The 144,179-nt window shown below is 37.4% G+C and overlaps 6 protein-coding genes and 2 long non-coding RNA genes across 8 annotated transcripts; 5 read left to right on the plus strand and 3 right to left on the minus strand.

Moving 5' to 3' along the window:
• The first annotated feature begins 5,402 nt into the window (after positions 1 to 5,402).
• LOC107812333 (uncharacterized) lies at positions 5,403 to 8,984 on the plus strand. Its single transcript, XR_001654100.2, has 3 exons — positions 5,403 to 5,813; positions 7,241 to 7,372; positions 7,902 to 8,984. It is a non-coding gene; the product is annotated as an uncharacterized LOC107812333 (long non-coding RNA).
• A 5,848-nt stretch (positions 8,985 to 14,832) lies between these two features.
• Positions 14,833 to 16,164, minus strand: LOC107812331 (protein SENESCENCE-ASSOCIATED GENE 21, mitochondrial-like). Its single transcript, XM_016637390.2, has 2 exons — positions 15,930 to 16,164; positions 14,833 to 15,224 (listed from the first exon to the last, which is right to left on the minus strand). The coding sequence occupies exons 1-2, from the start codon at positions 16,001 to 16,003 to the stop codon at positions 14,987 to 14,989; spliced, it is 312 nt and encodes a 103-aa protein (XP_016492876.1). The 5' UTR covers positions 16,004 to 16,164; the 3' UTR covers positions 14,833 to 14,986.
• Positions 16,165 to 19,692: 3,528 nt separating this feature from the next.
• Positions 19,693 to 20,314, plus strand: LOC107812332 (late embryogenis abundant protein 2-like). Its single transcript, XM_016637391.2, has 2 exons — positions 19,693 to 19,805; positions 19,910 to 20,314. Exons 1-2 carry the CDS (start codon positions 19,732 to 19,734, stop codon positions 20,118 to 20,120), a joined length of 285 nt encoding a protein of 94 aa, XP_016492877.1. The 5' UTR covers positions 19,693 to 19,731; the 3' UTR covers positions 20,121 to 20,314.
• A 916-nt stretch (positions 20,315 to 21,230) lies between these two features.
• On the minus strand, positions 21,231 to 31,875 carry LOC107812334 (poly [ADP-ribose] polymerase 2). Its single transcript, XM_075253254.1, has 18 exons — positions 31,485 to 31,875; positions 31,133 to 31,406; positions 28,005 to 28,117; positions 27,797 to 27,878; positions 26,249 to 26,484; positions 25,782 to 25,908; positions 25,597 to 25,652; positions 24,354 to 24,427; positions 24,155 to 24,201; positions 23,911 to 23,960; positions 23,370 to 23,432; positions 22,964 to 23,044; positions 22,631 to 22,741; positions 22,449 to 22,524; positions 22,215 to 22,357; positions 21,934 to 22,007; positions 21,678 to 21,783; positions 21,231 to 21,454 (listed from the first exon to the last, which is right to left on the minus strand). Exons 1-18 carry the CDS (start codon positions 31,572 to 31,574, stop codon positions 21,362 to 21,364), a joined length of 1,896 nt encoding a protein of 631 aa, XP_075109355.1. The 5' UTR covers positions 31,575 to 31,875; the 3' UTR covers positions 21,231 to 21,361.
• Positions 31,876 to 51,007: 19,132 nt separating this feature from the next.
• On the plus strand, positions 51,008 to 66,235 carry LOC107820534 (LRR receptor-like serine/threonine-protein kinase FEI 2). The gene is made up of 14 exons (XM_075253284.1): positions 51,008 to 51,336; positions 54,095 to 54,323; positions 54,740 to 54,875; positions 55,435 to 55,506; positions 55,589 to 55,660; positions 56,407 to 56,478; positions 57,842 to 57,913; positions 58,026 to 58,097; positions 59,161 to 59,249; positions 60,161 to 60,316; positions 60,425 to 60,757; positions 62,172 to 62,417; positions 63,049 to 63,182; positions 65,523 to 66,235. Exons 2-14 carry the CDS (start codon positions 54,227 to 54,229, stop codon positions 65,739 to 65,741), a joined length of 1,770 nt encoding a protein of 589 aa, XP_075109385.1. The 5' UTR covers positions 51,008 to 51,336; positions 54,095 to 54,226; the 3' UTR covers positions 65,742 to 66,235.
• Positions 66,236 to 67,929: 1,694 nt separating this feature from the next.
• On the minus strand, positions 67,930 to 74,896 carry LOC107820535 (SH3 domain-containing protein 1). The gene is made up of 10 exons (XM_075253258.1): positions 74,627 to 74,896; positions 73,032 to 73,145; positions 72,534 to 72,603; positions 72,288 to 72,436; positions 71,196 to 71,297; positions 70,754 to 70,962; positions 70,244 to 70,313; positions 69,941 to 70,075; positions 69,763 to 69,837; positions 67,930 to 68,252 (listed from the first exon to the last, which is right to left on the minus strand). Exons 1-10 carry the CDS (start codon positions 74,684 to 74,686, stop codon positions 68,127 to 68,129), a joined length of 1,110 nt encoding a protein of 369 aa, XP_075109359.1. The 5' UTR covers positions 74,687 to 74,896; the 3' UTR covers positions 67,930 to 68,126.
• Positions 74,897 to 87,338: 12,442 nt separating this feature from the next.
• On the plus strand, positions 87,339 to 90,015 carry LOC107805884 (uncharacterized). Its single transcript, XM_016629984.2, has 2 exons — positions 87,339 to 87,768; positions 89,308 to 90,015. Exons 1-2 carry the CDS (start codon positions 87,432 to 87,434, stop codon positions 89,853 to 89,855), a joined length of 885 nt encoding a protein of 294 aa, XP_016485470.1. The 5' UTR covers positions 87,339 to 87,431; the 3' UTR covers positions 89,856 to 90,015.
• Positions 90,016 to 90,468: 453 nt separating this feature from the next.
• LOC107805885 (uncharacterized) lies at positions 90,469 to 93,844 on the plus strand. The gene is made up of 2 exons (XR_001652543.2): positions 90,469 to 91,321; positions 93,507 to 93,844. It is a non-coding gene; the product is annotated as an uncharacterized LOC107805885 (long non-coding RNA).
• The last annotated feature ends 50,335 nt before the right edge of the window (positions 93,845 to 144,179 follow it).

Genomic DNA, 144,179 nt, shown 5'->3' on the forward strand with positions numbered 1-144,179 from the left:
CCAATTGCCTTGGTTGTTTTTTTGATTACCCCAATTGTTGTTTTGGTTGTTGTTGTTCCAATTGCCACCACCTTGTTGTTGATTGCCCCAATTTCCTTGGGGTCGCCATTGTTGGTTTGAAGAGTTGCCTCTATTGCCTTGATAGTTGTTGACATATTGTACCTCTTCACTTTGGTCATCATAACCATCATTTTGACACCCATCATATTCATCAACAAATTGCTCAGAATTTCCTTGATTTTGTTGCCTCCTTTGCCTTCTCTTGTTGACAAGCATACTAACACCTTCCATGGCATTCACTTGGCGAGGATTCTGAATTTGTTGCAACTGCGCCTTAGCCAATTGGTTCATAGTAGTAGTAATCTCATCTATCGCTTGCCTGTGGTCGTGCAATTCCTTGTGCAAATGGATAATCGTAGGGTCACCTTGAGGCACATTTGCTCTACTCTGCCATACTAAAGAAGTGTCTTCCATTTCATCAAGTACTTCACATGCCTCATCATAAGAAAGCTTCATAAAATTGCCCCCGGCCAATTGGTTAACAATGCATTGATTTGTAGTATTTATGCCCCAGTAGAAGGTTTGTTGGATCATGGCCTCGGTCATATCATTATTTGGGCACTCCTTCACCATCATTCTATACCGCTCCCAAATCTCATGCAAAGGTTCCGTTGGCTCTTACTTGAAGGCTAATATTTCATCTCGAAGTGCCGCCATATGACTAGGAGAGAAGAATTTGGAAATAAACTTATCCGCCAACTCATCCCAAGTTGTGATGGAATGGTTGGGGAGTCTCTCGAGCCAGTCTAATGCCTTCCCCCGAAGTGAGAACGGGAAAAGTCTCAATCTCAGCGCATCCTCGGATACATTCGTCTGCTTTCTCCCCCAACATGTATCTATGAACCCCTTGAGATGTTTGTAGGCATTTTAATTTGCAGCGCCCATGAAGTACCCATACTGCTCAAGTAAGGTCAACATCACATTGGTTATCTAAAAGTTGCCCACCCGGATTTGGGTGGGACAATAGCACTTGCATAGCCCTGGTTCGGTAATACTCTGGGAGCCACTCTTGGAGGAACCGGGGGAGGGTTTGGAATATTGTCATTTGGATTAGCATTGGCATTCCGGCCTTTCCGTTGACCTTGAGGTGCAAGAGGCACCTCATCTTGCTCAAGATCATCTACCTTCTCCCCCGATATCACGTTTCCAAGAGGGTCATTAGCGTTGTTTAAAGCTATGTTGGTACCTGAGTAGTGATACAAACAAGTAAGTAACAAAGAAGGAAAGAAGAACAATACACAAAACTAACTAAATAGATAGCCAAAACCGTTAGCTCCCCGGCAACGGCTCCAAAAAGTGATTGCAGCCTACTCCACACTACTAAAAAGTAGGAAGAGAGGGTCGCAATAGCTTTTACGCATTTGTGGGTCGGGATCGATTTCCACAGGGAGCTAGGAATGGAGTCGAGTATCTATTTAGAGTGAATTTGCGTATTTGTTCCAAATATCACTTCCAATCATTTTTGGCTTTTCTTTAACAAACTACTATTATCAACTACTAATTATAAATGCAACTAGATTATGTTAAACGAGAATTGCTAAAAGTTGTATCTAATGGATAAAAAGGCACTAGGGTAGTGACTTTCACCTAGGTGGCTAATTGACGGGTAATTGCTTCTAAGGCACGATTGACATGATTGGAGAAATATGCTATAACCGCTGCACAATTTTACCTACTCTCACACCTCTTGGTAGAGAGAGTGATTTTGCCCAATTGACTTTCTCAAGACCAAATGGGTAGGCAAATTTGCTCAAGCAACTAGGGTTCAAGTCGGGTAATTACTCTCTCGAGGTTTAACCCTTTAATTGGGACTATCAATTCTCTTGAGTCCATCCCAATTCCTTGTTGGGTCAATTTTGGAGACTTAGGCTCTCTTTATCAAGAAGAGCCAAGTCAACTTAGCACAAACCAGTGTTTGCAACCACCAATTCGTAAATTAAACCATAAAATGACCCAAATAACAAACACTCATAGTCAATCTAGCCCTAAATCACAATACCCATCAATTACCCACACTAGGGTAGAGCCACAACCCTAGCTAATGGGTTTAGCTACTCATGCTTGAAGAGAAGAATAGAGAAATAGATGAAGATAAAGGCATATTAATTAAACACTAAAGTATATACAGAGATTCTATCGTTAAAACTAAGTTAAAATGCCCAAAATGGCTACAGATGGTCTTCTCACGAGCGCAGCTCAGTTCGGAAAATAGGTGATAGTATCTGATGCCTTAAAAATGGAAAAAGGTTCTATTTATACTAAGCTGAAAAAACTGGACAAAAATGCCCCTGTGGGGTCAGTGCAGACCGCACAAAATGGTGTACGGCCGCACTAGGCTCTTGACTCTGCAATTCCACTCTCTAAACCTAGGCTCTGCGGACCGCGCAGAATGGGCTGCGGCCGCAGAGGCTTCCAATGCGGTCAACGTAGAATGGACTGCAGCCGCGAAGGCTTCCAATGCGGTCCGCACAGAATGGATTGTGGGCCGCATAGGCTTGAACCCTGGCACATGACATCTCTCTGAACATTGCTTCTGCGGACCGCATGAAATGGAGGTGCGGTCGCGATGTCTTCAGTGCGGGCCGCACAATATCTACTGCGGTCGCACTACTCTGATGCCTTCAAATCCAGGTCTCTGAATCTCCCTAGTGCGGACCGCACAAAGTGTACTGCGGCCACACTAGGCCTGTTTGTCTTGTCTTTGATACTTGTGCAGGTTTCACTCATTTTGAGCTGATCTTTGATGTCTCGTCACTTTGTTGATCAAACCTGTAATCAAGCACAACTTATGAGCCTTTTGGGACTATTTTGTAAGAATTTATAATCAAAGCGTAAGCAAGAAGGAGCATGAAACACGTCAAAATCCCTAGTTATCACATAACCCAAGGACCTTTTTTCTTTTCCTGCATAACCCGATGACTTTCCCGGCATAACCCGTAGACCTCATCGGCATAACCCGAAGACCTTTTTTCTTTTTCGTCATAACCCGATGACTTTCCTGGCATAACCCGTGGACCTCCCTGGCATAACCCGTGGACCTTTTTCTTTTCCGGCATAACACGATGACTTTTCTGACATAACTCGTGGACCTCCCCGGCATAACCCGAGGACCTTTTTTGTTTTTCGACATAACCCAATGCCGGCGACATAACCCGTGGACCTCCCCGGCATAACTCGAGGACTTTTTTCTTTTCCATCATAATCCGATGACTTTTCCGGCATAACCCGTGGACCTCCCCAGCATAACCCGAGGACCTTTTTTCTTTTCCGTCATAACCCGATGACTTTCCCGACATAACACGTGGACCTCCCCGGCATAACCCGAGGACCTTTTTCTTTTCCGGCATAACCCGATGACCTTTCCCGGCATAACCCATGGACTTCCCCAGCAGAACCCAAGGACCTTTTTATTTTCCGGCATAACCCATGGACCTCCCCCGCATAACCGAAGGCCTTTTTCTTTTCCGGCATAACCCGTGGACCTCTGCGGCATAACTCGTGGGCCTTTTGTTTTTCGGCATAACCCGATGACTTTCCCGGCATAACCCGTGGACCTCCTCAGCATAACCCGAGGACCTTTTCTTTTCCGGCATAACCCGGTCATCTTTCCAGCATAACCTTGTGATCTTTCTAATTTAGGGCCCCAATCCCTAGTTGAGGTCATTATAGATATAGGGCTCCACTCCCTAATCTCTTTTCCCAAGGATACACAATCCTGATTTAACCCTTTCAATAAAGAAATAGTTTAGATTTTGTTATAATAACTCACGAAATTTTCCTAGTAAAACTAGGGCAGAAAAATTTTGTTCGTTTGTTTGTTTTGGTGCCTGGACAGGTTTTTCACCGTGAGGCACAAGGTTTGAGATGACCAAAAGAAGAAGTCTCAACCCAAATAAAAGAAAAGAAAAAGAAATGAGCTCTAAGTGTAGAAGCGGAGAAAAGATGCGGACTGCTCAAGATATGATTGAAGTCACAAGCTTTGTATGTCCCGCCTTGATCCGAAGAGCTGAAGAAATATGAACATCATTCGCAACTAACGAGCATCAAGATTCAGATCAGAGTCTGCAGAAAGAACCAGCCAAGACTCAAGATCGAGCTTCAGAAGATTTATAGATAGGAATCCTGTAACTCTTAGTTGATAGGTTTAGCTAGTTTCGCTTTTTATTTTTTCATTTTGGTGCAATAAGGAGTTCAGCAAGCAGAAACTACAGCAACAGCAGTGAAATCACAGTTTTCCGGTAGTCCCAGCTACCAATACTTCTAGAACTACACTGGCCTGATTCCTTTATAGCCAAGGATATGTAGGCAGCCTTTGAAGCAAGGTTCGGTCGGGCTCTTTCAAAAAATGCTTCTCATGGAGTTTCAAACGGGCAAAAATCTCTCATAGTTGCTCATTTTGTCTTTGCCCGAAAACCCTTCATATTTTCGAGCAAAGAGGGGCAGTTGTGAGCATGTGATTTTTGCCCTATACGAAATACTCCTATAAAATTCCCAAAAATATGTTTTCTGTTAATTATTTGCCATTTTTATGAATTTTTCTAGAATTTTCTTAATTATTTGCATTTCTGTGCATGTTTAATTTTTATTTAAATCATGAAAAATACCAAAAATATCATGCATTGCATTTAGGATTTGTTTTTATATTTTTAGGATTAATCAGTAATTATTTATTTTATAAAAATTTGAAAATTACAAAAAAAAACTCATTTTTACATTTTTTGTTTTATAATTTTTAGTTTATTGATTTTTCTCTTTTAATTTAGAATTAAGTGGTGTTTGTAATTTTTATAATTAGTTAAATAGTTTAATTTTATATTTGAGATAATTTAGGATTTTTAATTATTAGGATTTTTAATTTTAAAAAAAAAGAGAAAAAGAGAAAAGAAAAGGAATAAAAAAGGTACTCCAAAAGAATGGATTTTCGGAATTGGGTTAAATAACCAAAGAGCCCAAAATTCGACCCAAACCCAAGCCCAAAACCAATTATACCCGGTCCAACCCGTCTAACGCCAAACGACCCCGTTTCATCACCTTTTAATCCCAGCCGTTGGATTTCCTTGATCCAACGCGTTACAAGAAAAAGGCTCATTAGTGACCAGCATTTAGCAGCGGATTGAAATCTGGTCGCTAAAAGTATACTTATAGCGACTAGTTTTATTTTTGGTACCTAATTCTAGAATAAATAACGACAAGACTGAATTTCGTCCCTATAATTATAAAATTCCCGTCCCTAATATGCAGAATAGAGCGGTAGTGCAGGACTTGAGGTGCCGCCCAAAATTTCTTCTAAAAATTTAATATTTTTATAATTATAAAGAGATAGAAACCTAGAAAAAGAAATAAAAAAATAGAAATACTTAAAGACATTCCCTAAGTCGTCATTTAGGAACTAGAGTTTACTCTCTATCTCTCAACGTTTCTCTCAAAATCCCTAAATCCTTATCACTTTGACAACTAGTTCTGGTGTTTCATCAAAATCTATTCTTGATTTCATTGTTCAAAGTGACGATTTTAATCATCAATCTGTTCACGACTATTCTACAAATTATTCAATTTTGCTAAGTTATTTTGGGTAATTTTTTCCACCACCAACTGAAGTTGGATCGGTGCTATTGAGTTGGCATTCTATGATTCAACAAGCTGTTTTTATGGCGAGGCCGTCTCTCTGAGCCATTTTGAGAAGAAGAGCTCATGTCTTATTCACTTCAGCCTCCGCAGTGAGATGAAAAGGAATTGTTTTATTGTGATCCAAGGTGCTTCCAGGAGTATTTGCTTGAAATTCATAAGTTTTTCTTCCCATAATTATATTCTTTTTATCTGCTTCAGCTATGCTTGTATATGTGCACTGACAATGTTGTTGCTTGAATGCAAGATTTGATTATCTTTACGACTTTCTTAAGAGATGAAGTGTTCCAATCATCGGTTAATGTTCCTTTGTTCCACTCACTATTTTAGACTTGCTGGGTTTTGCTATTAATTCTTGTGGGTTTTATTTTATTTCATTTACAGGCGCAGTGAGTTATTTTTAATATTTATTTTTATTGTTGCTCTTCATTTTGTTGATGGATACATGTTATCCATGTTTTTTCTGAAATTAGGTGTTTATTTTATAGTGCACTTCTTAATATTATTATACTACAAATATTGCAACTAACCACTCCTTTACGTACTAAAAGGAAACTTTAATCAATAGGATTATTATACTTTGTTACCAATACATACGGAAGTGGACATCGTTCTTAAGTTGTAAAGAACCTGATTTTTATTACTGATTTCTATCTTTTTAAAATGGAACTAGCGTGTGACTGCTAAAGTCTAATTTAATTATTTCTTCATGGGAGGTTTTTGAAGTATAACCTTATGTTAAGAAGACACTAGGTTCAATCTCATAAAAGTTGGAGATAGGCATCTCGTGATATTCCAATTGTTCAATCTACAACTACAACAATTATGCTTCAATCTGGAACTAGTATATATACCAGAAGTTCAATCAAGAGCTCGTATATACTTTTTATTTTATGTATATTTTAATGTAGTTTTATGGTATCCAGAAATCTAAATAGGATAAACAATGCAAAAGTTTGAAATTTGGGTGGAATGGAAGATTTCATATTAATTTAATGGAATGTTCATTCCTCCTTGTTTGTGGAGCATCATACTGGCAAAAAATGAAATACTAGATCAGGCAGAACTAGAAGCTAATAGCACCATTACCACACTTATTTCCTAATTCTCACATCTGTTAACTTTGTTTATTTTGTAACTACCTACTTATCAAAATAATAATAATAATAATAATAATAATAAGTTTGAAACTACCTAGAAATTATCATTATCTATATTTACCATGTGCATTTGTTGCAGTGGTGCTTTAGGTTGGTAGTTGTCATTCAAAGAATTTGAGAGTTCTATCCCTTTCTCTTTTGATTTTGGGCAGTAGGTGTGTGGGTGATAAGATCCAGGCTTAGCTCTCACTTGATGAAAACATGCTTAAAGAATTATTCCTTGTAATAAGAAAAATGTCAGCTTGTTGTTGGCATACCATTTTGGTTGCTTAGTACTCTTGCAGCTAGATGTGTTTATTTGATTGAAAGTCTATTTACTATTCTTTCATGGATTTTCTTCTTATGTGAGTTCATTTAAAATCCAAACTGTTTCATTCTTGAAATTTATGTATCAGGATGTTTCAATGAAAATCATTTCATTTGCTCAGCAAGGTGCTAGAGCTATTTGTGTGTTGGCTGCCAATGGCGCAATTTCAAATGTTATACTTGGTCAGCCAAATTCATCTGGTGGAACTTTGACCTATGAGGTGTGGCACTTTACTTTGAGAAATTCGATTTGCATGTATGCATCTGCTTCATTCGTAGTCAATTGTTTGCATATATTTTATATTCTCTGCATTCTTCTTATAGAAAAGAGCTATTGGCATTCTGCTTGATATCCTCCTTGTCTTTAAAAGGGAAGCGAAATACTCTATATGTTTGCATTTATGCGAATTGTTCGAAACATGCAACCTTGTGCCGCATTATAATGAGTTTGTTTGAAGCTTTGACATCCATGTCGATATGGATTAAATTTGTTATTGTGCGAAGGCGCTCAGCTGCTTCTATATTTTTTCCCTTTTAGTTTGAACATTCTTGTATTAATGTTTGCCATTGACATATAAAATATAGAGCTCCATCATCTTTGGTGAGACATGTTGTCTAATTTCTATAGTATGTATAGAGAAGTATTGTTCCTTTATCCTACGTTGAACCAATCCAATAAAATAGTTATGGGTAATCTTTCTTCCTTAGATAATGCCTAGTAATCTAACTTATGATTCATGCTTTTCGCAGGGTCGAATTGAAATTCTCTCTCTGACAGGATCGTATATGTCTAGTGATTATGGAGTAACAAAAATCAGAACTTGAGGGATGAGTGTGTCCCTCTCGGGCCCTGATGGTCGAGTTATTAAGGTGGACTTGCCGGAAGCTAAGTTCCTTTTCTTGATTCTTTTCCCTTCTCTTTCTAGGAGTAAGTTCGATAGCTGGGAACAATGCCATTTGAAGTTAGCACAATTTAAGCTGAAACTTGAGAGAGTTAGACAGCAGGTCCAGAAATTTCTTTCACGATTCTTGTAAAAATTATGTTTCTTTTACTTGTCACAAACATATCTATGTGCATGTGCATTGATCATTATGGAATTTCTAATTATTATCTCACAAGTTAATGGATAATTGCAAGGACACCAAGTTTTAGGTTCAAATGCAGGATAATTGTCAATAGTTTATTTTTTTTATTTTTGCATCAGTAGATTTGTGTTGAGTGATATGAAAATTTGCTACATTGAACTGATAGGAACATGAACCCCTCACAGTTTCTTATTTACAGAATAACCCAAAATATGATTATGATAATGAAAAAATAATTATCTGTTTGTCTTCCTCTAAGCCTATGGAACCTATTTGTACATAATAAGATGTAGTTCTCCTTGTCATTGATGAAACAAATTCATTTTTCGAGTGTCTCTTATTGTGTTTTAGTTGCAGACATGGCTATTTTGTGTTTTCTTTCATCATGCAAGTTTCTTATATGACCAAAATATTGTTATATTGCAATTTGTTTATGAAATAATGTAGGTCTCACAATTAGTTACCCAATATTTCTAGTTGATTATTATAGTTTTTTAAGTGAATTTATTTCATACTTCTCACAGGTCTTGAGACATCGGTTTACAAGTGAAGATGCAGATTTTGGAGACTTCAAGTTGACAAGCTAATTATCATTTTCCCAGAACTATAGACAACAATTCATTTTATTTGCAAGTGATATTAATTTATTTTCTTCCCGAGGGGTGTGTAAATAATACAGTACAAATGGAATGTTAATCCTTTCTTTTGTAATTGTTAGAAGTATATATATGAAGGCATTATTGATAAGTTTGTCTATATGCATTCATCATATACATTATGAATGGAATAATATTTCGGAAAAGAAGGACATAAAATACATTCCTTCAGGGACCACATTTCATAAGATCTTTAAGGACCAGAAAATTTTGCCCTTAAAGTCATATTAGACCTGTAAAATCTTGTCATTGCAAATTAATAGGCACCAGATGCAGCATCCAACGTTCATTTTTATCATTCTTTAGGGACCAGAAATGTGGCCCTGAAAGTATATTAAGGACCAAAATCGCCTTTTTAAGGACCGGTCACTAATCTCGTCGTTACTGACCTTTAGCGGCAAAACTTCTAGCGACCAGAAAGATCAAGTGACGACCAGATTTTTCTGGTCGCTAATGATATTTAAGGACCAGAATCGAACTTTTAGGGACCATTATTCTCCTCCCTAAAGGCTATTTTTCTTGTAGTGACTAGGGGTGTAAAACACCGACTAAACCGACCGAACCGTACCGTACCAAACTGATTTTTAGGTTTGTTTTAATAAAACCGTAGGTTTTTATATAAATATATAACCGTACCGATAATTAGGGTAGGTTTTTATTTTATAAAAATAAATCAAAAAAATATTGAACCGTACCGAATAAATTTACAATGTGAAAAATATATTTATATATTACGTTTAAAAATAATAAAGCATTAAAAAAATTTCGGGACCTTGGAATAATGAAATAGTTAAAAGCCAACAAGTAATTAAATTTAAACCATAATTTCCAAAACTTATAATGCTACTCCTATTGAAACTAAATTATTTCCAACATATTCACTAGCAAGACACAAGTTATTCTAGAGATTAGTAGCAAACTACAATGTATTGAATATGTTTCCTTTCATATGATTTAGATTTATCTTTTTGAATATTTAATCTTCTATAGACTTTATTCTTGAGTTCCAGCTTGGTTAATATATTTTCACTCGGTTTGTTTAGTTTCTTTTACGTTGCCGTAGAATAGTTGATTATCTATATGTAGAATAATTAATGGATCTATACTCTAGCCATCTTTTATATTTTCTTAATTTACTACCTTTTAAACTGTAAAAATATCTAGAGAGTTTTGCTAAGTCCTATAAAAGTACGTATGTTATTGCATTCTACTTCTAATAATGATTTTTGTATTGCATTTAAAAAAAAATATCGAATATTTACCGAACTGTACTGATACCGAAGAGAAACCGACATGATTGGGACGGTTTCGAAAAGTCTAATTTTGGTTATATATAATAGAATAACCGAAAAATTGGTATGGTACAAATATTATAAAATAACCGACCGAACCGAACCATTGACACCCCTAGTAGTGCCGGCTCGCAACTCCCAACCCAATAATTATAAAACTGTCCGAAAACCATACCCCCCCCCCAGTTAAACCCTTTCACTTTCCATCTCTCTCTGTAAATCACCCAAACCCTAGCCACCCTTTAATCCCACGCCGCCTCCACCGAAAATCGCCTCACGGCAGTTCCGGTGGTCCAATCGTCCCCAAAATAACACCACAAACTCCCCTTCACCTCCCCATTCCAAATCTCCACTCCCTTTCCCTCGAATCATTGTCGGTCTCTTCAAATCTTAAATCGAAAGACACAGCCAAAATCCTAGTTATTCCAAATTCACACCCTACAACCCTTACTCCTCTCTAAGCCCTAAATTACCTTTATCCCCTTCCAAATCACCCCCAATTTACCCGAATTTTAGATCTTAGATTCATAAGGCTTAAAAAACCTTTGCCAGAATTGATTCCGGGTTTTAGATGGCTCTATTCTACATGAGCCAAACTGCTTTTGATGAGGGTAGTTGACTCATGTGGTTTGGACCTATTGTTCGAAGTGGCCTGACTCCGACCAAGTCCTCCGGCTCCAATTGTTTTATTATAGGTAATTTTCCAAGTTTTTTTTCTTTCTATCTTATTCTCCTTTTTCTTTTCTCCTAGCCACTTCTTTCTCTTTTCTTTTGTTTGATTTTCCTTTGAGTTTTGTTCTGTCTGCAAATTGCATGTTCCAGTTTTCTTGTTTTGCATTTGGCCATTAGGAACTGATAATGTTGTTTTAGGTTTTGTTTTTAGTTTGGCTTGTTTTGTTACCCAATTTTCTCCGTAATTTTATTTTTTCTTTTCTGACTAGTTGCATGTTTAGGCTAAGTTCAGATTTTCGTTCACATGTTTAGTTATTTATTTGTTTTCGATTGATTAAAAGCATGTTTGAATCTTGAATACTCAAATTGCATGAGTTTGAATCGGTGACACTGTTTTTCTTTGAATATTTTCCTGCTATCTCCTTGTCTTTTCCTTCTCTTTTTAGATGTCATAACTCAGTTTTTTTGTTTAGAGAACTTCTTCTTTTAGGGAATAATTTAGATTTTAATTCTAGGTGGTAGTCTCATGATCCTTCTAGGCTTTTGATTTAGATTTTTGATCTTCTTTAGGTTTGTTTATGTTGGCCCTGATGTGAAAATCAGTAAAAACTTTAAGGATCCATTTGAATTAGAAATGTTTAGATTAAGACTGAAATAAGTAGTAACCTAAAAGGTAAAAAGGGGGTTTTACTTAAGCTGAAAATCAGAAATTTCTAGAAAATGCACGGATGTCCTAGCTGTTATAAAAATGTGCTGAAATATAGGACAGCTGTACCAAGGGCTGTTAAAAGGACTGTACCATTATTCCTTAGGATAAGGAATATGCTTAAAAGATACCTTCTCCATAGGCAGCCTATATATAGGTTCAATCATTCTAAAAAATACAAATTTGGATATAGATTTTTCATACAGATTCAGCTTCAATATTCTGCACAAAATCCCTGAAATCACAACATATTTTTTCAGAAATCTTAAAACTCCTCATTTTGCTTCTGATTCTTTACAAGTTGGAAATGATTTGAAATAGGGAGTTTCTTGGTTCAGTTGTTCATTTTCTGGGTTCAAGTGTTTGATTTTGAGTCTGAAACTTGGTTTTTGGTCTGATGTGGTTCCTATCCTGTTGTTGCTCTTTCTGGTTAGAGTTTCAGCCAGTTCTTGCACCTTTTAGTTGATATGTTGTTGTTGTTGTGCAATGTACTGAATTTCATTCTCCTCATGTAATGTTTGTTATTAAAGAAATGTGAAATCAGTTGCATGTAAATAATGTTTGGTGCAAATGAATGTCTTTTTATGATAGTATTTAGCCTTAATAATATGAATATAGTTGAATCCTGAACATGTGAGTTTAGATTTTGAGCTTGAGCAAGTTGATCTATGTCTGAATGTTTTATGAGTTTCAATCCTGCAAAGTTAACCATTAGGGCTGGTTTTGAGTTTTTTTTTTCAGTTTCTTACCTTTTGTTTGGACATATAACTTTCCTTTTTATTTAAATCCTTTTATTTGTCCTTTGTTTGTGCTGTTATAAGCTGATACCTACGGATTTGGCTATTTATTGGCCAAATCAGCAGGTTTAAAGGCTAGAAATTGGAGTTTACATCATGCTAACACAAAAGGGGACCAGGCTCTAATGGACAAACCATGTCCAAAGGAGGAGGGATTCTTCATGATATCAGTTAACCAAGATCTGTAATAGATTAGCTTTAGTACAACTTAGTTTATGTATTCCATAGGTATTAATGTAATTTGAGAGTTTTCTTAAATTATTTGAAGAATGTAATGGTTATTTTTAGTTTTCATGTTTTGATTAACTGTATTTAGGAATTCAGCTATGTGTTTCCCATGCCTTACAAAATAGTAGTGATGTAGAGGAGCTGGGCTTCAAGCCCACTTATGGAACTGAAGAAAAAAAAATTGTTTGTTCAATAAGAAAGAAAGGGGCTGAACCTGCAGCCCAATCGAAAGGCCAACCTCAAATGGTTTGAGCCTAGCCTATAGGTCCAAAGCTTTGAGTCAGTCTCATAAGCCATCATTTTCTTCTTAAATCGCAATTCTTTTATTACATTGCAAAAATCAGTTGATTAATTTTCTTTAAAATTAGAATCAGGTTGGTAAAAATGAGTCTTCGAATTTGGATTGCAATTTTTGTCTATTTTTGTTTTCTGATTGAGTGAATCGTTCTCCTTGCAATTTCTCTAGCAGTTTGGGTAAGTTCAGAACACAAAGGTAGATAGGCCCAGGCGTTAATTGAGGCCCGCCTGGATAAGTCCAATGTGGGTAAATTTATTCGAAATTCAGACTTGGGCAGAAATTTGAGGTTTCCTTCTCCACTGGGCTAATTCACGAGCCGAAATACAGCCTTTTCAGTTGATTCGTCCAAGCGAGGAGCCATGGCTGGCCCATTCCATTTGTTCGAAACAATTAAAACCCTTTCATAATCATTTAGCCTTTGTTAAGCTTAAGTTAGCCTCAAATAGGAATATCCTAAATGGCCTTAATTAAATAAGTTTCTTCTAAAACCATTTGAGGTGTGTCATGTTTTAAAACCCATAACATATGGCCCTCATGAACTTAATTAAAAACTTATAAAATTGAGATGTGCCATGTTAAATAAATCCCTAAGCTCATGGCCCTCATAAAACTAGTTAGCTTTTATAGAAAATGTGAGTTGTGTCATTTTCATTAAATAACTCATGACCCTCATGTAATTAATTCAAACCTTTTAAAAATCGGGGCGTGCCATCAATTAAATTTTCCATGGCCCTTGCAAATATTGTTTGTAATTTGAACTTTCGTAGTTGCTTTAGGCGTGTTCCTTAAATTGATTTTTAGTTACTAAATTCGGGTGTACATTTCATATGACCCAATTTCAACTCTTAACAATGTTAAATAGAACGTGTCGCGAACCGCGGGTGCATTTTATGTGGCATGGTTCAAGGCATGTTTTAAATAACGTTGAATCTTCCTAAAAGCGTTTTAAAATAATTAAGAGCGGTTAATAAGCTAAAAATGCACAATAGGTTAAAAGATGCAATAAATCGGATAATAGGCCAACTTTAATAATTTAAGCGACCGTGCTAGAACCACAGAACCCGGGAATGCCTAACACCTTCTCCCGAGTTAACAGAACTCCTTATCTAGAATTTCTGGTTCGCAGACTTTAAAATAAAAGTCGAATTTCCTCGATTTGGGATTTTAAAATAAACTGGTGACTTGGGATACTATAAATTATTCCAAGTGGCGACTCTGAAATAATTAAATAATCTCATTTCGAATAATGTCATTTTAATTGGAAAAACTCCCTATTCACCTTCGGGGTGGTAAAAAGGAGGTGTGACACTCCGCAAAGCAAGCAACGATAACCAAGGAGATCCAAGTCTTCCCTGAAGGTTTGATTCTCGTTAAGAAATTGAAGGACTTCATCATGGAGGCTATCAAAGATAAATCTGAGTCGTCATACAAATTATCTTTCATATATGCAACAACATATACGCGACGAATTGACAACTTGAAAATGCATATTGGTTATCAACCTTCTAAGTTATAATAGTTTGATGGCATAGAGAATCTGAAACAACATATAGAGCACTTTGTTGATACTTGCAATAATGCTAGAATGTACGGCGATTACTTTGACAAACAGTTTGTTCGGTCTCTGAAAGGTAATGTATTCAATTGATAGACAGATTTTAAATCTGGTTTCATCGATAGTCGGAAGCAGTTGGAACAAGAGCTTCTCAATCGTTTCTATAGTACAAGGCTGAACTTACCGTAACCATTTGAAAGTGCTAGCTATTATAAGCTTGTTCGGTTATTAAGGATAAAAGAAATTCTCTTTCTCGTTATAGAAGGTGAATAGGAAATTATTTTCAGAACTCGAAAGTTAAAAAGATAGTAAAATTTATTTAAATTTTAACCCAACAAATTAAGAATTTGTGATCTTATTACTCCAAGAAATCAAACGACGAGGCAATTAATAAGGATTTAAAGCATTCATCATCAAGCACTAAAACAACACAAGAAGTTAACAAATCAAAAGATACAATAATCAGATTATTCTTCTAATCAAGAATCAAAGTCATCCTAAGATTAATTTCCAGAAGCAATTTATAATATCCAGATAAGTTTCTATTAATGTCCTCTGATGTTGCTCTTCAGAAGCATTCGCCGTAGCTCGACGGCATCAATCTGGTTTTCTTGATTTTCCGGTCTGTAATAACCAGTTACGGAGTCCGGCACCCATGGTGATTTTGGAGCTGATTCGTCCCCTTCTTTCTTCAATATCATCATCATGTTGCTCTGCCCAGCAGCTCCTCCTCTTCCACCCCCTAATGCGGCGCCCCCTGCCGCCGCCACTGCATATCCCTTCCTATAAAATGTAAAATAGGAATTGTAAAAGTTATAAACATAAATTGCCAGGAGAAATGTAGAAAAAGATGCATACTTCATGCTTCTTGTGTAATTGGCATGTTCAAATGTTACGTTCTTTTAAATCGCATGGACCTTTTTTTTTTTTTTAAACTTCAACTAAGGGAAAAAACAGAAAGAGAAGAATAAACTGAAAGCACGATTAGTAATTTGCAAGGTTTGCATGCTTCCGTCAAATTTCTAGTACAAAGCATAAACTGTTGCTCCCCGTCGTAGTCATCTGAGGGTCATTTTAAAGTAATTCACTTTTCGTAAACAAAACAATATTTCAAAAGATACGAAATTACAGATTCTTATTCTGAAATCAAGACACAACAATCTACGTCTTATTATTTGATCAAAAATCAACTTTTGTTAAACGAAAAGAATGGGATGGGAAGTACACCTTTTGTTCCACTTATTTGTTTGACATAATATTTTTTATTAGTCCATTTCAAAAAAGATTATTACATTTCTATATTTTCTTAATGAGAAGTATTTATAATCACACAAATAAGATCATAAGTTTCAAAAATCTTATAGGCACACAAATGTTACACATTTGAAAATTTTCCTTTCTCTATTAAATTGTGTTAAATCAAACTATGTAAAATGAAGTGAAACGGAGGAAATACAATTTTAAGGTGAGATTGAGAAGCATAGTTACCTGGTTACAACGAGAGAGACTCTGTCAGCAACTACAGTTGAAAAGAGCTTAACGTTGGAGAAAAAGCGAGCCATTATCCAATTTACTATAATAGGCCAAAGAGTATATATGAATAGAAAAAAAAACTCCTACTAGAGTAGCAGTAAAAAGAAAAGAAAATATATATGAGAGTGGTTTGCTTAGAAGAGTGGCTCTGTTGATACTTTTTTGATGTGAAATTATTGATGGAAGAAGAAATTAAAGGACCATATTTATAAGCAGAGGAATACGAAACCCCCCCCCCCCCCCTCCCCCAAAAAAAAAACACTTAAAATTTCTTTCTTGTAGAAAATTTTTCTCATAGAAAGTTTCTCAACGTCTTATAGTCCAACACAAATCAAATTCCCTTTGGTTCACCAAGTTAATAGAGTATTACTAGTAGTTTGTAATGTCAACAAGAGAAAAGGTTAGTTTAAAACTTAAACACAACAAACTTCAAATGATATAAAGTAATGGATGTTTGAGTTGTTGTAGTTATTCCCTCTATTTCATTGCTACTTTTCTTTCTTTTCTTTCTTTCTTTTCCCAAAAAAAATATTATATTTTATACTCCCTCTGTTTCAATTTATGTGAACTTATTGCCTTTTTAGGCCGTGCCAAAAAGAAATGACCACTTTTCTTATTTGGAACTATTTATCTTTATGCAATAATTTATATCCACCCAAAATATATGTGCCCCATTTTACACCACAAGTTCAAAAATCTTTTCTTTTTTGTTAAATTCCGTGTCCAGTCAAATAGGTTTATATAAATTAAAACGGACGGAGTATTTAAAAATAATTTTAAACTTCTCATCTTATTCTTAATAATAAATTTCATAACCGCAAAAATAACATGTCATGTTTAAAATAATAAATTTTAAAAGTCTTCTTTTTATTTTCTAAAATGATGTGTCTAGTCAAACAAAGTATCATAAAAGGGAGTTGCAACTTTACTCATAGTATTAAAATCATCAAATGGAAAATTTGTCGCTGACTTAATTCAATCTCCAAATATGACATGATAGCTTCATAAATTAAACCAAAATCAAATCTTTGCAACCCTTTCTAACATTGATATCAAAAAAATTAAAAATAAACAGAAAACCAAGTTAGTCAAAAAATTCAATTTAACAGTCTCTTTTTTCTGGACAAGAGCTTAGCTAGGCAAGATATTTTTATTTTTAAATTATTTGGCCAATTTCAATGTATCATTCTGTTAGTTGATGTCAGATGCCTTTATTTCTCTGTTGCCAGCTCCCACAGCAAATCCCCTAATACCACAGCAGCAATTGGTGGATTTGCAAATATATGGGCTATCTACTAAAGGGGAAATTTTGTTATTATTATCTGATTTTTCTGGTTCAGAAATTCAGAATTAAGGATAAAAGATAAGGTAAAAATAGAGTCAATTGAATTCTTAATTCTTATACACTTGTTCCAAACTTTTTAGGTAATTTTCTCATTGGACCAACTTTTATCTTCTGGGGATGACATAATTTATCTTCCTCCATTCAAACAATCGAAGCTTAAACCAATAAAAAAATCATTAACAGTTTTCCTGAAATTTTTTACCTCTCAGTCTTAGCAGGTGTTGCATAAAATTTCCAAGAGCTTCGTTTCTGACATTAAATATGAAGTCCTAGTCAATAAAAACGACTAGATGGTGTCATATATAAGGATAATCACATACAATTATGCAAATATAGTTTCTTTTTTCATTTTAGCTAATTAGAGGAATGATTCTAATCAAATTCTTTACTGAACATTCGCATCACATGCAAATATAGTTTACGTGCTAAAAGTTTATATATAATGATTGTAAACTACTCTCAACGTATACTATAGTAAATAAATTCGCATTTTTAAGATTGTGAGTAACTAGGGTTTCTTTTTCTTTTTCTTTTTCCAGAGACTACATCAGTGATAGTTCAATTGCATTACTTCCTTCTTTTTTAATTCATAATAAGAAATTATAGTATGTAACTGATTTATTTAAAGAATTGCGAAGTCTTTTCGTAATTTCTTTCATTTTCTTTTCTCCAACAAGTCAAACGGCATATAAGCTTTTAGTTAAGTACTTTTCAACTAACTTGCTATTTAATTATCCACATTTCAAACTATAATTAATGGAGTAGTACTAATTTTGCAAAAATTAATGACTCTGTGCATGCATGTTGGACTAAGAAGTTTGTTTCTATGAAATGAAATACTAATTCAGTTAGCAAGTTGGGAATGTAACATGTCGAAGCAAGCAAGTAGACCTTATTTTTCCCACATTTCAACACTTGTAAGCTAAAGCTAAAGCCAGCCGCCCTCTGTTTCTCTCTCTCTCTTTTCCTCTAGACTAGACTCGCTCTTCTTCACATCCAAAAACAATTCCAACACAGCCGATATTTCTTTTCTTTTTTTTTACTACTCGATCTTGCGGTTACGACGTTGTTTTTAATCATATATATATAATGTTTAACCCCAAAATATATTGTTGGTCTCCGTGAAACGCAGGTGTTTGTAAGGTAAGAAAATAACTCAAAGCACCAAAAGCAAGAGGATGTTGATGTTACACGTCTGAGAGGAGAAAGAGCCGCGTATGTAGAGAGAGAAAGAGATCGTGAACGGAATAGTCTAAAATAAAATATGCCGTAAAGAAAATTGTAGGCGTACAGTCTGTCTAGACGATGCTGAAAAGACTAAAATACCCCTAGACGACGAAGAGCTGCTTATTCTCGCTTCTAAATAGTAGGAACTACTATACTCTTTGGTGTTTGATTTGGATATATAATTAACGGAAAAGGGTCAAATATGTCCTTATACTATTGAAAAATGTCTAATATTACCCTCCATTATGCTATCCGTCCAAATATACCCCTAACGTCATACTATCGGTCCAAATGTATCCCTGACATCATGAAAGTGGTACAAACCTACCCCTCCTCCGTTAACTGTCTCCCTATGAACACATTTTATTGCTACCTCACCATTTCACCCTGTTTGCAGCTACCAAGTTCAATTATTTTAAAGTTGTATCATTATTTTGAAGACTTCACTGCCTCTACTTCCTCTTGTTTTTCAAAATACATGTTGTTTCTCCGACCAATCCTGGAATTGTACGTACATTTCACTTGATCTTACAATTTTGTGTTTTATTTTGAATTTCCTTATGTTGCCGCTGAATTTGTAAGACCTATTTAGGGAAAATTTAGTAGTACTTTTATTTTAACATAAAACGTAAGGAGAGAAAATGGTAGCCTTCCAGAAATGTGGTTGAAGAGAAAGAAACAAAAAAAAATCAACTCTCGTGTCTAGGTTGTTTTTCTTTCTCACCATGGTCGATTTTGAAACCTTAAACTAGTTTGCCTGTATCTTTGCTTAGTTTTTTATATAAAACAAAATGTATTTTCGTTCGTATAAGCATAAATTTTGAATAGCAAAATCAGAATTTTCTCGGTTCACGTTGCTTCATATTATCTTTAGCTGTTAGCATTTCTTTTGATATAGTGTGTTTGTATATCTATGATCTGTGATTTTCTTCAAATGAAAGGGAAGGAAAGGTTGTGGGGAAGGGATGAAAATGGGAGTATAATAGTGAGGTAGCAATGAAATGTTGTAATAGGGAAGCAGTTATCGGAGGAAGGGTAGGTTTGTACCACTTTTATGATGTCAGGGATATATTTGGACCGATAGTATGACGTTAGGGATATATTTGGACTGGTAGTATAACGGAGGGCAATATTAGACCTTTTTCAATAGTATAGGGACATATTTGACCCTTTTCCGTATAATTAATGGCTCGCTCTTTGTCCAACTCTAAGCTCTATTCTACCTTTGTTACTGACAGACTCTCTCTTGGTGTAACCAGGTATAACACTCCTCTCCCATTCTTTTCCTTTTCCAAAAGTTAAAAGATGGACTCTTTTTTTTTTCTCTTATTTATACTAGTATTATATTTGTTACATTTTGTAGGAAGGGATATGCAGTGGCAGAGGTGGCCGGCGGAAGAGGAGGAGTTGCGCAAAGCAACATGATGATAATGATGAAGAAAGGAGGGGAAGAATCAGCTCCATGGGTGCCTGACCCCGTAACTGGTTATTACAGACCGGAAAATCAAGCTAATCAGATTGACGCCGTTGAGCTACGGCGAATGCTTTTGAACAACAGCACTAGAGGACACTAATTAAATTTATCCAAAAATTATAATACAGATCCAGGGAGTTTGCTTTGTTTCGTTGTAATGGGGTTATAACTTTTCTTAACAAAAATAAAAAGAGGAACACAAGATCTGGTCCGGGGGCAGAAGGATATATGAATAAACTTGAGATAGAGATTTTAGGATGACTTTGATTCTTGATTCGGACATGATCTGATCTTGTAACTCTGATCGTTGTAACTTTTAATTTTGTTATCTTGTTAGGTATATTAGTGCTTGATGATGATGACTAGTTTAAAATCCTTGTTAATTACCTCCTCATTTCTTGGAATAATAAGTATCATAAATTCTCCACGTCTTTTGTTGGATTGTAGGTTTCGTAATCAAATGTGTTTCTTTTTATAGTACATCTTTTGGAAAGTATCTCTTCATGCAAAGTTTATATTTGGGGCATCCTGGGAAAGAATCCCTTTCATGCAGTGTACACTATACGAAAAGGTTTTGTATATAGACATTGAGAAACAGACGTACATGATAATTTGAAGACTTCTATAACCTTTTTGTGGTAGGTAGGAGAACCACAATGGGAAACAAAAAAGAGGGATGTCATAGGAATAGAAACAAAACAGAAAAGAGAAGTGGAAAAAAGGGATGTATGTGATAGGAATATGTTTTAATGAAATTATTTAATGGAAATATGGTCATCATTTAGAAACAACAAAACAATAATTGGCCGTTCTTAATCAACGAACACGTGAGAGAATTTATAAGTTATTGCATACCAATATGTGATGAATTGTGACATAATATAAAGTTCTATGTATGTATAGAACAGGTTTTGCATTTCTAATTAGCCCTTGCTAATAGCTTGTGAATCTTGTTCAGTCATACCAGTAAGATACATCCAAATCAACAAAACTCTGCAGAAACAAAAATACATAAGGGAATACCACTCCGGGTTAGGGGTAAGGTGTACGTACACTCTACCCTCCCTAGACCCACTTGTGAGATTTTACTGGGTTGTTGTTGTGGTTGGAATACCACTACCTAAAATCTCAGGCACGGAAAAGGGAGAATTCAATATAAGCATCTCATAACCACTCATTTCTATACCTAAATATTGGCAACGTTTTCTCATTTTCTGGATATAATACTACCTGGCTAGAATTGCATAGATGACCAAAAGTATAAATTTACATGATAAAATACCTAAACAATATTCTGATAGTCAAAACTAAGATGAAAATCTATAACCATATTTACAGTGATTATCTCCCATAATTGAACTCAACCTGGATAATGTAGCGCATCCTTATTTGCTCCGCGTTGTAAACTATGTACTCGTTATACAACAAATGTCCCTGCAAAGAAACATGTAAACAATGCTTACATGACCTGCTATACATACATATATATCACACAAAATGGTAAGGCCCAAGGGACAAGGCAGCTATCATGAAGTAAGATATTGAAGTTCATTTTAACACAGAAGGATTTATCATTCACAATTTCGCATATCACAAACATCATATGCATATAAGATTTTGAACTAAAAGGGATTTCATCAACAAGGCTAGAGCAAACCTTGTGGTCTGGTTGCTCCTTTGGCTTTCCCAAAGGAACGACGACACCATCTTCAAGTAGATGAGCTTTTGAAAAATCTGGAGCAGTAGCACCGACTCCTTTGGTGCTGCAATATCAAGAATCATGATATTCCCGTGAATCATTCTTTTCAAGCTCAAAGCATGGTTGTCTATATCTATAGTTTTTTTTATTTTTATTTTTGTTGTATTTTGAGTTACGATCTTAAGCAATAACATAAATATGAGAAGATTGAAACCTTAGCTTTCCCGAAGGCAACTTATCAGCATTGTAGTTTGATGACAGAAGCTCATTCATTTCACCAAGAGCAACCTGTTAAGGAAGTAACAAGGTCATCAGTGCGCAAATGCTATTATTACTTTTTGGATTGCAGGAGGCTTCTCTCCTATCCAAAGCTTGAGAAAGAAATCATGTGAAACAGCAAGCTAGATATAGAGAGGTTGTGGCAAGTAAAAGGGACTCGTCTAGAGGAATAAGAGACGAGAACAAAAATTGGGCTGGATTGAAGGGCTAACCAACCTCACATAACAGAAGCACACCATCCCTAGCAGTAGAGGATGCATAGCAATAATTTGCACTTTTGGAGAACATATCAGCAAAATAAACACCTTTACCAAACATATACCCTGTCGAAGGTGCCTCTGGAGGAGCAATTCGTAAACCTACGGTATCACGCAGGAACCATCTTTAGTGAATCTACTGAAGATTTAAATCACGCTTGAAAATACTTAAGCAAGAGAATTAGCAAACAACCCTGTGAAAGAATGCCAGCCCAGTTTGTCAGCCGAGAACCATGCCATAAAAGCATCCTATTACTTGTATTCGAGAACTGCATCCAAAAATTCATATGTTTACATCAGGCTTAGGTAGTAGTAGTTATAAGTTATAAATAGAAACAGCTGTTGTAAGGCATTTTATGGGAGTTTTGCAATCACCTTCTGGAATCTTTCAGTTTCATCACCTCTTGATGCCCTAAATATTTGAACAATATCGACAGTATAACCAGAATGTGTTTTTGCATGAGTATTCTTCATGTAATTCTCAATCTGACAAAAAATAACATAACTCAGCTTTATAAACTCCAGACATGAGTAATAATCAGAGACGAAAAGACATGAAGTGGTGATCACTCCATGGACAAGATGAACAAATAATATTCACAATTTTCATGCTTGTCATGCTGATCAACACACCGAATGAAGGACGAATACAATATTCAAAAGATAAAAGACCATGAAGGAATAGATCCAGCAAAAACTTGTTCATACCATGACATATTCCTGGGTACCAACTTCAACTGGAATAAGTTTGCAACGAAGTTGTTCATATTGATAATACAAAGGATCCTCCTACAAGAAGATGACAAGTTAAGGCATATAGATGCAAATTCATAATCATATCTTAATCCTCAAAACAGTTATTGTGTGCAAAGCAAATTAAATTGTGTTAAAAGCCAGATCTCTTGGAAAATAGCTTCAACTAAACTGTTTCTTTTTTATTTTAAAGATAAATCAAAAATCATTTCACTGAGATGCACCAAGATGGAGACAAAATTTATGAACTTCTATTTTTGAGCTTCCAAAATATTTATCTATACATAAACGAATGTTCTTTTAGCACCAAAGTTAAAGTGAAAGAAAAGAATACTTTCAACGGGACTCAGCAACGTAGTACCTGTATCTCTGTGTTATCTTGCAATAACTTAGTTGCGACTTCAATTTCAGCAAGAGCTTCGACCTTTTAGTTTCAAGAGTTACGCCACAGCAAAATCAGGTGAAAATGAGTAACAGAATAAACAAGCAGCATGAGAATAAACGTTAAAAGCCATTGAACTAAAATGTCATTGTAGAGATAATTTGTGATTGAAACCAGCTAATTTCAATTTTCTAACATATGCTTTGTTAGCTCATCTGCATAAGCCACCTATATCTCCTTCGTTAAAGGCATATAACTATCAACTTTGAACCAAACTCATTGGTAGAGAACATCAACTAACAATAAATAAGAAAGCCATGCTTCTACATCGAAATGACGGTTGATACTTCTGATGAGACATCATAGGATCAGTTCAATTAACTTGGTAAAAGTGCAGACACTTCCATTCCTTTAACAGAAATGCACCCATGATAGAGTAATACATACATAGTGAATAGAGAATAATGATCGGGAGGAAAGAGAAAAGGAGAGAATTTAGCACAGAGAAAAAGGAAGTCACCATTTCAATTTTGCGTTTTAACTTCTGAGGGGTGTCGATGATAAACTCACCTGACAGCAAGTCAACAAGTATATCAGTACGTTAAGCAAAATCCTTCTAACAAAGCTACCACAATCCACCTCAGAGTCACTGAGAAAAAGGACGTGGGGAAAAGAAAAACTGGAAGTTCAAGCAAGCAGATGAAGCAGGATAAGGAGGCAACACGAGGTTTCCTGGAAAAGGAATAGGAACTAAGATGACTTACGCATCTTCTTGAAGCCAAAATCATGAGGAATGACTGTATAGAATTCACTGCAACATAAGAGCGAAGAAACATCAAACCATATATTCATGTCTTAAGCCTGCTCCTGAAGTCCCAGAGACAACATGATTAGAGATAAGCTGATATGCATTGATCAGTGACCATAATCAGACAACTCGCAGTAGGGATGAAGCAAGTTTACCTGGTCAAATCTTCAAGCAGTTTTCTGTTGGACTGGCCAATTACATCAGAAATCCTTTTCAAGACATCATAGCCCTAAACAAAGACCAATTTTCAGTTGAATAGTTGAGAGTATTTCTCTCATTTAGTAATCCCTTTACTTATTCGTTTATGTCTTGGTCAATGTAATAAAGCACGACAGCTGGAACTATAATAGTAAAGAGAATTTAAAAGTTTCCGGCTACATGTATCCACTTCCTGCCTAACAGTTTTCTCCCTACAACCTTCAATACTTTTAATTATTTACATAGAAGCAATATAAATCTTTTGAAGGAAAAGCCAACCAGTTGAAGCCAAATGAGAGTAGACTTTCAAAACCCGCTACCACCACCTTCCTTTATTCCGGCACAATTTGAACCCAGAGACAGTACTAAATTTAGATAAATTAGATGACACACTGATGTCATGAACTCTAGGGGACCTCTTAATTGGAAAAAATAGATTCCACCTTCGACCCAGCAGATTTCATTTTCGAATCCAATTTAACTATCCTGATCTTTTTCCTTTTCTTAATCCTTCTCTTTTTCTTTTGGGGGGACTAATTCTGATAATCTCAGAAGTGCCACAAGAGTGCGGCCCAGATTCGCCCTAATGCTACGATGTACCTCCTTCAGTAAGGCCTGGAAGCATTTTGGTGCTAGCAAATGTCATTCTTTTCAGGGGAAGGGAAGAAGAACCAAAAATTTGCGAGCTTTAATAGAGTCTTCTTGACTTTACAAAAAGTGAAGAACCAATTCTAGAAACCTAACTTTTTTCATGGAAAGACAGAGCAAAATATCCTTCCCAAGTTATGAAGCTAGTTGACAAATACTGATTGCTTAGAAATAGATGAAGTTTGACTGATTTATCAGATTCAAAATAAAGGAAATTGCTTTAATGGGTAAAAATAGGTGGGAGGAAAATTCATCTCACAAAAAATAATATTAGATGTTATAGAATTAACTTATAACACTTAGAATGTTCGAATGTTAGAAAGACGGAATAGAACATCAGGGGAAATGGCCAAGTCAAATCAAGTAAACTGGAACCAAGGGAGTATCAAATTCATGATAACAAATTTAGGTGTAACGGAATCTTTACATGATTTGACTTGTGCTTCATCGACTATTTTTCATTCAGGACCATACAGATCTAAATAAATGACGACACAAATAAGTGGTTCAGAAATGAAACACCCATGCATAAATAATGTGCCAGATACTTGCCTTCAAAATAGTTGTTTTGCTTAATTTACCAAGTGGCAACTTGTTAGCATTGTACCCTGTCCAACAACAAAAAAAAAATAGATAGCAGTTACGATAAAAGTGGTGAATGAGACCTCATTGTGGAGTGTCAAAATTACATAGCGATCTAAGATAAGAATCATAATGGAGTGACAAGAGTGCAAAACCTATTTCCATCATTTGCTGCCTCATCATATTGACATTGCAAATAAGAGATATGAACTTTGCAATCCGGGCCTCTAGCTTAGTCTCACGAGGTTGACTTTTTGGTATTGAGTTGGACAGTTCTTGGACCTGTTTGAAAGGTTCATCAAGCCCTCAGATCCACTAGTACACATTACTGTATAGCTGTTGCAAGTCAACTTGATAAACAAAAATGTTACTTCAAATCTAACTGCTTATTCATATGACAAAAAGTACAAGTTACAGTGTGAATACTGTTTTTTCACAATTGAACTCAGATGCAACAGCAGAAAGAGAGCAAAAGGTTCTAAGTTGATGGAGAAAATAATGCATTTAACACATCTACATAATTGTGATATGTAACAACACATTCTACGTTAATGCAAAAATAACAAGTTTTAACGCATGAACGTAGTTGTCCCAGTAGTACAAGCAACTTAAAACAACTCACAGATGACTCTTTCCCAGTTTCATCATAGTCCATTTCCAACCAAGTATATTGCTTTGGTTGACAAACAAAATCTTTCCGGTTAGACCAATAGTTCTTGGTCTTGTCATAGAACTTGCTCTCAAACTCAGAGGTGGCAGCATCTGCGGAGGTATAGGGACCATTGATTTTTGTTCCACCCTTTGCACCAACTCTGCCCCATCTAGTATACACTAGGAAGTTCCCACCATTATCATTCTCTGCAATCAGATGAATAAAATCAGGCAAGCAAATATGGAGAAGGCTAATGAAATAATTAGATTTGAGAAAACTTTCAAACATGCAAAGACTCAAGATCATGCTCCTATTATTCTATGGGAGCTATGGAGATCTAGATGCAGCTCCAAGTGTGATCAAGAAAACCCTTCCATTATAAGGTCCAAGTCTATGGTCAGCTTCAATATTCCAGCTAATCAAGCTGCAGTTCAAGAAAGTTAGATTTGGTGATAATTGGGAAGACATCTGCAAGATGACTGAGCAGTCTACAGTTGAAGTTCAAACTACTATAGCCAAATGGATCGAACCTCGTATTCTTTTTGTGAAGCTAAACAGTGACGGTTCATGCATTGGTGGTCACTGAAGTGGAGGAGTTATAAGAGACGGTCTAGGCAGATTCATCATGGCTTTTTCTAATCCGCTGGGGCAAGGTACCAGTGATTGGGCTGAAGCTTGGGCTCTCATGTTTGGACTAACTGGTGCATTGAACAATGATATAATCTTATCATTGCAGAAACTGATTCCTTATTGCTTCAGAACTGTATTAATGGTATCTGGGCAACACCATGGAGACTGAAAGACACTGTTTAGGAGATAAAGAAGATGTTGAGCATTCCTGGAGTCTTCACTAATCATTGTTTCAGGGAGGCAAATAAAGTTGCTGATAAAATGGCTTCCCTGGGACACAACAGGAACCAATTGCACATATACACTTTACCAAGTCAACTTAAGGGACTTCTAAATACCGATAAACAGCAAATCCCTTCTTTCCGGATCAAGAAGAGAAAGCCAGCTATGATCGTTTATGAGCCCCTTGAAGTATTTACCTGGTGCTAATTTTTTGGAGGAATACCTTATCTTGTGTAGTTAGTATTCTTCATACCTTTAGCATTTAATTCATCTATCTAAGATGTATGATAGTTTGCCATCTTCTCAGGCATCTAGGGAGGCTTTATATGTCGTACAGCTCCCTCAAATCTCTTGTAAACTTTTTTTGAAAGATGAACGAAAATGCTCAGTTAGTATGCAAAAAAAAATGTAAAGATCAGGATTTTTTTCTAGAACATGATGAACCAAAATACAATATTCCATAGCTGTTCTCATGTTCTTCCCAGCCATCAGAAGTCGTCAGATGATACAACCACCAATTAACAGGAAGAATTTGTAGTGTATATGCTCCCATAGCATGGAAAACCATTTTAAAAGGAAAACAAAGAACCTTTTACACTTTACTAGGCAGTTCATTACCAACAAATTAAGACGTATGTGAGGCTGAGGCAACAAATAGAACTTAACCTAGAACTTGAATGATATAGAACTTGTTATTGTTGTTGCCAACATTTGTTTGGTTCAATGTGGCATCATAAATCTCATTGCCCTGCATATCAACAAGAATTCGCTGAATCAAAACCTTCTTTGTTAGAAGAATAAGAAAAAGAGAAAACACGAGCAATGCAAATACTTCTTTGCAACCAGAAGCAAAAACTTTCTGAAAAAGACTTACTTGTTGCAGGACATGGTAACGTGCCTTGATGTCATTTGGCAGGTACTGATCCAAAACAGCTGCACCCTTCTTTGTTGCCGTGACCAATTTCTCTTTCTCACCTTCATCCCCATCTGCCAATTTTTTTAACAGTAAACAAGACAAAATCATATATCACTAAAAGAAAAGGATGAAAAGAACAACCAAAAAGGTAGTGTAAATAGTCAAGTTAGCTTCAGGTTAAACATGTAGCACTAAGTTTAACACAAACCACACAACTACGTTGTCATTCAGTACTATAGTGCATATTACCACTCTGTGGCATTAACTAATGTGTATATGCCAGTAATTACAATGATAATCCACTGTCTAAAGTGGTCAATTCTACTTAGTATACAGCTACTCCCTAAGTATCTACATTTAGTCCCTTTTGATTTAGTGATTCTTGAATCGATCATAGACTAATCCACCCTGAAAATAAAAATTTCGACGATCACAAAGCTATATGAAAAGTAATATGAATTGCTACATTTCATCTCAAATTGACAACTTACTAATAAACTTGAAAGTTATTGGTCAAAGCCACTTTCTTTCACGAACTGAAAAGGCTTAAATTACGGGCTGAAGTAGAAGTAAAAATGTGAAAGGTGAAAATATATTAAAACAAGACTATGTTAAGTCTCTACTCAGCAATGCACTCAAGCACCATCTGTGGCAGTTAGGACACACATAATCCCGCAAACAACTGCCTAAACCAACATAAATTACTCCCTTGGCCTGACCAATTTTCAGTATAATATTTCACTTAAGATCTTCAAATTTGGACAGAACTGCTACCAAAGAAACTAAGCTTTGGTTCCAAAACAAAGGTAGTTATGTTAGTGAATTAACTGATGGTTAAATTTCATAAGTTAAACTCTGATTAATTTGGTACTCATAAAGTAGTAGAAGAGATTTGCCAAACAGCAACACTATTGTAAGAGTTTAAGTTTTAAATGGGAAGTGAGGTTAAATTACGCTAAGAATGTGTTTGGCACAGAGGAAAACACTTTCCAATTGTCTCCTCCGCACCCTCAACCCCCCCCCCCCAACCCTCTCCACCCTCCCCTCCCCACCCCCGACTCACCCTCACCCCTCAACCCACACTCCTACCCCCTACTCACCATCCTACCCTACCCCGTCCCTCAACAACTAAACCCTACACTCTTGACCCCAGAAGCAGAGCTAGGATTTCAATCTTATGGGTTCAGGATCCTAATCTGTTTAAGTTACTGGGTTCTAAATTAATATTTGTACATAATGAATTTTTAAAAGGTAAATACAAAGTTTGAATTAAAGCTACTGGGTTCGGCCGAACGCGTAGCCAGCACTGTGACTCCGCCCCTGCTTGACCCCCACCACCCCTACCTCAACTCCTGCCCCATAGTAGTTTGCTTAGATTATATATACATATACATATCCTTTTGGAACAATATTTTTTGTTTACTTACCAAACAGCCAAAAATAAATAAGAAAATCACTTATTTTCTAGGATAACTTGTCCCGTCAAAAACATTTTCCTTAGTACCAAACACACCCTAAGAAAATTCATGGCGAAATGGCTTCCTGGTCACTTAAACTTGTCGGGTTTTTTAAAGCTGATACATAAACTTATAACTTTCCCATTTGAACACTCGAACTCGTTTTTTCCATAACTAATGAACACATTTGACCATTGACCATGCCCATGTGGCGTCAGTTGGTCCTAATCAGCAGCCCGAGTGAGTAACACGACGCACAGGAGCGTGAAAACCCCCTTCCCAACGCCCAACAGTACAAAATACCCCCTTCCTCCATTTTTAAAAATCTGAAGCTCCATTTTCAATTTTTTTTTTTCATTTTTCAGACCGTGAAAATGGTGGAAAGTTGTATATTTTGTCATTGTAGAGTTGAAGCTAAGTTTTGAACTTCCCCATAACTTCCCCTTCCAAGTTCGTTGATTGAAATCCTTCAAAAGCTTTCCGTACTCCTTCTGGATGTTCAAGCTGATGGTAACAGCCCTATGGAGGAACTCGGATGTTCGGATTCTCTCTGAAATTCCAAGCTAGAAAGACGACACACAACGGCATGCCGGCAGTGATCTTCAAAACAAGAGATTACTATGTCACCATGGCGGCTCAATGTAAGAGGACAATTGTTGGTCGATTTCTGAAGACCCGACCCCGAATTATAGGTCAAGATTCTCTAAAAAATTCCCTTTGAAGGGATCTGCAAAAATTGGAGTTTATGATAAATTAAATGTGTTTCTCAGCTTCACTAATGATGAAGATTACAATTTTGTTCTATATAAGCGGGTGATTGAAATTGAAGGTCTGCAAATGTGGTTGCAGAAGTGGAATCCATATTTTAAGCCTGAAGAAGACCTACCTACCAATAGATCCTGTCTGAGTCCTGCTGCCCGGATTACCATTTCATATGCATAACTGGTATTATGTCAAACATATTCTTGAAGAAGTAGGGACTCCATTGGAGCTTGATGTGGCGACCAAAACTATGAACATACCTAGTATGGCGAAGGTAAGCGTGGAAATTGATTTACTCAAACCTTTAATCGCCAATGTTTGGGTTAGAGATGAAGATGATGATTTGCCTCTTAAAGATTCGTTCAACGCATTGAATATTAAAACATACCCAAATTCTGCAAACATTGTAAGAAATTACGGCACTATCTTGTTAACTGTTGAATCCTAGAAATAAAAAAGCTGGAAGAAAAGAAGGAAGAGGAACGAAAGAGTAACATGGAAAAGGATCAAGCTGAGCCACCTGTGAAACAAAATAATGAAAAGCAGATAGCCATTGTTGATGAAGAAGAACGCTAAAGCAGTCAAAGAGAAGGAGTTGATGCTTGACTTTTCGCGCCCTTACGTGTAAGACATCCATTGGTCATTTGCTGACTGGATGGACACGTATGTGTATGTGTAATACACGCGTACATGGTCAATGGTCAGATGTGTTTATTAGTTATGGAAAAAATGAGTCCGAGTGTTCAAATGGGAAAGTTATAAGTTTATGTATCGGCTTTAAAAAACCCGACAAGTTTAAGTGGCTAGGAAGTCATTTCGCCAAAATTCATTACTCAATGTATATAACTTAAATTCCTATTGCAATACCTCCAACATTATCTTTTGACATGTCATTCTGTGAATCAGAAGCAGCACAAAGCCTCTCAACAAGTTCTTTCTTTGACCCAGTAGTGGAAATCCCACGAGAAGTGGCTAACTCCCTTAACTCCTTAACACTCATCTTCTTATACTCCTCCTCCACAGTCAGAGTCTTCATCTTCTTCCCATTTGAGTCACAATCATCATCCCTCGATCTTTTTCTATCAGCGGTTAATTGTTTCTTGTTTTCCTCCTGCTCAATAGCCTCCTCTAACCTACTTACCTGCAATTTGGGTAAAACAACACCATTATGAAAAATACATTTAAAGAAAAGAATTAGTGAGGGTTATTAAGTGCAAACCAAGATGGGTTTGTTTCCAGTGGTGTCAAGACCGCGACTCGAAAGTTGCTTACGGAGTTCATCCACTTTAATCTTGGTGATGGTGGCCATTGTTTGAATGTTTTCAAGTTGTTGAAATTTTAAGTGCTTAAGGAATTGGAGAGGATTGAGAACTACTTAGTGAATGGGAAAAAGCTTGCAAAGGAAGAGTGTTTGTATATTTGTGCAGCGCACGCTTTTGCGCGGGGCTCCTTTTCGCGTTCGGAAATTGGAATCAGTCTTACGCTTTCGTATAAATGGACAGGTTTCTTTTATTATAATTATTAATAATTATAATAATAATTAGGGGTAGAGAAAAATGGGGAGGGAATTACAGGGAATCACCAACAAAATGAACAGGTCCATCTACTCTTGTTTTCTTTTCTTTTTTCTTTTTTTTTCAAATTGGCAAGGAAGATAAATTGAAAATTGAGGAGAGGGAGAGAAATAAAAGCTAAAAATAGCATGGACTAGTCAGTTTTCGGATTGGTCATTCAAAAATAGACACCATTAGTCATTGAAAAATAACCATTATTTTGCTGCAATACGGAAAGTTCCAGCATAATATACTGGAGATCGGTGCACCTGTGTATGAAATTCTAGCATATTATGCTGGAATCCAGTGTATTAGTATAATATACTGGAGTATTTTTTCGGATTTTGAACAGTGTTTTCTTTTAAATTTATCTTTACATAAAAAGTGGCTAAATTTCGATTACTTTTGAAACTGTGACTATTTTTTAATGAACACTTGTAAATCCGGCTATTTTTGAATTTCTCCCAAATAAAAGGGAAGCCTTCCCTGACCAGAATTTGGGTTAGTTAAATCAGCTAATTTTGAAAAGAAAGAAAAAATGGAGAAGTAGAGGGACTGAAGACCTAACGCAAAACTGGAAAAGGATTCTTTTTTTACCCTTATTTGTGCAAAGCATAATTAGAGAAAAGAAAAGTTTAAAAATTATTTCTCTTGATTGGTTAATCTATTTTAGGGAAAGTGAGATTTACTAGAATTTGAGAAAGAACAAGGGCAAGTTACACATTTGGCTAATCCACCTAGAATAATAATATTCGCTAGTCAATATATAAAAAAAATATATTAATTATGTATAAAATATACATATTTTACTGGATATTATTTTTTAGAGCGGCTATATTGTATAGTTTTCTCAAAGATAAAGAAAGAACAAGGTATAGAAAGAGTTGCATTTTGCTTAGTTATGATAAAGTAAGATCCAGCAATACTAATGGGGGATTGATTAGATCCTTTCATGAGAGGATTTGGATTCGAGCCTAAGAACTTTTTAGTATAAGGTGCTTCATTCTCTTAGTAGGCTTGTCCAATGCAAACCCAAATTAATCAGGACGGTAAATTCCAAATATGAATAGCTAGACCAAAAAAATAAAGAAATAAGAAGACCTTTTATGAGCTCCATCAAAATGAAAATCGATGTACTTTTGAAATTGCACCTATTGGTGCACCGATCAATTCGCGCCCACCACCAAAAGGAGCGCCCGAACTGTCTATTTCAGCAAGTTTTTTTCTGAAATATATAAAAGAATAGTAGTAATTTCTGACATTCTTAGACATTCGAATGGCAAACTTGATGCATGAAAGAATAAATATACAGATAAATTGAAAGCATTGGTCTATGGGTTAACTACTTTACTTTATAACCACAAATCACAATAATGCACTAAAAATCTAAAATCATACGTGAATGCACGTATTTTTGTAAAACATTTTGGACGTAAAAATGTCGATTATGAGAATAGATCTTTACTCGGGAAAAACATTTTAATTTTGTGTAGATGCATTATCATACATAATTACGAAGATTATAATACACTAACTCATTAGCTTTAGTATGTGAGTTAGTGTATTTATGTATTTTAGTATTCCTTAACTTCTGTGATTACTTGTCGTTGCTTTTGTTCCGGCCTTTTGATTGCAGTACTCGGTTTTAATTTTGTATTTTTGTTTCGGTTTCTAATTGGTATACTTGTTGTTGCTCTTTCTTTTATCTTTCCTAAGCCGGGGGTCTTCCAGAAACAACCTCCCTGCCTTCATGAAGGTAGGGGTAAGGTCTGCATACATACTACCCTCTCTAGACCCCACTTGTGGAATTACACTAAGTATGTTGTTGTTATAATACACTAAACACACAAAATCATCTCAAAAATACTACGCATTGACTTTTGAGGGTTCAATAATAAACTTGTTTGACACAAAAGATATAAGGATCTATTTGGACAAATCAATCAAAGAAAATAAAGGGGTAAATCTTAGCTAAGTCTAATAATTTCTAGAATGAAAGATAGTTAAAGAAAAGTATCGATGATCAGAATTCTTCAATTGTTTGTATGAGTAAGTTTATAGCCAGTCTATCAAATTCGGAGAGGCTTTACAAGACTGTTGTTTGCTATATATATAGAGAATGAAAAACCCTTCAAAGCTATAAAAGACAAATCATAAGGAATATTCCAAGTATCCACTAATGGGTCCGTATTATTACAAGGGTCGTACAATCCCATGTTTGTCTAGAGGTCGTCCTCCACGGGACGTCAGGTTACGAGGACCTCGACGTTCGTCGAACTCATCGACGATCGTAGTCGTTCAAATTTGGACCCATAGAGTTAGTCCCTCCGCTTGTCGAGGTTGCAACTTGGTGCGTCCTCGATAAGCGGACACCCTGCATTCCTACAGAGAAATTTGATCCTTCGAAACGTTACGACATTGGCCAATGGGGGGCGGTCGGCGTGCCTGGCAAGACACCGGGTTATACATTTTACCGGGGAAATGATGCCATCTTCACATGCGTCATCATTGCGCGTGTTTTCGAGGCAGGAGTTGATGGCTTGTTGCTTCGATTCTGGTGCCACTACCTTCCGCTTCGATTCTGGCGCCACCCAATCCTATAAATAGGAATAGGGTTTGTTTTTTCAAAAGTTCTTGGCCATTTCACTTCTGAATACCCTCTTTATCTCTCCGAGCTAACACTGATAATCTTCTGCTTCTTCTTCTCATATTCCTCGTTCACAACTTCATCTTCCTCCTTTGTTTCTACGGTATCAACACCTCCTTTCTCTTTTAACGAAAACAAGCCAAGGCAACACCGATCTCACGAAGGGATTCCTAAAGTCGTTCCACCGTCCATGGTGCCCCCTTCGGGCGGTAAAGATACGGTGGTAGAAGAGGGTGACAGCCTTCCTACGGTGGAGGAGTTACTGCCGAGACACCCCTTGTCTCGAAGTGACTTCCTCAAAGATCCCCCTCCTACTCCAGACCCCTTACTCTCTGAGACAGAGCAAGTTCACATTGACTCTCTTCATGTAAAGTATGGCATTCCCGCTCATGTAGATATGGTTCCAGCGGGGAGAGACTTTGTAGAGGTCCACAGACCTGGGTACTGCGCTTTCTATGAGTACCCTTTCATGATTGGCTATACTTTTCCTCTCTTCCCCTTAGCGGAAGAGTTCTGTAGGTTCTACCAAGTTTGTCCGGCACAACTTTCGCCGTATACGCTTAAGATACTCCTGTTGTTGACCAAGTATGCGGAGTTGGCGAAGTGTGATATTTCTATCCACCACCTTTTGCACCTGTTCACGCCTGGCTTCCACAGGGGTACCATGGTGCATTTGAGGCTCTGTGGCACGAAAGGGCTGGTGGTCGGGACAGACGATCGGGCAAGTCACAAGTTTTGGCACAAGTACTTCTTTGTCAAAACTGAACATATCGTTTCTAACTCTGCCAGGTTCCCGGAGTGATGGAATGAGACTCGTAAGTGTCGCCACACGTTTTATTCTTCCTTTGTCTGTATTTATTATAAAGTTTGTTTGCTTCCTGTTTGCAGCTATGGGACGTCCACCTCGCCCTATTGCGGGTATCAGGGATTGGGTAGCCCGTCTGTTTCCCCATGCATCGAAAACTCGAGATTGGCCCGCCTTTGTAAAGTGTTGTGGCCCTAAAGTTCCATCTGGTAAATGTTTTCCCTACCACTTTGTTGGCTATATGACGTTGTTTATTAATACGACCCTTCGTGATGATAGGTCGAGGAGCTTCCAAGCGTAGGGCGCCAGTCCCTGCGTTCCGACAGGTCGTTGCTGCCGCGGACATGCAGCTTATTTTGTGTGAGTCTGTTCGAGAGGTTCGTCCTTAACCTATTCAATTATAAGGTCCATGTCGAGTCGTCATCGCGAGGGGGGAGGCTTCTTCAGTACCGGCCGCACACCCCTTGGACGAATCCTCTAATGGGGACGAGTCATTATCGATAAAAAGGAGGAGGATAGAGCTTGGGAAGGGCGTAGCCGTGGATGCTGATAGAAGTAGGGCGTCGCAAACGGCGCCCGCACCCACTTTTATGGCTGACACCATTTTATTGGGGAGATCTCCCCAAGTGGAAGGAGTTTACCCAGGAGTCGGCTCCGTACTCTCTGCTGAGGGCAGCGCATTGTCCAACGTTGGAGGTCGTCGTGTCGAGGGTGACGGCTCAGGTTCAGATGTCGACCCAGAGGATGTCAGCGAGTTTGTAGGTCGCCATACTCACGTGGAGGTCAGAACGGAAGGGTTTGATCGTCACATAGTCGTCCTGGGGGACTATAACTTGCTACTGAACTGCGAGCAAATGGCATCTATTTTAGCTCCTCTATGCGTTGGCCCTGAAAACGAGGTACTTAGGGTGATGAGCAATGTGAAGTTGTCTCAGAATGTCGCTGGTATGGCCTTGCGAGTGGGTGCCTTTCCTTTCCTTTTCGTCGTTGGGTTTGTATGGCGATCGTCGACCTGTATTTTGTTTCTAACTTCTCCTTTTTCTTTGTGCCATACCCTCATCATGGAGACCAAGCGAGAGTGTCGGGAGAGAAAAGGACAACCATTTATGAGAAGATGTAGTCCAAGTACCAACAGTGTCGTGCTAAGCATCGCGCGATGGCCGACATTTATAATCAGGACCTTGAGTTTCAGTTGTTTCGCGAGGGGCTCAAACAGAGGGAGGACCAACTGGAGCGTAAGATCGAAGAGCTGAGGGAGCAGGATGAGGAGCTCATGAAGGTTGTCGCCCATAACAATGAACTCGAGGCTTCCCTTAAGGTGAAAGAGGATAAGCTTGAATTAAGCAGGGGGTGATGGCTGAGAATGCCGACTTGCAGGCAAAGGTGGACAATTTGACCGCTGAATTGAGTGCGAGGGCGGTAGAGGTAGAGGGGCTTAAGGGCGAGCTGAGCGTCGGTACTAATAAGTTGGCAGCAACTATTTCTGGAACTGCATCTTTGGAGAATGCCCTCCGTGTTTGTAGGTCGGAGCTGACTGAAAAGAAGGAGGCCTGTAATCGTAATGTCGCGGGGCTTGAAGGGCATGTCAAAGAACTGGAGGCGGAGCTATATGCGTTGAATGGACAAGTGGCCTCGCTGAGGGCGGAGGATGCAAGTCAACGCTCTCAGCCTTCTACGTCTCGTGCCTCAGTCGATATGGTTGTGCCTTGTAGTTTATATGAGTTATGGGTCCATGCCGAGGCTCGGCTTGACGTGTACAAAGCTTTTCACGCCGAGAGGGGGCAATTGAAGTGAAACTTCAGGCCATGCATACCCAAGCTTGAGCAACTCGTGAGGCATGCAGGTAAGACCCTCTTACACTTGATGGGGATGACATCAATTCTGATAATGCGAACCGTCTTGCTTCGGACTCGTGGTACGAAGATGCTTACCCCACCGGGGATGATGTGTAGTCTTTTGTTTGTGCTTGCTTTTATTTTGGTGCTTTTGTAGGGGGCATGCTTGAGCCCATTTGTAAAGACAAGTGTAAATAACATTTTGATGCAATGTAAAATTTATTTTGTCGATTTGTTCTTCTTTGCAATGTTTATGGTATCAGGGATACCTGTCGAGCTGTTAAGTCGATTTAGCTTTTGGGCGAAGTCGATTCCTTTTTTTGTCGATGGCCTTGGCCATTGGGATGTTACTTCAAACTGTCATCGAAATAGGATCCCGTTGTAGTTCGAACAAGGTCGAACTCATGTTTTAGTCGATAGCCTTGGCCATTGGGATATTGCTTCGAACTGTCGTCGAAGTAGGATCCCATCGTAGTTCGAACGAGGTCGAACTCATGTTTTCATCGATGGTCTTGTACATTGGGATGTTGCTTCGAACTGTCGTCGAAGTAGGATCCCGTCGTAGTTGGAACGGGATTAAAGTCATGTTTTCGTCGATGGCCTTGGCCATTGGGATGTTGCTTCGAACTGTCGTCGAAGTAGGATCTTGTCGTAGTTCGAACGAGGTTGAAGTCATGTTTTCGTCGATGGCCTTGGCCATTGGGAAGTTTCTTTGAACTATCATCGAAGTAAGATCCTGTTGTAGTTCGAACGAGGTCGAACTCATGCTTTCGTCAATGGCCTTGGCCATTGGGATATTACTTGGAACTGTCATCGAAGTAGGATCCCGTCGTAGTTCGAACGAGATCGAACTCATGTTTTCATCGATGGCCTTGGCCATTGGAATGTTGCTTCGAACTGTTGTCAAAGTAGGTTACCGTTGTAGTTCGAATGAGGTCGAACTCATGTTTTAGTCGATAGCCTTGGCCATTGGGATGTTGCTTCGAACTGTTATCGAAGTAGGATCACGTCGTAGTTCGAACGAGGTCGAACTCATGTTTTAATCGATGGCCTTGGCCATTGGGATGTTGCTTCGAACTGTCATTGAAGTAGGTTCCTGTCGTAGTTCGACCGAGGTCGAACTCATGTTTTAGTCGATGGTCTTGGCCATTGGGATGTTGCTTCGAACTATCGTCGAAGTAGGATCCCGTCGTAGTTCGAACGAGGTCGAACTCATGTTTTCATCGATGGCCTTGGCCATTGGGATGTTGCTTCGAACTGTCGTCGAAGTAGGTTCCCGTCATAGTTCGAACGAGGTTGAACTCATGTTTTCGTTGATGGCCTTGGCCATTGGGATGTTACTTCTAACTGTCATCGAAGTGGGTTCCCGTCGTAGTTCGAACAAGGTCGAATTCATGTTTTCATCGATGGCCTTGGCCATTTCATGTTGGAGGTATGATCATATTCCCGTAGGAGGGCACATGTCGACTTTATCCATGCAATGGAAATTCGATTATATTTTCTTGTAGGGAGACACATGTCGACTTTATTCATGCAATGAGATTTGATTATATTCTTGTAAGAATTCCATGTCGACTCTGTGCATACAATAGAGATTTGATTACATTCTTGTAAGAATCACATGTCGACTCTGTACATACAATGGAGATCTGATAATCTATATCCAGTCTCTTCATTACTCCGTTCCGGAGATCATGTCGACGGACGGGGTAATGAATATTACTTCGAACCTCGAGACGTCCCCCTTGTCGCCTCATTAAAAACCTCATCGGGAAAACCCGATTGGGACAAAACCTGGATAAGGGAAAAAGAGTACGACGTAGGTGGCGTCTCCTCTCAAAAGTGGAAGTATTTGAGGTGGGTGACATTCTAGTTATTTTGGAGTAGTTTTCCCTCCATTGTCTCTAACTGGAATGCTCATTTGGTTGCTGCGACCGTGATTTTGTATGGTCTGTCCCAGTTTGCTCCTAGTTTTCCCTCATTGGGGTCTTTTACGGCTTGTGTTATATCCTTGAGGACGTAGTCCCGACTTTGAGTTGTCGCACTTTGGATTTCTTGTTGTAGTACCTTTCTACTTGTTGCTTTTGGGCTACCATTCTTACGCGGTTCATGTCTCTCCGTTCTTTGACTTACTTTCGTCGTTGCTCGGTCCGCTCTCGTTGGAGTATCTTAAACTAGGCTCTCCAACCTCGACAGGTATAACTAGGTCAGTCCCGTAGACCAGTGAATATGGCGTCTCACCTGTGCTAGTTTTTGGCATAGTGCGGTATGCCCATAATACTTCTGGTAGTAGTTCAGGTCATAACCTTTTGGCGTCCTCAAGATTCTTTTTCGATATATTCAGTATTACTTTATTGGAGGATTAGACTTGACCATTGTCGGCGGGGTGATATGGCGTGGAGAGTATTCATTTGATATGCCATTTTTCGAAAAACTCGGTCGTTTTCTTTCCGGCGAACTAAGGTTCGTTGTCGTAGATGATTTCTTTGGGGATGCCAAAACGGCATATTATGTTTTTCCATATGAACGTGATTACCTCTTGCTCACGTATCTGAGTGTATGCACCTACTTCCACCCATTTAGAAAAGTAATTAGTTAAAACCAAAAGGAAACGTACCTTACCTCGTCCTGCTGGGAGGGGACCGACTATGTCCACCCCCCACTTTATGAATGGCCATGGTGAAGTGACGGAATGAAGGAGTTCCCCTGCTTGATATATCATAGGGGCGTACTTCTGACACTGTTACATCTCCCGACATAGTTCGCGACTTCTTTTTTCATAATGGGCCAGTAGTATCCGGCGCGGATGAGGCATCATACGAGGGCACAATTTCCTATGTGGGCACCGCAGTGCCTTTCGTGTACTTCTTCCAATACTCGCCTTGTTTGATTTGGCCCAAGACATTTGGCTAGGGGGCCGCTGAGTGTTCTTTTGTTGAGATCACCGTTTACGAGGATGTATCTAGCTACCTGTATCCGGAGCTTTTTGGCTTCTTTCTTATCTTGCGGGAGCATTCCATCCTGCAAATATGCTACGAGGTAGTTGCGCCAGTCCCAAGTTAGGTTTACAGAATGTACCTCGACGTGGTCTATTGCGGAATGGAGAAGGGTGACCACGTTTTCCTTGTTGATATTTTTGGTGGCCATCGCTAGTTTGGCGAGGCCGTCTGCTTCGATATTCTGCGCCCTAGTTTATTTGGTCGAGGCGGCATTCATCGAATTCTAGCACTAGTTAGTGAATTTCTGACTGGTACTTTTGTAGTCTCTGTTCTTTGATTTGGAAAGTCCTGGTGACTTGGTTCACCACGAGTTGAAAGTCACAATGGAGGACGAGTCGTCGGGCGCCATATTTAAAGGCTAATTTCAAACCTACAATCAGAGCTTCATACTCGGCCTCGTTGTTAGTCATCTCGGGGCATCGTATGGACTGGCGAATTACTTCGCCTGTAGAGACTTCGAGGACGAGTCCCAGTACCGATCCCGAGGCATTAGAGGCACCGTTGGTGTAGAGGACCCAAAGGTCGGTAGGTGTGGAAGCGCGGAGCGCTTCCTGTTCTACTTCAGGCAATATTTTCGCGCTGAAATCAACGACGAAATTGGCGAGCACCTGCGACTTAATGGCAGTTCGTGGTTGGTATGTTATGTCATGCTCGCTTAGTTCTATGGCCCATTTGGCCAGTCTACCCGATAGTTTGGGTTTGTGTAGGATACCGCTTAGGGGGAAAGTTGTCACCACCTTTATGGGGTGACATTGAAAATACGGTCTAAGCTTTCGTGAAGCTATGACTAATGCCAAAGCTAGTTTTTCAAGGTAAGGGTACCTTGTTTCGGCATCGATTAAGGTTTTGCTGATATAGTAAATCGGAGATTGCGTACCTTTATTTTCATGGACCAAGACTGCGCTTACCGCAACTTCGGAAACTGCTAGATACACAAGTAGACATTCACCTGGGTCTGCCTTGACGAGTAGTGGTGGCGAAGATAGATACGCTTTCAGTTTTCTCAGGGCCTCGACGCATTCTTCATTCCATTGCAGGCTGTGGTCTTTCCTTAGAACATTGAAGAATTTGTGACATCTATCTGAGGATCGTGAAATGAACCTCGACAGGGCGGCTATTCGTCATGTTAATTTCTGCACATAATTTTTGCTGGTCAGTATCTTCGGTATTGCATCGATGGCCCTGATCTGATCCGGGTTGACCTCGATACCCCTTTGTGACACTAGGAAACCAAGGAACTTTCCTGAAGTTACGCCGAAGGCGCATTTTTCGGGATTCAGTTTCATTCTGTATTGCCTTAATATCTCGAAGGCTTCCTTCAAATGGCCAATGTGATCCTCTTACTTTGTCGAATTTACTAGCATGTCGTCAATGTAAACCTCTGTGGTCTTACCGAGCTGTTCTTTGAACATCTTGGTGACCAATCTTTGATACGTGGCTCCTGCATTCTTGAGTCCGAACAACATTACCTTATAGCAGTACGTTCCTCGGTGAGTGATGAAAGTTGTCTTTTCTTGATCTTCTTCAGCCATTAGAATTTAGTTATAACCAGAGTAGGCGTCCAAGAAGCTCAGCAGTTTGTGTCCATCTATTGCGTCAATGAGCTGGTCGATGTAAGGTAACGGAAAGGAGTCCTTCGGGCATGCTTTTTCAGATCATGAAGTCGACACACATCCGCCATTTCCCATTCTTCTTTTTGGCCATGACCACATTGGCGACCCATTGGGGGTATTTCGACTCTCTGATGGAACCGTTAGCGAGTAATTTATCAATCTCCTCGCTGACCGCTTTATTGATGGTGGCATTGAACTTTCTCCTCATTTGTCGTACCGGCGGGTAAAGTGGATCGGCATTCAGCCTGTGTGTGGTGATATCCCTTGGGATCCCTGGCATATCTGAGTGGGAAAAGGCAAACAAATCGGCATTTTTAGTTAAAAACTCACGATATTTACCTGATTCCGAGAGGTTGTGCCCGACATAAGCCTTTTTTGTGCTATCAGCGTTATCTAGTTGGACGGGATCAAGATCTTCTACAGTTGCTTTGCAAGCTTCTACGACGTCTGGGTCTTTGATGGCCTCTACTTGTACATCGGGTTTGGTTCCCGACATGGCTGATTGTTATGCCTCCGCACTTACCCCTTTTAGTTGTTTGGTGTGTGTGCAATCTTGGGCGATCCGGTAGCATTCTTGGGCGGTGCATGGCTCGCCTCGGATGCTGAATATCCCCTATGGGGTGGGAAATTTGATTACTTGATAGAAACTTGACGGGACGATTCGCATGGCGTGTATCCACAAACGTCCTATGATGGCATTGTAGGTTGTTTCCTGATTCATGACGTGGAATGTCGTTTCCAGGGTGACTCCTCCTGCCAGGACGAGTAGCACTATTTCCCCAGATGTTCGCTCACTGCATTATTAAAACCCGTTAGTGTTATGCAATGCGGTATTATTTTGCCCTCGAGCCTCATCTGCATGATAACTCGTGGGTGAACAATATATATGTCGCTTCCGTCATCCACCATTATTTTTTTTACATCGGTATCCGTGATGCGTAAAGTTATAACCAAAGCATCATAGTGAGGGAAAGACAAACCGTCGGTATCCGACTTATCGAAGACAATACTATCTTCTAGGTCGTCATACCGTTCGTGGGCAATCGTTCATTTGAGTTTATATGTGGTGGTGAATTTCACATAGTTGATTATCGTGTTGTCGCTGACGCCAATGATCATTTGTATGATACGAGCTGGTGATAGTGGTTTTGGAGGTCCTTGAGGTTGATCGCGCCCACGAGCGAAATTGGCCCGTCCTCGGTCACTCAGCAGTTTTTTCAGGTATCCCTGGTTTAACATTCTTACCACTTCTTGTCGCATACCTATGCAGTCTTCGGTCTTGTGTCCTCTTTCCTATTAGAATTCACACAAAACGTTCGACCTCTTGGTGCTCGGATCCGACTTCATCTTTTGCGGCCATTGCACCTTCGTGCCGAGCTTTTCCAGTGCATACACTATTTCTGAAGGAGAAACACAAAAGTTATGAGCAGATAACAGTGGAGGCTTACCTCTTTCGTTTCGAGGTGGTGCGGTATGTCGAGGCGCGATGTCTGCGTGTCGCAGAGGAGGCAGATTGGATGTTCGAATATAAGGCTGATGTCTTTCTTGATTGAAACGTGGTAGTTGATCCCTTCGACCGTCGTTGCGGCGATCTCTCCTTGTCTCAGTCTGGACCGATGTTAATCACTGGAACATGCCGTTCTGGTCATCCTCGTCTGCCTCACTTCGGCACAATAGGCATTGTGGATCTCTTCCCACGTGGTAAGGGGGTACTTCATGAGTCTACTCAGTAGTTTTTTAGTTGCTTTTGACCTGTTTCTGTTTAGCCCTTTTTGAAATGCTGCTACTGCCATCCCTTCTGACACGTTCAGTAGGCTCATCCTTACCCTATTGAATCGGGCTAGGAAATCCCGAAGTCCCTCACCCGTCGTTTGCCTGACGACGAAGATATCATTGACCCTAGCCTCTGCCTTTTTCGCTTCCGTATGAGTGGTGACGAACTTATCTTCCATCTCTTCAAATGTTGATATCGATCGTGCTGGTAGTTGGGAATACCATGTCAACGCTCCCCCTGTCAGAGTTTCGCCGAATTTTTTCAATAGTACAAACAACACCTATTTTTTTGATAGATCGTTACCTTTTATTGCGGTAACGTAATGGCTTAAGTGATCCCCCGGGTCCGTGATGCCATCATATATTTTCAAATATGGCGGCAATTTCAAGGTCTTTGGAATAGAATGGGGAGCTGTCTTTTCGCTATATGATTGTTCGACGAATCGGCCCACATCACATTTTGGTAACAACTTCGGAGCACCTGGTATTTTGTCAACCCTCTCCTGTTGTTCCTTCATCTGATCACGGAGTGTTTTGTTCTCATTTTCCATCTCTTCCATTTTCTTTAAGATGGTCGTAAGTGCATCGTTGCCTGTATCAGCAATAGTACGGGTGTTACCTGTTCGTGTAGTGTCTGGCTCATCGGCAACAACTGCGATTTCTATGGGTAGTGTGTCTTCGATATCTCCCTGAATGGGTTTCTCGAGCATGCTGCTCAAGGTGTTTGTTAGCCATTCTTCTAATAGCTTTTTCACGGCCGGTGGTGCTTCTCCTACTGCATATGTTGAGGTTTCCCTCTCGCGCGAGACCGTTAGACCTTCGTGTAGAGGAGGTGAGATTTCTCCCTCAGGTGTAGCACTTGGTGCTGCGTTTTCGTTGTCTTCCCCACTGGCTTCATTGAGGGAATTCAGTAGGTTGTTCATGACACCTACTATTGCCTTTAGCCTTGCTTCTCTCTTTCTTGCTATTGTTGGCCTTTATGGAGCTAAAGAGAGGTGGTTATTTTTTTCAAGAATCTAGATGAAAACTACGATTTCACCTATAGAAATCCCCACAGACGGCGCCAAATTATTTGACACAAAAGATATAAGGATCTATTTGGACAAATCAATCAAAAAAATAAAGAGGTAAATCTTAGCTAAGTCTAATAATCTCTCGAATGAAAGATAGTTAAAGAAAAGTATCGATGATCAGAATTCTTCAATTGTTTGTATGAGTAAGTTTATAGCCAGTCTATCAAATTCGGAGAGGCTTTACAAGATTGTCGTTTGCTATATATATAAAGAATGAAAAACCCTTTTAAGCTATAAAAGATAAATCATAACGAATATTCCAAGTATCCACTAATGGGTCTGTATTATTACAAAGGTCGTACAATCTCATGTTTGTCTAGAGGTCGTCCTCCACTGGACGTCAGGTTATGAGGACCTCGCCGTTCGTCGTACTCATCGACGGTTGTAGTCGTTCAAATTTGGACCCATACAAAACTAATCTTGATAAATTCTATAGACTAAATGTGAATTTTATTGTGATGCTAACAAGGTAAAGATCTAACGAGTCTTTTATTTTTATTTTGTGCTTGAAAATTTTGAATTTTGCTAGCTTAAACCAGCAACCAAATTACTAGCGAGGAAACCATAGTTTGATTCTTTAATATTGTGGTTCGACCGTTTCATAGTTTGTAATAGGTTAACATATGCAACAAAGAAAATTCTTTATAGCTTTTCTAAACTTCAGTCTTCACGTATTTTTCTTACAGTAGTTAGAAGACGGACAAAAATTATATTATTGACCACTAACCAGCACAATTTTAATTATACCATCATAGACTTCAAATTTATCAAATACTTTGAGAAGATCACTAAGCTGCAGATTTGTTCTGATCAATCTTGAATCAGTCTATTTATGTCACAGACAAGATAGCTCGGCATTTATGTGCAAATACTACAGTTATATTTTTTCAGTAGCACGTAGCTTTAGATTCTCTTTTCCTTCAAATTTTTTCTCTCTTTCTGTTTCCTCAAAGGGATTTGAGGTTAGGGTGGTAAATAAAATAAGCCCATGGAAATAATTACTAGAAAAAAGAAAGAAAACTATCTCATTTAAAATTTCACTAGTTTTCTTGTTTATACTATGTAGTTCATTATATTTTTCAAGCAATCTCCACCGGATCGACTTTGCCTTTTTAATAGTTTTTACTGGTTGATTCAAAGATTTGAGAACAGAAAGCAAGCAGCTTTCAAAGAAAAATAACAAATATTATGCAGATGTTACTTCGAGGCTTTTCCTTTGGATGCTTGGAGCCATAGTGATCCACAAGTTGGTTTTAATTTGCTAGTTGCGTCTGAAACCAAAACAAAAATCGCAGTTAAAATAAACCTTTCTACAACAAAAACCTTAACATGCCTTGAGAAATACCAGCTCAATTTTTGCCCCAAACAATGCCAAAGCAAGACTCTGAATACATAAAAATTATTGACAATCCAAGATATGTGGCTCAGGAATATTTCTTCAAATTCTTTCCCAGTTTAAGTATGTAGTATGAGTGTTTTAGAGACAAAATACAAATCTGCTTATGACTTTTGCACGATGTAATTCCATAAGGCCCTGAAGCCTGATAAATGTTACTAAATCAAAGGGCTAACAATTATTCATAATTTAAAAATAATAGTATCCATAAATGAACTAACAAAGAAATATACTAATATTGCTTAGCTTCTTAAAAACTTTAAAATAAAATAATGAGCCTTGTCACTAGTATACAATCTACATGATCAGTTCTAAAAAAAGTATTCATAAGAAATGATTTGAGATTCCAGGAACATTTTCGTGAAGGAGAACAATCACTTTCCACACTGACCATTTACTATTTGAATATAAATGGCCCAAATGGCAATCAATTCCTGTCTGGAACTCTGGATGCTAGAAGAAACTGATGTACTCTACTGTTTGGTAAATACTTACTTGTACCCAATTTTTACACCATGTAATCCATAAAAAGGTGTTCCTAACCACACCCAAAACAAAGAAAAAAACAAAAGAAGAACATAAGCATGCAAATATTAAGGACTTTGCATGATGCATGGTTTCATGGAAAGACAAGTTGGCCATTTAAATAAATATAATTGAAGAAAAATAAAGACCATAATAATTATAAAGGATTGAAAATATTTTTGAACATGAATCACTACAAGGAAGGATGAATAGTGTGGATTGCTATGGCAATGTGATGCAATACATGAAGCATTGACATGTAAGAAAAGACTTCTAGGTAGAATAGGAGAGGGGACTATAGGGCTTCCGTTCTCTTTCCTTTCAAACGAATGAAGCCGATTTCTCTTTCTAAATTTTGTTTGCAAGAGTGCATTCATTTTGAGAAGGGATGAATTGTTAAGTGATTGGAGTATAATGAGAAGGGGACTGCACATATGACGAGCAAATAGAACTAGTCATAGGTCTGGAGGTGGCCCAAAATCTTCAAATCGGGACATGATTTGAACACCATAGAGAAGTGATGCTGAATTAACTACTACGTCTCCCCAAAAACCTTCCACTGAATATGATAATTTTAGGTTATTTTCCTCTGAGGTGAGAATTAACACATCATTATCAATTTTTTTATAAGTCATATCATTGGCACTAATTGACAGCGGTATGCATGAACTATCCTCTCAAACTCATACTGGAGAATGCGTTTGTCATGACCCAATTCCCACTATAGGTCGCGATGACGTTGAACGTCGACGTTAGGTAAGCCAACGGTGAACTATCAATCCAATTATTCACTTTATTATTTTTGAAATCATAAGTTTTATTAAGTAAAGAATCCAATGCGTTTAAATCATGAATACTTATAATATTAGTAAGATATAAAATAAAAGATAACAATATCAAACCGAACCATAAATAACCACTAGAGTATCCCAAGACTCAGTGTCAATAGTGCATGAGCATTACTAAAGGAGTACAATAATAATACAACATATGTCTGGAATATAAAATAGATAGGATAAAGTAAATAAATAAGATGGAGACTCTAAGGGCTACAATGTTTAGCATAGAATACAGCTCACCATAAAGTCCCCTCAGCAGCTGCGCCTACGTGCCAAGATGACCATCAAAGGAACCTGTCAAATCCTGCACATGTAGTGCAGAAGTGTAGCATGAGTACGTAAATCAATGTGTATCCAGTAAGTATCTAGCATAATCCCGGAGAAGTAGTGACGAGGGGTCAACATCGACACTTACTAGTGGTCTAATAAATAAGATGCAAGAATCATAAGCATACATGAAATACAACGAGATCAATAGAATAGGAAACAATAATCAACATGAGCTTTTAACGAAATATCAATTTAAAATTTTCATATAGCACATGCCATCTCAACAAATAAGCATCGTCAAACAAATATATGATCTCCGGTCACGAGGAATATCGTGTAATTTCAAAGTCCACAATCAAGAGGGTAATCTTGTGGGTATTCAGACTCCTAGCGATTTTACGCACGAATTATGTCGAGGTCGTTCGACCGGATCATATAGTCGTGTACATACATTGCCGAGGTCATAGGGCCCGATCCATTGATGCATCTCATATATACATATATTATCGAGGCGTTCGACCCGATTCTTGGGAAGAGAAGAAACTTATCGAACTACGGACTACGTGTTTGCAGTATAAAAACGGGAATGTAAAGTAATCATGACTTTTATCAATTTTCGAATATCTTGCCAACAACTCAAGGTAATGAGAATTGATCTTAACATGATCTCTAATCACATTTTACTTATAAGTCTTGGGTAATTAAACTAACAGGTTGAATTCAGATAATACAATTATTGTATGTTGAAGTCCTAAGTCTACCCAGACATAAACATGATATTAGCTACATATGGATTCCCGTCATCTCGTGCTTACATGGCCCCCACAACAAGTAGCACTTAACGAATACACACCTACGGGGTAGTTTCTCCCTCACATGGTTAGACAGGAGACTTATCTCGCTCTGAAGTTCTATTACCGACTCAAATGCCCCCTAACACCTCAACCAATGCCCATCGATCTGAAACTAGTCAAACAATGAACAAATCAATCAAAATATACCCCACACTCATAGTTAATTAATTTATTACATTTTCCAACTCCGCTCGAAAAGTCAACCCTCGTGCCAAACACCACTAACTCAAATATATAATTTATTCATAATTCCATGTACAATTTTGTGGTCAAAATCCAAAAATATCAAATTATGGGTTTCTTAAAAAAAACTCACAATTTATAACAATTTTCATGTTTAAATCCTTATAGAATCCATGTAATTAACTTACAATATGTGTGAATTACTTACCTTGCCATAGATGATGAAATCTCCTCTTGAAGAGCTTCAAATACCGCCAAACCATGTGAGAAGTGGAAGAAATGAACCCAAACCCGAAATAAAATAAGTTTTCCCAGCAATTCACTTCTTCACGATCGTGGACAAGCCCTCGCGATCGTGAAGACCAACCTTGACCAACTGCCAAATCGTTCTTCGCGAACGTGACACACTGGTCGCGAACGCGATGGTCAACTCCATAGTCCCTACGCAAACGCGACCAAACTCTCGCGAACGCGTAGGACAAATCACCTAGTGCCCCTTCCCGCCTAACATTCTACGCGATTGCGGCCTCTCCCTCGCGATCGCGGTACACTACCGCCCAAAGCTTCGCGAACGCAAAGTAAGCACCAGACACCAGAAACAACAGTCCAAACATGGCGAAATGGCACGCAGCCCATCCGAAAATCACCCGAGGCCCCCGAGACCCTGTCCAATCATACAAACTAGTCGCAAAACATGATACAAACTTGCTCGAGGCCTTAAATCACACCAAACAACATCTAAACTATGAATCGACGATCAAAACCCTTCTTTCAACTTTCAAACTTCGCCGAACGCGTCCGAATTACACTTAAACATTTCGGAAATGACGCTAAATTTTACGTGCAAGTTACAAATCACAATATAAACCTATTCCGAGGATTGAAACCCCAAATAGACATCAATAACATCAAAATCCACTTCAAACCAAACTTAAAAAATTCTAAAATTTTCAAATTGCCAACTTCCCATAATAAGCGCCGAAATGTTCTTGGGCCACCCGATCTCTACCCGAACATACGCCCAAGTCCGAAATCATCATATGAACCTATTGGAACCTTCAAATCTCGATTTCGAGGTCATTTACTCAAAAGTCAAACCTTGATCAACTCTTCCAACTTAAAGCTTCTAAAATGAGAAATTTCCATCCAAGTCAACTCCGAAATTTCCAAAATCCAATTGCGACTACGCGTACAAGTTATAAAACATGAATTGAAACTACTCAAGACCTCAAACAGCCGAACGACGCACTAGAGCTCAAAATGACCGGTCTGGTTGTTACAATCTCCCCCACTTAAATATACGTTCGTCCTTGAACGTGCCAAGAACTACTTCGCAATTGCCCAAATCACTATTTGACACCTCATGCATCCTCCCGTGTTACCACAACCCATGTGAGCACATTAGCTCGAGCCAGAGAACTCCTAGAATGGGATTCCCCTTATGTGATATCCTAACTAGTACCAGTCTAACTAAGAGTCATCTGCTAGGCCAGCTACTGAAGATCCTTCCTGCTACCTTGACCCACAAGCCTTAGAACCGAATTTTAGCAGCCAAAATTCTCTACGAGACATGATTCTAACATACAAATACCGTAACAACCTCAACACGCTGTACCAAAAATGATCATGAACCCAACTAAAAACAATTATAATGTATAAGTTGTTCTAGTAATTGAACTAAAAAAAGAAAAAAAGAAAAAAAAAAGACAAAATGTATATTATACCAGTTATATTTAAACAAAATGGTGAATTTTTTTTTTTTATCAGTTATCTTTTTTTATTATATAAAAAAGAAGAATAATAAAAAGAGCAAAAAATAATAATAAATGAAGTTAGACTATGAAGAGAAAAAGAAAAATAAAAGAAAAAAGGAGTTAAATGAAATTAGAAAAGGAACAACAAATAAAGAAATAAGCAAAAGGAAAAAATAAACAAAGATGGAGCCAAACTAAGTGTGAAATAAATTATGGTAAAAATAATAATAAGATGGCTTGGGAAAAAAAATAAATGAAAAGAAAAAGTGAAAAAAGGAGAGAAGAAAACGAGAAAAAAGAGAAAAGAGAAAAGAAAAGAAGCAGAGAAATAAAAAAGAAAAGGAGAAAAAAGAGGAAATTACCCACAAAAGTTTATGTGAGTAGGAAATGTAATTAGTTTAATTGGCAGAAAAGTAAATAGATAAGGAAGGGTAAATAATTTTATTGTTGTGTACAACTATGTCAATCACCCTTTAATTAAAGGTTGAATGTGCTATGTGGAATATTACAAAGACTAGAAAAGAAATTAAGCAATATCTCAAGGACCAAAATTACTATTTTTCCTAATTTTTTTTGAGATTTTTCTGATTGTAGCTTGTATCCCTCACAGCAATTGAGTCCCCACTCCATCACCAGCGTCGGTCGCACGCATGAGGAGTCACTCTCCACGTACGAACCCACTCCACTCTCATTGGTTCCCACTGATGAGCCAGCCAGTCCCAGTAACCATTTTTAATTTCTCAAAAATCTCAAATCTACCTCCATTCAACAACACCAAAAAGATTTTATTTTATACACAGCAGCCAAAATCCACACTCTGTCATGGCAAAGGCTTAGCTTTTTCTCTGTGTTACTCTAACTTAAATTTTACAGCTCAAACTTCAACCTTTTTGTGTATCACTGTGAAATGAACGTTGGGTACTCACTTGCAGATCGAATCTAGCATTTTCAGGTACTGCTTTTGCGCTTTTTTGTTATATTTAGTGTATTATAAAGCTTTTAATTTTCAAAAAATTTGTTGGATTGTACTGAGTGCTTAGACGGGTGTACTTGGTTTTGTCCTTTTGGCGTTTAGGGGGTCGTGGGTTTTCATTTTTGCATTTTCAGGTTTGGGTTTTGGTTGTGCTTGTGTTAGTGTATTGTATAAAGCTTTGATCTACTGAGTGCATTAATGGGTGTACATTGGTTTTGGTATTTGGTGATTGTGGGTACATTGGTTTTGGTATTTGGTGATTGTGGGTTTCATATTTGCATTTTCAGGTGTTTGATTTTGGTTTTTTATATGTTAGTGTGTGTATAAAGATCAGATTTTTTGTTGAATCTTTTGTTTGGATAGAACTTAATGCTGTGATTGGTGTACATTGGTTTTGGGGTTCTATACATGTGTCTGCTTTTTGTGAGAGTGCTGAAATTCTGTAGTTTCAGTTGAAAAAAGGGGTGAGCGTGTTCTGGATGAAGTGGAAATGGTGCTCTTAATGCTCCTATGTTTGGTCAAGATCAAGCATGTAATTGGTTTTATTTTTTGTCAGGAAAGAAGCAGTAAAGGTTTAAAATTTCTCACTTTTAGGACTCTTGGAACTGGTACATGTTAGAAGGTCGTTATGTTAGGATCGAAATTCTGGATAGTGCGGGATTAGACAAAACAAGTAAAAAATGATGTTACATAAAGCATATAAGGAGGCACAAACATTACGTGGTTCGGTCAAAAAGACCTATGGCCATGTGCAGAGAGGATCAGTTCTATATATCAAAAAGTATACAAAAGAGCATGCAAAACTAGAGATAACCATAATTAACCCAAAAATAATCAGAGAGAATAATCTTACACAAAACACTCACAAAGAGGTTCAAACAAGTATTCTCCCACCCTTAACTCTTCCACAGAATATTCTCTATTTTGATACAAGAGAAAACACCAAAATTGTTCTTCTCAATTTCTTAATGATGTGTCTAAAGTGAGAGGGAATTGACCCTAATTTTTTTTTGATAAGGTAAATTGTATTAATCAAAAGGAGAAAAACTCCCGTGTACAAGAAGTATACCAAAAAGTAGAGAATTTACATAAGAACATGATTATCTACAAAAGACCCGATCTTCGGAATTGACCCCAATTCTAAGAAAAGGTTTGGGCAATTAGCCAACAATGCTTAAAATGTTTGACCAAATATTGGGCAACAGTGCTTTCATAAAAAGGCCAAGAAATAGATCATGACATGACGTTACAAATCTCTATATTAGCATAGTTTTGGTTGATATAGTAAATTTATTTCACCTTCACAAAAGCAGAAAGGAAAACAAATCAAGCAACTTAGAACGGATAATGACTTGGAATTCCATATTGATGAATTTAAGACGTTTTGCAAGAATGAAGCAATTGCTCGACACTACACTACTAAGATGTGATGTTGCTCCAGAAGAACTCATGTGTGTCCTGTGGAAGGAATGAAAAAGGAAAGTTTTGAAGGAACAGAGAACGATTATGTACATTTAAGGAAAAGCCTCTCGTTCCTAGTTTTCTTTTTGTGTACCCATGAAGTTCCAATGTGCAGAATATTGGTGTCTTTAGTAGAGAATCATATGATGTTACAGATTTTCTACTTTTTGGCATACTGCTTGTGTTCGGAGATCTGCCCATTATTGATAGAATTATTTATCTTATTAAAAAGATGACGCCTCAACAAAATATTGTGGCAGAAAGGATGAACAAGACTCTTTTGGAAAGAGCTCGCACATGATCTCAACTGTTAGGTTGATCCATGACTGTTTAAGCAAAAGCCATTGCAACAACTTGTTATATTGTCAATCATTCTCCCTCTGCACCTTTGTACTTTGATAATCCAAAGAAAAAAATTAGATAATCCTGCTAATTATTTCGGCTTCAACATATTTGGTTGCCCAAATACAAGTATGTAAATCCATCAAGGATGCAAATAGTGTCAGCCATGTTCCCTGCACCTTTGAAGCCATTGCAACATCTTGTTATATTGTCAACCTTGCTCCCTCTGCACATTTGAAGACTCCGATGAAAGCATGATTTGTTAGTCTTGCTAATCATTCCGGCTTCAAAATATTTGGTTGCCCAACATACATGCATGTGAATATATTTGTTAATCTAGATTTCATTTGTCCTATTAATAATAACACTAGTATGTGCAAGTAGCATTCTTTTCAAACTTGTGTCAGGTGGCAGGGACTATTACTCTCTTAATGACAGACTCAAAATCAGTACTCTTCTTCCCTGATTCATGCTGTTCATGTATATTTCTGTCGTTAAGCTGAATTTTCGCAACTAATTTGTTCTCCGTATTCTACAATATATGTGCTCTGAACCTAGTGCAAAATTTACTGACATGATTTGGTAATCCAGTAAGAGTCTTGGGTCGCAATAAAGCATTATGGAAGAATAGTAATATTCTTGGAATGAACATCCTACTCTATGTTTGAGAAGTTATGTCTACATTGCGAAATGTAGTCTTCACATCATGTGTATGATTCCGGGGGACAATTTAATGTTCTCAACGTAGTTTTTGCAAGACAAGTGTCAACTGCATGTCAATGTAGTTGAACAATTGGAAATAATATGCACCGATCTGTGAGAATTATCTGTAGATTCGCTGTTTATGTTTTTCTATGTTATTTCAGTTATAAAAGTTGCCTTGATCATAACAGGATTCTTTCTAATATCTTTTGCTGTGTTTGTGTTCCTCCAGGGAGCATTTCTCGTTTTTCATTGCTGGTTTCTTGGTGTCACATCTTGTTCACTGTATGTCCAAGGGAACTGCAGCGCAGCGTAGTCTGTCAGATGTTCTTCAGTAGCCTTATTATGCTTGACCTGCGCCGAGATGGGCGGCTTCTCTTTGAAAATTCGGGAGCTGTTGTTTTCAAGTGTGCTGCTGCTTTGCATTTTCTCAAGAGTTGCGCTAGCTCTCAGTCCTGATGGTGCGATGTCACACCTTTCTTCAGTATTTCTTACTTGATTTGTCTATATAGGTTACAGGCTAGTCACCCGTGTATTTCAGTTGATGAGAGTATGTCGAGAAATATAACATGCTTGATCCAGTTGATATAACAGGTTTCGTTCTTTGGTCAGTTTTCTAAATCAAGGACAAATCTCTGTTATTTAATAAAGTAGATCGCAAGGTGATTGTCCGTTGGAACTTGTTAGCCTCTAATAATTGGATATTTTCAGTCTTCTGATGCTGTTGAGTTTCTTTTCCGTTGTTACGTAAAAAAATTACGTGAATGTAATGCTGATACTGCCGCACTTGATAATGGATGTGTGTAATCTGAAGCTTGTTCCATATTGTAAGAGTTACACTTTAGTCCACACTTTAAACTTTTCCACATCTTCGCAGGTCAAGCGCTTGTCAACTTTAGGATCTCAGTACTTGGTTCAGATGGTGTTCTTAAGCAGTGGAGACCAGAAGATTCGGACCCATGTGGCTGGAAAGGAGTACTTTGTGACCCAAAATCAAAGAGAGTTATATCATTGTGAGTATCTGTATTTTTGTTAAAACATCTCTGCCGGTGATGGCATTGTTGCGGTTCTAGTTATTTTTCTATTTTCACATATTATTTTGGGCTCCATAATTCAGAAATAGAAATATTTTGATATAAAATTACACTAAATAAATGCTGAGAACCCTCAGTAGTTGGGAAGGTAATTTCTGGATCAAATTGGATTTTTGATCTTGTAGAACTGAATTGCAGCTGATCTTGACAATACGTGGAAGCGTTTTTGATTGCATTATGTTGCATTTCTGTAGGGCTGATTCTCTAGCACTGTTTTACAGTTGCTACTTGTCAAATGGCCTGGATTTAGTATCTTCACCGAATATCCCTACAAAACATTATCTCTAAGCAATTTTGTATCTAACATGCGAGTAACTACCCGACATTTTGTATTTAACTAATAAGAGACTAATTTAATACTAATACTTGACACTGACCTAACATTCTAACGGACTGATACTTTACTTCTAATGTAGCCTTTTACGTATTGAAATCTACTATGTGAACTACTATAATTGTTTTTTCTTTTATCATTCAGAATCCTCCCTGATCACAAGCTCAGTGGATCTATATCGCCAGATATCGGGAAGCTAGACCAGTTGCAGTTTCTGTATGCTTCCATTTCCTTCTGTTCACGTTTCTATTGTTGTCAGTCCCACTATACTATGCTAACACAATCTACCGAAATGCAGAGCTCTTCATGACAATAATTTCTATGGGACAATACCTCCTGCATTGGGAAATTGTACAAAACTGAAATCTTTGTAAGTTATGCAATGCACTTCTTTGGCGAAACCTGCATATCTAATTCTCTTCATTTATTGAGGTGCTTGAGTTTCTGCGATATGCACTTGAGTGAATAGAAAGAACTTCAACATAGTTTACATGCTATTTGAGGATTCCCTGCGGATACAATATCCCTATCCTCAGCTCCCAGAGTCCCACCTCCCATCTCCTTCTTCCCCGTAACCTCACTATCATCTGAATCGTACTAAGCCTGAACCACACCATATTCCCATGACTCAATTTTAGGAGGAAGTTGCATTACTTAACCCTGGAATTCTATGATCAGTTTGTTTATTCGTAGAATTTATGCTTTGTATTATGGTTGATCCTCCTTTTGCTAAGTAATAGCGATACTTGTACAAATGGTAAAGCTGGCATTCTGTTTTATGGAGTTCGAGCATAAAAAAGTTGAGTGCAAAATTCAATATCTTTATAAAGAGTTGTCCACATTTTATCATCACACTCTTTCTAGTTCATGTATAAGATTAATCACTTTATCTCCTTTCATATTGCAAAACCAGCTTGGTATTGCTAGATGTTATAGTCCTTGTTATGCTACTAATCTTGATATGTAAAATAGAACAGACTTAATCCGTATTTCGGTTTGATATGTTCAAGAGAGGTTTGAGCGGCTTTTTTGTTGGCGTTGTTTTAGAATTTCAAATTACAAAGTTATTACTGTACAAGTTAGCTAATTTGTTAGGAATTATAATATTTTATGCAGGTTTCTACAGGGTAACTATTTAAGCGGATGGATTCCTGATGAGTTGGGGAACCTTCCTGAGCTTGAGAATCTGTAAGACTTTGTGTCTCATATTTTGATTCTATTTTCTGTGCATGCTGTTCTGCAGGTCTCAATCTCCTATACGATCCATTCACCTTAATCTGCATAAGTAAGCATGATGCATTTGGACAACATTTAGGTTTCGTGGATGACTGTACCTATGTAACCAAAATATCTATAATTATGTAGACATTCCTCGAATAAAATATACAACCTTTTCCCAATTTTTTTTGACTTTTGACAGTTTGTGCTATCTAACCTAATACCCCGGTGAGCTTACACGCCTTCCGCCATTATAGGGGGAAGGTTCAAGTCCCCACTATGTAATCCCCTACCCCTTTCTCCATCCCCCTCAGCCCAAACAACAATTAAACAAAAACAAAAACTTATTATTGCAATTAGATTCTTGTTGCTCCGTGGTTCTACTACTTACTATCAGCCCTTCTTTAGGTTTTCTTTATCAATTTCTTCCTACCCTTTCATCTTAATGCCCATAATCATGCTTTTGCCTGTCCCTTCATCTTACACAAACTCCAATCCAACTGTATGTTTCCTGTATGAGCTTCTATTCTGCTTGTTACTTTAATTATGCAGGTGTATCTTTCGTATGTTGATTGTTACTACATACAACATTCCATTCTCCTAAATGTCCCAGCCTCTGCCCTGGGATCCTGTCATCTTCCTTGCTAATTTGAACACCCTTCTTCTTGTGCATTTTCCCTCCCTCTAGTATGAAGAGCCTACGAAACGCGAGACAACTGGAGATTCATTTGTTCTATTGTCATGCTCCATTGTCTGGAGTTACTTGTGGGTCTCATGGTGGTGTCATCTTTTATACTTATGCAATTACTGGTAGTCACACTCTAGCATCATTGTGGTATCAGATAACTGGAGGATTTCATGAATTAGCTCTCAGGATTTCTAGTGAAGAGGGACCAACATGTCAACTGATTTTTTTCTCTGTCTGTCATATCTTAGGGATGTGGTTCTTGGAGTCATTAGTGTTTTTCTTTCTAGACCAATACAACCTTTCTTTTAACATTAAAGAGCCAAGAAAAGTCATGCATACTTTACCTCTGTACTCTTCCAGGTAATGGAGAGAAACCTAATTGAGGAATATAAGGCTTTTATGAGCAGTTTATCGTAAAAATAGAGCGGCTTTGACACAGGAAAGAGTGACATTTTACCTTGTGATTTTTACATTTGAGAGCTTGATTTAGTCTGGGTGAACATTTTTTCCTTATAAAAAAGAGCTTGTAACTTCTAATGCAGAACTTATTTATCTGTCTCAATTCTACGCATGTGATAGATTGTTGAGCCTTAGTAATTACTCCTACAGTACAACCAATTGATGTTGGTTTTTAACTTCTGCCAGAGATCTTTCAAGCAACTCTCTTAGCGGAAACATTCCACCATCCCTTGGCAAGCTGAACAATCTTGTCTCTTTGTGAGTGCCCTAAAAGTTTTAACCTGCCAATAACTTAAAGTGCAAAACGTTTATTTGAGGGGTGAGGTTGGGTTACACCTCTGAATTAATATTTTTTGTTCAATGTTTGCAGCAACGTGTCGACAAATTTCTTGGTTGGGCAAATACCTACTGATGGACACCTTGCCAACTTTGGAAATGATTCGTAAGTAACACCTTTACAAAAGTCCCTTCTTGTTAAGTGCATTTGAATTGTCAGAGCATATATGCGATCTGTATTACTTGTCATTTCTTTCCTCAGATACTCTGCCTTGTTTATGTATTTCTCGACACAACCAATCCATGTCTATACCGTTTGCAGCATCGAGAGAGGGGGGAAGGGAGGGAGGGAGGGAGGGAGGGGCTGCCCTTTTTATCAGCATCCTTGTGTTGCACAACTGTTTATTTTCAGGAATCCACCAAAAAAGATTGTAACTAATTCTGGGATGACACTGAGGGTGTTGCCTTAATTAGCAATTGCATTTGAAATTAGGATTGAGGTCCATAAATTCTTGAGAGTCCATAACCACACTGGTTAGTAAAATGTGTATTAGTGAAAAGGAAGTGTATAGCAGTCTTAGCCTTTGATACAACCATATTCGTAAGTAACACCTTTACAAAAGTCCCTTCTTGTTAAGTGCATTTGAATTGTCAGAGCATATATGTGATCTGTATTACTTGTCATTTCTTTCCTCAGATACTCTGCCTTGTTTATGTATTTCTCGACACAACTAATACATGTCTATACCGTTTGCAGCATCGTGTATCAACTCCATATATATATATATATGGAGAGAGAGGGGGGAAGGGAGGGAGGGAGGGAGGGAGGGGCTGCCCTTTTTATCAGCATCCTTGTGTTGCACAACTGTTTATTTTCAGGAATCCACCAAAAAAAATTGTAACTAATTCTGGGATGACACTGAGGGTGTTGCCTTAATTAGCAATTGCATTTGAAATTAGGATTGAGGTCCATAAATTCTTGAGAGTCCATAACCACACTGGTTAGTAAAATGTGTATTAGTGAAAAGGAAGTGTATAGCAGTCTTAGCCTTTGATACAACCATATTCTTGATTAGTACCCATCATTGGAAAGGGGAGTGAGACTTGTAGTGGATTGCATGTGCACAAAATGGCTGCCTGATATGATTTTGACCTAACAATTGTAGTTGACGACTTAAGCACCGATTGGCTTGGTTTTACATGATTTCTGATTTTCGAATTTATGGCAGATTTCTTGGAAATCGTAATTTGTGTGGCCAGCAAATCAGTCAGGACTGTAAAGCTGGAGGTCCTTCATTTTCCCGGTCCCCAGTTGCAGGTAAAGGTGACACATTATCAGCATTAAATCCTAGTCAGATATCAAGTCCAATTTTTTTGTCTATAAGAGTGCATATATCAATATCCACAGAATCATTTCTCAGATGATTAAGGACTCCTAGTTACAGAATTCTTTGCCCCTTGGCTTAGGTCAAGTGACAAAGGTTGAGGGACTTGTGACTTAGGTCACAGGGTTGAGCCATCCGCCATGCGAATTAAGCCTGGTATTTAATTGGAGAAGTGGTGGAGGGGTGGGCCCATTATCCCTGAGTTTCAAAGGCTGTGGTTGAACCTAAGGATTGGCCCCAGGCATATTTCTCGGTCATAAAAAACAGCTCCTGGTGTTTCGGCCGCCAAAGACAACAACTTGTCCTTTTCTGGATTTCCTATATCAAGTAGACAAAAGAACATGACAATGGTTTAACTGCAGTAATGTCATTGTTGGAAACGAAGCACCTCTATCTTCATAGGAGTTCACATTCTAGATTTCTTTGTTCTTCTAAAAATTAAAGATCTAGCATACATTTTTTTTGGTAAGTATCTTCGTATTCTTCACTTTTAAGATATGTAAAGGTAATTCATGGTACTGCAACATCTACGACATGTTTTTTGTTTTTGTGTAATTTCTGTTGACTAGAATTTCAAATGATATTTGTGAAGGATTTGTTCATCTGTCAGGCTAACAAGAAAACTTTTTACTTCAATTGGTGGAATCACATAAGTGTGCAGACTTCATAGTTTTAAGCAGCACCATTATATGTTGACAGCATGACTTGATGAAATAGTTACTTGTCATTGGACGTGTAGCCTTTTCTACTGCTTTTTAATTTCCCTGTTTTCTTTCATCGTTTGTTTCACTTCCTTCCATTCATGTTTCATGGTGAATCTCATACTTCTTTCCATGTTTCTCAGCCCAAAACCAAAGTAAGAATGGTCGACTACTGATAAGTGCATCTGCCACTGTGGGTGCTCTGCTATTGGTGGCACTGATGTGTTTCTGGGGCTGTTTCCTCTACAAGAGACTGGGTAAAAATGATGGCAAAAGCCTTGCAATGGATGTTTGTGCAGGTCTTTATCTAGAACCTATGTGGAAGTTACAATTCTAAAGTTCTTCATCTTTATTTGCTTTATGCTTTTAAATTCCATGTAAAAGGCTTACAATTATTAAATTCTCAGGTGCATCGATTGTCATGTTTCATGGAGATTTGCCCTACTCTTCAAAGGATATCATCAAAAAGCTGGAGACTCTGAATGGAGAACACATAATTGGTTCTGGGGGATTTGGAACTGTATACAAGCTTGCAATGGATGACGGCAATGTATTTGCCTTGAAGAGAATTATCAAGATGAATGAAGGCTTTGATAGGTTCTTCGAGAGGGAGCTGGAAATTCTTGGAAGCATTAAGCACCGATATCTGGTAAATCTGCGAGGATATTGCAATTCTCCAACATCGAAGTTGTTGATATATGACTTCTTATCCGGAGGTAGCCTAGATGAAGTTCTGCACGGTGAGATATACGTCCTTTGTAAAATGTCCCGGTGCTTAACAATTGGTGAAAATATTTGTTATTTTCCGGATTTAGCACATAAGCTGGGTTTTGCTGAGAATTTCTGGCTTTTCTCTTCTAATTGGCAAATATTTGAGATTTTAGCAATTTTGACTTTTCAAAGCACAACAGGGTTGGTTATCTTCCCTGTACAGCACCTGATTGAACTTAGGGTTGTGTGGCTCAGTTGGAGATAACAAGGGCAATCTACTAACAGTAACAGTAATGGTAATAATATCCTTGGCTAATTAATATGAGCTCACTAAAGTGCCATGAGACGTTTAAACAGTAGACATTCATAAACAGACCAAGTTATTCTCATAATACTTGCCACTTCGATAACCCAATTAAACTGACAGATTTTGTATAAAGAGGTTCATCGAGGACAGAACCGAATAAATTATGATAAGGAATCACTTTGTACTGCTATTTTGATTGATCCAACCAGTGAAATATTGTATCAAAAAGTCTGGCAGATTGTATGGACAGAAGGGAATGCTGTAAAAGCAGTGTTTGATATGCAATTGATTGGAAAAGTATTGTCAGCCTTTGGAGAAAGTTTCTGAATGGCATTGACTAAGCTTTGCGTTTGTTGTCCTAATGCAGCTCTAAACGTACATGGATTAGTACCCATTGGCTTGGTTGCATAAATCTCTTACCTTTTAATCTAAGTAATAGAGTAGAATGGTTTACACATTTGGATGGTGCAGATGTCACTCTGGAATGTTTTTGTGTCTAGGAAATTTAACTGTTTGTATCTTTAGAATAATGGAGAGTAACTTCCTAGCTAACCAAGAAGCTCTGATGGCACCAAAGAATCTGTTAGTGCGTCATTGATGTTTCATATGTGCTCTATATTTATGTAAATACTGCTGTAGAACTTTGAATATAGACATCCTTTTTATAAGTAACTTTTAATTTACACTTGAACTCCTTTGGTTTAGTTTACCAGTTAGCTAGCTTGCAGCGCTATCCTTTGCAGCTATTGTGCCTCAGAACCACATTCATACATACATGACAGTACAGTAGTAATGTTTAGCTAATTTTTATCCATAGTTTTGGTATGTATACCAAGCAAAAAGAAAAAAATGAATTGTCAAAATGGTTGAGTATCTCGTTGATTCGGTGTTCTTCTATCCAATAAAGTAACAAAATGACCGTCATGTTAGGAATGTGGAAAGTGACATGACATTTGCTTTCAGCGTCTAGGGCGGAAAGCAAAGAGAACAACAAAAAAGATGACATTCCTTTAAGCTAGTTCATCTTCTTAAATTGCTATTGCTGTTCAGATTATTTGTATCTCCAGGGTAGAGAGTTTTAGATTTGGCTATTGTTTTCGGTTCCATAAAAAAATCGTTTTTGACATCTTATTCAGAGAGATCTGAGCAACTAGACTGGGGTGCACGGCTAACTGTAATCATGGGAGCTGCGAAAGGGTTGGCATATTTACATCATGATTGTTCCCCTCGAGTAATCCACCGTGACATAAAGGCTAGCAACATTTTGCTTGATGGCAATTTTGAGGCTCGAGTATCTGATTTTGGACTGGCCAAATTACTCGGAGATGAGGAGTCTCACATCACAACAATTGTAGCTGGCACATTTGGGTATTTAGCTCCAGGTACACCCCATGATTAGACATTTATCTTCATCTTTTATTTAAGAAGTTGTAATTTTAAACTATGCAAGGAATGACTTTCTGTCGCTAGTAATAGTTGAGATTGGGGAGAGAGCTGTCTGGTTTTCCTCTTTCTTTAATCAGGTTTTGCTACTTCTTTTCAAGTACAAGATGGTTGCTGCTTTTGACTGTAGATGTTGCACCCTCTGATTTCTTACATGCTTATTTTTCTTGATATTGACAAAAGATCATATTTGGCCTAGTTGAATGACAGAGGGAGGGGGAGAAAATGGTTCTATTTCAAAGTTTGTCTTGAGGGGCAGTTTTGACGTGAGGCATCGGAAATAATGTTTTAATGCACATCTCTGCTGCATCAAGTTGTAAGATATGATGATTTCATAAAAAATAAGAAGTTGTAACATGTGATGAGAGGTTATCTGGGTGCTTAAAATTTTAGTTTTAATAAATTATTTACCTTGTAAAAAGAAAGTTCTCCTTGCAGTGCCATGCATAAATCTGATTTTGTATGCTTTCACTTTGGGCTAATGATTTCTGCTGCACTTGAGGTATCTAGTTGTTTGTTGCTTGTTTTACAGCTTATGTGTTTCTTTTCTCTTCTACTTTTTCTTTCAAGAATACATGCAGAGTGGTAGGGCTACAGAAAAGACTGATGTTTATAGTTTTGGAGTTCTGGTTCTTGAAGTCATAAGTGGAAAGCGGCCCACTGATGCATCATATATTGAGAAGGGCTTCAATATTGTTGGCTGGGTATGTTATGTCATTAATGACATCTTACTTCTAATATTTTTAGTTTATTCTCTCTCTTGGTTGAAATTCCTGACATTCTCTTTGCGGGGTAGTTTACTTTATTTTTTAAAGCTACAAATGTGACTATCGCTATTTATTGGCAAGGTTAAGGCTATTGGGAAAATCTGATGAACATATATATAAATCTAATCCATAAGGGTCTAGATAGGATGTCTCCACTGTGATTCAACTCAGAAAGCGTCTTTGTAATTCAAAAGGTATGTGAGAATAGCAAATTAGACAAGAATGGTCTACTTAACTGCAATGATGAAATTTGCTCCTTGAATTAAAGGTGCTAAGGAGAAAAAATGGACGTTCTTCAAGTTGCTAAGTTAATCATCTCTGATATTCTTTTCACTGTAACGAAGTATGTGTTTCTTCCTAAAGCAAGAACATAAGGATGACCTAACATACATAGCATAAGTTGGTGACAACCCAAAACCACTATATAGTGATTGATGCAAAGAGTAAATATTTAGTGAAAAGCTAATCGGTTATCTAAACATAGCTAAATTCATAAATTAGTCTTAATATATGTCACAATTTGATAGTTCGACCTTTATCTGTAGTTATGCACATAATTAATCACGATCTCACTCTTTTTGGCTACCAGAGTCCAAACTGCAGAGATGCATGTGAACTTCACTTGAGGGGTCCCTACTGGGGGCAAAGTTGAAATTACTGAAAGTCTGAAAGAATAACAAACATATATCATCTTAAATGTACTGGGCCTCCTGTAACTATGTAACTATGCATCTTCTTAATGCTTTTCTAATGGAACACCTTGCTTCATAAAAAAAAAACATATATCATCTTAAATGTTTGCACTAAAGAGTTCATTGTAATATTTTGTTTAACTGATGTATCCTTATCCCTGGAAAATGTTGCCTATTGGAGTGCAAGTATCTATCAAAAGCACACATTTGCATCTTGTGAGATCTTAAAGGCGTAAGGCTGAAAAGCTACATTTGCCACTGCCACGTTTTGCCCCAACCTCAATTCCCTTCCAGTTCCTCTTCTCACTGATTTTGCAATTACTGCATTACTCCTTGGGGGTTTGTGGGTGGGGGGTGGGGGGAGATGAGAATGATATTACCAAGGGAAGGAGGTAGAGGGAAGCATGTTGCTGGACAAGTAATTCCAACTTGACCCCTTTAAGTTTTGACGTGATTGAGTGTTTTAAGCTGCAAGTTTTTAAGTTTTGACGTGATTGAGGTCGGTTAGTTTCTCAAAGAAAAGCAAAAAAGAGGTTATTAGTTGAGACTGCATAAGGACTGGACTGGGTATGGACACAAAATTATTATGGTAAAACTTGCACTTGAGACAATCAATAAAGATGGTAATTGTTGAGGTAAAACTTCCACTTGAGACAAACGGTGATGATAGTTGTGCAACAATATAATAGCCCGTTTGGCCAAGCTTCTAAAATCAGCTTATTTTGAGAAGTGCTTTTCTCAAAAGTACTTTTAAAAAAAGTGTTTTTGGTGAGAAGTAGTTTGTGTTTGGCTAATTAATGAGAAAAGCACTTTTGAGCAGTAATTAGTGTTTGGCCAAGCTTTTGAAAATTGTTTCTAAATGTATTTTTCTCAAAAGTGCTTCTCAGAAAAGTGCTTTTGGAGAGAAGCTACTTTTTTCTGCTTCTCCAAAGCTGCTTCTGCTTCTCCTCAAAAATACTTTTTTTCCTTACAAAAGCTTGGCCAAACACCTCAATTTTTGGCCAAAAAAAAGCACTTTTGGCCCAAAAAAAGCTTGGCCAAACAGGCTAAGCAGCAATAGTCTTGGTGGTCATTAATCCATGAAATATATGAGGGACAATAAGGACAAAGTTGAAGCAAAATGAACTAAAGAATGTTAAATAGGAGCATGAGGAATGATGGTGAACCTTATTTTTTCCAGATAGGTAAGGATGGGCAAGAGCCTGAAGGAGAATAATGTTTGTGCACCAAAATAATGTTAACATCTACAACAAATAATAAAAATTTAGTCATCTTAAATAAAGACCTATCATTGTCATATGCACCTGACTAAACTGAATAGTGTCACTGATTAAATCAATATTAAGAGTTCAAAATTTTATCGGTAGTTTTGTTATAGTTTGATCTAATCATGTGAAAACCCAAGACTATTTGGATCATTTGGTAAAACGTCATTCCAATTAACCCTACATCTTTGTGAAAGAATTTTTCACTTTTTGTTGTGAAGTATCCTGCCAGAGTAGGACGAACAGATCATATAGCTGGCATTCCAGGTATTTTATTCAGATCACTGGTCTTCTAAACTCTTGTTATATTCATCGTGCAGCTGAATTTTCTCGCATCTGAGAATAGACGAATGGAGATAGTTGATCCACATTGTGAACGAGTACAGACTGAAAGCCTTGATGCCCTGCTTTCAGTTGCCACACAGTGTGTCTCTTCAAGCCCCGATGACAGGCCAACCATGCACAGGGTTGTTCAGATTCTTGAATCTGAAGTCATGACACCATGTCCAAGTGACTTCTATGATTCAAACTCTGATTGAATGCGCTATTGCTGGATGCGAAGAACGTTAACCTTTGAGTTTTCATCTGCAACTTCATGCAATAAATTGAGGAGTGATGCAAGCATTGGGGTTTCAAGTCTGCAAAGATTCTTTTCTCTACTCTATTTGTCGATTCTTTCTGCAGATTTGTGACAAAAGAACACCATTTCAACTGTCATCATTCCTCAAATTCAGAGTTTCCAGCTAGTTATCACGAGGTTAAGTGTGCTTAATTCTATTTTTGATTTCATCATTTTGCTCTGGTGCATTGAGCTTTTCATTTCGCCAGGGGAACGGAATCTGTACGAGTGGTATGAGCAATCAAACCCTTTTTCTTTCATTTGCTTTTCTGTTTGTAGCCTTGTTATAGTTGTATATGGAAACGATTGAATTGATTTTGCATCTACCTCCTTTTTGTAAATTATGTTTCCCCACAATAGCTGATTTATCAGTTGAATACAAGTATTTTTGTTTTTCTATTTTATTTCTATTAATCTCTTTTGCAGTGGTACTTATTAATGTCATGAAATGAATTATATCGCGTGGAATTTTATGGGGAGCTTCTCATTCTAGTAGTATTAGGCTGTTGTGTTTGGTGTTTGATTGGATGCAGAGTGTAAATAATGTACTACAAGGGGCTACTTTAGCCAGCCAATCTCGAGTCTTGAGTTTCTTATCTCCCTAATTACTACAACTTTCCATGCTACATTTTATTTTATTGATTCCCGGTTTTACTTATTATTTTTTTTGATTTGCACCGGGTGTCCGAGTCTCTTCGAGCCCCGACTATTCCCGGGGTGCATAGGCCCTCGGCAAGGAGTTTTCCGCAATTGCACCACGGTTAATTCAGGTTTTACCCAGTCCGATGGCCCTCAGAAATTGTTTGCACCCAGTGGGTTTCGAACTTGAGACCTTGAAAGGGAGCAAACCCCAAGGCTCAAGTCAATTGCCATCAAGCCAACCACCCCTGAGGGTTTTACTTATTTTCTTGTAGCTGTTTGATTATGTCAATCAGAATAAGTGAAATCCAAAGCGGAACAGCTCTCTTTATGATGACAATTGTCAATTGAAAGTTGCTGGTATTTCCCGTTCCAGAAAAAGAAAAGTAAAAAAACAATCGGTGCATGATTATGAAAGGGAGAAGAAAGACAACCAAATGTAATAGAAAGGAATCTTTATGCTTATCAAGAAAGGCATATTGAAAAGATGAAGGTAACTTTTTAGTTAAAAAGAAAGATTTGAATATCTATCTTAGCTTTGCACATGAAGATAACAACAACAAAAGAAGACCAAGTTACAGTGAATTGAATTGTCTTAATGACATATATTACATGAAAACTGATTGGTTTTAGCCTAATGTGAATTCCTCATCCACTATTCATGGTTTATCTGAAGAAACAAATATAGAAAGGTGAGTTAGGATCATTAGGTAATAATAAGGATTTTGTTGCCTCGTTGAGTTTAGTGGACTGATTGAATCTAGGACATCATGGTAATCATGAGTTTTATGTATAATATGCAATTGATACAAGTTGCATGCTCCCGAGGAAAGGAGTTTAGTGACTTTCTGGTGTTATTTAGAAACGTAATTAGAGTAGAGTGCCAAGAAGTCAGTCACATACTAAACTATGGTTAAAGCTATTTATTCTCAATTTTATGCATGACTCTTGCTTCGTATAATCTAAACACTCCGTGTGATAAAGTAATTTTGAGGATCACTTCAAGGGAAATTACTTTACTCGTAGGAGAAATGAAGCTTAAAAAACGGAAATTTGGGGAATGACTCTTCAAAATTTTTCTGGCGGAATGCAGAATTTTCTCAAATTTATCAATTTGAAGATAGTTATAAACATCCATTTGGAGTCTGGAGATAGTAATGTGTGCACACAGTCTTCGCTTTAATTTTCTTGTTTCTTATGTTATGCAAGCAATGGATTACTCCATAAGTTAAACTTAAGAGCTAATTTTAACCATTATTCATTTCATAAAGACATAAAAAGTAAGTAATTTAAGCTATAAACGTTATTACTGGGTAAAGGCAATCCAATTTTTGGCGTTGGGAAATACCCAGTCCTCGGATATTACCACGCATACTTCAATAAACATAGTTCATTTCTTGTCAAAATAGTAATTTTCTTCTTTTTTCTTTCCTTTTCCTTCAAGGACCAGATGGAATTAAAATCTAAAATTAGTCATAACATTTATAAAATACAAGCGTAAACAACGCATTTTCCTGTATAAAAACACTGATCTTGGGACATCAGCAAATAATAAGCTTGATCATAAGCTATGATGCATTTACATCAGGAGAAAAAATAGCAAAACCAAAAACTCCTTAAATACCTATACAAGTGGAAATTTACAAAAGAGATTGATAGTAGCGTTTCATGGCGTGGTATCCTTTTCCACCATTTTGCTTGCTGCTACTTTGTCTGACTTTACAGCATAAGCCGAGGGGAACCATCCGGATTTACCCTTGCATTCTCCTTCAGACCATCCATTTGGAGTTACCTATTGTAACAAGAATCCCATTATATCCGCAATTTTAATACAATTTAACATATTTTGCTCGCTAAAAAGTTGTATCCTAGAGAAGCATCTCTTTGGTAATCGACAATAGGAAATTTATCAACAGAACAAAGCAATGCAACAACACACGGTTACAATGTCTCAAGTCATGAGCAACGGAAGATGTAAAGGATAAGAGGACATATTGTAATAATTTTGATCCACAGTCAAATCAATAATGTGCAGCCTACAGAGCGACATTTCCAAGTGTTGAAGTCCTCAGACGTACAATGTAGCTTCCCTTCTCCTTAGACTAAGGGACATGGCTTCACGAAATAAATGTATTGTTGCAACCAAACTTGCAACAGAAATTTGAGATACCTCCAACAACATATGGCGCCAATAAACCAGCTCTTGCCGCTGACACTCATATTCTAATTCTGGCCTATCACATCAATTAGTCAACCAGAGTCGACTTCATTTATGATCCTCGGGGTCATATAACTAGCACCTTTTTGTTGTTAGGTTTGTGTGTTCATGGGGGTGGAGGTGGGGGGTGGGGATACAGTGGTGGTCAGGTCCATCTTGCATGCGCCTTGACTAGTCCACTTGATACCAGCTATCTCCCACTAGCGCAAAGGCAATTGTAACTCTACCCACCAAGGCTTCAGAAGATGGAACCAACAACAACATACCCAGTATAATTCCACAAGTGGGATCTGCGGAAGGTGGGGTGTACGCAGACCTTACCCCTGCCTTGTGTAAGGTAGAGAGACCGTTTCCCATAGACCCTCGGCTCGGAAATAATTTTACCTAGTGTCACCTTTTATAACCAGCACTTTTTTAGCTTATCCACACCAATCTTCAGTCAGATAGCAGGGGATCTCAGCAGGTTTATTTGGTTCAGCATATTCAAAAGTTAAAGGCGGCAACTTCAGAAGGGAAATGTCTAAGCCCCTCACTTGCTGTTGGCTATTTTAAACTAAAGGAGGGCAATAGTTAACCTACTATATAATAATATGTCCACAATCAACAGCAGTCTACCACCATATTCGATCTAAATTGGGACTTCCCTAACATTTAGAAGGATTTGATGAATCATATTGTTAGTTCCTACAATTACTACTGTTAGTACTGGCTAACTGAAAGGGACATCGACAAAGCAAGAGGCCAGTGTCCTGTAGTTTTGGATTTTGACTGATAATGGAGAGATGACAATACCTTATGTACAGTTTCGGCATCACTTGTTCTTGCAAAAAGTGAACGGTTTAATATCTACCCCCATAGTTAGAAAAGCTCTTAGGCTTATGAACATATCGTGGAGCAATAAGTATGCAAGACTTGGAACCAAATGGAAAGTTCTGAAACTGATGTTAAATACCGTCAAGGTACTCCAGAAAATGTCAACTTAAGCATCCAAAACACAAAAAATAAGACATGATAGTTATATCAAGCAGCAGTCATATAGGCAGTGTAATGTCTCTATTGCTTAATTAGAAATGAAGATATTTACCTGTCGAACTACCACATAATCGCCAGCCTCTAGACTTAGCTCACCATCTGCTTGGGCATCAAAAGAGTGTATAACCTACCGCCAAAGAATCAAGGAGATCAAAGAATATTGAGATTTTGAGAGGACAAAGGAGTATTCTGTAGAAGTAAATATGCCAACTCTTTAAAGAGTGCCTTACCTTTGCAATAAAATAGGTAGGACTTTTATCCTCAGTTTTTGGATGCTCAGTTCCATTTGCAGTTGTATCATGCAAAACTCTTTCTGAATTTGAAGACTGCGGGGATGACCCATTTAGTTGCTCTTCTTCAAGCATCTGACTCCAAGAAAAAAATGTTATATATTTCTGTGATCGCCTTGTTTATCTCATTTTGTCTCAAGGTAGAAGTTCACTATTCTATCCAGCTTAGAGAAAACTAAAAATCCTGATAGAATAGTTTTATTCTCATGATTTGGAGGAAATAAAAGGTTTGAATCTACAGACCTCAGAATGCAACTTCTCCAAAATGGCAACAACATTCTGATGATAAGATCTTTCAGCATCGACCTGCAAGCTAAAATCATTTTTAGATAAAGAGTTGTACAGATTTCAACTGGAAGTGATCCATGCAGAGAAAAAATAATGCAGACAAGAACATTAATATTATTAATAGGGAAGAAAAGTAGAAAGCAACGATATAAGTGTTCTCAAGCTAAACAAAATAGCTAAGTACGTAGGGATCTCCAATTGCTGAAGATCAGTCAAGTGGAAATCATGAAAAGGTCGTTACAACCGATATTATTTATTTTCTTAACACATTCAGAACTGAAGGGAAAATTTGATTAGGACTAGGTATCCCAGATATTTGAGTTTCATATTTATGTCATTGTGTTCTTTCATTTCAAATGACCGAAGTTAGCAAATAAAATTCCCAAACATAAATTTATCAATTTAAGGTCATTTTACTAAGCAGTTAAGGTTACCCAATACACATTGTGATGTCAGAACATACACGAATTGAATGAAGAAAGAGAAACCAGCTTTTGGAAAGTAATCTGCTGCTGGTCCTCCTCAACAGATAACATGGCATCAGTTGCTTCTTTGCCAAGAACCAACACCGAAGATTTGAGCTCCGACAATCTTGTTTCTGCATTTTTAAGCTTTGCCAAACTTTCAGTAGAAGCATCTCTAAACTTTGATTGGCGTCTTATCACTTCAGCAGCCTAAAAAGAGCAGGGGAAGCCAATTAGAACTACCAGAATTCTTGCATGAATTGATTACGACCTCATTGAAAAGGGTGTAAAGATCGGCTGATTGTAGGGGTACATTCCTTGGTGATATAAGGGACAGATCCCTCTGTTTCCTTACTCTCTTTTTATTTTTATTTTATAAACAAGCTTTTACACCAGCCCAACCCATCAACCCAACCCAAAAAACAAAAAAAGTTGAAAGATACCTGGGCTTCAAACTCCTGGCGCATTCTGTCATAACGGTGAGTCAAATGGCGAGCATCTTCTAAAGGAGCACCATGTATTGATGCTCTTAACGGCTCACAAACCTACAGCTAAAAGGAAAAATGGTCACACACTATGCGCTCTTGGAACCAAGAAATGGCCACAACAACGAAAAGTCATTATGCCACATCTAAGACTCATCCAGAAAGAAATACTAGAATGCACAATACATATTAATACTGGAGGAAGGTTCATTAAGTTATACCATTTTACAGTTTCACCTACATCACATCTTGGGTTAAAAGCAGTAGAGATTCATACTTCAGGTATCTTGTCATTAGAGGTGTATGACTCATCAATAAAGATCACTTTAGTTCACTATATGAAATGAATTGCTAAAAGCATCTGCAAGTTTTAACCTCTCAGGAGTGAATAGATCTCTCCAAATCTAACCATAAGAACCCCAGATAAAATGCTCTCATATCAGAAAAAATTATGTGCTTGACCTACTTTAATGCATCATATGATATGTCAAGGATACCTGACTATTTGTTCCTTTTTTGTTTTGTTTAGACATCAGAAACAGATTGCTTTGCGCTTGAATTATCGTATTCTGCCAGGCACATAATGCATTCAAGTTTTTAAAAAATGATTAGACCTTGGTTCTTTTTTCTTTTTTGATAATGGATTAGACCTCGGTTCTTACTGATACATTATTCTTTTTGCATTGCACAAAGAGTGAGAAGTGCACTATTTTGGACCTTATGCATGTCTGTGTTTGTTTTATGCTGTCTAGATGGTCTCTAGAGATTCTTCCTTCTAACCTATCCATAATTATTGTATATATCTTAACATCAGAAAGCATATTGACTCCCACAACAACAGGTAGGCAACATCTTCATAAATAAAGCAAGCTTCTGATTCCCTCTGCAGCACATCACAACTCCCATTGCAAGAAAATGAGGCAAAATAGTAAAAATGGTGGGAAAAGACTGAAAAATGACCTTCTTCAATCTACACAACAATAATAACCTTTTTGAGGGAAATCATTTGGAGTGGATATGACTGTAAAGCTAAACAGGCATTGATCTAACCTGTTGTCCAAGAACTCCAAGCATAATTTCTCTTTGATCTTCCATTGCAGCATGTGAAGTACCAAATTCCACGGCAATCCTTGGCAAGGTAGACGGACCATTTTGATTCTCACACCCATATTTATAACAATTCTCGGACAACTTTCTAGCTGCAAGATCAAGCTGAAAGTTGAGACTTCCATATAATATGCTAAATAACAGAAGCAACATAAGATATACATAAGATATGGATGGAGGTCCACAGACCTATCTCCATTTGTTTTTTACTTGTTGATAAATATCCTTCTACACCCCGAACAATATCCCTCTGGAAATGCTGTTAAGCACAAAACGCAGCAAGTTAGTTTTGTGATCCTTATGCTGCTACCAAGAGGACTATCTTTAATAGAATTTTTTTAACAGGAATCAAAGGATCAGTAAAGTTATTCCACCCAATATCGGAACGGGTTAGGGTATGAACTTAAAAGCTGATAATTGAGTCGATTCCATGAGTATAAGTTCATTCAATACCGACCAAGCCAAAATAGGGTTATACGCTTCCTCATTATGAGAAGGGATCATTCGGGCCTATCTAAATAGATACTTTGTTTACGTATGGATCCCTACCTGCATTCCATTTAGGATTAAGAATGCGTATCACCGGACCTGCTTTTTACATATATATTGGGACCCTATTTCACCTCTTTGAGTTTGAGGACTTTATTAATAGACAAAAAATCATTAACAAAATTGTATTGGTGTTACCTTTGCAGCCCTTGTAGACATATATAAGTCTTGAAGCCGCTGATGAATCTCTAGCTCTGCTTCGTCAACCATCACAGATTCATGGCCCAAGTGCCCCAATTGTCTCAAAATAGCCTAAAAAAAAGTAGAATATGAGTTCTTTCATAACAGATGATAAGAACCTACATAAGATATCTTCATTGAACTATGTTTTAAAGAACTACCATTCTAGTCTGACCCAAGCATATGATCTCACAAGTCTGGGCTTTACTTGTTTAATATTGAACTTGAGTTGAGAATTTGAGTCCAGCTACTTATGCAATAACCTTGGCTCAGATTCATAGATGAGCCAAGAAAGATAGATCGCTAACAGTAACAAGCAAAAGATATTCTAGTAATACTTCCTACATGTAATAAACCCATTTTTGCATAGGGTTCTTTCTACTTCATTGCTAAACCTTAGTTCAATAAAAACTGCTTCTTGTATTATTACATACATATTTTCTTTTAGTATATAATCAAGGTCACAAATTCCAACTTAAAACAGCAAACAGGAAATTTTTATCGAAATCGAGGGGCTTCAATCCATTTTTTGGGGGTCTAAGGGCCTCTTGCCCTACCAATATACCAGAGGCTTTCGGGGCTTACACCTCCCTGTTAAGTACCTAAATAAGGTTTTTCGGGTAGGAAATAAAAGGGAACTAAGGGTACCAAGCAACAGGAGGAGAAAAATAATTACTTCGCCAAATGGAAGTAAATCAAACAAGTTCCCTCGTCATTCCCCCGCCCTCTCCACTTACTTGCTCCAAAGATAACTAATTTTACTCATGCATTTCATAGAGACCATGCAATTAGTGATACTTCAACATGTTTGGCCAAAAGCATAACTCGGAAGTTTCCCGGGCGAATCACCCTTTATCGATTATAGGGTAAATCTCCATCCCCTCCAAAAGCCCTTAGCAAGGAGAGTAACAGTGGCCCATTCCTACTTCTCTTTCTTGTTGACTCAAACATCCCATCCATATAGTTGGAGATGGCGGCACTAGGTTGTATGTCCCTCCCTTGACTGGAAAATCACCGGCTTAATTTCACTACTGTCTAGTTCTAGTAGCTTGTAATTTCATTGATAGCACAAGAATGTTATTGCCTTGCTACATGGATCACACAAACGGTTCTTAGACTCGTCATCCTTATACTATCCTCACTGAGCTACTTAGGTAGTTAGGTTCCATTCTTTTCTTTTTTAAACATATACTACTATGCTACTGCCTGTTTATAGGAAAACTAAAACGCTGAAGGAAGTCCAAAATAAATTACACAAACAAAATTCTAGCAGGCTACATATAAACTTCAAAACAAAATAATCAAGCAATACAGTAACTCGGAATACGATGTAATAATAGTAATAAAAATGGAATCTTTATCCATTTAAATGAGGAACAACTAACTATAGCAGCTTGATTACCTTAATTCCCAAAATTAAAACTTTTCTCGACGACCCAAAAATAAAAATAAGAAAAAACCTTTGATAACTTATCACTTCTCGTACCAAAAATCCTCAAAAAAAAAAAAATAGTATAACTGTATATTAATGGGAAAGTAAATAAAAAGGAAACCTGCTGTTGCTTAGCCACTTGCTCTCTCAATTTAGTAGCTTGCTTCTTTATAGCCTCCATATTAAGTCCTTCCTAGTTCTTCCGAACAAGTATGTATTCAAAATCTTGAGGCAGACCCACTAAAAAACAAGCAAAAGGAGGCAAAAGAAAGGTGTTTTACATTACATGGACTTTGGCCTTTTTCTTGGAGCTAGGAAGAGAATCTATCTTCTTTTTTGTTACAGGTAAAAGTTATGAAAAGGAACAAAACATAACAGAAGAGCAATAACCAATTAGAAAGAGAAAGTGGGGTTGGCTAGAAAGTATATAAAAAGACTATGGGACATAGGAGAAAAAGTGTCGGTTACTGTTTCTGCACAAATTTAACGCCAAAAGGAAGAACAATAGTGGAAAACAGGGGAGAGGAATGTTTGACAGCACTTTTCTTTTATATATACTACTTATACTCCCTCCTTTACTGGCACCAAGTTTAAGAAAAGATTGAACACTTTTAAAATAAAAGGGCCCAAAATATTTGTGTAAGGATAAAATTGTAATTTTAATCTAAATTACTTTTAAATTTAGAAATTGATCATTCTCTTTGAAACGGATCAAAAAGAAAATAGATTTACATAAAACTTAAACTGAGAGAATATATTTGTTTATGTATTTGGTAAAAAGACTTGACGTTGTAAAAAATTATGCCTACTTTTTATGTAACATAAAAGATACTTTATCAATATATTTTTATCAAACACACTAATTATTTATTATTCATTTTAATAATTCTATTTAATATAACTGCTTATGTATAAAATCAGTTACTCTAAACCAATGTATAACAAAAAAATGTGGGAGAGGGTCAAATTTGATGGGTCGGGCAGCGAGTAATGGGGCGGGGCGAGTCTAATTTAAGACCACATGGACCAATAACCTTGGATGAGTGTCACATGTCCGGTCCATCAAGTTAAGGTTGTATGCGTTTCAATAGTAAAGACGGTATGAGCTTTTATGAGCCAATAGTATAACGTGAGATAAGTTTAAATAATTTCTAATAGTTGAGGGGTAATTCAGGACCTTTTCCAAATTTTTTATGTGATATTGTCTGTTTTAGGCTAAACCAGCATGTTTTTTTGTCAAAAAACTTTAACATTGTAAGAAGTTATGCTTACTTTTTTATGTCACATTTTCTATCAAAAACACTAACTATTTATTATCCGTTTTAACACTTTCATCTAGTGTAACTACTTATGTATAAAATCATTTACTCCTTTTGTTTCTGATGGATTATATTAAGTAGTGAAAGCAATTCAAGTATTAGAAACACGTGTAATTTAGATAATTAGTACATACGGAATTTTACGGGTTAACTCTTGAAGCGTGAACGAAGCTCCTTTATTACCTGAGCCTTCAATTCTACATCAACTCAATAAAATCTCCATCATCAATACAATCACGATCCTCAAACGTTCTACGGTCTTATATTGTGTAACTCAAATAATATCTGAAAATTTTGTGTGGGTGAAATTTCCTAGGAAACATACCGTAAAATTCGGCCACTCCCTCCCCCTCCCTCCCCCTCCACCTTTTAGGTCGAAAAAACCTTTTTATGACACGTATTTTAAGGGTTAAAATCCTTTTTTAAAACTTGCAGGGTTTTCTTTTCCACCAAAAAAATAATTTTTTTTCCTATTATGTATGCACAATAAAACCACAAAATTTAATTAACAAGGCTCATCTTATGGAATTAATTTGAAAATTCAAAAATTAATCTTTATTATAATAATTACAAATTATTTCACTAAAAATTCGTAATTACACTCATTAGTTCAATTTCGTATTCTTCCATAAAATCTTATTTAACTCCCATTGTTAAGATTAATATGCTAATCGATTAAATAAAAAATACTGATAATTTAATTTATTAGTAATTATTTTCTTTGAACTTTTGCTTAACTTATTTCATGTATCTGATAAAATTCAGCGGACATGTTTACAAATAAAAACTTAAGCTTTCATAAAGGTGTATCATTAATCTCAAAATCGTAACATGAATTCCATCAACTGATTATTATTTCTCCAATAGATATTATTATTGTCCAATTTACCAAGCATGTTGACCCACAATTTTTTTTTTGTCATAAATAAAATAATGAAAAACATACACAACTAATAATAATTATATCAATATTAGGAGTAAAAGTACATTTAATATACTATAAAATTATTTTATTAAGTCAATATAAAATACTTATCTTTACATGATCCGTTCAATACATACAAAATATACTAGTACAAGAAATCGAAATTTAACCATTCCCATAATCAAGATAAATTATATTTAATCTTGTGCAACAATCATTTTATCATTAGATTGTGAACTCAAACTTTATACTCATAAGAACAAATGATTTAATTTTTCGTGTATAAGCTTAGCTCTATACACTAAATCATCTAATGTATAAGCAAAACGAGTATATAGTCTATTTAAGACTTTATTAAAATTAAATAAACAATTATTCCATAATAAATACTGTATCCAAATCCACGGTAATAGTATATATCCCACGGTGCCATCGTATATGGCACTATTATTATTAAGATTTGTTACCATATTTTTTTGCAAATATTTTAGAATATTTTAAATTATTAATTATTGTAACTTATAGTATTTTTTATGTATACATTTTATTTCAAAAAAAAATTAAAAATTATACTATGTCCAGAAAAATTAGCATAAATGAAAACAAAAAGAGTATATTTATCAACTATTTTTATCAGTTAAGCCAATCAGGCTTAGCAGACTTTTCTGTATCGTGACTTTGAGGGTGTGTGCCACTTATAACATGTTTGACCAAGCTTCTTTTTGGTGAAAAGTACTTTTTTTTTTGCCAAAAGTACTTTTGGCCAAAAATTGATGTGTTTGACCAAGCTTTTGGAAGGAAAAAAAGTGCTTTTGAGGAGAAGCAGAAGCAGTTTTAGAGAAGCATAAAAAAGTAGTTTCTCTCTAAAAACACTTTTTTGAGAAGCACTTTTGAAAAAAATACACTTAGAAGCAGTTTTCTAAAGCTTAGCCAAACACTAATTGCTGCTCAGAAGTGCTTTTCAAACTAATTAACCAACACAAATTGCTTCTCACCAAAAATACTTTTAAGAAAAACACTTTTGAAAAAAAATACTTCTCAAAATAAACTAATTTTTACAACTTGGCCAAACAGGCTATTAATGTTTACCTTTTAGGATTTGACATGATGACCACTCCATTTACCGTTTTGGTTATATTTTTCTATTGCTTCTTGGTGGATTGGTTTAAGGTTTTCGTTTGTATTTTTATTTGTTTTTACTCTTTTTAATCTAAGAAAAGTTGGGTGTACCAATTAAAGGATCTATTATTGGGTGCGCTATTATTGTATGATATCTTTATTTAATTTTTTATCTTTTGATCCTTTGTTAGCAAAACGATATATAGAGTAGAGGAAATTTCTACTCTCTACCTCAATATTTCCTTTTCGAATGTCTTCGGACCAGTTTGGTTATAGATTTTGTCAAAATAAATTTGGGTTTTATTTGGCAAATACATGTTTGGCCACAAATTTTGTTTATATTTTGGCAAAATCTCAAATTCCAAATTCCAAAACCAGCTCAATAGCTGGTTTTGAGCCAAAATCTTTACAAACACTAATAATATACATATTTTTCCAAAATAAATTTGGAAAATATATTTTGAAAACGTATTTCCAAATACATTTTCATCTTCAAATCAAACTTCACCCAAATCAAATTTTTCAAAACAAATTTGGAAATCTACGGTCAGACACTAGCTTAATTTGATATCATTTTTCGAAAGAGTATTTTTCTCCTTTCAGACGGATTCACCACATTAGTTGCATAGCTTTTTCTTATAAGGATTATCTTTCATAATAATCTGATAATCTTTTAATGAAAAGTTGAGTGTGACCGATGATAGAATGACTAGAGTTAGAGATGAAGCGTGAATACTATGCGGGCGTTTGGACATAAGAATTTCGGGAAAAAGTAAAAAAATCTCTAAGCGAAAATGGTATTTAAAAATTAGAGTTGTGTTTGGACATAAATACAGTTTGGAATTGTTTTTAAATTTTTGTGAGTTTTTTGAGTTAAAATTTTGAAAAACAACTTTTTGGAATTTTCATATTTTTCGAAAAATTCCGAAATGCAACTTCAATTAAAATTTAAAAATTTTATGGACAAACACCGGTTCCGAAAGAAAAAGAATATTTTTTCAAAAAAGTGAAAAATTTCTTGTGGCCAAACGGCCCTATATATAATTAGAGTTGTCGTTTTCGAAAGCTAGTTAGTCATGTCGTATTAGTCATTTTTAAAAAAAAAAGCGTGTTTCAACATATTTAATTAGTTTAAAAAAATATTGTCTAGATCTTTCCTTACTATTCGAATTGTTAGAACATAATTAAGTGAGACATTTGTCAAAGAGAGTGAATACTTGAGAAAAATATCTTTATGATTAAAATTAATAAAAATCATCTTAAAATAATGTGATTTTTCTTAAAACGAATAATATGAACCATATAAAGTATTATTTGATCCTTATAACCTCTTATGGACAAGTTTGAACTCCAAATTCACTCAACCTATGTACTTAAACGAAATTACTTCAACCTTTAAAAGAAGCTAATCTTTTTATTGCGTCGGACTAATGTAGCACTAATAAAGTTCGAACTAAACATCTCACCAATATTTTTATATGTGTTATGAAATAAAAGCAATTTATTAAAACATGAACAAGAAATAAAAGTAATTTAGTAAAACATGAACAAGAAATAGAGATAGAGAGAAGGAAGAGATTTTCTTCTTCAATTGTGTGTATTTTCCTATCTATTACAAGGCCTTTATATAGACATGAAAAGTGAAGAAAATATGTCATGGAATATGTCATTGAACATAGAAAATATGTCATTGAATATGTCATTAACCATTTGAGAGAAAGATCATGGAGGAAGAGTAGACATCCACCATATTTTGATTTTTATCATAACATCCCCCCTTGGATGTCCATAAATAATGTGCCTCGTTAAAACCTTATTAGAAAAAAAAAACCTATGGGAAAAAAAATCCTAATGAAGGAAAAAGAGTACACATATTTAGAAATACGCCTTTTGGTTGCCTCGTTAAAAACCTTACAAGGAAAACCCAATGGATAAAACCTTGTAAGGGAAAAAGAGTACAACGCGTATTAACTCCCCCTGATGAGATCATCAGTTCACATCGTTGAGCCTTCGTATCCTAATCTTGTACACTAGTTTCTTGAAGGTTGACGCCGGTAGATATTTGGTGAACAAATCAGCCATATTATCACTTGAACGGATCCGTTGCACATTAATATCACCATTCTTTTGAAGATCATGTGTGAACAATAATTTAGGTGAAATGTGCTTTGTCCTAACTCCTTTATGAATTCTCCCTTTAATTGGGCTATGCATGTTGTATTTTCTTCATACAAAACTTTGGATAGTTTATCACACTTCAAACCACATTTGTCTCGAATAAGATGTATAGTAGACCTCAACCATACACATTCTCGACTTGCTTCATGAATAGCAATTATCTCAGCATGATTAAAAGAAGTAGCCACGATTGATTGCTTAGTCGATCGTCAAGATATGACAGTGCCACACATGTAAACACATAACATGTTTGAGATCAAGCCTTATGTGTGTCAGATAAATACCCCACATCGACATAACTAATAAGATCAGTATTGCAATCATTGCCATAAAATAAGCCCACACCGGTAATCCCCCTTAGATAACGCAATATGTGCTTGATTTCATTCCAATTTCTCCTTGAGCAGAGCTATATCTTGTTAAGACATTAACTGAAAAAGTTATGTCATGCCTTGTAGTGTTAGCAAGATATATTAGCGTACCAATTGCATTAAGATATGGTACTTTAGGACCAAGAAGCTCTTCATTATTTTCATGAGGTCAGAGTGGATCTTTATTTATATCGAGTAATCTCACAACCATCGGGGTACTTAATGGATGTGTTTTATCCACATAGAAGCTCTTTAAAATCTTTTTAGTGTATGCTGATTGAAGGACAAAAATTTCATCTTTCATATATTCAATTTGTAGACCAAGACAAAATTTTGTCTTTCCAAGATCTTTCATTTTAAATTCTTTAAACAGTCTACTGCTTTAGGAAGCTCTCCGGGAGTTCTAATGATATTTGAATCATCAACATACATGGCGATTATAACAAATTCAAATCCATATCCTTTTATAAGGACACAAGGACAAATTGAATTATTCTTATACCCTTCTTTCAACAAGTATTCTCTCGGGCGATTATACCACATGTGCCCTGATTGTTTCAATCCGTATAAGGATTTTTTGAAGCTTTATTTAATAAATTTCTTGGAAACCTTAATATGCTCCAAGACAATTTAAATCTTTCAATGATATCCACTATACGCATATCAAGTTTTTCATATATTGCCAGATTAAAACCTGAAGTGACTATATCCACTATAAGAGAACATGTCTCCATATAATCAATGTGAGGATATTTACTAATTTTCTTGTGCCACAAGTCGTCTTTATGTCTATCGACTTGAACCTTTCGCACAAGAACACATTTATACCTCAATTGACTTTATACTTTCAGGTGTTGGACTATCCGTCCAACTTCACATTTTTCAAGTGAAGTCAATTTCATTGCGTATTTTTTTATTTGGCCAATCTTTTATCCGTCCAAATTTCATGATAGATTTGATCTCAAGATCCTCGTCAATATTAATCATATTGAGCGCTACATTATATTAACAATATCGTCGACAATCATTTTATGTCTGTTCCATTATTACCCAATAAAGACATAACTTATTGAGATCTCTTTATTTCATTATTTTCAGGTACTTGAGCCTCTCCCATGAGGTCTTATGAAGTGTTATGTCGTGGTGCTCTTCTAGGGCACTTGCCTCCTTATTATGACCATTTTGAATATTTGCCCCTCTCCTTCTTCAAGGAGTTTTATCTTTGGAACCGATTGGTCTGTTACACTTCATGCGTGCCATAGACTCTGTCCCTCATGGACTTTATTCTATTTGGAGCATTAGCAGCTGAAATATGACATTTAGCTTTGGGTCAGCAAATGCGTCTGGCAATAATTTGTAAATGAATTATCACTTGAACTTCAAGTTTATATTTTCTTGTACGAGGATCTATATGTATTCATAATAATTCATTTCACGTATTACTTTCTCAGCTGCCCATTTTCTCCCCCTAATGTTGGGATCACCAACACATTTTCCAACTATCTTTGGGAACTCATCTTTGTGCATTTTGGTGGCATAATTAAATCATATAGCACATCCATATTTCTATATACAAATTATTTGGTTCCTGATCCTGAACCGATTGTGATAGGGAGAAGTTTTTATAACTTGGCTAGATACGTACAAGTGCTGCTGTATATTAAATAATAAATCTCATACCAAATTTTGTTTTTGGAAGTTTTGTTCTCATAACCAATGATTTAGCTATAATTGAAGGCATACAATTTCTGCTAAACCAACTTGGATTTAAACCAGTATTATTAAGATAAATCATCATAACTTATATTCTGGAACTGTGCTCTAATAATTTGAGCAAACAATCTTGCAAAAACCAAACTGCAAGTTGATAACAAATGCACATGTGACCATAAAATAGATGCATCTATTAAAATCATATAATAGTAAACGGTCCACATGGCAGGTGACTGGGCCCATATATATATCACCTTTTATTCCTTCCAGAAATCAAAGGATTCAATCCCAACCTTTAACTGGTATATCATGAGAATAAGCAGCACAAGAGAATTCTTGAAGAATCTTCTATTCTTCAATATGTGTCAATGTAATTCTTAATTAATTTTTCGCATCATAATTGAACCGATATGGTCAACCGGTCATGCCAATTAATATTTATTTTAGTAAATCTCTAGTTTACTTGTGGCATATGATTCCAGCATCATGCTTATATTTGTGTAGTACAAATAGAAAGAAGATCGGGTAACCTTTCATATTTACCCGGTATGATTATAGAAATATGAAGATATTCAATCTTCCTTTCATTTATAGTCTCAATATGCCAATCACTTTGACTTATATATTTGAAACTCAAAAAGTTTCTTTTGAGACTTTACAATATCAATGTCATGAATAAGTTTATTCATCCGGGTAGTAACAAATTAGTTTTTCCGGAGTTCTTAACAACTTTTGTACTACAAGATCTTTTATCATACCATTCATATGGTAAATGTCTCCTTCACGGAGAAAATTATATCATAATAAATTGTCATGGTCAAAATCATCATAAGCAAAATCATTTCTTGCTTTAATTTTGCCTTTAATAACTTTTATAAGGCATGGCAAAATAATATTTGGCATATCACATGTACGCGACCAATGACATATTCATGTAACCACACAATAATATTTATTCTCTTTATTTTACTCAAACCTCCCTTAGAGGTGAGTCGTATGGTATTTATATAATCATGAATTGCATGTCTTTATTCAATGCTTTTATCACATATTGTCACATTCAACTTTAGGAATGAGTTTGCATTCTCAATGCTTATCATAAGTCACATTCTCTTCAAGGAATGGATCATAATCAACGACGTGCTTTATTATTTTCAACCAATTTGATGGTAAGCATTGCCTTCACATTTTGAAGGACTATTTTGAGGACCCTTATTGTTCTCCTTTTATAATCATAGTGATGATTATTATTATTTTGATATTTGGAACGCCCACGTTCATTGTTCAACCAATTGTCTTTATTGAAACTTATTATGCATTGTTATCACATTCACTTCAAGAATGAAACAAATCAAGTGGGACAATTTTCATGCCTTTTTCATGAAAAATATATTATTTTTCTTTAGTCATCATTATATCATCAATATGGTACATTGAGACTCAAACCCAATGTCTTACCAATATAAAGGCATGTTAGGCCATAATAAATTGGGACTCAAACCCAACTCTTATCATTATGGAGCATCAGGACTTGATCCCGATGTCTTATTCTCAATTAATGGCATAATAGGCTAAACAATATTGAGATTCATTCTCAACCCTTAATTTCAATTACATGCCAAAAAAAATATATACAACTAATTTGCAACTTAGCAAATCAAATTTGCTTTCTTAAATAAGTGTACAAATCTCAAATCAGCGTAAAGCTTTATTAATTATTTGTAGCATCTATATGAAATACAATAATTTGTAGTCAGAATATTTTTTCTAAATTCTATTAGAGTTTAAAAGGATCATAAATTCATTGTCATAATATTTATTGAGTCTCTCTCAAAAATATTGTTGTTTTCGGGGTATACCCTACCTATTGGATTTGATTTAACGCCATGACTTTCCTTCACTCAATTCAACCAAGCAATTAGTGAATAAATTTATCAAAAGTACACCTAACACATATATAGCACTAATACATAAATTCAGCATTTATATTACCTGAAAAGTGACATTATAGGTAACAACTTACCAGTTGTAGCTTGTGCATCATTCATATAAAATACTTAAAAATGGTAAGTCAGTAGCAAGCATCAAGTAGGTCATGGATACTCAAAAATACCTCTTCTAGTAATCATACTAATCATTGTTTGCTTTCAAATGATACGATCATAAATTATGAAGTATATTTTCAAATAGCTGGTTTGTTTTCCAAATATCAAAGAAGTACTAATTAATCAACCTAGATAAAGATGTGAAGTATTTCTTGTTTTCTTCAAGATGATTTATGCTTTTAATCAGTATGACCAATTTTATTTTATTTTTTATTCCTTTTTTTTGTACTATATGCAAGTGTAAAAATCCAAAAGGAAAAAAAATATTCATCCAAGTAAAAGAAAATGTTTAAAGCGGCAGGACAGATTGAAGATAGTTAACACATAAATATGCATAGGACAATTTATATAAAATATCCTTGGTTACCATGACATGCATCATATCAACAATTAACTGCTACTATGATTTTCACATATAGAACTTCGAAAATTTTATTCCATTCATGTGGTATAAAAGATGTAATATTAATATGTGCTTATGCAATACAGGTGTAGTACGAAGTTGTGTGCATATGAGATTTTAAAGGAATGACAAGTATAAGATAATCATACCTTCTTACATTTCATTACTTACCATATGTAGTTTCTCTTTACATTTAACCATGTGATGATATGTATGGCTTCTAATTGTAATCTTTCCGGATGTAGAATTTTTTTTTGTAGATATATATTTTTTTGTAGATATATATATATATATATATACAATTAGTTAGAGACTCGTGCTGATAACGTGTTATGAAATAAAAGCAATTTAGTAAAACATGAACAAGAAATAAAAGCAATTTAGTAAAACATGAACAAAAAATAGAGATAGAGACAAGGAAGAGATTTTCTTTTTCAATTGTGTGTATTTTCCTATCTATTACAAGGCCTTTATATATGCATGAAAAGTGAAGAAAATATGTCATGGAATATGTCATTGAATATGTCATTAACCATTTGAGAGAAAGATCATGGAGGAAGAGTAGACATCCACCATATTTTGATTTTTATCATAACAATATGTGATTTATTTGTAAATTTTCTTAATTTTTTCACTATATTTCTCTCTTCAAATATTATCTATCCTATTCCCATTTTCGTAGAGGAAGCTTCAAGTATCAACACCGTCCATATTCTCACAAAATATTCATTTTCTTAAAAAGTTTAAAAATCGAACCGCACTCTAATAAAGTTGAGTTTGATGGTCTTTTGGTCACTTTTAGTCCTATTGAATCTCGTTGTACTAATAAAACTATGAAGAGATAAAAAGGAAACTATAAACAGACACTTTTTGTTTTGCCTATGAAGTACTAAAAAGAAAAGAAGAAAAAGAAGACGAAAGAAATCAGACGTAGTGTAGAAATAGGATGGCTAATAATATAAAGACAATTTTTCATAAATCATTATCTTTTAGTAGTAATTAGCCATCTATAGATACCATTTGCTATATTACGGATTATAGATATCTTTTCTGTGGTTATAAGATGTATTTGATATATTTAAGCTATTAGGCTTCGACTGTACTCATGGAGTGAAACATGGGATTACAGCTGGACAGATTATTGTATTCGACTGTATTTACGGCGTGAAATAGGGGATTACACTGTTTTTAAAACGGAAAGTGAATCAATTAACATAATAGACTCCTAATATAACTTAACAAACTCAATTATAACACACAAATTTTGTATTTTCAGTTATAAAAAAGATTCTCAACCGAAAAATACCCCCAAAACATAGCAATCTTCAGATAAATTATATAATACATCTAAATACATAAATTATATTAATTAAAAAAAATATATGAATACATTCATGGCATATAGCGAGATAGTGAATACAATGAAATACATAGAATACAGCGGGATACATTGAAATACAATGAAAAAAACAGTGAATACATGAAATACATGGAATACAACGAGATACATTGAATTACAATGAAAAAAAAAGACAATGAAATACATGAAAATACATGAAAATATATTAACAGAAAATCAAGTTGCTCAGCCCCAAACTCCGTCGTCTTTGTTCAAGAACAAACCCTAATTTCCGGCGAATCCGCCGTAGCAATGTTTGAAGGTACAACACGCGGACCTTTGAAATTTGAAGGTACAACATGCGACACCTTTTTTCATTAACTGCTACCGCGTTGACTACCTATCCCTTCGACACTTTTAACTGCTACCTCCACAGTGACTGTCGCTGTCGTCGATGGCGGAGAACCACCAGTATCTCCGTCAATGTTCACTTTCATTTCGGAACAGAGAAGGAATACGCTACTACGTGATCAACCAAAAGAGTAAGAAGAAAACTCCCTTTCCCAAATCAGTTAGTTTTGGGAAAGTTCAAAGGTTGGTTAACTCTCTTTCCCAAATCTGTCAAAGTTCAAACGTTGGTTAACTATCTTTCCCAAATCAGTTAGTTTTGGTTAGGGATTTGATTTGCTATCGCAAAACAATATTCGGTGCTAAGAATTGATCGAAATGAAAAGAAAATAGTGTGGGCGAGAGGAATTTTGAGATTGAGCATCGTGTTTTCAGGGAATGAGGGAAGAGAATGGGATGTATCAAAGTAGAGAGAGAAAAAAATAGTGTAACTGAATAACATATTTAGTGGCTTAGGGCTAGGAGGTAACCAAAATTAAATATTTTACTATAAACCTTAAAAGGTATCTATAGAATATAATTTTTTTAAATGGTATTTATTTAAAATAAATAAGATGTTAATCTTTGCTATAGGAGGTAAAAATTCCTAATATAAAAGCTGCAATTTATAAGTATTTAAAATTTAGCCACATCAAATCAAACTTCAGACCTCCGGCTAGAGTCATAAAAGTTTGAAAATTCCCGTTCAAAGATCTGAAGTTTTGAACTATTATGCTCAACGTCAGACTCGTGATCTGAAATAATAAGTAGTCTAAATTTTTTCTCGTCTAAGCTTGCTTTAAATACATTATAAAAATTGACTATATTTTAAATACCACATCTAAAAGTGGCTAACTGGTGCTATATTTCTACAAAGAAATCCGTCCCAACTAAATGGATCACTGCAAAATCTAAGCCCAGCCCAAACTCCTTAACCGCCCACTACACCCTCTTTTATGTATTTCCCAAAATACTCCCTTTTGGTCTCAAGAAAACATAAAACAAAACCTAATACCAAAAGAGTTGTTGTTTCTCTCTCTCTCTAGACCTTGGCGGCTCATCGTTCAATGGCGGTGGAAGCGACAAACCAACCAAAACTCCGATGGGGGGAGCTAGAAGATGATGCGGAGGACTTGGATTTCCTGTTACCACCGAAGCAAATATTCGGGCCAGACGAGAATGGGGTGAAGAAAGTAGTGGAATACAAGTTTAACACTGAAGGAAACAAGGTGAAAATCACTACTACGACACGTATCCGTAAGCTCGCGAATGCTAGGCTGAGCAAAGGGGCTGTTGAGAGGCGGTCTTGGCCTAAATTTGGGGATGCAGTTCATGAGGATGTGGGTGCTCGTCTCACCATGGTTTCTACTGAGGAGATTATTCTTGAGCGCCCTAGAGCCCCCGGTATCGATCTTTTCTTCTCGTGTTTGGTTAATCTTAATTGGGATTTTTCTTTCTGTTGTGATTTGTGATTCTGTGTTTATTGTGAATTGGGCCGTTGGATTTTTTTTTTTGGGGTTATGCTGTATTTGTGCCATTATCAGGGGCAGACGGATGTAGATCATAGGTAGCTGTGGCTTGGACTCTGTATATGTGTCTAAAATCCACTAAATAAATACAAACAATGGTTTTTGAACTCAGTAAATCAAATGGGAGTGGTAGAATCCGGAACTCCAACCCATATTGTTCTAATCCTAGATCCTCCTCTGGACTTACTATCTGGTTTGTTGTGAGTTGGTTGGTATTTTTTGACTGCTGTAGCAGAGTAATTATCTGGTCAATGTGATTTTGTTGTGATAAATGAGTAGCTATCAGATCTCTGTGTATATAGAGAAAGGAAAACAAGGAATTTTTCTTGTTGTGCCTTTGTGTTTTGAATTTTATATACTAGCAAGCTATGTTGGGGATTTGAGTGAAGTTCCTTTTGGGTTTTGTTGCAGGTCAAAGGTAGTAATGATTTATTTATTATATGGAGAATTAGATAAAAGGCGTGTGGTGTTTGGGGGGGGGGGGACTTTTTGATAAAAAGTTGTTAGTTGGTTTGAAATAAGGACCATCTTTTGGATGAATTTGTTCTCTTTAGTTGAATGCAATCTTTTATGATGCAGGCTTTAGTCTTAGTATGCGAAATATCTGATATCTTAGTTGAATAGGGAAAAGGATTGTTTTTTTTCTTCATATATCAGGTATCCCATTCAAGTATATGTGTTATTTGCTAAAAACATATTTAGTCAGGTTCTCGTGCTGCTTAATATATGTAGTTATGCAGTCGCATGTCACATGTATAGATTCAAGATCATTTATTATTTGCTACCCAACCGAAGTAGTGAGTCAAGGAGTTGCAATTAACTGTATGCATTCGCCAAGATTTGTGTCAGCTATGGTAATGGTACTGCACCTTTGTTGAGGAAAAAGATTGGCTTTGCAGCTATATCTGCGGTCTCCTATTTGAGAAATTAGTATATTATACACCTGTGGAATGCTGCCGCCTGCCTGTGTAGCTATTTTAATGAACATTCCAACTTTGTTAAGGAAAGAGATTGTATTAATGAACCTATTTCTCCTGTAATGGTAGCCTGAGAGTTGAAGACATTAAAGTTGTACGCATATTGATTTGCATTGATGCATGTGTGACCAGTATAGTCGTAGAAACTGTTTGGTGAATTGTTCTCTCATCCGTCTTTCCGAGAGTTGTACACATTATTGACTCGCATTGATGCATGTGTGACCATTGTAGTCATGGATAACTGTTTGGTGAGTTGTACCCTCATATGTGTTTTTAATTTATGTGTGAATCTTTTCCCTTTGAGTTTGCTGTTTTTTTGGGCTGTGGTGTTATATGCTGTATATATGTGCGAGTATTGAAGGAGACACATCCCTTGCCCTGTGCTGAAGTTTTAAGTTTACCTAACTCTGTCATTGTGATTATCTAATTCTGAACAGGTTCCAAGCAAGACGAATCTAAAGCCGCTGGAGACTCTTTGGCTCAAATTGGAAAAGCAGGGGCTGTTCTTATGGTGTGTAGGACCTGTGGGAAGAAGGGTGATCATTGGACATCAAAATGCCCATTCAAGGATCTTGCTCAGCCAAGTGACACCTTCATGGATAAGCCACCGTCAGCAGAAGCGCCTGCCGCTGGAGCTGGTCCTCAAAAGGGTGCTTATGTACCTCCGAGCATGAGAGGTGGTGGTGCAGAGAGGGGAAGTGGTGGTGGCACTGAGATGAGAAGAAGAAATGAAGAGAACTCTGTTAGGGTTACTAACCTTTCTGAGGACACTCGGGAGGCTGACTTGTTGGAGCTGTTCCGTTCCTTTGGTCATGTCAGCCGAGTGTATGTTGCCATTGATCAAAAGACTGGAATGAGCAGAGGATTTGGTTTTGTCAACTTCGTCAATAGAGAAGATGCTGAGAGGGCCATAAACAAGCTGAATGGTTATGGTTATGACAATCTCATCCTTAGAGTTGAATGGGCTGCTCCTAGAACTAATTAGCTTTCTTTCCTAGGCCAATACTGTGTTGTTTAACCTTACCTTGGGAACCATAATTTTGCTCCTTTATGTTGTGTTTAAGAATGTCACTCCTGCCTCATTTATTGGAGGAACAAAAGAGAACGTTGATTCCTTGATTATTTTTTCTTCAAATTTTTCAAAACTGTGATATGGTCATTCTGTGTAGAGCTTATACATGTAGCTTTATTTAGAAGATATTAATGTGTGCCTGAATTTCAATCTAAAGTGAAATAATTATCTGGGCGTAGGCATGCGATTTTTGACCCTCCTTAAGATTTCACCCATTTTAGCCTAAAATATTTAGTTTAGGTCTAATATACTTTTTTACTTTATTTAGTTATAAAATGAAAATTACAAAAATAGGTTGTTTTAATGGTTTTTATTTTAATAATTATTTTCACTTAAGTAGGGCTAATTAATATTTTGGTAATATTTTTATAGGGGTAGATATTTAGTTAATTGATCCAATTTTATGCAAAACTAGTAATAAAAGCCTAAGTTTTTAGCCCATTCCCTGAGCCCAATACCCTTAAAACCTTTCTTAAAAACCTAGGGACCTAATACACAAAAAGACCTAGGACTAATCAACAAAAAATACAAAATATAACCTAGTAGCTAAGGACCTAGATGGAGGATATATAGACTAACGCCTAAAAATCTAGGAGGGGACGATCAGCGCCGCAATACACAAAACAACCCCCACCCCTGACTTCATCTTCTTCAGCTGAACAATACAGAAAAAACGAAGCCTAGACCCAAGATCAAATCGGCCGTTTTCTCTTCTTCTACACAAAAACTTGAAGAGACCTAAAAAGAAAATGAGGAAGCAACCGTTGCTTCTTCTTTGACACACTGAACCAAAACCCTTTACACAACACAAATGGAAAACAACAAACAAAAACTCCAAAACAAGAACTGAAGAATGACCTTCCACACCTACACAAAGCAGCCATCGCTCGTCGCCACCCACATCGCCGGAAAATCAACAACGACCACCTCTGACCCCATTGCCGGTGAACCAAACCACACCCTTCATCTTCTCCTTCTTCAACCTAAAACAACCTCACCCCAGCTCACTATCGCCGCTGTTTCTTTCCCTTCCTCCACCCTCTACTGTCTTTGTATCGTCGGAGTCGCATCGTCGACGATGAACGAGTAGAAAACAGTCCACTGTTTCATCACCATTGTTCTCGTGTGCTTTACTTCTATGTCGGATGAGTGTAGATCTAACAAGTTCTGGATTTTGTGACGTTTTTGTGCTGAGTTTGGCCAGAATCAGTTCTTTGGCATTCCTCCGCGTGTGTCGTTTGGCTGTGGTTCCAATATCGCCATCGTTATGGTAGTAGCGTCATTGGTTCCGGCGAGTGTCGAGGTTTGGATCGTCGTTCCGTCGAGGTTTCCATTTTGGTCCGGTGATTAATTTCGTTTTGTCTGCGTGAAGATTCAATGTAAGATTCGTTTGCTTTGCTTTCATTTTGGTTTTGTTCTGATCATGTGTTGTTGACTATGCGTTTTGTTTCTTCAGTAACTTATGTGAAGAGTAGTGTTTTTCTTCGATTGTTTGTTCTGATTTAGCTGTAGAACTTCTCTGTTAGAAGGTGCAATAATTGTATATTTTGTGAAAGTTGGGAGTTTTCTTAACTCAATTGAATAGCGTGGATGCAAAGTTAGTCCTAAACCATAGGATAAATTAATTTATGAATCTGTTAGTATGCTTTTGGACCCGCTTTTGATCCACTATCGTAATTGTGTGCACGTTCGCGTGACATAATTACGATTCTAAAAAAACCAATTCGGAGTATGTGTTCGCGCAACTTCGATCAAACTTTTTCTTAATAATAAAATGGGTTTTCATAGGCCGCTAATTAAATTTAGTTCATATAGTCTGAGGTGTGCCATCCACCATTTAGTTATACATGGCCCTCGTATTAATTCATAATTTAGATATAAAATGACAAATTCTCGTAGTTTGCTTTAGGCACGTTAATTAAATAAAGTTTCATAGCTACGGGTACGGTTCCCGTGACGTAGTTGTGAAACACAATTTATAAATCCGGGTGTGTATTTTATGTGATCCGACTTCAATTTCCAACAAGGTTAAATAGAACGTGTCGTGAATCACGAGTGCATTTCATGTAGCGTGGTTTACGATGTGTTAACCTTGAAATAATTCCTTAAATAATTAAAAGCGGTCAAAGGTGAAAAATGCAATAGGTTTAAAATTTGTAATTAATCAGATAAATAGGCCAATAATAATAGTTGAGTGACCATGCTAGAACCATGGAACCCGGGAATGCCTAACACCTTCTCCCGGGTTAACAGAATTTCTTACCCCGATTTCTGTGTTCGCGGACTATAAAACAGAGTCAATCTTTCCTCGATTCAGGATTTAAAACTGGTAACTTGGGACACCATAAATTATCTCAAGTGGCGACTCTGAATTTTAAATGAATAATCCCGTTTCGATTGTCACTTAAATTAGAAAAAAACTCCCTTTATACCCTTCCGAGGGTAGGAAAACGGAGGTGTGACAGCTTTGGCGACTCTGCTGGGGATCAAACTCAAAATCTCTAGTTCAGGGTTCAAGAATTCGAGCTTAGAATAATTGTTATATTTGACTTTATTTATTGTCTGATTTTATCTACATGTTTGGGCCTAATGTGCTAAATGTTGCTTTTTACCGCTTTGATATTATCTGAACTGTATATATAAACTGCTACGAAACCCCTCTTTTCTATCTTCTGAGGAGTGCACGCTGGCGTGACTTCTTTCTGTTAGTGTCATATCCCAATTTAGAACGAGGTTCGGACAAGTTGCAAAGCCGTATGATCTTTTGGTTACCGGTACGCTTCCCCCCCGGCTCGAGTTGTCCGCTCGGGTAAGCAAGGTCTAGAACAATACACTCAGGTTTTAAACCTAGAATAACTTAGCCTCATGCCGGATCCCTAGTAGGAACGCTTGTTTGCATCATGTGCATTTGACTTTGGGGACTCAACACAGGGGTTGGGTCCGCCTAGGACATGTGTACCCAAAATAATAGACCATCTTGATGCATCCTATGTGCCACATATTGCATTTCTTCAAAGGTAAAATGGTCATTTGGCAGACCAATGATAGTTGAGGGCAAATAAAAAGAAAAAAAAGAAAAGAGAGGGTGAAGTGTGAAACTAAAGCAAGTAGGGCCCAGTTATGTTTTCTTTTACATTTTTGTTAAGAAAAAAAATGAAAAATCCTAAAAAAAAAGATTTTGCACTTTCCCATATTTTCCGAAAAAAATAATAAAAAAAAGGATAAGAAAATCCAAAAGAGTTTACATGTTTCATCATTTTCAAGGAAAAGACAAACAAAATATATTTTCTCTAATTTAGTTGTTTTTTTTATTTCTTGGCTGTATCCAATCTGTCCGAACTACGCGAACCTGATTCTCCTCCCTCGGGGCGTGATACGTAGGCAACCCACATAGGGTCCGGTCTTCCTAGTAAATCTTAGGTTCTTGGCTTTGCAGGGTCTTAGCCAAATTTTGCACTTTTAGCCACTTTTAGCCACATAGGTTAATTTTAGAAAAATAGTCACAATCATGTATTGCATGTGCCTAGTAGGGAATGCTATTGTCTCACATAGTGTTGGTTTCAGTTTTCTCATACAGGTGTGGATCTACTTACCGAAATTTGAGCATGACAGATACCCCCAAAACTACTACATTCAGGAGCTGCCTGAGGAGCTTTTTTTTGTTTTAGAGTCTATTGTTCATGTTATACTTTCTAGTCCTGTATAGTAGTATTCAGTCATTTAGTTGATTTTTGAGTCTGTCATAGTCTAGTTAAGTTTGTCAGTCTTTTGTTATTATTTCCTATTTTGTATTTGAAAAATGTATTATAAAATCCAAAAAAAGGATATTTTGCGTTTTTGTATTTCCATTAGAATTTTCTTCAGGAATACTACTCCTAGAAATTGAAAAAAATTTCGTTTGAGGTGATTTTTCTTTTAGGCAATTAATATCTAAAACTTAAAATAAAAATTTGTTTTTATATTTTCTTTAGTATATTAGGACTAAGAATTCAAAAAAAAAAAGAAGAGAATTTTTGTTTTTTAGTACCTCTTTAAAGGTTTTCTCTAAGATATTAATTCCAAAAATCCAAAAAAGATTTTCTTTTGAGGTCCTTCTTTGTGAAATTAATGAAAAATGAATAGAAAAAAATTTCTTTTATTTTTACTAGATTTAGGACATTGTACATAGAATAAATAAGATACCTTATCTTCTATTTATCTTTAAATTTTTTCCTTTAGGTAATTAAAAATTGAAATCCAAAAACAGTTTTTATCTTTTTCATTTCTCGTTACGAAGTTTTTCTTCAGGGATATCAAATGAAAATTCAAAATACTTTTCTTTGGTTTATTGTCTAGATTTCTTTCCTAAAAAAAGAGTCAAAAAATATCTTTCTCTTCTAGGATTTTTCCTTAATAGAGTATTTGTTTCCAAAAAGAAAAGAAAAAGAAAAAAAATCCGTTAAGCTTGAGTTTAGAATAGGTTATAGAACATTAAGTCTAGAAAATTCAAAAAAAGATTTTGCTTCTTTTATTTCTCTTTTCTCATCGGATTAGTCATTAAGGTAAAAAAAGGAAAACGTTAGTTTGTTTCCTTTCTTTCCGATTTTCCCAAACTACGCAAAGATCTGATTTATGTGGCGTCATGATACGTAGGCAACCTACATAGGGTTTGATCGAATCATTTTTATTTTATTAAAAGAAAAAGGAGAAAAAAAAAGAAAAAAAAGAGATGAAATTATGGGATGTGAGAAAGAGAGGAAAGGAAAAAGTGATAATTAGGAAAAGAGGAAGGGAAATGAGCAAGCGAAGAAGTACTAGAAAGAAAAGAAAGAGAAGATTGAAATGAATAAATTGGGATGATGCCATATGACCTTCATACCCTCGAAGTCATGTTAGAGCCGATAACTGCGACTAAGTGCATTGCACATAATGTGAGATTATCTTATGTTAAATGCCCTAACGCTAACGTGATGACTTCATTTTGTTCCTTTTGTTATCTTTAGTATATCAGAAGGGTGGTTGGTTTGTAGTTCTTAAAGTGGTAACTCTTCTCTACAACATAAAGTCGAAAGGCAATGGCAAACGACAACGGAATTGAGTTGGCTGGTACTGGTGCCCAAAAGCAATTGGTTGAACCGGGCAATGGGTTGGTTGAAGAGGTAAGGATGTTAAGACAACACATTGCGGACATGTATCAGGCTTGGATGACTGGGAAGGCACCACCCACGCCACCACCTAGCTTCTTAGATGCTACCCTTACCCAAACTTCGGCCATAGTACCAGATGATTCCCCATACTCTCCAGATCCACCCGCTTATCACAACTTTCCTAACCACTCTAGTAGTTCCATCACTCATCCTCCAATTACCTCTCCCCAAAATTGCACTCTTGTCATATCCACTATCCCCATGAGCACAACTTCTCAACAATCTTCCCTTCATAGATCAGACAATGAACATCCACTCAAAGCTCATGATGCCTAATATTACCCCTCAGAGGTTGCCCACAAGGTTCCTGACTCATACAATCAGAGCCTTCAGAATGAGCCTCATGTTGAAAATAAAAATTCACAGGAAAAGAAGGGCGAGATGAGATATCCAGGAAGCTGAAAGGTATAGAATAGTCCTTAAGGAGCATGCAAGGATGGGAAATCAGATTAACATATTCCCTGATGTTCGTCTGTCCGCGGGGTTTAAAATGCCAAAGTTTAACTTGTATTATGGGCGTGGAGATCCACTAGCCCATCTGAGGGGTTATTGCAGTGAAATAAGAAGTGTTGGCAGGGAAGATGATTTGTTGATGGCATATTTCAGTGAGAGCTTGACTGGGGCAGCCTTGCAATGGTATACTCATCAAGATACCAATAAGTGGCAGGCATGGGATGACATGGCTCAAGGTTTTGTTCGACACTTTCAATACAATATAGACGTTACCCCAGACCGTTCCTCCCTATCTAATATGGAAAAGAAATCGGACAAAAGCTTTAGGGAGTTTGGGCTCAGATGGAGGGAACAAGCTACTCGAGTCAGTCCCCCGATTGGTTAAGAAGAAATGGTCGAGCTTTTCTTACAAGCCTAGGGGCCCACCTACTTCAGTCATTTGATCCCGGCCTTGGGTAAACCTTTCAATGATGTGGTAAAAATGGGGGAGATGGTAGAAGAGGGAATAAAGTCAGGCAAAATCATGAGTTATTCTGCATTGAAAGACACTACAAAAGACGCTCAAAATATCTCGGTAAGTTTTGGATGGAAGAAAGAGAAATAGAAAAGATGTTGTTGAGGCGCGCCAACGACAGGATCCAGTGGGCATTCCTGCTCAACACTTTCAACCTCGACATCGACCCCATGGATATCCCTATGCTCCAGATAATCCTCCCCAATGCTACTTCTCTCCACAAAACCCCAAAAGTCGTACATCACCTTCCCAGTACTCTGTCCATAATGCACCACCATATGCTCCACACCCATGAGGTCCGCGATAGCCTGCACCACTTCCACAAATGTCTTACTTGCCCCCTCAAGCATATCAACCACCTACCCGAAAAAGGTTCCAATCGAGGCCAGAGTACAAGATGAAAAGGCAAAAGCAAAAGGAAGAGACTTTCACTCCCCTTGGAGAATCATATGCCAGTTTGTTCCAAAGGTTGAGGCAATTAGACATATTGAAGCCGATTCAGATAAAAATGCCGAACCCTCTTTCAAAGAATTTTGATTATTCTCAAAGGTGCACCTATTGCTCTGATGCCCCGGGTCACAACACAGAAAAGTGTTGGCATTTGAAAAAAGCAATTCAGAAGCTTATTGATGCAGGTGATAGTGTCGTGCAAAATCCAGATGCAGTAGACACTAGCCAAAGTCCATCGCCTGTTCATAATGAGACGCATATGGTGGGTATGATTTGTTTTGAAAAGGAATATGAGAATTCTTCTGAGATCCTCGGAGGTCCACGTGCTATAAAGCTTTCAGCTCTATCAGAGGTTGATCTTAAGAACGAGCCGGCAAAAAGGACCCAAACGCAATTTGCTAAAGTCAATGTGATGGAGACTTGTGAAGGTCCTAGTAATGTTGATGCGAAACTCCATGGCTAAGATGCCGTGCTTGGTAATTGGAAAGACGCTCCATTCTTGGTTAGCCGTGGGAGGAGTAGTGGTGGTTTATTTTGTTGTCATTTCTGTTGTCCGGGTTATTTTCAGGGTTGTGATCTGGATATTGTCTTGTGACTCAAACCCTTCTATCCTTTTATTTTGCCCAGTTTATTTAGTCGTAGTAGCTCGTTTAATGTTGTCTGGTTTTTGTTCCAGGGTTGTACCCCAGTTTATTTTGCTTGTCTTGTTGTTCAAAACCCTTCACCGTCTGTCTAATGCAATTTTCTATTTTCTGTTATTTCTAGTCATTTTTTGTTTAGTTCTCTTCTCCTTTTATAGTTCTTTTCATGCTGGTTCTAGTGACATGACATGCACGCGTAATTCTCAGTCTGGTATGAAAAGTTAGTTTAATCGTGAAACAATGAAACAATTTTGAAGATGATAGGGACATTTGAGGGAAGTAAGTAAAGGGATTTTGAGATCGCTTAAAGCCCGAATTGTGTGAAACTGCGCAGATAATTTGGGAAGTTAATAGGGTGACAAGAATTCGTTTAAGGAGAGTGCATCCCGGACAATTTGAAGTGAGTAGTTTTGAGTTCAAGTACACCTTAATTTGCAAGATAAAGTCAAGGGAGTTTGCTCCAAATAGATGGAGGGTACCCATCATGAAAAAGAAATCACCCAATAAGAGTTCTGTACTTGACAAGACACTAAAAAGGTGGAAAGCATATCAGTGATAGCAATGCCGAAGCTGTAAAAGAAATGTTGTGTGTGCTTTTTTTTTTTCATTTCAAGTTGCATGTGTTGTACTTGGCATTTTCAGGGATTGGGAGGCCCTCTTTCAGCTACCCAAATACTTATACCACTTGATACCCTTTTGAGCCTGATCCGATTTCTTTGACCTCCCCTCTTTTGGAATCAAGTTAGTCACACAGAAAAAAAAAAGTTCATGTCCCCATAGGTTTATTTTAGAAAGTTCATTCCAAAAAAGAATGAAAAAAAAGAAAAAGAAAAAAAAGAAAAAAAGGGAAAAAGAAAGAAAGAAAAGAAAAAGGAAAATAGTAACAAAAAGTAGTCTTGTGAAATACGTTTGACCTGATTCTTGTCACCACAAGATACGTAGGCAGCCTTACGGTTCGATCATACCAAATAAAATATTTCATAATCCCATGAAGTCGAGAGTGAGAAATTCTATAAGAAAAGAAAAGAAAAAAAGAGAATCAAATTCCTTTGTTTTAGAAATTAGGGCAAATATTTTAGAATAGATTCTAAAAGTTGTAAATAAATTAACCCGTTGACTTAGTTATTTTGAGATTTTATGATATCCTTTCTTTCTAACCCGTCCAAAAGCCATATTACAGTCCAAAAAAGACCTCCCAGATAATCTTTGAGAGTGCTGAGTTTAGACATGCCAAGAGTATATGATGTTTTTACCATGGTTAATGCCTTGTCATCTGCAGAATCAGAGGAAATAAGAAGAAAAGAACAAAATGAGAGAGTCTTATTGGTGTAAACCTTCACAGGTACCATAAGGCGATGGTGAGTTGAGAGAAAGAACAAAATGAGAGAGGTTTGATGGTGGAAACCCTTCGGGCACAACAAATCGAATAAGGATCGTGAATCAGATTGGATAATCAGAGCATTGAAGTCCAGTTTCACGATTTAGAGGTATAACAAGAGTTGAACATCAGACTTGCTTGACAGATTAGGCCACTTAATCTAAAGGTGCATGTCATGTTCATTAGAGTTGGTATCCACATCTGATAAGTTTCTACTTTGTAGTTTTTTGTTAGGAATAATCTCTTTCCATTGTCTTTACTCTGTTCCTTTTGTCTTGTCTACTTCCCCTTCCTGAGTCTGTTTGGTTATAACAAGTGAGAAATGACTTCAAAATTTGCTACCAGCTTTCCAATTGCATAAAACATGATCTGGCTAGCACATCAAAGTGGCATAAGTCAGGAAAGATTAGCATGCGCACTGAGTTGGTAACAATCAATGTGCTTTGGGATTCATATGAAATACAAAGGTTTGGTATATGTCAATTCATGAACAATGCAACAAATAGAGGATGTTGGGTGAATGGATCAAAGGTATTTTCTGTGATAAGGTTGACAAATAAAGTGGTTAACCAGTGACAAGCAAGGTCTTCCAAGCGGAAATTAAAGTTATCATGGCAAGTGAAAGAGCAATAGACCTCAAGGTCTAGGCCAGTGGGTTAAGTCCGGAAAGAACAACAAACGCATCGAGTTGGAAAAAATCAACGTGTTTTAGGATTCATGTGAAATACAAAGGTTCGATAAATGTCCAATCATGAGCAAAATGCAACAGATAGAGGATGTTGGGTTTGAACGGATCAAAGATATCTTCTGGGATAAGGGTGACAAAGAAAGTGGTTAGTCAATAAACAAGCAAGGTCTTTCGAGTTGAAATCAAAGTTATCATGGAAAGTGAAGGAGCAATCGCCTTCAAAGTCAAGGCCACAAACCAACCATCATGTTTAAACTTACAAGTTTTCTTTGTTTGAAACATGGGTGAAGACTATGTCCAAATCAAAGCTTGGAAGCTTGAATTTTTCAAATTCCTAAATTATGTCAGCACAAAGGTAGTTTGAGAAGGGGAAAGAAATTTGTTCGATCTGCAGGAACCCTTCATGAGGAAAAGCATGATTCAGGGGCAAGGAATTTTGTTCATTCTGCAGAGATCCTCCAGAAAGAGAGCACGTCTCATGTAAGTTCATTCTCGGCTTCTCAGGACCCTCCTGGACAATGAGACCTAGTTTAAAATTCAAAACATTCATGAGTAACAAGATCTAGCATAGGCTCCACCTTGAGGAAATATAAGTTGGCTTTGAAGTTTTCATTCTTAGGATGAGATTCAATTTGAAATTTTTAGGACCCTCCTGGATAATGGGACTTAGTTTAAGACCTCCATTAGATGATGAGATTTAGCATAATTTTCACCGTTAGGAAGTTGAATTTAGCTCTGAAGTTTCTACCCTTAAGATGAGTTTTGATTTTAATTTTCAGGACCCTCCTGGATAATGGGACCTAGTTAAATTTCAAGACCTTCATAGATAAAAAAATTTAGCGTAATTTCTACTTTGGGGAAGTATAATTTAGCATTTAAAGCTTTTCACTTTTGAGATGCGACTGGGTTTGAAATTTTCAGGATAGGGAATTTAGTTTAGAATTTATTTTGATAACAAGAATCGGTTAACATTAACAGATGTTCCCAATATCAAACTGGGGCAGAAAATTTCTTTTGTTTTGTCTGTTTTGTTGAAATTAGGAGCCCACCTGGAGAATAAAGGGAAAGCAATTCAAGTGTTGGTAATCAGGAGCAGAACAAAGGGAAAGCAATTCAAGTGTTGGTAATCAGAAGCCCGCCTAGAGAACAAAGGGAAAACAATTCAAGTGTTGGTAATTAGGAACCCACCTGGAGAACAAAGGGAAGCAATTCAAGTTTCGAGGAAAAATAGTGCAAATATTGGTAATTAGGAGCCCACTTGGAGAACAAACAGAAAGAATTCAAGTGTTGGTAATCAGGAGCCCACCTGGAGAACAAAGGGAAGCAGTTCAAGTTTCGAGGAAAAACAGTGCAAATGTTGGTAATCAGGCACTCTCCTAGAGAACAAAGGGAAAGAAATTCAAGTGTTGGTAATCAGGAGCCCACCTGGAGAACAAAGGGAAGCAGGTCAAGTTTCAAGGAAAAACAATGTAAATATTGGTAATCAGGAGCCCACCTGGAGAACAAAGGGAAAACAGTAATGTTCAAAGAAAGACGGTTATAGTTCAACAATCAGGAGTCCACTTGGAGACCAAAGGGAAAATGAGTCAAGTTTCGAGGGAAAAGTAGTACAAGTGTTGGAAATCAGGAGCCCACCTAGAGAACAAAGGGAAAACAACAATGTTCAAAGGAAGATGGTTCAAGTTCATCAATCAGAAGCCCACCTGGAGAACAAAGGGAAAACAAGTCAAATTTCGAGGGAAAAACAATGCAAGTGTTGGAAATCAGGCACCCACCTGGAAAGCAAGGGAATGCAGTTAAAGTTTTGGCAATCAAGCGCCCACCTGGAGAGCAACGGAATACAGTTAAAGTTTTAGCAATCAGGCGCCCACCTGGAGAGCAAGGGACTACAGTTAAGTTTTGGCAATCAGGTACCCATCTAGAGAGTAAGGGGATACAGTTAAAGTTTTGGCAATCAAGCACCCACCTGGAGAATAAGGAAAGCAGTTCAAATTTCAAAGGAAGACAACACATGTTTCAAGGAAAAACAGGTCAAGTTTTGAGGAAAAGTAGTTCAGGTTTTGGCAATCAGGCACCCACCTGGAGAACAAAGAAGGCAATCCAAGTTTCGAAGGAAGATAGTTCGAGTATTGGCAATCAGGCGCCTACCTGGAGAATAAGGGAATTTACTTCAAAATTCAATTCAAGTCAGCAACAAAAGAATCTCGCAGCAAGAATGCGAGTCGACAGTCCGAGTTGATCAACAGAAGTTAGTCACAATACAGAATAAAAAAAAAAAAGCAAGAAGTGAATCCAAATGCAAAATTTGATGAAAGATGTGAGCTTCTCAAGACATGGCTGAGGTCACAAGCACTGCATGCCCGGTCTTGATCCGAAGAAGATTGAACTAGTACGTGCAGCTAGCAAGCTTCAAGGTTCTAATCTAAAATCTGCATGAAGAACCATTCAAGAATCAAGATCAAGCTTCAGAAGACTTATACATAGGAATCTTGTAACTCATAGTTGATAGACGTAGTTAGTCTTTTTAATTTTTTTGATTTTGATGTAATAACAGGACCGCAAACCGAAACCTCGACGGAATGGCACCTCAATCGGCTCTCCACCTCGGTATACTCCATCATCTCACTCACTTCTGAACTACACGTGGCGTGATTCCTTTATAGCCAAGGATATGTAGGCAGCTCAGATACCAGGGCTCGGTCACATTCTCTTTTCTTTTAGTTTTTGGTTTCCCTAAATAAGGGTCGGGTCAAAAAACCTGTCTAGTCGTTCTTTGTCTGAAAACTCTTCGCGTTTCCAATCAAAGAGGGGCAGCTGTAGACATGTGATTTTTGATCCTCCCCAAGATTTCACCCATTTTAGCGTAAAATATTTAGTTTAGGTCTAATATAACTATTTCAGCTAATTTTGACTCTTTTACTTTATTTCGTCACAAAATAAAAATTACAAAATAGGTTTGTTTTAATGGTTAGTTTTATTTTAATAATTATTTTCACTTAAGTAGGGCTAATTAATATTTTTGGTGATATTTCTATAAGAATAGATTTTTAGTTAACTAAGCTAATTTTATGCAAAGCTAGTCATAAAAGCTCAAGTTTTTAGCCCATTCCCTAAGCCCAATACCCTTAAAATCTTTCTTAAAAACCTAGGGACCTAATACACAAAATAACCTAGGACTAATCAGCAAAAAATACAAAATATAACCTAGTAGCTAAGGACCTAGATGGAGGATATATAGACTAACGCCTAAAAATCTAGGAGGGGACGATCAGCGCCGCAATACACAAAACAACCCCCCACCCTGACTTCATCTTCTTTAGCTGAACAATACAGGAAAAACGAAGCCTAGACCAATATCAAATCGGCAGTTTTCTCTTCTTCTACACAAAAACTTGAAGAGACCTAAAAAGAAAATGAGGAAGCAGCCGTTGCTTCTTCTTTGACCCACTGAACCAAAACCCTTTACACAACACAAATGGAAAACAACAAACAAAAACTCCAAAACAAGAACTGAAGAACGACCTTCCACACCTACACAAAGCAACCATCGCTCGTCGCCACCCACATCGCCGGAAAACCAGCAACGACCACCTCTAACCCCATTGCCGGTGAACCAAACCACACCCTTCATATTCTCCTTCTTCAACCTAGAACGAACTCACCCTAGCTCACTATCACCTTTGTTTCTTTCCCTTCCTCCACCCTCTACTGTCTTTGTATCGTCGGAGTTGCATCGTCGACGATGAACGAGTAGAAAACAGTCCACTGTTTCATCACCATTATTCCCGTGTGCTTTACTTCTATGTCGGATGGGTGTAGATCTAACAAGTTCTGGATTTTGTGACGTTTTTGTGCTGAGTTTGGCCAGAATCAGTTCTTTGGCATTCGTCCGCGTGTGTCGTTTGGCTGTGGTTCCAATATCGCCATCATTATGGTAGAAGCGTCATTGGTTCCGGCGAGTGTCGAGGTTTGCATCGTAGTTCCGTCGAGGTTTCCATTTTGGTTCGGTAATTAATTTCATTTTTCTGCATGAAGATTCAATATAAGATTCATTTGCTTTGCTTTCATTTTGGTTTTGTTCTGATCATATGTTGTTGACTATGCGTTTTGTTTCTTCAGTAACTTATGTGAAGAGTAGTGTTTTTCTTCGATTGTTTGTTCTAATTTAGCTGTAGAACTTCTCGGTTAGAAGGTGCATTAATTGTATATTTTGTGAAAGTAGGAAGTTTTCTTAACTCAGTTGAATAGTGTGGATGCAAAATTAGTCCTAAACCATAGGATAAATTAATTTATGAATATGTTAGTATGCTTTTGGACCCTCTTTTGATCCACTATCGTGATTGTGTGCACGTTCGCGTGACATAATTACGATTCTAAAAAATCCAATTCGGAGTGTGCATTTGCGCAACTTGGATCAAACTTTTTCTTAATAATAAAATGGATTTTCATAGGCCGCTAATTAAATTTAGTTCATATAGTCCGAGGTGTGCCATCCACCATTTAATTATACATGGCCCTCGTATTAATTCCATAATTTAGATATAAAATGACAAATTCTCGTAGTTTGCTATAGGTGCGTTAATTAAATAAAGTGTCATAGCTACGGGTACGGTTCCCGTGACGTAGTTTTGACACACAATTTATAAATCCGGGTGTGCATTTCATGTGACCCGGCTTTAATTTCCAACAAGGTTAAATAGAACGTATCGTGAACCACGAGTGCATTTCATGTAGTGTGGCTTACGATGTATTTTAAATAACCTTGAAATAATTCCTTAAATAATTAAAAGCGGTCAAAGGGTGAAAAATGCAATAGGTTTAAAATGTGTAATTAATCAGATAAATAGGCCAATAATAATAGTTGAGCGACCGTGCTAGAACCACGGAACCCGGGAATGCCTAACACCTTCTTCCGGGTTAACAGAATTCCTTACCCAGATTTCTGTGTTCGCGAACTATAAAACAGAGTCAATCTTTCCTCGATTCGGGATTTAAAACCTGTTACTTGGGATACCATAAATTATCTCAAGTGACGACTCTGAATTTTAAATGAATAATCCCGTTTCGATTGTCACTTAAATTAGAAAAAACTCTCTTTATACCCTTCCGAGGGTAGGAAAAAAGAGGCGTGACATTGGGTACTCTGAATCTTGATTCTTTAAAGGAAAAAGGATTTTTTGGGAGCTTCACAAGGATATCCTCCACAATAGCCTTTTAGGCACTTCGTTGTTTTTCGAGCAATTTATGCAAAATACCTATTAGCTGAAAGTTACCCTTCTTTGAATTGAATTGGCTTGATTTGATTTGGCTTAGTTTGAATTGATTTGGCTTTGCTTGGCTTGGTTTAGTAGCTTAGTTTAACTTCATTTGGTTGGCTTTGGCCGGGCATAAAAAAAGGAATTTTCACCTCCTATTGCAAAGGTTAGCACCTTATTTATTTTAAATAAATTATATTTTATAGATACCTTTTAATATTTATAGCAAAATATTTAATTTTGGTTACCTCCTAACCCTAAGCCACTAAATACGCTAATCAGTTACACTATTTTCTTTCTCTCTCTACTTTGATACATCTCATTCTCTTCCCCCATCCCATTAAAATTTTCGATCTCCTCCTCCTTCCACCGAATTTGTTTCTGCATTAAAATGGCTTTTCCAATTTTATCCAATGAGAGACGGTCCTTATACGAAGTCAAGGACCAGTTTCAATCGAGATGTACAAATGTCATGAAGCCATAGTCACGAACATACTCGAACAACTGCTGAGAATGGACCTCCCTTGCTTACCTGACGAAACAAGAGTGCCAGATGCAATGCTACCGAAGATTGTTTTTGTGACTGGAAAGATGTGAATATAGTTTTTATTGCCAAATAACTCAGAGTGAAATTTCCCGAAGGCGGCACATTTTTACTACCGGCTTCCGGTGAACGGCGGATGCGCCAGAAATTAGGGTTTGTTCTTGAACAAAGACGGTGGAGTTTGAGGCTGAGCAACTTGATTTTCTGTTAATATATTTCAATGTATTTTTATGTATTTCATTGTATTCATTGTCTTTTTTTTCATTGTAATTCAATGTATCTCGTTGTATTCCATGTATTTTATATTATTCATTATCTTTTTTTCTCATTGTATTTCAGTGTATCTCGATGTATTCTATGTATTTTATTATATTCACTGTCTCGCTATATGCCATGAATGTATTCATAAGTTTTTTTTAATTAATATAATTTATGTATTCAGATGTATTATATAATTTCTCTAAAGATTGCTATGTTTTTGGGGTATTTTTCGATTGAGAATCTTTTTTATAACCTAAAATACAAAATTTGTGTGTTATAATTGAGTTTGTTGAGTTATATTAGGAGTCTATTATGTTAATTGATTCACTTTCCATTTTAAAAGTAATGTAATCCCCTATTTCACGCCGTGAATACAGTCAAATACAATAATCTATCCAGCTGTAATCCCATGTTTCACTTCATGAATACAGTCGAATACACTCGAATACAATTGATTAGCTGGACTTCCCTGATTCACGCCTATTTTTGCTACTGTATTCATGAATACAATAGCTTAAATACATCAAATACATCTTATAACCACATAAAAGTTATCTATAATCCGTAATATAACAAATGGTATCTATAGATGGCTAATTACTACTAAAATATAGCGCTTTATGAAAATTTCTCTAAAAAGAGTAGGGGAACAATTTAAGGGTAAGGGCAAGTAAATAGTTTGTGGTCGGTGGGTATTTGCCAAAGATCCCCTTGTTTTTTACCAAGCTAAAAAGCCCATTATGGTTAATTAGGTCTTTTCCAAACCGATCGAATCGTATCGTATGTGCTGCATGGTGGAAAATCACAAAAAGTTGTAGTTTTATTTAATAGGAGCGTCAATGGATATTTGAAAATCGAGTAAACCAATCGAATCGTATCGTACCAAACTGATTTTGATTTTTTTTTTTAAAAAAAATAATAAATATAAGTTTTTATATAAATCTATAATTGTAACTATAGTTAGGACAAATTTTTAATTTTATGAAAATAAATCAAAAAAATACTGAACTGTATCGAATAAATTTACATGTGAAAATTTTATATATTAAGTTTAAAAATAATAAAGTATTAAAGTTTTCCTTGGGCCTTAGAACTATGAAAGCAGTTACAAGCCAAAAAGCAACTAAAACTCAAAATCCTAATTCTCAAACCTGTGAGGCTACTCCTATTGAAACTAAATTATTTCGAGCATAGTCATTAGCAAGACACAAAGTATTCTAGCAATTATGATAGCTAACTATAATGTATTGAATATATTTCTTTCGTATGATTTAAATTTATTTTTTTGAATATTTAATCTTTTATATACTTTATTCTTGAGTCCCAGCTTGGTTAATATCTTTTCACTCGTGTGATTTATATTTTTTTTTGTCTTTGCTTAATTTCCTTTACGCAACTATAGAATAGTTGATGGATCTATACTCTAGCCATCTTTCATGTTTTCTTAATTCATCACCCTTTAAATAGTAAAAATATCTGGAGAGTTTTGCTAAGTCCTAGAAAAGTATGTATGTTATTGCATTCTTCTTCTACTAGTGGGTTTTATATGATACTTAAAAAAATACCAAAAATTAATCAAACCGTACTGATACAGAAAAAAGTCGACATGATTAGGACATATTCGAAATGTCTAATTTTGGTTATACATAATAGAATAACCTAAAAAGTGGTTGTACGATCCGATCGGTGTTTTGAGCAATTAGACTTCGCTCGGTTATTTGAGGGCATGAATAGCTCCGTAGGAAGTATTATGACTTATGTAAATCGTCGGTTTTGGTTTTCAGGTAATTCGGAATTGATTTGGAAGAATGATTCTCAGCTAAAAGCTTTAAATTTGAAAGGTTTGATCAAGTTTTGACTTTTTTGAATTTAACCTCGGATTAGATTTTTGATGGTTCCGTTGGGTAATTTTTGACTTAAGAGCACGTCCGGATTGTGATTTCGAGGTCTGTAGTAGAATTTGGCTTGAAATAGCGAAAGTTGGAATTTTGGAAAGTTTGATCGGGAGTGGACTTTTTGATATCGGAGTCGGATTCCGATTCCGGAAGTTGGAGCAGGTCCATAATGTCAAATGTGACTTGTGTGCAAAATTTGAGGTCAATTGGATATGATTTGATAAGTTTCGGCATCGGTTGTGGAAGTTTGAAGTTTCAAGTTCATTGATTTCGAATTGAGGTGTGATTCATCGTTTCGATGTTGTTATGCGTGTTTTGAGGCCTCAAGTAGGTCCATATTATTATTTAGGCTTGTTGGTATGTTAGAATAGGGTCCCGAGGGGCTCGGGTGAGTCGGATAGGTTTGGATTGTGTTGCGCTCATTTTTTATGTTTCGACGTCGTTTTTCAAGCATAAATGGTACTGCATTAAGCAAATGAGCTCTAGTTTCTGTTTTTATTGAAGCATTAGATCCGTATCATAATTACGGAGCCATGTCAAAAAGAATCGTCGAATTTGGAAATCGTATGAGGATTTTATGGTCATTTTACTAAGAATTGGGCTGCCAGATTTTTCAGATTAATTACGAAATTGCCACCAAATTCGTATTTAAAAATCTGCACTATTTTCAAATATTGAAACCAACATATCTCCTTCAATATAAGGTCAAATGGAGTGATTCAAGAGCCTAACATAACTAAAAGTTTACAAGGAATCCATTGGAAGCATCAAAAGTGAGTTTCAAAATCATTTGGCACGAGAATCGAGGCAAAATAACTGGCAGAAAAATATATAAAATAAGAGATTGTTCATTTGATCATATTTTGAGTTGGGGAGCTCGGGTTTGGGCGATTTTGGAGGCGATTTTCACCATATATATTGGGGTAAGTGTTCTTTACTTGGTTTTGGTTATATTTCATGAATCCAACTTCGTTTTTGGCATTTGATTGTTGATTTCAAAGTGAAATTTGGGGGTTTTTGCCTAAAGTTTCATAAAGTGAATTTTTAAGTTTTGAGCATCGATTCGGAGTCAGAATTGGATGAAACTAGTATGGTTGGACTCATAATTGAATGGGTTATCGGATTTTTGTGAAATTTTTTCGGGTTCTGAGATGCGGGTTCGGGTTGGGCTTTTGGCCGATTTTGGGCTTTTGATTAAAGATTCGATCTTTTTTTATTGGAATTGGTTGCTTTAGCATTGTTTTATGTATTTGAGTTGTTTTTGGTTAGTTTCGAGCCGTTCGGAGGTTGGAACGCGCGAGATGGAATTTTTGGAGCATCTCTTGGCTTGCTCGGTATTGGAATTGACTTGTTTGAGGTAAGTAATGATTGTAAATCTTGTCATGAGGGTATGAAACCCCGGATTTCACATTACTTTACTATTTTAAAGTGAATCACATGCTAGGTGACGAGCGTGTGGGCGTGCACTATGAGGTATGTGATTTGGTCAGTCCCGTAGCAACTATAAAGTTGCGTATTTGACTTAAATTATATGATACTTATGTGTTTTAGAAAGAATTTCCTATAAATTGGGCTGAATGCCATATTTGGGCCTTGTGCCAGAGTTGTTTGGACTCTTAGGGCCTATTTCTTATTATCCTCTCATTGTTTTTGATTTAAGATCTATACTCAGTCATGCTGTGTTTACTGATTTCATAACTCGGTCTTTATTACTCTGTTTTGATGCATAAAATGATATTTTGGGCTTAGCACCCTATTTTACTGATAGCCCGAGTGGCTTGAGAGGTTTATGACTAAGTGAGGCCAAGGGCCTATATTGTGAGGATACTATGGGATCGGGCTGCACGCCGCAGCATATTTTTATTGATTCATGATTTTTGTGAGGCCGCAGGCCTGATTGATTTATGTCACGAGGTGGCTTGTTATGAGGTCGAGAGCCTGATTGATTTATGCCATGAGGTGGCTTGTTATAGCGCTTGGGCTGTAGGAGCCCCTCCGGAGTCTGTACACCCCTAGTGAGCGCGGATACCCTAAGTGAGTGATATGATGTTTTGCCCGAGAGGCTGTTCTTGATTCATGTTGTGCCCGAGGGGCTGTTTACGAGCGATTGTGAGGTAATGCCCGATGGTCTGTATATGAGTGATTGTGAGGTTTTCTCGAGGGGTTGTTTATGATTCATGTTTGCCTAAGGGGCTGTTCATGAGCGATGTCCGCCGAGGGGCTGTTCTTGATTTATGTTGCCCAAGGGGATGTATACGAGTTAGTTTTGCCCGAGGAGCTATTTATGTTTTCATCATTTTTACTCACCGTTTCATCACTTCGTTGAAAACCATTGAAAGATGTTTTAAATGGTTTTACTGAAACTGGATTTAAATGAGTTGAGTTGATTCAAAACCCTGATTTTAAAATCCTGCTGTATTTTACTGAGATTTCATGATATGAATTGTATATGTTTTATTGCTTGTCACAACTGCTCAGTCTCTATTTACTTTTATTATTTACTGAGTTGGTGTACTCACATTACTCCCTGCACCTTGTGTGCAGATCCAAGTATTTCTGAACTCGGTAGCGAGTGTTGATTACTTAGTGGCAGGTCCATCGGAGTTAGTAAGGTAGCCGCCTGACGAACGCAGCCCTGCTTTTCTCCCTCCTTATCCTCCCTTAGTTGTATTAAGTTATTTCTAGGCTATGTTAGTCTTGATGTTGTAAGACGGTTGTAGTAGATGCTCATGACTAATGACACCCCAATGTCGGGCTTTCTTTCTGCACTGTTGTTTTGATTTAAACTCCTTATGCAGGTTTATTGTTAAATAGCTTTGGTTTTATCTTAAAAATGAAAATGTTGATTGGTTTTGATAGTGTGTTAGCTTGCCTAGTACCACGTTAGGCGCCATAACGACAGGGTTAGTTTTGGATCGTGACAAGTTGGTATTAGAGCCTAGGTTACATAGGTCTCACGAGTTATGAGCAGGTTTAGTAGAGTCTCGCGGATCGGTACAGAGACGTCTGTACTTATCTTCGAGAGGCTGAAGAACTTTTAGGAAATCCCACATTCTTGAATTCTTATTGTGTGACATTGATTCAACTTGAAATGTAACTTTTGAAATTCCTTCCACACTTTCGTATGCGCGCATGAGCGCTCGGTATCAGCTGTGCATCGACAACTTGTGATTCCCTGAACGAGAGGCGAGATATGATTTCTGTGTGTTGATGTTGGGACAGTTTGGAGGAATTGGGGCCGACCTTTGCCTGTAGCTTGAGCACTGAAGTGTTGATTGTGTGAGCGCGTGCTTTTGGATTTATATGTTTGATAGTGTCCTTATTAGTAGAAGTGATGGCTGGATGGCTACGTGATAAGTATGATATGAGTGCGAGATGTGTTGACATGATTTGGATGTGACGATGAGGGTCTGCTTGAGGGTAGAAAGAACTATTTGGTGCTTGATTTCCATCTTGATTTGATGTATAGCCCCGAGTTATGGGTGTGTTGAAGGAGCTTTTCATGTTGTTTAGTTGGGGAATGAAGTAGATTTCATGTTGTGATATGAGTTCAGACTCAGGAAGATTAAGTGATTGAGTGATATTTATGACGGTGGAAGGGTATAAAGAGATGTTAGTTTGAGACAAGGTATGTGGGTTAACTCCTGCGGGGTGTCCTGAGGGCGTGTGATCCCTATGCTGTTTTGTAGCGAGTCCTCCTTTACCAGTGAATTATATGTGCTGCAGATTGAGTTTGGATTGCGTATGAGAGTTGCCTTGACTATTACTAGGGTGAATGCAAGATTTGCAAATGATTTGAAATACTAGATGGTTTGTGTTGCACGAGCTTATGAAGCATTTAGTTCAATCTCACTATGGTATTATGGCAGTAATAGAGTATGGGCATTGTGAGTTTTTGTATGTTTTGATCTATGGCTTTGAGCCAAGTGGGGAAGTCTTCTGTTGATAAGTTGATTGCACGGCTAAGTATCGTATTAGTTTCATTTTGACGTATACTAGTGAATCAGTTATAACTTACAGAGGTTGAGATCAAGGATGACTCGAGTAAAGGAAATTTCTGGATATGAGTTGTATTAGGTTTTATGAGTATATGAGAATCATGGAATGATTTGAGTTGTTATTGGTGAAGGATGTAATGTGCGTGGAGCAAAAATTTATCTAGTTACATTAAGGCAGGGTTACATCCTTGGGTGTTGGAGTGCTAATGGGGCTCAGGTCGATAGGCCATTTTGATCAGTCTAATTGAAATTTGAGCAAAGTGGATAACTTTCAAGAACGGTTCTAACGAATTCAAGATTTATATATGGCAATTGAGAATTTTGCGGGTTTGTATGTGGCTAGAAGCTGAGAGTTACATTGGATGGTGTCGAGGCTCGCAATATTTCTACATCGTTGTTGATTCTACATTTCAGTATCAGGAAAGTAAGATGAACAACTTGAAATTCATAGAAGGTCTCTTCGGAGTGGGTATCTCAGTTGTGGAACTTTTGGGGTGCTTAAGAGAGCATTCAACGGCTTATAAGCCTTATGGTAGTGTGGTTTATGTTAGGGTCTCGTGTGGCGAGTATGGGTTGAGGATTGAGGTATTATGGCAAGGAGAAGTATTAATGTGAATGCAATTCAGAAGGAACTCAGATAAATAGGACATCTTGGTAGTAGGTTGGATCGACATGGTAATGGGTATGATTAGTTCTTTGGATATTTATGAGGTAATAAGTTTCTACAGGTGTTTCGTGGCAATGCTCTTGAGTTTTTGGTGACCTGCGTAGTTTGGTTGGGTTAGAAGGATTCAGTTCTGACGGTTGGGTTTTGAGCAAATGGGATTTAGAGAGTTCTTGATGGTTTCTACCACGGTTAAAAAGGTATATCTTCTACTGGCGTGAGGAGCATGTGATGTATAGTAATATTCTCCTAGATGGGATCAAATGGAAAGTTCTTGGCTAGTTGAGTAAGTAGTTACTTGTGACTCGGAGTGGATTATGAAGTTAATTTATCATGGGATGACATGGTATATGCGGTATGTTGTGTAGGGTTGAGATTTGCATGTGTAAGGTCACAGTTCAGTTCTGAAAGGAAGGTCATAAATGCTTAGGCAACATGAACATTTTCTGATGATTAGGTAAATGATATTACTAGCTGGTATGACTTGATGAGAGTATACATTTCAGAAAGGGCGATGTGTGAGAGTTATGTATACTTCATTGGTATTGTGTCACTCTCTTATTTGATTGACTGCTGGAGTTCAAATTTTGCTTTGTGACATAGAAGAATTTTAGAAGTATTCCTCGTGGAGTGACTGTGTAATGGGAGAAGTGTGGGCATTCAGACGGTGGAGTTGAGATCAGAGATGGTGATTCGTATGTTCTATGGATTTAGAGACTGAGAGTTCTTGTGAGTAAATTGTTTCGTGGTTGTGGACCGTAAAATGTAGCCAAAGTTAGTCAGAGGTTAGTATGTGTTGTGATTCAGTCATTGTAGACTTTTCGAGGGTTATTTATCTATCGTGGGGGACCAGAGCTGATTTGGGGTTCATTGGTAGGCCCAACATGGAGGCGTGTTCTGTACCGGGTCAGATTTGTTGAATCCGAACTGCTATTGTTGAGGGATGTGCCATTCGATTATTGTTGAGCTTTCGTGTTATGGAGTGATCTATGAGCTACTCTTCTATGTTACGAGGGGTTATGATTTGTTGGTTATTTGCACATACGGTGCGGTTCTATTAGGGTCTTATAGCAGAATTTGAGCGGGAAGAGTATTGGGTATTGCTTGGTAGATAGCGTATTGGTTATGCTCTTTCGGGTTTTTTGTGGCATTATGTCATTTGCTTCTCCGTGGTTATGGTAATGCACTTTGAGTACTTGATGTCATTGTGTGTGGTTATTGATTTTGAGCAAGGCGGCTTGAGGTATATGCCATGGATTAGTGTTTGGATGGGGCACACATTGTAGCAAAATTATGTTAAGGTGTGAACCTTTGTGTTAGATTCGTGTGATGGTCCTACGGGGTGTGATGGATTTTCAGTATTTCGTTGTGGCAATACTTGTTAAGCTTGCGGGACAGTCCTCTCGTTTGAGTCATTTTTTCCCTATGATTTGAGTACATTTGGGATGTTGCTATTGGGTGCATGAGTTGCACAAGTTATGGATTTAGATTGTATTGATGTGTCATGTCATCAGAGTGGTCGTGTTGGATGAGATGAGGTCATTGAACCTAGAATGAATACTATCAGAATTGGTTAGAAGATGGTTGGAAGGATAATATCGGGAGTCGACTTAGAAATCTGCTATAGTTCCTGTCGGAGAAGAGAGAGCTCCATGACTTGTTGATCTGACGAATGGTTATAAGTTTCTGCGTGTTTCTTTCATCATTGGCTGTATATGTAAGTGTTAGAACGAGGCTTTGTTTGTTAAGAGGTGTATTACCGATATTGGGTTATTTTGAGCAGCTACTGTGATTAGGAATTATCGCCATGACTGTTTGAGTTATGTGGTATATCATGTGATTATATCTTGGGTTACATATATGGTTTGATACATCTTGTTCGGACTTATACACTGTGTAGATGCAAGGTTCTGATCTTATAGAAAATTCTAGATGTTGGAAATTAGGCCCTAAGACTTATGGACTAGGTTGGATTAAGCTTTTTTAGTCAAGTTGCATTATCAGACCTATATGGGATAGGGTGATGTGGGATCACCCCCGAGTATGTGCACAGTGAGATTATACAGCGAGTTGATGGCTTTTGGAATAACTCTGGGCACGTTCGAGGACGAACGTATATTTAAGTGGGGGAGGATGTAACGACCCGACCGGTCATTTTGAGCAATTGCACTTCACTTGGTTATTTGAGAGCATGAGTAGCTCCATAGGAAGTATTATGAATTATGTGAATCGTCGATCTTGGTTTTCAGGTTATTTGGAATCGATTTGGAAGAATGATTCTCAGCTAGAAGCTTTAAATTTGAAAGGTTTAACCAAGTTTTGACTTTTTAGAATTTGACCTAGGATTGGATTTCTGATAGTTCCGTTAGCCCCGTTGGGTTATTTTGGACTTAGGAGCACGTCTAGATTGTGATTTGGAGGTCCGTAGTAGAATTTGACTTAAAATAGCGAAAGTTGGAATTTTGGAAAGTTTGACTGAGAGTGAACTTTTTGATATCGGGGTCAGATTCCGATTCCGAAAGTTGGAGCATGTCCATAATGTCAAATGTGACTTGTGTGAAAAATTTAAGGTCAATTGGACATGATTTGATAGGTTTCGGCATCGGTTGTGGAAGTTTGAAGTTTCAAGTTCATTGATTTTGAATTGAGGTGTGATTCGTCGTTTCGATGTTGTTATGCATGTTTTGAGGCCTCAAGTAGGTCCGTATTATGATATGAGACTTGTTGGTATGTTCGCACAGGGTCCTGAGGGGCACGGGTGAGTTTCGGATAGGTTTGGATTGTGTTGCACTCGTTTTTGATGTTTCGACGTCGTTTTTGAAGCATAAATGGTAATGCATTAAGCAAATGAGCTCCGATTTCTATTTTTATTGAAGCATTAGATCCGTATCGTAATTACAGAGCCATAGAAAAAGAATCATCGAATTTGAACATTGTATGAGGATTTTATGATCATTTTACTAAGAATTGGGTTGCCAGATTTTTCAGATTAATTACGAAATTGCCACTAAATTCGTATTTAAAAATCTGCACTATTTTCAAATATTGAAACCAACATATCTCCTTCAATATAAGGTCAAATGGAGTTATTCAAGAGCCTAACTTGACTAAAATTTCACAAGGAATCCATTGGAGGCATAAAAAGTGAGTTTCGGAATAATTTGACATGAGAATCGAGGCAGATTAGCTGACAGAAAAATATATAAAATAAGAGATTGTTCATTTGATCATATTTTGAGTTGGGGAGCTCGGATTTGGGTGATTTTGGGGGAGCTTTTCACCATATATATTGGGGTAAGTGTTCTCACTCGGTTTTGGTTATATTTCATGAATCCACCTTCATTTTTGGCATTTAATTGTTGATTTCAAAGTGAAATTTGGGGGTTTTTGCCTAAAGTTTCATAAAGTGAATTTTTAAGTTTTGACATCGATTCGGAGTCGGAATTGGATGAAACTAATATTGTTGGACTCATAATTGAATGGGTTATCGGATTTTGTTAGTTTTGTCGGGTTTCGAAATGCGGGCCCGGGTTTTTTTGTGTGTGTGTGTGCAGATTTTGGGCTTTTGATTAAAGATTCGTCCTTTTTCAATTAGAATTGGTTGCTTTAGTATTGTTTGATGTATTTGAGTTGTTTTTGGTTAGTTTCGAGCCGTTCGTAGGTCGGAACGCGCGAGATGGCATTTTTGGAGCATCTCTTGACTTGCTCGGTGTTGGAATTGGCTTGTTTGAAGTAAGTAATGAATGTAAATCTTGTCCTGAGGTATGAAACCCCGAATTTTACATTGGTTTACTATTTTGAGGTGTCGCACATGCTAGGTGACAGACATGTGGGCATTCACCGTTGGGGATTGTGACTTGGTCCGCCCCATAGCAACTATAAAGTTGCCATTTGACTTAAATTATATGATACTTGTGTGTTTTAGAAAGAATTTCCTATAAATTGGGCTGAATGTCATATTTGGGCCTTGTGCCAGAGCTGTTTGGACCCTTAGAGGCTTTTTCTTATTATCCTCTCACTGTTTTTGATTTAAGATCTATACTCAGTCATGCTGTGTTTTCTGATTTCGTAATTCAGTCTTGTTTTGATGCATAAAATAATATTTTGGGCTGAGCACCCTGTTTTACTAATAACCTGAGTGGCTTGAGAGGTTTCTGACTGAGTGAGGCCGAGAGCCTGTGTTGTAAGAATATTATGGGATCGGGCTGCACGCCGCAACATATTATTATTGATTCATGATTTTGTTTGTACATACTAGAATAACCTAAAAAGTGGTATGGTACACACCGAACCATTGATGCCCCTATGTTTAGTTTTTGTCCATGTAGCTGATTCTGCTAGGAGTACATTATTTCGATTTTTTTTTCCGCATTGAACTTTTTTTTCCTGTAAATTTGCGGTTTGAAATTTTAAATATTTTTGGTTCTTTTTATTTTTATTTGAAAAGCAAAAAAAGAAAATATTCTTAATTTCTTTTGCATGTATATAGATGTATAGATATCCCTCCCACTTAACTTAATGGAAATAATATGAACAAACACTTTAATGAAAAAGATATACAAAATCTTGAAAGATTTTCAAGGAATAAACGCGACTCCTTTAAGGAATAAAAGATTGTCACTAGAAAGAATCCTTCTTAGCAGCTACTATTATTAAACTTTAAAAAAGGATTGCCGACCAAACTTGTATATGATCGACCCCCGATAAACAAGAAAGAGGAACCCTACATAAACTCTTAATTCCTGTTTCTGCATGAAGGAACTTGACAAGTGAAAGACCAAATTAGTTCCAATCCTTTTGCAGTACTGCACTGCTAAAATTTCACTCTCACACACCCTCACAGGAAGGCGGGTTAAGTATTTAAGATTTATTAGTTCAATCTTCTTAGCTTAAATCAATTATATTTTTAAAATTCTGGGTTCACATCTACTCCTATCTATTGCTATTTTAATGGAATTTTGTACATAATTTATGACTTAAAGCTGCATCCACCCACACACACTCTGACTCTCTCACACACACTCTTATATGTTTATATATATGCTAATCATGAACTTCCTTGCCCAAAGTCTAGTGTCTTTTTGATTTGCGCACTTTTACTTCGGAATTGCCAAGAATGTTTATGTATAAAGTATTGCAAATTGAAATGTTTTATATTATTCAGTACTGATAGTATTTGTTTAGGGAATATGCTTGAAAAGAACATTAAATAAGTTTGTTCGAAATGGGTTGTTTGGGATGTATTTGAACTGGTCATGATGGACTAACTCATTAAATGGGGAAATTTTTATATTTCTATACACTATATGAAACTATATTACCCTCCCTACTCAAGTTTTACTATAATTACATATTATATACCCAATTACCATTTATGTACATTTTAAGAGAATTAATGATAATGATTAGTGTCCTAAAATCACTCTAACGTATCTTCCACTCCTCCCACGTTTCTCTCTCCACATCCCACCCCTACGTATCTTGCACTCACCCACGATTTTCTCTTCACAAAATTCAGAATCCCTCCATTAACGCCTATTTCCTCTCTTCTTTCATAATCATTCTAAATTTTTACTCTCTTCTTCAAAAAATCACCTCCATTAACGTCCGTGCTTAGCTTGATTTTCAATGAAGAAGAAAATAACTTCAAAGAATACCCCTAAAAAAGGCAAAGGAGCTGATATTCCTGGATTTGATTTGAGTGTTTTCTTGGAGAATTCACCCAAAAAACATTATTTGTTTGAATTGGGTGTTGTTGCAAAGAATTGAAAATTCTCTCTACGTCTCTCTCTATCTCTCAATCCCTAATTTCAGTAATGTAAAGAAAAGGAAAAGAGAGCAGCAATTCCACCATTGACAGCCATTAAAAAGCTTTGAAGCTTTGAATTCGAATTTAGATTTTGAAAAATCATTATTTCTTTGGATTGAGTGTTGTTGCAAACTATTGGGAATATGGTTTAGAGTTTATATCTCAATTTTGAGGGTGTTTTGGTGAAGATTAGACTCGATTTCGGCTGAATTTTAGATTGAAACTCGAAGAAGAAGAAGACAAGATATACATTATACTTACGAAATTGTAGTAAAATTATATTATGTTGTATATATATATATATATATATATATATATATATATATATATATATATATATATTTATTTATTTATTTAACTATTGTATGAAAGTTGAACAACATTGTATAAATTTTTTAGTTAAGTTGTATGATATTGTAGTTGTATATAGCTGAGTAGAAATAATGTATGAAAATTATAGATAAGTTGTAGATAAGTTGTATAATATATAATTAGTTGTATGAAATTTATTTTTACTATGTATAAATCAGATACAAAATATACAAAAGACATATTGTATAAAATTTGTATTTAAGTTGTATGTTATTGTAGTTGTATTTAACTGGGTAGAAATAATGTGTGAAAGTTGTAGATAAGTTGTATAATATATAATTAGTTGTATGAAATTTATTTTTAGTATGTATAAATCAGATACAAAATATACAAAAGATATTTGTATAAATTTTGTATTTAAGTGGTATGACATTGTAGTTGTATATAACTGGGCAGAAATAATGTATGAATGCTGCAGATAAGTTGTAAACACAAGCAGTATAACATTTGTGTAGAGAGTACATTGTGTACAAACAGTGAACGTGTTATCATTAAACAATTACATTTTCTCATACAAATCATTTTGGGAGGGTTATTGATTGGAAATTAGTAGTCTCGAGGGGGATTTTTGTTGGTCTTTCATATTAATTAGCAGCACAAAGAGTGTATTAATCATTATTTCTTTCTATTTCAGATTTTTTCTTAGATTAACAGGTCTTGGGCGGTCAGTCTCCGATGAGATTAGGCCTGGTCTCCATAAGATTTTAATATTCTGGAGAGAAGAGGGGAGAGAAGAGGAGAGAGAGGAGAGAAAAAAGGAAAATGGTGTAACTAAATCTGTTGATTGAAGGCCCTAATAATAGATTGGGAGCCTTTTAAGGTGAAATGCATATAATTTGTAAATAAAACATGTTTATGCCAGGTAATTAGCTAAACATGGACATTAAGCGTAATAAAGTTTCAAATAGTGTATAGGAATGAAAAAATCCCTTAAATGGGTGATTGCCCGGCCCTGTCCAAAGTTCACTTGGGTTAAGATGGACTAGGTCAAGATGCGCTAAACGGGTTTTGGCATGATGTGACAACGTACCCAATAATTAGCAGAAAATAGCCCTAATTATAGATATTGACATCTTTTTTGTTAATTCAAATATTATTAATTTTCAAAGCAACAAATTACAAAGTATATGGCTAACTCAGCCAGTATGAATCACTACTATGTATCTCTTCTATACCCTTCCCGCCACTTTGACCTATCTTACATAATAGTACTACTATTTTCCCTCCTCTATATGAACTTGTATTGTAATACATCTTTGAGTTTACCTACAGCTCTAGTGTTACAAATGTATATAATGTCTCTAACAATGCTTTGCCTGTCCATAAAAATCTTCTCAAAAACTCTATGATTTCTTTCTACCCATATGCTATATAATGTTTCAGCTAGTATCATTCTCATCAGCTGCCCTTCAATTGATTTCTTCTTTGCTTTTCCCACAAACCAACATAGTAACTGATATAAACAAGCAAGCTGGATAGTACAAAAGATCTTGACTATTAAAGGGACAAGTCCACAGATACAAAGGCAAGGAAGCAAAGGCAGTGTCATCAAGCAGATATATTTGGAGCAGCTGGGAACACTAGAAAAGGTGGAGTGGAAAGAAATTATATATCACAACAATAATGTATATGCCACAACATTTTCATATTCCTTGTGTATATCAACATGTATATTAATTTTTTTGTTTTCTTTGTATATCTAAAATATGAAATCATATATATAGTTATTTAACATTTATTGTTGCCTTTTTATCAATGTATATCATAATAAAAATAATTAATTTTATTTGTATATATCGCGTTGTATAACATATCGAATGTATGTCAAAATGTATATCAATTTTTTTCTTTGTATATAAATTTTTTATTTACTCATATAATTATATTTATTATTTTTATATTTTAAAACTTGCTCTAAACATGTCATATCAAAAAAATTATTTTCCTTCTTTGATCAATAAAAAAATTGAAGTATGTTTATTCCGAATGAATTTCACTCTCTTAAAATTAGATAGGACGATTTGATTCCGATTTAAGCTTTTATTGCATTATATAACAATGTATATCACGATATACAATATGATATACACACAGGTACACAAGATGATATACATAGATATATACCACCTCAAACACACATAATTTCTTTTTAACAATTAAAAAAAGAATAGAGGAGAAGAATAAGAAGAAGAAGATGAAGAAGATAATACAAATGAAATCGAACAAAGCAACAATCAGATGAAGACAAGAAAAAACCTAGATAAAAAACAAATATTTTTACGGAATTGTCGTCGTGATGAGAAGATTTAAACTTCATAGAAAAATGTATTCAACCATTATAACTTTCCAAACATTATCAAAGAACACATGCCCTTCCAAATCTAGTTTGAAGAAGAAAATTTGCTAGATTAAAGAAGAAAAAAAAAAATATGGAAGAAGAAAATTGGAGAAGAAATACGAGTAGAGACAAGAAAAAATACGGGGAGAGAAATAAATAAAAAACTAGGGTTATTTAGTATTTGGCTATATAATGCTAATTTTTTGGGTTACCTTTGCCAAATCTAATATAAGGCTAAAATATTGCCAATTCTCTTTATGTGTTGTCATACCATGTATTTTGACCTAAACAATAGGTTGTAACCCAACCCGCCCAAATTGACTCAAATCTCTACAATATTCTTAACTTTTAAACAAGAATTTTTAAAAATTATCTTATGTTTTGGAATAAATGTCAATTCATGCCAAATGATTTTTTTCTTCAATTTGGATTTAGAATTTTATTTGATAGTTCTTCATCTTATAATAATAACAAAGATCAGAATAATAAAAAAATAGCAAAATTAGAACTTTCTACCTACCCCAACTCCCACCCTACCCTCGAACCCCCACCCCTACCCCCACCCCTACCCCCACCCTACCCCCTAACCCCCACCCCTACCCTAAATAAAAATATTATTTAGAGTACTTTATATTAGTATTGTAGATAGAGTATTTTCTTTTTCTTTTCAATAAAATGAATATTTCTTTTTATGGTGTAGGAAAAGTATTTTCTTTCGTTTCAATAAAATAAGTATTTTCTTTGATGATGTAGAAAAAATATTTTCTTTTTTACAAAATGAGTACTTGCTTTTCATGTTATAGAAAGATTATTTTCTTTTGTTTCAACAAAAAGAGTACTTTCTTTTCATGATTTAGAAAAAGAATTTTTTTTTTACAAAATGAGTACTTTTTTTTTTACAAAATGAGTACTTTCTTTTGTTGTTGTAGAAAAAGTATTTTCTTATAATGTTGTAGATAGAGTATTTCTTTTTCATTTCAACAAAAATAAAAATTTGCTTTTTGTGATATAAAAAAGTATTTTCTTTACATAAAATGAGTACTTTCTTTTCATGTTGTAGAAAAAGTATTTTCTTTTGTTTTTAACACAAAGAGTACTTTCTTTTCATGATGTAGAAAAAATATTTTTTTTCTTCACAAAATTATTCATTTTTTTTGAAATGTAACCTTTCTATATAGTAAATTTTCTTTATCCGGGCACCACTAAATCCTCCAGAATCTCGGGGCCTCTTGGCCTCCCTATCCTCTCTCTTCTGGCCACGTATACGCTACATCCTCCGAGCGATCTCCACAACCTGCTGAAACGGAGTATGTATCTCCAACTCCCGAGCCATACTGAATCAAAGACCATAACTGAGCCTCTCGATAAATTTGCGAACTCGCTCTCTATCTGTAAAAACCAAAGTAGTTGCATGGCGGGACAACTCACCGAACCTGATGGCATACTCCAACACCATCATAGTTCCCTGATGCAGCTGTTCGAACTCTATGCGCCAACGCATCTCAGAGGGTCTGGGGAACAAACTCCCTAAAAAACATATCTGAAAACTCAGTCCAAGTGAGTAGCGCTGCATCATCTGGCCTACCTTCCTCATAAGCTTGACACCACTTATATGTTGTCCCCGATAGCTGAAATGTAGTAAAGGAGACTCCGTTCACCTCCACAATTACCATGGTACGGAGAATACAGTGGCACTTGTCTAGAAAACCCAGTGCATTCTCAGTAACACGCCACTGAAAGTAGGAGGATCATATTTCTTGAACCTTTCAAGTGTCGTCTGCTCCTCCTCTGATGCCTCTGGCCTGACCTCAGGATGAATCAGAATAACGGGATGTGCTGGCATAACTCCCGAAACATGATCAACATGGACTCGCTGCTCTGGAGTACAGTCGTGGGAGTCTGAGCTCCTCTCCCAGCCTGAGATGTAGTTGGTGCAACTGGGATCAATCCCACATGAGCTAAGGTGCTGAACATACTCAAGAAATGTGCCAACGTCTCCTGGAGTCCGGGGGTAGCAACAGGTGCCTCGGGTGCCTGTCCCCCAATCAGAGCTACTGGTGGCTCCTTAGTCGCTACTCGGTCAGGTGCTCTAGCTTGTCACGTGCCCCTCCTATAACTCTTTCTCGGCCCTGGCCTCTCGAGGCGCTAGCAGGGGGAGCATGTGTCTACTCATCCGATCCGGTAGTATATGTTCTCACCATCTGTTAAAGAATAGAAATACAGAGGCTCAGATTTCAAAATCAACAAATCCGCCTGATAAGAAATCAAAGAAGTGGAATTTCCTAATAGTTCTGTAGCATCTCGAAGATAAGTATAAATGTCTCGGCACTGATCCGCAAAACTTTACTAAACTTGCTTATGACTCGTAGCACCTATGAACCTACAACTCAAATACCAACTTTGTCACGACCCCAAAGTCCCACCTTAGGAAGTCGTGATGGCACCTAGTATCTAAGACTAGGTAATTCTAACACACATTAAGAATTTAGCAGAAATAACGACAAAGATATTAAATTAAAGTGATAAATATCATAATAAAACCAAAACTAAACAATAATAATATAATCCCCAAAACCGCTGGAACTTAGTCATAAGCTCTACTGAAATTTACTAAGAATCGCTAATACAATATTGTTCGGAAACAAAAGAAACAATAGCATAAGATCACTAGAAGGTGACTCCGAGGCTTGCGAGCGTCAAACATGTATAATTTGAAGTCTCCGAAGCGTCTGAATAAACTAATTGACATCTGGCACGAGCATAAGTACTTGGATCTGCACAAAAATATACATAAGCGTACCATGAGTACACCACAACGATGCTCAGTAAGTATCAAGACTAACCTCGGTATAGTAGTGACGAGGTCAGGTCAAGACACCTACTAGACATAGAAACCTATGCAGAATATTAATATAATCTAACAACAGGGAAGTAAAGGCAATAAATGACAATAAATATTTATAAATACAAGGCTAACAACGGAAATAAAAGCAACAAATGACAACAAAGAGTGTACATATGATACAGACAACAAGTAACCAATTACAATCAACATACGAATGGAATGAGGTAAGGAAAAAAAACAATAACTGTTCAAATCAACAAGCCTTTCAGACATAGAATGTACAACAAGAATCATATCGAGGTACCACACCTCATATTTACATTTCACAAGTCACAATCTTCCTTATATCGATGCGTGAGCAATAACAACAACAACAACATACCCAATAATATCCCACACCATGGGTTCTGGGGATGGTAGTGTGTACTGATCGAGGTCAGACCTGTACTACTATTGAGTATCAAGAGAGGTCGAAGCAGCTTTTACCCGAGAAGGTCGGGATCGATTTCCATAGGGAGCTAGATATTGGAGTTGAGTTTCTATCTAAAGTGGAGTTGTGTATTTGTTCCTAATTGCACTTCTAAACATTTTTGGTTTTGATATTAATTCTAATTTTATAATACTACAATGCTAAATTAGGCTAAGTAAAGCTAAGGTCAAACTATTGCAAGTTGTTCAAATAGATAAAAGGCACTAGGGTAGTGACTTTCTCCTAGGTGGCTAATTGATGGATTCTTGAGTCTAAAGCTAGATTGTCACATTTGGGGAGTATGATATAACCATTGCATGATTCTACTCACTCTATACCTCTCGGTAGTTCGAGTGATTTTATCCGAATTGACTTTCTCAAGACCAACTAGGTATGCAAATTTGTACAAGCAATCAAGGTTCAAGTCGGGTATTACTATCTCTAGGTTTATATCTTTAATTGAGACTATTAATCTCTTGAATACGCCCCAATTCCTTGTTGAACTAATTTCATGGACTTAGGTTCTCTTTCTCAAGAAGAGCCAAAGTCTACTAGGCATAAACTAGTGTTTGCAATCACTAATTCAACATTAAAATCCTAAATTAGCCCAAATATCAAACACCCATAGACAATCAAGCATCAAAACACAAGACCCATCAATTACCCACACTAGGGTTGAGCCACAACCCTAGCTAATGGGTCTAGCTACTCATAATTAGAGAAGAAAACAAAGAAATAGATGAAGAAAAGCCCATAATAATTAATTTCTATATAAAACTTGAAGATTCAATGGTGAAATTAAGCTAAAATTACTCAAAATGGTAAAAGAGAAGAGTTCACGAGCGCAACTCTACGTCCAAAACTATCTGATGACCTAAAAATGGGAAAAGAAACTATTTATACTAGGCTGAAAAATTTGGATAAAAATACCCCTGCGGGGCTAGTGCGAACCACACAAAATTGAGTGCGGCCGCACTAAGGCTCTTGTCTTGACTTTTCTGTTCTCTGAAGTTGGCTACCGCGGATCGCACAAAATGCTCCGCGGCCGCGGTGGCTTCTACTGCGGTCCGCACACAATGGACCGCGGACTGCATTGGCTAGTTCCTCCAAAATGTCACATCTCTGAACTTGAGCTCTGCGGACCACATGAAATCGAGTACGGCCGTAGTGGAATCAATGCGGACCGCACAAAGTCTTTTTCGGCCGTATTGCCTGGTTGACTGAGAAGCATACTCTCTGATCTTCATCTTTGTGGACGGCATAAAATGGTGTGTGGCCGCACTGGCCCTGTTTGACTGAACTTGGTCTTGTCTTGGTACTTGTACAAGTTTACTCCTTTTTGAGGCGGTTTTTGACATGTTGTCACTTTGTTGATCAAACCTGCAATCAAGCACAACTTGTGAGCCTTTAGGACTATTTTGTACACATTTCTAATCAAAACTTAAGCAAGAAGGGGTGTAAAATGCATCATAATCCCTAGTTATCAACTCCCCTAAGCTTAAGCTTTTGCTTGTCCTCAAGCAAACAAAATAAGACCCACCCTTTAAGAGTCAATTCCAAGAAAATTTAGTCGACCTAAAGTGACCTCATCTAGCATCAATTGGGACTAACAATTTCCCTCAATTCAAATGAATCATTAACTACATTCACTCTTTTAAACACCATGGATTTAGTGCGACTGAAGAGCATCAAGAGTTGACTCAACACATCAAAGAAACTCTTTCTATTATTTTGGTCATTGTGGAACCCAAACTCACACATCCTCAACTCTCCCTAAACAAACCTCACTTTTAGGATAGTAGCACTCAGAATGAGGTTAATGGAAATACATTCATCTATCTCAAGGAAAAGTTACAAGTCTGGCTCTAAGTACTATATGCTTGCCCCTTATGTGAGTCACCACTAATGTAAGCTTCATTCAACTAGAGATTATATAGGGCTTTTGCGGTGACATAGTGAAGGCTTTTGGTTCAGGGTAGGAAATGTTTGGTCTGAGTAGGTTCCATCTTCCCTTAAACACTTCTTTTGCTTCATTTTGGCATGCATTCACTTGACTTTTTAAGTCATTTCACTTCTTTCTAAAGGGTTAGAGAGACACACTGTCACTCTTTCTTGTTCATTTTAAATCTTTTCTCCTTTCTCAACTTTCCACACCTTTCATTCTTTGCTTTTCTTGAATCCCTTTATTCATTTCTACATTCAACATACTTTTTTTCTTTTTGCTTTTCTTTCTTTTTTATTGCCTTTCCTTTTCTTCATTTTGAAACTTTTTACCACTTTGTTGCAATCATCGTCTCTCCCCCCAAACTTATACTTTTTCCATGTGCTAAGGAAAGATCGGGTGCCAAGAGAGGGTATCTTTTAGGATGGGTAAAGGCTTGTATCACGGTTCTTGAAGGAAAAAGGTCTAAGGCTCAAAAGGGTTGACTTGGGATTTTATCATTGGTAGGCTATGGAAGTGTTCAAGCTATCATTTGGATCAAGGAGAGCCTATAATCATGTCTCAAGTTAAATTACACTTAGGATTTCGCCTTAACAAATATTCAGGGCAAATTCTAGACCAATGGCTCGGGACTTGGACTTGCAATGCAATTTCTCACCACACAAGCTATGAGATCGCTAAAGACACAGAGTCGGGGGTCCACAACAATATTAGATAATATTTGAGCACACAATGGTCTCGAAAAATCACTTGATGATTATCGACCAACACAAGAGTCTCAAGGTCACGACTTTCACCATCCTATACACAACGATTTGTTTTTGACCATAGGATCAAAGGCAAACGTGCTAGGCCCAAGTGAAGCTTTGCTTGAGGCACCCTTACCACTAACTACTTAAAAAAAACAAAAAGAAAAGAAAAACAGACTCAAACCCTTAAAAAGGTTGTCATGCCATCCATCATCGGGGAGAGCCACCCGGTTCACACAAATTCCACCTTTAGAAAGAACCGTGGCATTAAGAAAACCAAAGGCTTATTACAAAAATCCAAAACAAGAAGCTACGAACATAAATAAGAAGCTAAGAAAGAAAAAATGCAGAAAGTAAAATGAATATATACAAGAGGGGATTTAATCGAATATACAATAGGGGAGATGAATATATAAAATGGAACATACTTTTATACACAGACCCAAGGTAAAAAGTACGAAAAATGTAATGGAATGCTGAAATTATATACATACCAAAGATAAAAAAGAAAGAAAGAAATCATTCATATATACAGTCATCTAAATCCAAATAGGGCCTACCCCTTCAAATGAAAGCTGGCATTGTCCTCAATGCCAACTAAGCAAAATAAGCACCAAAAATAGAGGAAAGAGGAAAAAGGAACTCCCTATGGGCTGTCCGTCTGCATGGGGTCCTCTGTCTGGGTCCCTGGGTCCTCTATATGTTCAGGAACCTGAGATTGGCTCCCTGTGACCTGTAGCTCTACTGCTGGGACCTGGGCCTGGACATGCTCTTGGGCTGCATCCTGTGGCTGACTGGAGGAAGTTTCCGGTGGGTTCGCCAACTGGATAACTGCATCATCGGACTGGGGGATCACCCTCTTCCTCTTAGGAGGCCTCTCAGACTGCTCTGGCCAGGGATGGGTTGCTGTCATAGGGTCATATAGTAGCAAATCCAAAGGTAGGTAATCCGCCTTCAATCTCTCCACCTCGACCCGCAACTCCTTCACGGACTCTTTGGAATCCCGAGTCTTCCTCATCTTCTTTGACTCCTTTGCAAGTTCCTTTAGTGCCATCCCATGTGAAGCAACAACGTCCGTAAGCACTTTCTGGTTCTCTAGGATCTTCTTCTGGTTGTCTAGAAGATCCTTGAGAGCGTCCTCAATAAATTGTGGGACCTGTGGAGGCGGAGGTACTGACTGAGCTGCCATTGTAGTAGATAATACAAACAGCTTAGAAGTAGCTGTCTGCATCCAGTTGTTGATGCTGGTGAGGGCCTGGCTCAAATGGTGGGCAGTCAATGGATAAGCAGTGGTGGAGGGTATGTCAGGAGCTGTGGAAGTGGATGGACCTGGGGCCATGTCTGCTGAAGTAGAAGGAGGCTGTGGAGTAGTCACTACCACTTCTGGATCTTTAGACTGGCCAACTGAAGTAGTGAATTTTCCCTTGAAGTGCTTGCCCTTAGGGTTGTCATCACCCTGTAGGCTATACCATGAGAAGGGTGCCTTTGCCTTCACCTTCACATCGAATCTGCGCTTTTCCACATTGAGGTCCTTCCAAATACATCATCAGGAAGTTGGGGAATGGGTAGGACCTGTCACCCTCACTCACTGCCCATGTAATAACCCGGGACATCACATTCCAACATTGATCGGGTATCTCACCATGATGAATGCTAATAAGATCGCCCGGTGAAGTGGGAGTGAGTTGTCATGTGTGGTAGGGTCTAGTCTGCTGCACATGAATGTCTCCCATCCTTTCGCCTCAAAGTTCAATGTCCTCCTCAATATCTTCACCCCCGTAGTCAGCCACTCGAGGGTGGTACCTGGGATTGTCAAATACTCCACCAACTACGGACGAGCTTCTTCACCCAATTTCATCTTGTCTAGGTACAACGACTCATCCTCCTCCATGAAGCCTAAATAGTTATTGATGGTCTTGCCATCAAACCTTTCTGTCATGGAGTCTGAAGATGCCTCCCGGGAGGGCTCATACTCACTCCCCAACTGATCAATTGCTCTGTCTGCAGCTTTAATGAGTTTTCTTCTGTTCTTAATATTTTGTCGGACTTGTGGAGTCAACTTTATCATCTTTTGTTTCCCACCCCGAGAGGACTCTCCTCTTCCTGGTTGTTTAGCACCTTTGCCTCTAGATTTTACCATTGTCTGCAAACAACATTCATTCAGACTTTGTTAGTATCTAGAAAAACAATGAAGTTCAAAGTTGCAGAAAAAAATGTTGCAGACTGTATGAAAATAGCAGAGTACGGACCACACAAAATGCAGTACGGCTGCAAAGAGGCCATTGCGTAACGCACAAAATCCATTGCGATCCACACAGAGGTGGGGTTCAGACTACCTACTCTCTGAAACTATGCACTGCGGACCGCACAAAATGCCAATGCGGTCCGCATTAGGCACCGCGGACTGCACAAAATGCAATGTGCCCGCGGTCTTCAATGTTCAGGTTTCAGAACTTTGTCATTGCGGTCCGCACAAAATACCACTGCGGACTGCACAGGGGCACCGCAGACTGCACAAAATCCACCGCGGTCCGCACTGAACGCCCAGTAGCAATACCAACCTAAGGTTCATGTGTTGATCAATTTTAGTCCAATTTTACACCTAATGATGAGTCCCTAAGTGTTTGTTCAGTATTTTAAATACCTAAACCTACTTTAAACAAAACATTAACTAACCTAAGCTACACTATTGAAAGAAAAATGGGTAGGGAAAGAAGAAGAAACAAAGGAAACAAAATTTAATGAAAATAATAAAATTAAACAATTGAAAAGGGATTAAAGTACCAGAAATAAGATGCTACGATGATGAATAAGCCTTAGTGGTTGATTACGTGCAATAGAGAGAGATGAACAGTGATTTTTAATGCTCTGAGAGTAAAATGATCAAAAATGTCAAAAGGAGGGCCTCAGGTCCTATTTATGAAAAAGGTCCTGGGGCCCAACTTACCTAGCCACCGCGGACTGCACAAAATGGATCCGCGGTCTGCGGTGCTCGAAACCACAAGTCACTGACAAATTGACTACTGCGGACCGCACAAAATGTGATGCGGCCGCAGTGGACCACCGCGGACCGCACAAAATGCAATGCGGCTGCTGTGGTAAACTTTAGAGAACCCTAACTTTTGTCCAATCTCCAGTGCTGTCCGCATTGATTTTTTGGCCCCGCACAAGGGTCTTTGCGGCCACATAAAATGAGTGCGGTCCGCATTGACAACTTCAGAGAGTGGTCATTTTCCAACTCTTCCTGCACTGCATCAACATAATCCTACAGCATCTCACAACTAGTCAGTCCAACAATAAATCCTACACTACAATGAAAATCAAAGAAAAACAAGAAGAAAAACACATGGGTTGCCTCCTAAGAAGCGCCTGATTTAACGTCGCGGCACGACGTAGGTTACCATGAAGTCATTTGAGATAAAAAAGTGCCACTACGTGGCTGTCATCAATTTTTCCCAAGTAGTGCTTGACCCTGTGCCCATTCACTCTGAAAACTTCCCCATTTTTGTTCTTCAAGTCAAGTGCACCAAACGGGGTCACAAACACCACTTCAAAAGGTCCACTCCATTTTGACTTAAGCTTTCCCGAAAATAGATGTAACCGAGAGCTGAACAAGAGAACCAAATCACCCACTTTGAACTCCTTGCCACGAGCATATTTATCATGAAGGTACTTTATCTTGTCCTTGTACAAGGACAAACTAGAGTAGGTATGGAATCAGAATTCATCAAGTTTATTAAGCTGCTCCACACAAAGATTTGCTACCACATCCCATTCAAGATTTAACTTCCTCAATGCCCACATGGCCTTATGCTCTAATTCAACCGGTAGATGGTAAGCTTTCCCAAACACCAACCGATACGGAGACATACCAATCAAAGTCTTCTAAGCAGTCCTATAAGCCCATAGAACATCATCCAACTTCTTTGACCAATCGGTCCTATTTGCATTAACCGTCTTTGACAATATACTCTTGATTTTCCTGTTGGAGAATTCAACTTGGCCACTCGCTTGAGGATGATAGGGAGTAGAAACTTTCTGGTTGACACCATACTTTGCAAGCAAAGTGTCAAAAGCTCTATTAAAAAAATGTGACCCCCCATCACTAATGATTGCATGAGGAGTGCCAAACCTTGTAAAAATGCTCTTCTTGAGAAATGCAACAACACTTCGGGCCTCATTGTTGGGCAAAGCAATGGCTTCAACTCACTTTGAAACATAGTCAACCGCCACAAGCATGTATGTGTTCCCACATGAGCTAACAAACGGCCCATAAAATCAATGCCCATACATCAAAAATATCAACCTCAAGAATGGTATTGAGAGGCATCTCATCTTTCTTCGAAATCCCATCCGCTCTTTGACATTCGTCACACCTCAAGTTCACTTGCATCTTTGTATAAAGTTGGCCAATAAAACCCACAACTAAGAACTTTGGAAGCCTTCCTCACCCCGCCATGATGGCCACTATAGAGAGAGGAGTGACAAGCCTCCAAGATACTCAATTGCTCTTCCTCCGAGACACACCTTCGGATCACACCATCCGTGCAAATCTTGAACAAGTACGGCTCATCCCAATAGAAATCCAAACTATCCCATTTGAGCTTCTTCCTTTGGTTAAAAGAGAGCTCACACGGGATTATACCAGTCACAAAGAAATTAGCAACGTCCACAAACCATGGCATACCATTCACCGACACCGAAAGGAGTTGTTCGTCGGAAAATGAATCATTGATCTCTAGGCCATCATGAGGTCTCCCCTCCTCCTCCAAGTGAGACAAGTGGTCCGCCACTTGGTTTTCACTACCCTTCCGGTCCACAATCTCCAAATTAAACTCTTGAAGTAACAAGACCCATCACATCAGTCTAGCTTTGGAATCCTTCTTCATATTCAAGTACCAGAGTGCGGCATGATCGGTATGGATTATGACCTTGGCACCCATAAGATATGGCCGAAATTTCTCCATTGCAAACTCAATAGCCAAAACTTCTTTCTCGGTCACCGTGTAGTTCATTTGAGCATCATTCATTGTCTTGCTCGCATAGTACACCAAATGAAACATTTTGTTCACTCATTGACCCAAAACCGCCCCAACTGCAACATCGCTCGCATCATATATGAGCTCAAAGGGCTAGCTCCAACTAGGTGCGGTAATGATAGGAGTGGTGGTCAACTTATGCTTGAGAAGTTCAAAGGCTTTCATGCATTTTTCATCGAACACGAACTTGGCATCTTTTTCCAATAACTTGTATAAGGGATTCATTACCTTCAAAAAATCTTTGATAAATCTCCGGTAGAACCCCGCATGCCCAAGAAAACATCTAACTCCCTTGACAGAGGTAGGGGGAGGGAGCCTTGAAATCACATCAATTTTTGCTTTGTCTACCTCAATACCATGCTTTGAAATTTTATGCCCAAGAACTATGCCCTCTTCCACCATGAAGTGGCATTTCCCCCAATTAAGAACAAGATTGGTTTCTTCACAACAGGCCAAAAATCTATCAAGATTTTTCAAACACTCATCAAATGAATCACCCACAACACTGAAGTCGTCCATGAACACCTCCAAAATGTCTTCCACTATATCGGTGAAAATGGCCATCATACACCGCTGAAATGTAGCCGGTGCATTACACAACCCAAAAGGCATCCGAGAAAAGGCAAAGGTACTATATGGACAAGTGAATGTAGTCTTCTCCTGATCTTCCGGAGCAATCAAGATTTGGTTGTACCCAGAATACCCATCCAAGAAACAGTAGAAGGCACGCCCAGCAAGTCGTTCTAACATCTGATCAAGAAAAGGCAATGGAAAGTGATCCTTGCGGGTCACTTTATTCAACTTGCGGTAGTCCATGCATACCCTCCAACCGGTGACGGTTTTGGTAGGAATCAACTCATTTTGTGAATTTGCAACCACGGTTATGCCACCCTTCTTCGGTACACATTGCACCGGCGAAGTCCAAGAGCTATCAGAGATGGGGTACACAACCCCGGCATCCAACCACTTGATCACCTCCTTTTTACACCTTTTTGCATTACCTCGTTCAACCTCCTTTGATGTTCCAAGGAGGGCTTTGCATCATCTTCCAGAATAATCTTGTGCATACAGAATGCGAGGCTTATCCCTCGAATATCAGCTAAAGTCCATTCAAATGTCTTTTTCCACTTTTGAAGCACAACCAATATGGCATCAACCTGCATGTTAGTAAGACAAAAGGAAAGAATAACTGGCAAAGTAGAACTAGGGCCTAAGAATTCATACCTGAGGTGTAGAGGCAACTATTTCAACTCCAACACCGGAGGTTCCTCAATTGAAGGTTTTGTTGGTGGAGTCTTCCTATTTTCAAGGTCCAAAAATAGTTTTCTAGGCTCATAAGATTAAGATCCCATCCCATGTAAAACATTCACACACTCCACTCGGCCTTCATCTTCATTGACATCAAGATTCAACAATACGGCCTCTAGAGGGTCCTCCACATTGATCATTGCGCTGGTGTCATCAACTATCACTACCGTGACAAGGTCCACAAAAGAGCACACCTCGGAACTGTTGGGCTGCTTCATTGACTTGCACACATGAAAGACCACTTTTTCATCACCCACTCGGAAGGTGAGTTTCCCTGCTTCCACATTAACTAATGCCTTCCCAATAGCAAGGAAAGGTCTCCCCAATATGATAGGAACTTCATAATCCACCTCACAATCCAAGATCACAAAATCAGCTGGCAAGATAAATTTGTCCACACGGACAAGCACATCATCAATAATACCCAATGGTCTCTTCATCGTTCTATCCGCCATTTGCAATCTCATGGAAGTCGGCCTCGGTTGCCCAATACCCAAAGTCTTAAAAATCGAGCAGGGCATCAATTTGATGCTTGCCCCCAAATCACATAGAGCCTTAGCAAAGTCCGCACTCCCAATGGTGCAAGGAATGGTGAAAGCACCGGGATCTTCAAGTTTCGGGGCCATTGAATGCACTATTGCACTAACTTGGTGGGTCATCTTTATAGTTATCACAATCCATGAATCGTTTCTTTGTCACCAAGTCCATCATGAATTTAGCATAGTCCGACATTTGTTCAAGAGCCTCCACCAAAGGCACATTAATGGATAAGCTCTTTATCATGTCAATGAACTTTTTAAACTAATTTTCATTTTTCCTCTTCGCGATCCTTTGAGGATAAGGTGGAGGTGGCCTTGGCAAATGAGCCTTGGCTTTAGGCACAACCGGCTTCGGCATGTCTATTACGTGTTCCCTAGACGGTTTCACATCATTTTGAGTTTCTACCTCGGCATCTTAAATATCAATCCTCACTTCTTCATTCACACTCTCATCAATCACATTTTCAACTACCAAAGGAACTTCATCTTCTTGCAACTCAACTTCATCACTCAAAATTTACTTTTGTTTGGAGGCATTCACAGCACCGCCTAATCCACTCCTTGTAGTTACCGCTATAACATGATTGTTCCCACCCTTCGGGTTTACTATCGTATCACTTGGTAGAGCACCCTTAGGGCAAGTATTCAAAGACTGTGAGATTTGGCCTAATTGCACCTCCAAATTTCTAATTGAAGTATTGTGGGAAGACAACTAAGCATCAGAATCCAAACTCTTTTTCATCATCTGTTCAAACATCATTTCAATTCTCCCCATATCATTGTTGGAAGAACTAGGACCTTGGGATGAAAATGGGGGTGGATTGTTCAGTTGTTGGTACATTGGGGGCCTTTGAAAGCCTTGCCCCCGGTTTCCTTGATTGCCATTATTCCACCCACCTTTATTGTTGTTCCCACCCCAGTTGTTGTTTTTCCCATTCCAATTGCCCTGATTGTTCTGGTTGATGTTCTGATTGCCCCAGTTGGAGTTTTGGTTGTTCTTCCCCCAATTACCATTGCCTTATTGTTGATTGCCTCAATTGCCTTGGGGTCTCCATTATTGTTGGTTGGAAGAATTGCTCCTTTGGCCTTGATAATTGTTCACGTATTGCACCTCTTCATTCTGCCCATCATAATTATCATCTTGGAATCCACCACAATCATTGTCAAATTACTCTGAATTCCCTTGTTTATGTTGACCTCTTTGTCTTCTTTTGTTGACTAGCATGTTGACACCCTCCATAGCATTCACTTGGAGAGGATTTTGAACTTGTTGCAACTGTGCCTTTGCTAGTTGGTTCATTGTAGTTGTCAACTCAGCTATAGCCTGCCCAGGATCATGTAATTCTTTGTGCAAGTGAGTGACCGTGGGGCATATTGGCTCTACTTTGCCAAGCAGAAGAAGTGTCAGCCATCTCATCAAGAAATTCACAAGCCTCATCATAAGACAACTTCATGAAGTTGCCCCCAGCAAGTTGGTTCACTATGCACTGGTTTGTTGTGTTGATAGAAAGTCTGTTGGATCATTGCCTCAGTCATATCATTGTTGGGGCATTCCTTTACCATTGTTCTATAACGCTCCCAAATCTCATGCAAAGGCTCAGTGGGATCCTGCTTTAAAGCCAAGATCTCATCTCTCAATGCAGCCATATGCCCCGGTGAGAAAATATTTGCAATGAACTTGTCCGCCAACTCATCCCAAGTAGTGACAGAATGGTTAGGAAGTCTCTCAAGCCAATCCAATGTCTTCCCTCTAAGTAAGAATGGGAAGAGTCTCAACCGAAGTGCATCCTTCAACACATTAGTTTGCTTGCTCCCCCAACAGGTATCCACGAACCCCTTGAGATGTTTGTAAGCATTTTGATTGGCAGCGCCCGTGAAATACCCACTCTGCTCCAGCAATGTCAGCATCACATTGGTAATTTGAAAATTGCCCGCCCGGATCCGGGATGGGAAAATTTCACTTGCATAGCCTTGGTTTAGAAGCACTCGAGGAGCCACTCTTGGAGGTGGCGGAGGAGGGTCTGGAATATTGTCATTGGCATTAGCATTGGCTTGGCGGCCTCTACGTTGTCCTTGAGGTACAAGAGACACCTCATCATCTCCGACATCATCTACCTCCTCCTCCGCAATCACATTCCAAGAGGGTCATTAGCATTTGCTGCCATTTTGTACCTGATGTTGTGACACACACAAATTGGTAACACAGAAGGAAAGAAGAACAATACACAAAACTAGTTAAATAGATAGCCAAAACCGTTAGCTCCCCGGTAATGGCGCCAAAAAGTGATCGAGGCCAACCCTGTACTACTATTGAGTATCAAGAGAGGTCGAAGCAGCTTTTACCCGAGAAGGTCGGGATCGATTTCCACAGGGAGCTAGATATTGGAGTTGAGTTTCTATCTAAAGTGGAGTTGTGTATTTGTTCCTAATTGCACTTCTAAACACTTTTGGTTTTGATATTAATTCTAATTTTATAATACTACAATGCTAAATTAGGCTAAGTAAAGCTAAGGTCAAACTATTGCAAGTTGTTCAAATAGATAAAAGGCACTAGGGTAGTGAGTTTCTCCTAGGTGGCTAATTGACGGATTCTTGAGTCTAAAGCTAGATTGTCACATTTGGGGAGTATGATATAACCATTGCATGATTCTACTCACTCTATACCTCTCGGTAGTTTGAGTGATTTTGTTCGAATTGACCTTCTCAAGACCAATTGGGTATGCAAATTTGTACAAGCAATCAAGGTTCAAGTCGGGCATTACTATCTCTAGGTTTAACCCTTTAATTGGGGCTATTAATCTCTTGAATACGCCCCAATTCCTTGTTGGATTAATTTCATGAACTTAGGCTCTCTTTCTCAAGACGAGCCAAAGTCTACTAGGCTTAAACTAGTGTTTGCAATCACTAATTCAACATTAAAACCCTAAATTACCCAAATATCAAACACCCATAGACAATCAAGCATCAAAACACAAGACCCATCAATTACCCACACTATGGTTGAGCCACAATCCTAGCTAATGGGTCTAACTACTCATAATTAGAGAAGAAAACAAAGAAATAGATGAAGAAAAGCCCATAATAATTAATTGCTATATAAAATTTGAAGATTCAATGGTGAAATTAAGCTAAAATTACTCAAAATGGTAAAAGAGAAGAGTTCACGAGCGCAACTCTATGTCCAAAGCTATCTGATGACCTTAAATGGGAAAAGAAACTATTTATACTAGGCTGAAAATTTTGGACAAAAATACCCCTGTGGGGCTAGTGCGGACCGCACAAAATTGAGTGCGGCTGCACTAAGGGTCTTGTCTTGACTTTTCTGTTCTCTGAAGTTGGCCACCGCGGATCGCACAAAATGCTTCGCGGCCGCGGTGGCTTCTACTGCGGTCCGCACACAATGGACCACGAACCGCATTGGCCAGTTCCTCCAAAATGTTACCTCTCTGAACTTGAGCTCTACGGACCGTACAAAATCGAGTGCGGCCGCAGTGGAATCAATGCGGACCGCACAAAGTCCTTTGCGGCCGCATTGCCTGGCTGACTGAGAAGTATACTCTCTGATCTTCATCTTTGCGGACCGCACAAAATGGTGTGCGGCCGTACTGGCCCTGTTTGACTGAACTTGGTCTTGTCTTGGTACTTGTGCAAGTTTCACTCCTTTTTAGGTGGTTTTTGACATGTTACCACTGTGTTGATCAAACCTGTAATCAAGCACAACTTGTGAGCCTTTGGGACTATTTTGTACACATTTCTAATCAAAACTTAAACAAGAAGGGGGTGTAAAATGCATCATAATCCCTAGTTATCATGTACGTAGACCTTACCCCTACCTTGTGAGGATAGAGAGACTGTTTCTAATAGACCCTCGACTCAGGAAAGTATAAGCACCACATTAATAAAAATATAGACAAGAAGGGACAGTACCAAGAAGCCATATAAAAGCAAAATAAAAACAATCGGATAGTAAGGTGATCAACAGTGAAAGAAAACAACGGTTAGTCAAAAAAACCTATTACCAATAGAAAGCGAGAGTGCGTGCCAATACTACTGCTATGAACACTCTAGACTACCTACTCTACTACCCTAATCCTTGACTTCCATACCTTCCTATAAAGGTCATGTCCTCGGTCAGCTGAAGCTGTGCATGTCTTGCCTAATCACCTCTCCACACCTCTTATTTGGCCTACCTCTACCTCTCTATAGGACCTCCAATGTCAACCTCTCACACCTCCTTACCGAGGCGTCTGTGCTCCTTCTCCTCACATGACCAAACCACATAAGTCGTGCTTCTTGCATCTTGTCTTCAATAGGAGACACACCCACCTTGTCGCGAATAACTGCATTTCTGATCCTATCTAACCTGGTGTGCCTGTACATCCATCTCAACATCCTATTCTCTACTACCATCATCTTCTAGACATGAATGATCTTGATTGGCCAATACTCAGCCCCATACAACATCGTTGGTCTGACCACCACTCTATAGAACTTACCCTTAAGTTTCGGTGGCACCTTCTTTTCATACGAAACACCAGAAGCGAGTCTCCATTTCATCCATTCCGCCCCAATACGATGTGTGACATCTTCATCAATATCCCCATCCCCCTACATAATAGACCCAAGGTACATAAAAATCCCTCTCCTAAGGATGACCTGCGAGTCCATCCTCAGCTCTCCTTCCCCTCCTTGAGTCTTGCCACTGAACTTAAACTCCAAGTATTTTGTCTTGGTCCTGCTCCAGTTGAAACCTTTAGATTCCAGGGTCTGTCTCCATACCTCTAATTGCGCGTTCACACCGTCTCGCGTCTCATCTATCAATACAATATAATCTGCAAATATCATGCACCACGACACCTCCCCTTGGATGTGGCATGTCATTACATCCATCACCAGAGAAAACAAAAATGGGCTAAGTGCTGACCCCTGATGCAACCCTATCATAACCGAGAAATGGTCCGAGTCCCCACCCACCATCCTCACTCGGGTCTTTACTCCATCATATATGTCCTTAATCAAACTAACATAGGAAATAGGTATACCTTTAGCCTCCAAACATCTCCACAAAACCTCCTTCGGAACTTATCGTAACGCCTTTTTCTAAGTCAATAAATACCATATGCAAGTCCTTATTTCTCTCCATATACTGCTCCATCAATCTCCTAACAAGGTGGATGGCTTCTGTAGTTGAACGCGCCGGCATAAACCCAAACTGGTTCTCAAAAATAGACACACTCCTCCTCACCCTTAGCTCTACCACTCTCTCCCAGGCTTTCATAGTATGGATAAGCAGCTTGATACCTCGATAGTTATTGCAATTTTGGATATCACCCTTATTCTTGTATAAAGGAACCATTGTGCTCCACCTCCACTTTTCGGGCATCTTCTTCATTCTAAAAATGACATTAAATAACCTAGTGAGCCACTCCAAGCCTGCCTTGCACGCACTCTTCCAAAACTCCATCGGGATTTCATCCGACCCGGTCGCTTTGCCCCTACTCATGTTATGCATAGCCCCCTAAACTTTATCAACTCTAATCCGCCTACAATACCCAAAGTCACAACGACTCTCAGAGAGTTCCAAATCACCCATGACAATGCTCCTATCCCCCTCCTTGTTCAAGAGACTATGGAAGTAGGTATGCCATCTTCAATGGATAAGCCCCTTATCCAACAAAACTCTACCTTCTTCATACTTGATGCACTTCACTTGGTCCAAGTCCCGCGCCTTGGCTAATCTAAACAAACTCTTATTCCCACCTCGGCTCACGAGTTCCTCATATAAACAACTGCAGTCTTGGCCATCATAACTACTAACTTTGCCTCTTTCTTAGCCAGCTTATAATGCTCCTTATTTTATCTCTTCTCCTCCTCGTTTACACTTTCCACTTGCTTCAAATACACTGCTTTCTTGGTTTTCACTTTTCCTTAAACCTCTCCATTCTATCACCAGTCTCCCTTATGACCACCAGAGTTACCCTTTGAGACCCCTAATACCTCTTTCGCGGCTTCCCTAATGCACTGCGCAATCATGGTTCACATAGAACTTGCGTCCTCACTACTCCTCTAAGCCCCCATAGTCACCAGCTTGGCCCCCAACTCCTGCTCTTTAGCTTCTGTAAAGGCTCCCCACATATCGCCTCGTGATCCTTGCATTTATTTTAAAAAGTATTTTTTTCGAAATAGCTTCACATGCTTTAGCCCCCTTATCTTGCTGCGTAGTTTCAAGTAATTCCCTTACTCGAAACCAAAATCCGAACCCGATATCCATAAAGTCAACCTACGATCAAACCTAAGGAATTTCTAAACCTTCAAACTGCCAACTTTCAGAAAAACAAGTCAAATCAACCTAGGGACCTCCGAATTTGATTTCGAGCATATGATAGAGTCCAAAATCACGATACAAACCTATCGGAGCCATCAAAATACCATCCTGGGGATCGTTTTCACAAAAGTCAAACCTAGTTCAACAATTTCAGCTTAAGCTTCTAAACCAAGAACCAAAGGGTCCAAATCATTCCAAAACTTCCCTGAAATGAAACTAACCATCCTCGCAAGTCATAAAACCACAAATACACATACGCGAGGCTTCAAAAATGGAAACAATTCTCAAATACACAAAATAACCGGTCGGATCGTCACACAAATTAAACTAAAATAATTAATCTATTCAAGTGATTTCTCTAAAGTCTAATTATTTACTAAAATTAATATAGAGTAGTAAATTAAGTAATTAAAAAAAACAAGTAGGCAATCTTAGAGACGAATTCAATGGGAAAGAATATTCTAGAGGTATGGGTCAGCTAACAATCCTGTTGAGTTTTTTACTTAAATTATCTAATTAATTTATCTGATTTATTGATTGACATGGTTAATATTACCCGTAGTATTCTCCTAAAGTACTACTCGCCTATTCAAGCTAATCTAACGCCTATATTCCTATGAATTAGGATTAACAAGAATACATTAATAATTCCCGTATAGTAACCAAGCAAGGCGATTAGGTATATCCCTATTCTAACCGTAAATCTATTCCCGATGCCCAAGTTTAAGATCACTCTCTACTCAATCTTTTATGTAATCTGGAATTCCCTCTCCTGAGTTCAATCCTAGATTCGTAGATAGTATACAATTGCTGATAAAACAATCAAATAATTAAGCGCAAGATTGAATAAATAAACCAATATGATGAAATGATATGAACAATTCAAGCTTCAAACTATAACATGCATGTAGCACTCACAACTGTAGAACTAATAAACTATAAGGTTAAAAGAAGACAAGAGGAGAAAAATTAGTTAGAAGCCTCCTCCAAGCGTTGTCTGCGTCTCAGCCTCCAAAGTAGCGTATTCTCCTCCCAAAATATGTTAGTTCCCCTCCAAATTAGGTTTAGGACCCCTTTTATACGTGTTGGGTCTGTGTAGGGTCAAAATAACCTTATCCCGAGCAAAAAAGGAAAAATCCCGCAAGCAGGGTCGTTCAGGCCAGTGCGAGGTGCTGGACTGGCACTGGATCCAGTAGCGTTTTCACGTTCACTCGCGCTGGCCTGGCACAAGATCAAATAGCATTTTCATGTTCAAATCCTTGGTTGCTTCCTAAATTTGCATTCATTTCATTGCCTTCAATTTTTGTCCAAATATCCCTTAACCTTTTATGCTTCGTGCTTGTTTGTTGTAGCAAGCTCAAGTCAAGAAAACTAGAGCGAGAAACCTCAATCACTCACTGCTGGACAGGTCGCTGCCCATAACTAATCAACAACATGCAATCTGCGCAAGAACACCAACTGACAGAACAAGAAATCGACCAGTTGAATTGAAGCACTCACAGACCAAGAACAACACAACAAATCAACATGCCGGCTTCAGCTGATAATGTAAGTTTCCGAGATAAACTTTTTCCCCAGCCTTCCACTATGCCTATTGATTTTGCAACTCAATTCTTGAACAAACCTTTTCTGGAGGATGAAATAGATAATGACAAAACCACCCCCACTTTATCCCCATAACCAAAAATGATAAAACTAGACTCTATCGTCCATAGAACCAAGCCCTTATTATTAAGTTACTAGGAAAAAAAACAGCATACCATTTTCTAAAAATGAAATTAGAACAACTGTGGCAGCTATCTGAACCACTTATATTAATCGACTTAGGTTTTGACTACTATTTACTAAAACTCTCCAACTCAGACAATTACAACAAAATTCTTCACCAGGGGCCATGGTTCATTGGATCCCAATATCTTACCATTAGATAATAGGAACCTAAATTTAACCCAACCACCGCTAATATTAATCTATCCACCATTTGGATTCGCCTACAAGATCTACCAACTGAGTATTATGATTAAGAAATACTAAACAAAATAGCCAATCTCATTTGTACTCTTCTAAAGATTAACACATGCACAGTCCAAACCACTAGAGGTCGATATGCACGACTCTGTATCTAGCAAAAATAGACAAACCCCTGCCAAAAAATGTGTTATTAGGAACTCATTTACATCAAATTTACTATGAAGATGCTTCTTCAATTTGCCTTAGTTGTGGCTTCTTAGGACATACCTCCTCACACTGCCTTAACACACTGCCTAATACACTCTCAACCTCCACTAGTACACCCACATTAACATATCCTACACCTACCATACACTCACACACCGGATCAATGGAAAACAGTGACATACACAAAAAATTCACGTAAATCCACTTTTCACAATTACAAAAATGACACTCCTCTTCCAAAAATAGATTTTAATAACAACAAAGACAAAATTTCAAACCCTAGAAAAGATGGGACCCACAAACCCATACCACTCATAATACCATACCCTTAACCAATAGATTTCACTACACAAGTCCCAAAGAAACCCTGAAATTTACAGCCACCCTGCCCCTACCCCACCCCCCGTAATTATTTCACCCACCTCGCCTGCCATAGACCCCGCCAAAATTATTTCAAAAACTAATCATACACACATGCCCAACCTAGCTACCATTTCCAATTCACCTACCCATGTAACTTCCCATTCCATAAATACGCCTATCTGCACCACCACTGAAATAAAATCCAATGACCAACCAAGCCACCCCCTACTTCATTGCCTCAAACATAAGACTCAGTCACTGCTCAAAACCCATTTCATACACAAACAAAATACACATCCTACCACTACGTTCCTTCCCATAGTATCCATAATCGATGATATCACTATTCATAATGCTCACTCCATTGAAAACCCTATGGAATCTATACTACCACCTACTCCCCTCCAACCCCTACAATCCCACAACGATGAACAACTCCACACCTTACTGCCACATGCCACTTCCACTACCACTCCAACACATCCATCCATGCAACACCCCATTTCAAATGCAATATTTTGTCCTACAGTATCTATAAACAAGGATACCATTATTCATATTGCTTACTGATAAGTAGGAATTTTAACTGCTTATTTGCTCTCTTTTACCTATGTTTTAGCTAAAAAATGCTTAAAGGGATTCCCGAGAACTAATGAAATATGATGTCTTACAGGAATATTGGGAAACGAGCCAAAGAAATGCAAATCAACTCAAAAAGGAGAAAAATTGGACAAGGACCACAACAAGACAAAAAGGACCAAAACAAGACAAAAAGGACCAAAGTGCGGACCGCATAATTATTTTACAGCCGCAGAAGACAAGAATAAGAGAGCTGTGTTTTGGGGGCCTGAAGATGTGCATACTCCATTATTATTATGCGGCCGCACTCATAAATGTGCGGTCCACAGAAAGTGCCAAGTTCCAACCCAAGATCAAGAGTGTGGCACACTCAGAAATGTGCGGTCCGCACAATCAAAGGAGTTCCGCCGCACCCCAGATTTATGCGGCCGCAGAAGGCCACCCTGTCAAGTTAGTTTCAAAGTGGGAATTTTGTCCGATAATTTTAGTTGGGTATAAATAGATCTTTTTGTTATTTTTAGGTTAAGTTTTGTACACATGAGAATAGATAGCTGTTTTTCTTTATTGTATTGGGTAACTTTGTAATAGTTTAACATTAGATTTTCTCCCCTTAATCATCTGTTATGAATTTTATCTTAGTTTCTTCATTTTTTATGAGTAGCTAAATCCTTAGCTAGAGTTGTGATCGAACCCTAGTATGGCTACTTAATGGGTGATTGATTTAGGGCTTATTTATGATTGAGTATATGATATTTAGCCTAGTTCTTGCTTGAATTTAAGAATTGATGGTTGCAAATATTGATTCATGCCTAATTGACTTAGTCTCTACTTGAGAAAGAGAGACTAAGTGTAGGAAAACTTGGCTAACAAGAAATTGGGGTGAACTCGAGAAATTGATAGCCCCAATTTAAAGGGTCGAGCGTAGAGATAGTAAGATCCGACTTGAGCATCTATCACTTATTTCGTGAAATACCCATTTGGACTTAAGAAAGCTAAATTTGGGCAAAATCACTCAAACTACCGAGAGGTATAGAGTGAGTAAATCGTGTGTGATTGCTATATTATATCCTGATCAACCAAACATGACCTAAAGCTCTCAATCCGTTAGGTAACCAACTAGGCAAAAGTTATAACCCTAGATATTTTATAACTTGAAAAGCAAAAATACCAAAAATATTGTCTCATAGCTTTTCAATTACAAGCATTAGCATACAAACTAGAAGCAGAAAAAAAATAACTGAATATGTGGAAGTGCAATCTTGGGCACGTCATACACTAGACTAGGTATATACCTAATCCCACATAAAGCTCTCTGTCGACCCCGACTCGCATTGGGTATTTATAATTGCATCGACCGCCTCACAATCCCAATTAGTGGTGTGAGTTTGGGAGATATCACTCACCCCATCGAAACCCCTAGGGAGTCTATACTACATGTCCAAGGTGACGAACAAA

This window comes from Nicotiana tabacum, chromosome 1 (genome assembly GCF_000715075.1).
Source record: "Nicotiana tabacum cultivar K326 chromosome 1, ASM71507v2, whole genome shotgun sequence".
Taxonomy (NCBI): domain Eukaryota; kingdom Viridiplantae; phylum Streptophyta; class Magnoliopsida; order Solanales; family Solanaceae; genus Nicotiana; species Nicotiana tabacum.

Bases quoted from the DNA above. Each gene is read 5' to 3' on its own strand.
- LOC107812331 (XM_016637390.2), bottom strand. From the start codon at position 16,003: ATGGCTCGCTTTTTCTCCAACGTTAAGCTCTTTTCAACTGTAGTTGCT. The intron at 15,225-15,929 runs GTAACTATGCTT...TACATTTTATAG, and splicing joins GTCTCTCTCGTTGTAACCAG to GAAGGGATATGCAGTGGCGG.
- LOC107812332 (XM_016637391.2), top strand. From the start codon at position 19,732: ATGGCTCGCTCTTTGTCCAACTCTAAGCTCTATTCTACCTTTGTTACT. The intron at 19,806-19,909 runs GTATAACACTCC...TACATTTTGTAG, and splicing joins CTCTCTCTTGGTGTAACCAG to GAAGGGATATGCAGTGGCAG.
- LOC107812334 (XM_075253254.1), bottom strand. From the start codon at position 31,574: ATGGCCACCATCACCAAGATTAAAGTGGATGAACTCCGTAAGCAACTT. The intron at 25,653-25,781 runs GTTTTGCACTCT...GTTGTTGGACAG, and splicing joins GCAGCAAATGATGGAAATAG to GGTACAATGCTAACAAGTTG. The intron at 22,742-22,963 runs GTATGAACAAGT...ATTTTTTGTCAG, and splicing joins GTACCCAGGAATATGTCATG to ATTGAGAATTACATGAAGAA.
- LOC107820534 (XM_075253284.1), top strand. From the start codon at position 54,227: ATGGGCGGCTTCTCTTTGAAAATTCGGGAGCTGTTGTTTTCAAGTGTG. The intron at 59,250-60,160 runs GTAAAGGTGACA...CATGTTTCTCAG, and splicing joins TTCCCGGTCCCCAGTTGCAG to CCCAAAACCAAAGTAAGAAT. The intron at 60,317-60,424 runs GTCTTTATCTAG...TTAAATTCTCAG, and splicing joins TGCAATGGATGTTTGTGCAG to GTGCATCGATTGTCATGTTT.
- LOC107820535 (XM_075253258.1), bottom strand. From the start codon at position 74,686: ATGGAGGCTATAAAGAAGCAAGCTACTAAATTGAGAGAGCAAGTGGCT. The intron at 73,146-74,626 runs GTTTCCTTTTTA...ACTTTTTTTTAG, and splicing joins AAGTGGCTAAGCAACAGCAG to GCTATTTTGAGACAATTGGG. The intron at 70,963-71,195 runs GTATCTTTCAAC...TGCTCTTTTTAG, and splicing joins GCCAGGAGTTTGAAGCCCAG to GCTGCTGAAGTGATAAGACG.
- LOC107805884 (XM_016629984.2), top strand. From the start codon at position 87,432: ATGGCGGTGGAAGCGACAAACCAACCAAAACTCCGATGGGGGGAGCTA. The intron at 87,769-89,307 runs GTATCGATCTTT...AATTCTGAACAG, and splicing joins TGAGCGCCCTAGAGCCCCCG to GTTCCAAGCAAGACGAATCT.